At 38.4% G+C, this 108,701-nt stretch overlaps 1 protein-coding gene across 2 annotated transcripts; it reads right to left on the bottom strand.

Annotated features, from left to right (window-relative positions):
- Positions 1-16,760: 16,760 nt before the first annotated feature.
- Positions 16,761-90,232, bottom strand: B3GLCT (beta 3-glucosyltransferase). Of its 2 annotated transcripts, XM_087721275.1 has the most exons (16): positions 89,995-90,072; positions 84,828-84,895; positions 82,811-82,869; positions 79,816-79,855; positions 77,179-77,288; positions 66,841-66,917; positions 58,836-58,947; positions 56,085-56,221; positions 52,631-52,694; positions 46,740-46,871; positions 37,896-37,965; positions 34,595-34,708; positions 33,616-33,715; positions 24,779-24,898; positions 23,344-23,488; positions 16,761-18,656 (listed from the first exon to the last, which is right to left on the bottom strand). In XM_087721275.1, the coding sequence occupies exons 4-16, from the start codon at positions 79,853-79,855 to the stop codon at positions 18,495-18,497; spliced, it is 1,383 nt and encodes a 460-aa protein (XP_087577401.1). In that variant the 5' UTR covers positions 82,811-82,869; positions 84,828-84,895; positions 89,995-90,072; the 3' UTR covers positions 16,761-18,494. The 2 variants fall into 2 exon arrangements, with proteins under 2 accessions (XP_087577401.1, XP_087577400.1); XM_087721274.1 differs by lacking the exon at positions 84,828-84,895 and having other exon boundaries at positions 89,995-90,232.
- Positions 90,233-108,701: the final 18,469 nt, after the last annotated feature.

Genomic DNA, 108,701 nt, shown 5'->3' with positions numbered 1-108,701 from the left:
TTTGTGGTCAATTAGCATATGTGACTTCACTATTCTAGTCAGTTTTTTAATTGGGTCGGTGCCTTTATAGGCCCACAGAGACCAAATGCTTACTTTTGCTAGCTCTTATGTTCAATGGATCAACATACTTGAAAGATATTCTTAATACATTATGCCAAGAGTAATTAGCTACCTTTTTTTTTGCACCATTTACAGAAAGTATGCATTTGTTTATGCTTTGCTGAGTGAAACCAAACTAAAACAGACCAGTAATAAAATAATGTAAACTGCGACCATCTGATCAAGAATTTAATGGAATGGTTGGGAAAAAGAAATCTTGATGCCTTTGGTTCTCCTGTGCAGCATCATAAATGCTGTCTGAATTAGTGATGTATCAAAATTTTAAAAAAAACAACCCAACATGGTTTAGTGGACAGAGGTCTCAGTGACAGAGGGAAATAAAATAAATGTAGAAATAAAATCTATATGCATCCTAAACACAAGTTTTATCACTGCTAGTTTCTGTAGGATAAATGAGGTAGGAGCTCATTATGGGACTTGGATCAATCAATAACCTATCTAATTTGATGTACACATTACCTTGATGATGTGTTCTTTCAGTATGGGTTCTGTTGAAAACTGGAATGGGCAGCTGTTGCCAACCACAAACTCTATGGCGTTTCATATTGCCATCTGTTTGGAATGTTAGAATTTTATAATGTGCAATAATTGCTTTCCAAAATGCGATGCCCTGTTGTGACAATAATTCTTAGGATTTCATTTCAACTGTCTGGAGGACTGAAGGTTGGAGAAATTTCAATGATCCGCCCAATTATATATATATATATGGGAGGGGGAGTGCATAGAGACAGAATAGATATATGCACTAAGAGACAATAAAATTTATAACGCTTTTTAAAATTGTCTAGAAGTAAATGTATAAATACCAACATTCTGTTGTCAGATTGGTGGCATAAGAAGGCCTTCCAGTTATGCTATGTCAACATTACTTTGTTTGCCTTAATTTTTATTGTTATTTGCAGGCTTCTTTGGAAATTGAAAATGTTACTTTCTGCTTTTACAGTTTTTTGTAGGCTGCATGCAGGGGTGGGTTTCAAAAATTGCAGCAATGGGTTCGCTGCCCCGTTGCTGGGTGGGTGTGGCTATGGTGGGCATGGCCTAGTCAACCTCCTACACCATGGCGTGGGGGAGGGCTTTTTCACCCTCCCCAGACTTCAGAGGCTTTCCTCGATCTTCTGGGAGAGCGAAAACTGCTTCTGGCAGGCTCCGGATGCCCTTCAGAGGCTGGAAACAGGACCTGAAGTGATGAATGTGGAGACTCCTGGAGGGTGGGGTGGGTGGGAGGGGAGGGGTGGGCATGGGTGTGGCCAGACAGGGGTGACATTTGGGGGTTTGCTGAACTGGGCATAATCCTACCAGAGGATCACACGAACCCGTGCAAACCCCCAACAGCTCCCCCTTGTAATTCTAATGTAAATTAGAATAATAAAGAATATGAATAACTTTACAACTCAAAATAAAGTATATCTGGTATCTATGGAAAGGTACCATTATGGGGGTTCTCTGATTTTCCACTCTGCTCCCTAAATTGTATTCACGATTGGCTCATTGTTGTGTATTTTCAATACTCCAGTTGGGCCATTAAACCTAAAATGCTGGTTGCACAAAATATTTCATTCCTACTGTAAAAGCTGGTATGCTTGCGTTTGAGAAGGAAAAAGACAGAGAATGACTTGCAAAGGTATTCTCACTTGAAATGCTTTCAGAGAACCTTGACATGCAGAGATGTCTGTAGGATGGGATCTAAAAAAGTAAAAATGGCAGTCCAATGATGTGATTGAAGCTCCATTTGTTTTTCACATTCCTTGATCAACCACAGCTGTCATCTTCACTTTTAGGACTATCCGCTTTGAGCACCCTTCCTTCCATGTTTTACTTTGCTCACTAATTTCCTCAAAAATAGGCAAAAAAATATATTAAAACAGCCTGAGATTGACCTTCCCAAGCAAAATTGTGACCGGTAAAGGTTGAAGATCTCCTTTACCCATTTGCATTGTTATTTTTGGAATTTGGCAAGACAATGTGACAAAATCACAAATCCTTTTGAGGGTGACGTAGTGGTTAGAGTGCAGTACTGCAGGCTACTTCTGCTGATCACCGGCTGCCAGCAGTTTGGCAGATCGAATCTTGCCAGGCTCAAGATTGACTCAGCTTTCCACCCTTCCGAGGTGGGTAAAATGAGGACCCAGATTGTTGGGGGCAATAGGCTGACTCTCTAAACCGCTTAGAAAGGGCAGTAAAGCACTGTGAAGCGGTATATAAGTCTAAATGCTATTGCTTTGTAAGCAGTAAATAACAAAATTTGCTATCAAGCACATTAACCTATTCCTTTTTTTAAAAAAAACCACCTTAAATTCCTTAAAGAAAGAATAAAAATGGCCCTCACCTGTCCATTGAGCCAGTGCATAACCAAAAACTCTGTTCAACCAAAACATTCTCTCTGTCCCTCCCTCCCCCCTCTCTCTCCCTCCCTCTCCCTCCCTCCCTCCCTCTCACTTTATATCCCATCATAACCAACTCAGCAATGCAAGTAAATACTGGCCAACCCTGTGAAGAAAGTCTATTCTTTCCCTTTTTCTGCTCAAGCCAGAAATCCCTTTTCTGCCTTCTTTCCAAAACATGCAATCTTCCCTTCCTTTGTTCTCTATTCCCAAGCCAAGCTGTACTTGTGCAATGTTCCATGTTTGCTTGGGGAGAAGCCTGGCGTTCTTGCTTTGGGAAGAACTCTTAGGGTGTGCATCATTTCCATTTTTATTATTCTGCTTGCTTCATTTGTGGCTGAACTCTCTCTCTCTCTACTCTTTTTGAAATTCCCTGCTTCCTGGATATTTCTTTGAATGCTCTTTCTCTCACGGAACTGAATGCAGCATATTTCCCAGGGATTGATACCTTTTTACACCTCTGTTATCCCACAAACTGTTATTTATAACTGTTGGATGCTACATGATTATTTGATTGTCATGTTTGCTATTCACTCCAAATATTCTTTAACAAATTGTACGAACTGGTTATGAATTCTAGATTCATTTTTGAGCTTCCAGAAAACATAAGCCAGTTCAATAAATAACCCATAGTTTTTGTTCTCTGGAATGGATGTTGTGGGAGACCCCAATATATTACCCTGGAATGCCAAAAGAAAGACTTCAGAGAGGAAAAACATATATAAAGATTTTGCATCTTCTTCATGCATTCTGACATGTTCCTTTATGCTCCATTTCTAAATATCTGTCACATGAAAGCTAGCGGTTTCTTTCCCTCTAGTGAGTAACATCAACATTACTTTGTTCTCCGTGATTTTAAGTAAGGACGTCACTTTGCAGAAAAATAAGCAAAAACTTATAGTTGCTGCTACTGAAGCAATTGATCTTCATACTCCACATGTCAGTCATTACTGGGGGAAAAATCACATCCTAAATGCAAGCAAAAGTGGAAGAATTTCCAAAACTATACCCAACTTTTTGAATATCAGATTTTATTATAGCTAGGGATGGCCATCTTTCATTGGAAAATCCTGCATAAAATGCTACAGATAGTTTTGGTTTAATAATCATAATGGAGACTGGCAACTCAGCCGCTAAATGAAGCAATTGCTAAGTGAAACTGTGCTTACAATTTTACTTTCTTTGTTTTGCAGACTCACAAAGTTGTAAATGCAAGGATGGGGTGTAAAGTTACTTTTTCATCACTGTTGTAGCTGGGAACAGTCCTTGTCCAAGGCAGTTGCTCAATGAGAATTACATGTATGAAATTTTGAAATGTGAAAGATAGTTTATATTAAACTTGGTAAGGTGCTAAAGTCTGTCTAGTTTCAAGCAATCAAATGAAAGAAAGCAAGAAAGAAAACAAGCAAGAAAACAAGCAGGAAAGCAAGCAAGCAAGAATGAATAAAAGAAAGAAAGAAAGAAAGAAAGAAAGAAAGAAAGAAAGAAAGAAAGCAGTGGCGTTACTTTATGTATTCAGTTAAATTAAAACTTGTCTTGTAGCAGGGGTGTCAAACTCAAGGCCCAGGGGCTGGTTCTCGCCCACTGGGTGCTTAGATCTGGCCTGCAGGGATCAGCCCATGGTGCCTCTGCCAGCAAAAACAGGCTCCCAATCTCCATTTTTGGCTGTGATGGACTCCTGCAACCCTCTGCCAGTGAAAACAGAGCATGGGGACTTCCTGAGCTCTGTTTTCACTGGCAGAGGGTTGCAGGAGGTCGGCTCAGCCAAAAACGGAGCTCAGGAGTCTATTTTTGCTGGCAGAGCGCTCTAGCCACCACAGGCACCCCGACATGAGTGACATCGAGCTGGCCACTCCCACCCCCGCCCCTACCCCACCCGAGGTCAAACACAACTCTGATACAATCCTCAATGAAATCGAGTTTGACAGCTCTGTCTTGTAGTAGTTCAGGCTTTCAAAGGTTAAATGAGAGCATTGGGATAGGTATCCAAAAAGGTTTCCCCAGCATGGGTTAGATAAGTGGGTTACGTTCTCTTTAAGATAGGAGTTTGGGATTCTATTAAGTTAATAGCCGGTAGAGTAGATGTGTTGTCTATCTGACAGACCATCCTTCTAATAGAAAATCTCCCCAAACATAAAAATAATAGTTGAAAATATGCATTATGTGTGGCTAAAATTAAATGATTTCCATCTGATTTGTGTTGGCAATGCAACACAATTCAATGACTTAAAATCTAGCAGGACATTGTAACTATTATTTTTGTTTGCACTGTTATACAATCATATTAGAAATTTAAATCAGGTCATCAGACTGAATACTTTTGTGGCCAATCCTTATAACACTTCTCCTATAATCAGTATTTACCCACCTCTCCCACCCACAAGGAAAGAGAGGTTTTTTTTAGGAATGAGTGACAGATCTTGTTCTTTTAAAATAAACAAGGGCAAGGTGAGGTCAGCCTAATCTTGTCATGACTCTATTATATCAATTCCATGCTGCTTATAGATGTGTCGAGATATGCATTTTCCCACTCATCCATCCTTCATCAAGGCATCAACCAGAAGGAATCACTTTCTTTACAGCTTCAGATCCACATCAATGGTTTCCAAGGTGATCGGATTTCATAGCAGATCAATCAGCTTTATAAATCCCTTTAATGGCTCTTGCACATGCCAGTCTGCTTCTGATTAATTAAGTATTCATCCTTATTTCTTATGCAAATCAATGGCCCACTAAGTTTGAGATTCTAAGCATACTTATCTGAGAGAAAGGCATAATGAAAATAGTGGTTGTTGTTTTTTTCCTTGAGCATGAATTATAGGATGTTAGAGTTAGCATCCAACAATAGTCCTACATTTTGTGGGGGGGGAAATCAATTGATGGAAAAGTCAAATAAAATGTAAAAGGGATTTGAGTTGATCCAGTTTTGCACAGTAGTAATAAATCTGAATAAATTTAACAGGACTCAGATCTCCAAACCTCAGAAACATGGATGTGATGATATAAATGCAGCTGCATGACCATTTTCGAATGGACAGCTTGAATGCATGAATGGAGAAGGATATCTGCATTAATAGAAACACGTAACTAAGAGTATACTGATCATATAATATTTTTGATATGTAGGTCATGATGTAGCACTCCAGATGTTTGTGGAGCTGCAGTTTCCAGCATTCTTAGGAAACATAATGAATTATGAGGGATTCTCGGAGTTGTTCTGTAACATCTGGCATTCCATGGGTTGCCTATATTAATCCAGAGTTCCTTTCCTATGGTCAGGTATCCAATATATCCTATATTGGCAATAATACACCTATCTGGGGTTGGTCAAAGGGTCTTTCTAGTATGCATGTTCTCAAAAACTCAGAGGTGTTACTGCAATAGTATATACTCACTACTTTTTAAAAAATTATTTGCTATGTTTGCAGGTCTATATTTTAACCATCATATGTACGGTTATGTTTTAAATGCTAAGGGCTGAGTAAACATGAAAATGAAGCGATGGGAAAATGCTGAATTTTCAGTCTTGGGAAAGGAGCTTGTGTATCTACACTATTGTTGATTTTATTTACAAACAGAATAATAGCATCACCAAAATCTTTTTCTGCTGAGTTTTGAAGACTCAATATTGCAAGTCCTAAGTGCCACAGAAATGGACCTGGAAAACTGCATGTGACTGCCCAAATTCCATGTTAACTGTTCTTCCTCTTGCTTTTATATCAGGATGCCTCTTTTATATTTTAGAGGATTGATCTTTCTCTGCTCCTACCTAATTGTAAATAATAGCTCACCCATGCTTTTCCTACCAGGGATGCTCATTAGTCTGCCATACACAATAAAAATCAGCATATGATCAGGCCCATTGTCCATGAGGGAAAAGATATTTATGCTCTCGTTATGGTTTTGTTTTTTGTTATGATTCTTATTGCAGTAAGATACAAAAATGGTGATTTAATTTTGAAATCTTCATAGATATTTTAAAGAAAGGTTGTAGATAAAGAGGGCCTTGTAATACACACCATTGTGTAACTATTCCAAATAGTCATGTTATCTTGGATTGTATTCATAATTGCTTATTTTAAATAATAAATTACTTATTTTACATTTTCTCGAGTTGTTGAGGCTATATTAGGATTTTTAAAGGAGAGTTAATTTCATTCTCGAAAATCATTCACCAGAATTGATATAAAAATATTGGACAAGCAGGTTTATAAAGAAAAATGATGTCAGATTTTAATCTTACGTTGTGAAGAGAACTTATTTGAATCTGCTCATTTGTCCCAGGCTCCCTCCCTACCCTACCCTCATGTCTATTATATTATTTATTGTAATTGTAAATTTTAAATTACCTTGAGTGCAGTAGTGAAAAGATGGTTTATAAATATTGAAATAAAAAAATCACTTAGTACTGTATCAATTGACTGAATTTATTGTTGCAAAATGTTTTGAAAAGAATCCTAGCTGCCAATTACTAAAACTAATTTTGATCTAAGATCTTGAAGAGAAAGTATCATTAACTTATGTTTTCCCCCACAGATTTCATTGTGATATACCCAAGAATATTTAAGCGTAACTAGAGTTAAACAGCTGTATGGCATTTGTTAGCTGCAGGTGATCACTTAAATGGAGCTTTCTGGATTCTTTTGCACACCTCTTAATTTGGTTCTCTCTTCCTAATATTAAATATTACATAGGTGTCTACAAGTAACCATGGTGATGAAAAATGATGAGACATATGTACAATAATGTCACACTGCAAATCCTATCCTTTTGAATGTTCATTTTGACATTACAGCTTAAGTTATGGAGTTTGCGATTCCAGGCATTTTTTATCACTTGTTGCCCCTTGTTTCCATATATAATGAGGAATGCACTGGCCCTCCAAAAACACACACACACACACCAGTGGTGGGTTCCAGATCCCATCGCAACCAGTACGCTGTGACGAGTCCGGGCGTCCACCAGCTGCTTGGCGGAGGGTCGTGCAGGAACCGTACACTGCATGTGCATGTTCAAATGGCCCGGTAGGATCAAATACTGGTAAGGAGAGTGGGTGGGTGGGCATGCCCTACGCAGCACCAACCAGAAAGGTATCTGCTGCTCCCATCAGGCACTGGTATGCCCGTACCAGGGCGTACTGGTTGTAACCACCACTGACGCACAGACGCACAAACAGATACACATGAAGACTTACAGGTTTGCCTCTATGCTTGCAGGCCTTAAGATGGCTAGCATCCTTTTCTTGACTGAATTTATGCCGTTATTTTTATGAAATATGTAAGATAGGAAGGCCCTTAAAAGGAGATGATAGTGGGGAGAGAGACATACCGTATTTTTCGGAGTATAAGGCGCACCTTTTTTCCTAAAAAAAGAGGCTGTAAATCTGGGTGTGTCTAATACATCGAATACAGCCTTTTTTTGCCTCCCAAAGCCCCGCCCCTTCACCAAAATGCCCGTGCATACCTTCTAGGAAGCTTTTAGAGAGCTCCTGGGGGCTGGGGAGGGCAGAAATGAGCAGCACTCTATAAACCTCCATAAGGGTATGCATGCAATTTTTTTGACAAAAAACAGGCCCGTTTTTGCAAAAAATGGGCTGTTTTTTGCTCGTTTTTGACCCCTTCCCCAGGAGCACTCTGGAAGCCCCCCAAGACTATTCATGCCTTTTACTTTAAAAAAGGGCCCATTTTTGCAAAAAATGGGCTGTTTTGGGGAGGTTTGCAGAGTACAAAAACTTTTTTTTTCCTTTCGGAAAGCTCTTTAGTTAGAGTGATTGATGAGAATTACATTGATCAAGTGCTGTCCCAGCAGAAACAAGTCTTAGATGCTGCAGGTTGTCAGCGATTTCCTTCTCCAGCACATGGATAAATACACCTGGAAACATCTACCTACCTACCTACCTACTCTCTCTCTCTCTCTACCTACCTACTGTATTTCTCTCTCTCTCTCTCTCTCTCTCTCTCTCTCTCTCTCTCCCTCTCTCTACTTACCTACCTACCTACTCTCTCTCTCCCTACCTACCTACCGTATTTCTCTCACTCTCATTCTCTATATCCCTCTATCTACCTACCTATCTACCTGCCTACTCTCTCTCTCCCCTACCTACTTTCTCTCTCTCTCTCTATTCCTCTATCTACCTACCTACTATCTCTCTCCCCGTACCTACCTACTGTATTTCTCCCTCCCTTTCTCTACCTACCTACCTACTCTCTCTCTCCCCCCTACTTATCTATTGTATTTCTCTCTCTCTCCCTCTATCTATCTAGCTACCTACCTACTCTGTCTCTCTCCCTACTTACCTACTGTATTTCTCTCTCTCTCTCTCTCTCTTCCCTTCTATCTACCTTCCTACCTACCTACTCTCCCTCCCTCTCTCCCTTCCTCCCTAATGTATTTCTCTCTCTCTCCCTCTATCTACCTACTTTTTTTAAATTTGCCTCTTCAAAACCTTGGTGTGTCTTATACTCTGATGCGTCTTATACTCCGAAAAACATGGTAAATCAGAGGAGGTTTATCACGATGAAAGATAGATCTAAGTTTACTAACATTATTGGAACCAAAGAAGATTAATATATTGTGGAATATATCTTTAGGTAACGTTCTATCAAATGATCTCTTAAGGCTCTTGTTTTTTTCAATAGATAGAGGGCAGCTCTCTAGATATGCTAAGGGGTTGATACATAAAAGGGCGTCTCTTGAACTCAGTGGAAGACCCCATCTGGTGAGGACCCCATTTGGAGATGCCTTCTACAACATGGTGTCCTTCAGATATCTTGAGACTAACAACTCAAAGAATTCCCAGCCAGGACACCCTGTAATTGAGATTCCTATACTATACTTTCCTTTGGCACCGGTCTGTTATTATCATTATGAACATGTTATTCTTACTCACACCTCAGTTGGCTTATAATTAATTGCCTGTATATTGTAGGCACCGAGTGCTATCTGAAACTTTACTTTTACCAACTTGTGTGTTGTTGTTTTTTGCAACCAAATGCATCCTTTGTCTCCCATAGGCCATTGTAGCCTTTTAGTTCCACTTGCTATTGTTAACAATCATTTCCAAGCCTCAAAAATGATGTATAGTGTAATATCTTTTCACTTTCTATGCATGTCCATATGTGCATACGGTACTAAAATTTGATTTGTTGTTAGTTATTGTGGAGTTGTTGTTTTGGCATGCATGGATGTAGCCCCTCCATTTGTACAATGGTTTTCAACTGAAAAAGGCTTTCAGAGTTGTTTATATAAGATCAGTAAAAACAAGATAGTTCCTGCCTCTAGGTTTACAACACAAATGGGAAAAAGGTTATGGAAAAAAGGAAATGCCAAGAAAATTCAAACATCAATCAAATATATAAAGTTATTATAATGGCTGGCTTAACGAAAACACACATAGGCTTTTTTTTTGGTCCATATGGTCTCATAATTAGCTTTAAAATGTTAAACAATTGACTAGTAATAGAAGCATCATAAACATCTATGAGGAGCACAACTTTGGAAAATATGAATTTAAAAAGTCTCAAAGAAAGAACTTTTACAGACAGGTGATCATCACCATGAAAACAATCTTTTATGGAATTTTAAAAGCAAGGTGAATTTAAGGGAAATTAACTCCACATGTAGCTGAGTAGCCTGAATTTGTTAAAGCAGATTTTGATACATTCATATCAATTGTCAAGAAGAAGACAATTTGAAAAGGTATTTATGGTGGCTGGGAATTCCTAGAAAAAGAAATGTAAAAGGACAATGACAATTCTAATGAGGGAGAGAAGGAGCAAGAGAGGGAGGGAGGGAGGGAGAGAAGAAATGTGCTTGTGACTACAGAAAAAGTTTAGTAATGTTCTGAAAAATATGAAAAAGATGCAAGTAGAAAATGGAATGTGGGTCAGCTCGTAAACACAGAGTATAGACAGATAGCCTGGAACTCTAGACCTGATATCAGAAAATGAAAGCTTGGAATGAGCTGAGGTTGGTGAAGGATGGTAAGAATACCAATTAGGGCTTTTTTTTAAAGACATGTTCAAAATAAAAAGAAAGGCATTAGTGTACAAGGAGGCAAAATGCTAATAAAGAGCAAACAGCCAGTATTTAGATTCTGCCTTTTCCATCAAAAGTTATCTGTTCCACCAGGAAATGGGAAGAGTAAAATAAAAGAGCCGGATTGAAGCATGAGACTGATTAAAAACATCTCAGGTAATACTTTTTCTTACTTTGCATAAGTTTATGTCTAGGATCAACGTTCTAGGATAGTGAAGGAATTAGCTAGTGGCATCAGCAAAATTTATATTTAAGAAATCCTGAAGACCAGATGAAATGCTAAATGACTGGATGAGAGATAATGTGGTCCCAGCCTTCAAAAAGAATAGAAAGGCAGATCTAGTAAACCACAGATGTAGCAGACTGACAAGACTACCTCATAACATTTCAGATCAGCAGTTCTCAATCTTGGCGGCTTGGCGGCCCGCCTGGGAAGGGGGAGAGCACATATCCAGCAGTCTGTTGCTCCCACAGGTTGAGCTGCGTGCATACGTGTGTGGGCTCCAACTGCCCACTTGTGCAACCCAATTCTGAATAGTGGGCCGTGGGTTGGGGATCCCTGTTCTAGGACAATTCATATTGTTTTTAATGGTATGCCTGTAGCACAAACTGCCCTTAAGTTCTTCCACTTTCTTCGGCCATGTAATATTAGGGTAATGAAAAATGATATAGAAATAGTCCTTGACTTACAACAGTTCACTTAGTGGCCAGTCAAAGTTTACAATAGCACTGAGAAAAGGGACTCATGACCGTTTTTCACACTTACGACTCTTACAGCATTCCCAAAGCCATGTGGCCAAAATTCAGATGCTTGGCAACTTAGAGTGTCCTGGGATCATGTAATCTCTTTTTGAGAACTTCTGACAAGCAACATCAATGGGAAAGCTAGATTCACTTAACAACCGTGTTACTAACTTAACAACTGCAGCGATTCACTTAGCTACCGTGGCAAGAACGTTCGTTAAATGGGGGAAAATTCACTTAACAAATGTTTCACTTAGCAATGGAAATTTGCGACTCACTTGTGGTTGTCAGGTGAGGACTACCTGTAGTTTTGTCATGCATTCATTCATCGAAATAGTAGGGGCAATGGACAATCAAATCCCACCATTAACATGCCTTTTATGTATGGCAATGATGTAAAAAAGGGGTGGGGCTTCAATTGATCTGGCTGCATCCCATTATCTTTATACTGTTGACATGCCCTGAAGCAGTGGTGAAATTTTACTACCGGTTCTGTGGGCATGGCTTGGTGGCATGGTTTGGTGGGGTCATATGGCTATGCAGTCATGTAACTGGGGGATATAGGCAGAAACTCACTTTAACAATGTCGTGCTGGAGGGTTGGACTAGATGACCTCCAGGTCCCTTCCAGCCCTGGATTATCCTCTGAAACTGGTTCTAGTGCCAGATTTGTAGTCCTTCCTTCCTCTCCTTTTTCCCTCCCCCTTCCCTCCCTCCCTCCCTCCCTCCCTCTCTTTCTTTCTTTCTTTCTTTCTTTTTCTTTCTCCCTTTTTCTTTTTCTTTCTCTGTCTCTGTCTTTCATTCCTTCTTTCTTTCTCAACACACACACACACACACACACACACACACACACACACACACACACACACATTTTTGGCTGGGAGCAAAAACAAACCCACCCAACCCCATTTTTGATCCCACCCCCCATTTTTGGCCTAGCAGGCTTAAGGAAAGCCTGCTAGGAACAAAAACAACCCCCCTCCCGCCCCATCCCTGTGCAACATGCGATCATTGGAACTTTTTAAAAAATCTTTTTAATTTAGTTTTTTTTTTTTTAGTATTTTTTATTACCAGTTCTGCAAACCAGTAGCATTTTTTTTACTACCGGTTTGGACGAACCTGCCCAAACTGGTAGCATTTCACCCCTACCCTGAAGATGTCTGTGGTACCATGCAAATTTCAGAAACTCCATGGCTACTTGAACCAACATTTCAATGAAATAAAGCGCATTCAAAATTTGATTGAAAGTACACAAAAGAGAACATTAAGCAAAATCTGGGATGTGCAATATGTTTCTTAGTAACGTACGTGGAGATCACAGTTTTGTCTTCACCTAGTCATTATGAAATGTACGAATATAAGAAAGATGTTTTCTTATAAGCTCACTGATTAAATATGAGAAAATGAATAGTTTGAATTAAGAAATGCTTTCTATGAATAGGGTGTCACAGATAGTTGCTGAATGTAATAAGAACAGCATATGACAGAAGTAAAGCATGCATGAGAATAAATTATGTGCTTAGCAAATTGTTTAATACTATGCAGGGACAAGCTGTATATTGCCTCTAATTGTCTAAGTTTCTTTACAGATAAATTTAGCAGGAATGCTTGTTTGTGGTGAAAAGGTATGTTGGCTGGAAACATGAATCTATATGTGCTTTTATATGCAGATGATGCCCTGCTGCTGGATGAGAAATCAAGTGATTTGCAGCAAGCGTTAGCTTGCATCTCAAAAGTTGATTTCCATTTGCAATCCAAGCCTTAATGCTTGACAAAGCCAAAAGCATAAATCCCGAAAAACAATATGTTACATGGCAGAACTTTTGCAAAGATCCTTTCATTTTTGAAGCCCCAAAAGTAAAAATACACTGATTAAATTGGTTAGGATCATGCTAGGATTGACAACTGCCTGTTGACATGAATATTTGTTTAGAGCAGAATTATGCATTGAGAGAGTGAAAATAAACACACAATTTCATGCCGCTTATTTTCTGATTTCCCCCCAGATTTGGGGAGGAGGAATTGGGAGCCACTTCATTCATTTTTATTAAAACTGACTTTATTGAAATCTTATAGTGCATTTTCTATAGATTAAAATCCCAATAATTAAAAAATGCTCCATGATGTCTTGTGGTAAATGATACTTTATAACTATAAAATCATATAATGAAATCAACAGCAGAGACTCTGGCTCAAGTGCCTGGGGAAACAGCTAGGTTGTCAGAACCTTCCGAAAAGCTAACAGGATCAGGATCTCTCAACGAGATGGAGTTCCATAAGGCAGGGGCTGCCATAGAGAACACAACTTCTAGGCTCAACAAGATAAAACTGTTTACAAAATAGAATAGAATAGAATAACAAAGTTGGAATGGATCTTGGAGGTTTTCTAATCCAACCCCCTGCTTAGGCAGGAAACTCTACACCACTTTGACAAATGGTTATCCAATTTCTTCTTAAAAACTTCCAGTGTTGGAGCATTCACAGCTTCTGGAGGCAAACTGTTCCACTGATTAATTGTTCTAACTGTCAAGAAGTTTCTCCTCAGTTCTAAGTTGCTTCCCTCCTTGATTAGTTTGTACCCATTGCTTCTTGTCCTGCCTTCAGGTGCTTTGGAGAATAGCTTGACTCCCTCTTCTTTGTGGCAGCCCCTGGGATATTGGAACACTGATATCATGTCACCCCTAGTCCTTCTTTTCATTAAATTAGACCAGTGATAGCGAACCTTTTCGACACTAAGTGCCCAAACCAGAACATTTGTGCATGTGCACATGCCAGAGTGCTGGAAACCAGCTTGCGGTGCGGGTTTCCGGCGCTCTAGCACACATGAACACCAGCTGGCCAGTGCACATGTGCGCGCCAGAAACTTGAATACCAGCTGCACCGCCCAGCTGGTCTTTGGGTTTCCAGTGCTCTGGCATGTCTGAAGACCAACTGGCCAGCATGCGTGCCCACAGAGGGCTCTGCGTGCCACCTCTGGCACATGTGCCATAGGCTTGCCATCATGGGACTAGGCATACCCAGTTCCCGCAACCGTTCTTTATACCTTTTAGCCTTGTCCCCTAATCATCTTTGTTGCTCTTCTCTGCACTCTTTCTAGAGTCTCCACATCTTTTTTACATTGTTACAACCAAAACTGGATGCAGTATTCCAAGTGTGGCCTTCCTTACAAAAGAGGACCTGGAGATTGGCCATTGTAGTAGATCTGGAGGGGTGAAGGGAGCAGTGGAAGAAAGACAGTCCTGCTAGTAAAGCCTGGTCCTCTGCCATGTACAGAGATTTACAGGTGACAACCAGCACCAGCACCTGCCCCCTGGGGAACCTATGTAGTTTATGGAGCAAAAGTGTTATATTGTTATAGCGAGAGATGTTGAAAACTGCCCATGATATTGTGTTCCGCATTGCAGCTTCTGAATGCTCTTCAAGGGCAACTCCATGTACAGCATGTTGCATCAATCCAAACAGGAGGTTTCAGACACATTGTAAGAAGTTAGCATGAAAGCATTATTTTGATCCTTACTCATATAAGAAATGTATGTTTCAGAATAATCCTAATTTGAATTTGAACTATCACTGTTGTCAGCCAGAGTCGTGTCCAATTTTTGGCCAGTCTAGGGACATCATTCTCCATGCCTCTCCGTCTCACAGCACCTCCTACAGATACTCTATGCTATGGTCATCCCAGTGTCATCTTTTATAACATCCAGCCAAAGAATACCAGGGTGATCCCTTCTCCTTTTTCTTCTGATCACTCTCTGCATGATTGATTTTCTGAGTGAATCAGCTTACATGACACAACCATAGAATAATAGTCTTTGTTTGGCGATCTTGAACATTATCATTAAGTTAATTATTACTGTAGAACAGCATATTGTCAAACATGTTTTAAACTAAGTTACAAAAGGAGAAATTTAGATAGTGAAAAAAATTTAAATGGCAGTATTCATTTAAAACTTCTCTTGACTTCACAATCATTTTCTCCCTGGCTAGAGAATTCTAGTTCAAATCTACACATATTAAAGCTGTCAAATTTTGAGATGCTTTAATATCATCTAAAGCACCCAATTTACTGTTGATATTGGAATGTATTTTGGTGGCTTCTATGTTTATAGTTTGGTTGTGTATGTATGTGTATCTATGCACACATACACACAATTAAAAAGCATTGCTAAGATCAATGCTGTTATTTGCAAGAACTCTTTAATTGCTAAGTTCTTAAATACTAGTAAGTATATTTTTATGACAAAATCAAACTATTCAAAAGTTTATTTTTCTTGCTTAGCGGGTACCATAGAGAAAGTTTTAAGGATTGTCAAGTTCATTGTGGTTGATGGTTAAGTTCATTGTGTTGTAAATGGTGAGTAGATTCTTATTCTTGCATATGGGCTTGTCCTGCTATTGCACTTCAGGAACAGCCTCATGTAAAGCATGTTGGAGTAATCTAAATGAGCAGCTACAAAGACATGAGTTACTGTGAGCATCACCTCCCAGTCCAAGAATGGCACAATTGGCATACCAGTCAAAGGTGCACAAAGGATCTCCTAGTAATGGCTGCCACCTGCTCTTTCCTGCTCTTTCAGCAGGAGCAGTGAGTTCAGGAGGATCCAACGATTGCACACTGGGTCTTTTTGGGGTAGTGCAACCCCATCCAGAATCAAAGGTAAAAGATCCAAATATCCGCAGCCACTCACTCTTTCTTGGTAGAGTTGAGTCAGAGTCCCAAAGGTGCTTATTCAAAAGGCAACTGGACTTTCTTGGTTTTTCCTTGACAAGGTTCTACTTCTCATCCAAGGAAGAAAGTCCAGTTGCCTTTTGAAAAAGCACCTTTGGGATAACCATGACCTGGATAATTGAGAATCTCTACAGACATTGAGTCTGAGCCTGTTGGACCATCCAGTCCTAACAGGTTCCAGACACTGGGATAGGATGCCCACAGCATCACTTAAAGGGCCTGGGGTAGCGATATAAAGCTGGGTGTCATCTGCGTATTGGTGGTGGAACTTCGTGAGTTAAAGTCCCCCCCCCTTTTTTTTTTTGGCAGCAAGACAACTGGAAGGAACAGATGTTCCAGTGTCAATGATTGAAAGAAGGAGTGGAAGAAGCCATTAAAAAAACATGCCAAAAATGAAGGGTGGATAAGGACATGGCATATGGTTTTAGATTACAGGAAAGCAGATTTTTCTTCTTATTTATTCAGTTTGCTTGGTCACTCATTCATCGCGAGTGTTAGGAGCATCTTCCCAATGGTATTCTGCTCTGTGTCAAACCAAGTACTTGTTTCATGATTCTTTCCCTGGAGATTGTGTGAGTCTGGGGAAGAATGGACTTCAGTTTATTCCTAAGACTGAGTAGCTATTAATTTTAGGATTTGCTGACCTTTAACCTTCAGTTATGAATGGGGTTAGCACTCCTCCTAGCAATTTGGGGGTCTTCTTGAATTCTCAGCTCCTGCTCTGTTGACAAAAAGTGACACTACAATATATTATTCAATTTTAAACCATTTTGTTTTATTTCACACGGTAGACATAAATAATAATCCATCCCATTCAGTACAAAAAGCATAGCAGATCTGAATCAGCAGATGTATCCATTGTTTAAGGCACTGAGAGAAGGAAATACAGAAACTATAGAAGACAGTGACTCCTTTAATTCAAACACTTCAATTAAAGCCATCTTGAGTAGGACCACTGAGTACACTTTAAAAAAAAAATCCAGGCTACATTCATAGTAAGTGTATACTGCTTTATTGATTTTGGTTAATTAATTAATTTTCCAAATTGGCCAATGGTCTAAGAATGACAGTGCTTTGGACCACAATGCTTTGTGCTATTAACCCCCCCCCCAAAAAACTACAATACCGCTTTAAGAATTTTTTTCTGGTTACAATTTAGCAAGGAAGGTTGAATTTATATCTTTAACTGCTTTTGATGGAAGAAATTTTATGGTATGAAAAGTTAGGATAGGATAGTGTAGTTTTTAGTGTAGATAGTATAGATAGTTTTTTTTTAAATTAAGGCTACAATAAATTTTGCTTGTATGGTTTTTTTTAAAAGAAAGGAAGTCTGAGATGATAGTAGATTAAATGTTTCACAAAATGATCCTAATTTACTTTTTGATTCACCGCATTCAGTTTGTTTGTTCCATTACTATTTCAATGCTGTTAGAAGGGCGGGGGGCGGGGGGGATGAAGAAACAGTAGAGCTGTGTACATTTAAAAATGATTCAACAGAAGTGCTTTGGATGTTTGGGCAAGCACAACACAAAAGCTCTTAAAGCAGATGAAGACTTCCACAGAAGCTTGAAAAAAGGAGCTGTTTTAATGAGTATCAAAAAATAAAAAATGCTGAGCTGCTGTGAAGGTGAAACATTTCTTCCTAACCATTTTTGAAGCATGTTCAATCCTTGCCAGTAACTGCTGCTTCTTGAATTGATTCCAAGCAATTAAAGTTCTTATGGGGAATGGAATGCCGTGTTATTGTCACACGGCAGTGAAACCTTGCTAGATGAAGAAACAAAATGAGGGCAATACTTTTTACTCAGATTCTGGAAAAACATTTTATCCTATTCCACTGTTCCTATTTTAAATAATTGCAAAATGATTACATGAGATAAAATGTGTATATGTGGCTGTGGTATTGTATCCCCCCCCCTTCAGAATGTATCCTTTTCTTTGGGAAGCAAAAGAATTAGAGAGAACAAAGAAAAACTTGTTGATGAATTGGCAAAGATCTTATCATCTTATAGGAGGTAATGCTTACAAAATTCTAGGACAGAAGCATTAATTTTAAAACTTTAAGGCCAATAAAAAGAAGGAATAAGTGCACAAATAAAAGTCCATCCATTTGATTTAGAGCAGCAATATTCAGAGCACGGTCTAGTAATAACTGTGGATCCTGTATACTCACAAGATTTAATATAAACTTGTTTCCAACCTATCCTTCATTAGTACCTACACAAAATAATGCACAATGTGGCAGTGGGGAGGTTAAATGCCTTGTGCACAGACACTATATCCCTAAACAGTGGTTCTAATTATGGGATACCAATTATAGGGGTCCAAAAAAAAAAAAAGCAGCATACTGTGCCAAAAAGTGGTACTGGATTGTGCCCATATTGTCTCATACAATGTGGGCAACAAATAATTATAAATAGAGCAATAAATTTTATCTACATTCTAAATATTAAGACCATAACAATATTTAATTACTTTCACAGCTTATAAATCCTCTCTGACACGTTTGCTTCCATATTCTAAATCTTGTACATTTGGAGCCAACCAGGTGAAATAAATCTTTACTGGATCAACATTCCAGTGTTTATGAAATGATATTGGAACTTGATGGGATAGAAAGTCCTTCGGATAATCCATTGGGCGAGCCTAGAATTGAAGTAAGAGAGAGGATGAGTTGCATACTTATAAAATATTGTCTTCAATTATAAAAAAGAAGCAACGATCAGATACAGCCCCATGAAGTGGATGACATGATAAGCACAGCAGGAATGTACGGTGTCTTCGCGGAAAATCAGTTCACGCTGATCTTTGCAAAGGTAGGTCTTTTTGACAAGATGAATCTAATATGGCAGTGAGACAGGGTTATTATTATTCCAATGAAACTTTGCATGTACAATTTGAATGGCTGCAAATAGCTAATGTAACTGCCGTGTATATGATAAACAAAGCTGTATTTATTCTTTTTAGGAGAAGCATTACTAAATCCCATTATCTGATAACCAATGGATAAAGCAAATTGTTCTACTGTCAACAAAAGATTACACTCAGAAAGAAAATAGAAAAAGCTAAGCATATTTTTTCCAGTAAGTTTTCCAGTAAGTTAAAAATATTGTGTTATTTCAGAGAAAGGTAGTTTAGATCTGAGAAAGTAAGATAATGAAGGGAAGAGCATAGCTTCTGGTCTTTGAAGCAATATAAATTTAAAAATGAGCATTTTATTAGTCCTCCTTATAAAAGTATGGATTTAAATTATGCACTTAAGAATAATATTATCTTCTTGTTTAGATGATGTAAAGGGATATAAAATGCTATTTTTTCCTCCACATTCTACAATCTGTCTGCCATGAAAATTGTGGTACTGGATAGTCCATAAGATACATTGTACTTCATACCAAATAATTATCTTGAGATCTTGGGAATATGGAAAGTCTATTAAGGATCTGGAGGATTGAATATGGCAATTCAAAACCATTTGTTTCTGAATGCATTCTCTGAACTCACAACAGCATTTGTTTTTTTCAATTTTTTGTAATGTAACAATGTATATTAGTGAAATATTTAAACAGAACCAAACAAGCTTATACATGAGAGTTGCCTTTTGCTTCCACAATAAAGAGAATTTTTAAAGAACAAAAGAATGTATCAGTTTTGATCAGCTACTTATATAAGAAGGTAACTTGAAGATAGATTTTGCTTCCTCATCTGTTTTGCTTTCTCCATTTGAAATTCAAATGTTAAACTAAATCCCAAGAAATGAGAATAAATAAATGAATGGGCAATACTTTAAGAATTGTGTTTGCACTGGAAAAATGATGAGAATCTGTCTTCTTAATTTTCAACATAGAAAATGTTTTTATGTCCTTAAATTTTCATATTTATTTTATAATGAAATTATTTTGCAATTCAGTGTATGGCATCTCTGGGAACTTCTTTTTTCAAGAGTCAAATATGATATGAAAAAAAATTATGTTAGCGTCCCTGAAAAGTTACTGGTAATCAAACATCAATATGCAAAATGGATGGTTGTGAACTGGAATTATAGAATTTCCTTTGCCTGATTTGTTTTATATTTTAATTTATTATTTAATCAATTTTTATTCTGCTTTCATATTAAGATTCATACATTTTTGCCTTATAACTCTGCAGAATGTTAAAATTACTGTGGGGATTTATGCTTCCTTGAGGCTATATTGTACCCGAAGGCTGGATAGATGAAAAACTGGATGATTTGGATAGCACCAAAACGTTTCTTTATCTGAAGTTAAGCATTTTGGCATAATAAGTTGTTTTACTTGCTGCATAATTAGAGAACAGATTGAAGTAAAAGCTTAAGAGGTAACAATGTTTTAATTCCTTAATCTGAATTGTTCAGCCAACAGTTGTAGTAATAAGATAATTTCTACATGGAGGGAAGTATGCAGTGGAGTACCCCAAGGCTCTGTTTTAGGCCCAGTACTCTTCAACATCTTTATCAATGATTTGGATGAGGGAATAAATGGGGAACTCATCAAATTTGCAGATGATACCAAGATGGCAGAAATAGCCAACACTCCAGAAGACAGGCTTAAGATACAGAAGGATCTTGACAAACCTGAACGTTGGGCACTATCTACCGTAATAAAATGAAATTCAATGGTGAAAAGAGTAAGGTTCTACATTTAGGCAACAAAAACGAAATGCACAGGTACAGTATAGGTGATACCTTCCTCAATAGTAGTAACTGTGAAAGGGATCTTGGAATCCTAGTGGACAACCATTTAAATATGAGCCAGCAGTGTGCAGCAGCTGCCAAAAAAGTCAACACAGTTCTAGGCTACATAAACAGAGGGATAGAATCAAGATCACGTGAAGTGTTAATACCATTTTATAATGCCTTGGTAAGGCCACACTTGGAATACGGCATTCAGTTTTGGTCGGCAAGATGTAGAAAAGATGTGGAGACTTTAGAAAGAGTACAAAGAGCAACAAAGATGATTAGGGGACTGGAGACCAAAACATATGAAGAACGGTTGCAGGAACTGGGTATGTCTAGTTTAATGAAAAGAAGGACTAGGGGAGACATGATAGCAGTGTTCCAATATCTCAGGGGTTGCAACAAAGAAGAGGGAATCAAACTATTCTCCAAGGCACCTGAGGGTAGAACAAGAAGCAATGGGTGGAAACTAATCAAGGAGAGATGCAACTTAGAACTGAGGAGAAATTTCCTGACAGTTAGAACAATTAATCAGTGGAATAGCTTGCCTCCAGAAGTTGTGAATGCCCCAACAGTGGAAGTCTTTAAGAAGATGTTAGATAGCCATTTGTCTGGAAAGGTATAGGGTTTCCTGCCTAGGGGTTGGACTAGAAGACCTCCAAGGTCCCTTCCAACTCTGCTATTGTATTGTATTGTAATTCCAGGACAATAATTATATACTTATAAAAAATTAAAATATTTAAGTGGATTCCCCAGCGTCTATATCTTCTAGAAGGATAAAGTGAAATTGTATTGGACCATTTTTAGACAAACTAACTGTATAGTTCAAATACGAAATGGCTGCTAATTGTTGATATGAGGAAGCTAATAATATGTATACGTTGTTAATTCATTATTTAATATAGTTTGTATATTTAAAAAGCAAAATATACCATATTTTTCGGCGTATAAGACACACCTTTTTTCCTCAAGAGACTGAAAATCTGGGTGTGTCTTATATATTGAATACAGCATTTTTTTGCCTCCTGAAGCCCCGCCCCTTCACCAAAATGGCCGTGCATACCCTTATGGAGGCTTTCAGAGAGCTCCTGGGGGCTGGGGAGGGCAGAAATGAGCAAAAAATGGCCCGTTTTTTGCCCCCCAGCCCCCAGAAGCTCTCTGCAAGCCTCCATAAGGGAATGCACGGCCATTTTGGTGAAGGGGCGGGGCTTCTGGAGGCAAAAAATGCTGTATTCGATGTATAAGGTATATTCATGCCTTTTTTAAAAAAATGGCCCTGTTTTTGCGAAAAAGGCCCTGTTTTTGCGAAAAACGGCCTGTTTTGGGGAGGTTTGCAGAGTGCAAAAACTTCCCCCCCCCCTTTCGGAAAGCTCTTTAACTAATTGATGAGAATTAGATTGATCAAGTGCTGTGCCTGCAGAAACAAAGTCTTGGGTGCTGCAGTTTGTTAGCGATTTCCTTCTCTAGCACATGGATAAACACACCTGGAAACATCTCCCTACCTACCTACTCTCTCCCTCCCTACTATCCACTGTATTTCTCTCTCTCTCTCTCCTTTTACCTACCTACCTACCTACCTACCTACCTACCTACCTACCTACCTACGTAACTACTCTCTATCTCTCCCTACCTACCTACTCACTCTCTCTCTCTCTCTCTCTCCTCCTCTATATACCTACCTATTTTTTCTTTAATTTGCCTCTTCAAAACCTTGGTACGTCTTATACTCCGGTGTGTCTTATACTCCAAAAAATATGGTAAATATTTTAACTAAGTAAATGTTTATTTGAAACAGAAAAAGGTGCCCCAGACACTAAAAACTTCTGATATCAATATAATCATATGATCACTTCCTCATGTTTCAACTAATTTTTCAAAAGTTATACTAGTTACTTGTGTTTTTAAATGATATTTATGTTTCACTGAAACTTTAGGAGTCCGCTTTTCATATAATCCCCCTTCTTAGCATTTTTTTATTGCTTTCACATTACCATTACAAAAAGGTTCTAGATAAATTTGGTGATAACCAGCACATGTTAAAAAGTTAGACATTATATTTTGGAAATTACATTCATTTGAACAATGATAAAACACAACTTAGGGAAGAAAATTGTGTAAGCTATATGTGGAAATTGAAGACCACAAAATCTGTGGATAAAACTACAAGGAAATATTTAATTTCTCCTGGTTTTTTTTTTTAATGATCTAAACACATCTTGCAATGTTTTGACAGCTGTGTTGTGAGAAGATGCTCTAGTTGGAATTTGTACCAAAGCCAGATATTGATAAATATTGATAATATTTATGAAAATTAGCATTATTTGGGATATTCGTATGTTCACCTGTTTCCACTTTATTATTCTGGAAGGATTTAATTTGTGCAGACCAAAAAAAAGGAATCTTTTACTATCCTATTAATAATGTGTATTCTGTACTTCATTGCCAAAGTCCCAGCCTTCCACTTATAGTTTTGAAATGCCCTTGCATCCCTGTTCTCAGTTCTAAGTAGTAAAGACTCTAGGGAAAAGCAGGAGTGTTTTTGTAACATATTTCCCAGCTGTTGTATCATTTTAATTATGTTTTAAGGAAACTGAACTAATATTAACCATGAGAGACTTAGTTACATGTAACAACACTCACCTGATGGAAGAGAGGGCTGTGTGTAACTGGGATTCCTAAACCATTGAAGCACATTCCAATTACCATATCATCAGGGGCGTCATTGCTGTAGCACCGGCATTTACTCGCAAACAGTTTTTGGACTGCTTCTCTATTAAAGACCATTCTTTTCAGGCAAATCCAAAAAGAAATTAACAATCAAGAAGATAAGCATTATTATTGAATTAAAAGTTTTACCTACTAACATCAATTATGCATTCATAGCAGTCATTGTAAAACAGATTACTACTGCTCTGGTCTCCTAATGAAATCATAATGCTCTATGTCAGTGATGGCAAGCCTTTTTCTTACGGAGCGGCAAAATTGTGTGTGCGCACACTATTGCGTGCGCACACTATTGCGTGCACACACATGCCTGCACCAATTCAATCCTCCACGCGCACCTGCACATGCGCGCATGACACCCCCCCACATCCATGCACATCCCCTCCCCAAGCTCCGGAGGCTTTACTGAAGCCTGGGGAGGGCAAAAAATGGCTGGGCCATGGCCTCAATGGCCCAACCGGAAGTTAGGGAACAAATTTCTGGTTGGCCCGGAGGCTTTCTTGAAGCCTTTCTTGAAGCCTGGGGAGGGCAAAAAATGCCTTCCCCGACCCTCTAGAGGGGCGAAAAATCAGCTAGCTGGCGCACCAGAGTTGATGGCTGGGTTGCCAGTGAATATGACTCCGCATGCCACCTGTGGCACATGTGCCATACGTTCGCCATCACACCTCTGTTCTTCCATGTCTCTCGTAATATCAACATAACCTAATGGCTATCTTTAGTTTTATTGACAGTAGAATCTGTTTTAGGATTATTGACAAATTAGATGCTCAATCATATACCACTTACAAATACAACTCAACTGAAAAAAAACCCCAATATCTTTCACAATACAACAAGGTTAAAAAGAGAAGCCAGTAACTCTTGTTTTATTATCTGTAGGTCACTGACATTAAGCCAGTATTTTTAAAAGTCTGTCAACTTTCTTATTTGGACTAAGCCATGGATATTTTAGAAAAATCATGTAATAGCCTCGCCCCCACATACCTTTCACAGAAAGTATTCTACAGCTACAGTCTTCTAGTCTTTCGGGGAAGAGGCCCTTCATATATACAGCTTTGATAAATCAGAAATGATCTCAAACTTTACTCACAGTGCTTTGAATTTATTTTTGCTATTTTGCTATTTTGCTATTTATCTACTGAAACGCTACTGTAAGTTACCATATTGCTATTTACAAAGTGAGGACACTTTTATATTTTATATTCTTGAAAAAATTCTGTGACAACAGGACTATAAAATTATCATTCTTGGTGGCAGAGACTGATACAAGAAGAAATCTATCCATCATGAAAGCTACTGAAGTTATTGCTCTTATGTATCTTTACTCCTTTGAATAATTTAAATGACTTACCCTCCTCCACCAGTAATGTAACTATAGCCTCCTGATCCCAAACCATAGCCATAGCGTTCTCCGAGAACCACTGGCTCACTTAAGTCATAGCAACTGAGTAATTTCTGGAGCCTAGAGATGCTAGAACAAAAACCACATAGTGAAATATCATCATATTTAATTACCATACTTTAAAAAAAATCCCAAACCCTGAAGCTATCAGCTTAAGCAATCACATGTACATTGCTGAAACGGAATATTTAAGAGAATGTCTTTTGAATATTTAAAACATTTTCAGTAGTTACTTTTTTAAAAAACCCTCTTTGCTTCTCAACAATCTATATAATCATCGAATATTACTATAAAAATAATAAGTTTTTCTGTCATACTTTTTGGGACTTTTCTTTAATATAAAGGCCTATAACCTTGTTCCCTCCTAATTTTATGATTCCTAAAGCAAAAGTTATTTTTATAAAACTCTTGTATCAGGCTGAATAATTTAACTTATTTCTACAATTACACCCCCACTGGGAAAAATGACAAAATTCACAGTTGATGCCTGCAGCAAATCATGACGATGATGATGATGATGTGTGCTCATCTGTGATTGTAATAAAGATCTGTTTCGATGGTTTCATGATCATAACACTTATGTTGCCTGTCACCTGATGCAAGTACTTGAATTGTAATATTCCCATTGTAAATTCATGATATGCATTTCAACATTTGCCCCAGCGGTGGATAGCACTTATAGCAATAGCAATAGCAGTAGACTTATATACCGCTTCATAGGCCTTTCAGGCCTCTCTAAGCGGTTTACAGAGAGTCAGCATATTGCCCCCAACAATCTGGGTCCTCATTTTACCCACCTCGGAAGGATGGAAGGCTGAGTCAACCCTGAGCCGGTGAGATTTGAACCGCTGAACTGCTGATCTAGCAGTAGCCTGCAGTGCTGCATTTAACCACTGTGCCACCTTGGCTCTACCTTCACTACCAGTTCGCTGATCACGTAACCAGCTGATTTTTGGGGCTCACACAGGTGCTATACGTTGTGCACGCATGTGCAATTTGCCTTTTGCCATAAAAACAGGTATAGACGCGGGCGGGCAGGTCGGCTAAAAGAGCCACCATACCGGTTCACTCTCAGCTGCTCTGGCTGAACTGGGCCGAACTGGCAGCAACCCACCTCTGATTTGCCCCTTTCACAAAGGTCTATATCCAAATCTTGGTTATCTAATTACAGAATAAAGATTTTTCAGCACTGATTGCCCATATCCATGAGCTATTATACTTAGGGAACTTCCCATATGGAATTTCTCGGTAATCTTTGGTTTTGTTGGCAGCTCTCATTCAATTCTGGATGCAGTCATTCTCTTCCTGAGAGGCAGGCCCATGGACTCTTGGTTCCTCCTGAACATATAATCCTTCTGGAGCAACAGTTGGAGTAACTGGCCAGTTTTGGGTGGTTTGCCAAATACTGCACTTTTTAGAGCAGAAGGCTTTAGTGACAGTTACTCCTGGCTTTATTATTTCATTGTTGTAATAAGTACTACCCAGGGCTGTCCATGAAAACAACCTGGACACTATTGTTGGTATGAAATGCCATGAACCAAATCGACATTTTAGAAACATTTCAATAGTTTTGTTTCCAAGTTCAATTCAAGTTTCAAGGTGCTAATATTATTCTATAAAGGGGGTCATTTATATCATGCTTGCCCATGGTTAGAATCTTTGTTTTTATTTATTACTATGATTTTTTTTTATATTTTTATGTTTTATATTGGTTGTTTTATTTATTGTTGTGCACTGTCCAGAATCACCTTTGGTGAAATGGGTATCTATATAAATTTGATTAATAAATAAATAAAGTTGTATATTATGTAGTACCTGATTTTCTATGGGACTGTCTCCCTTGAAAAGGAATCTGCCTATTCTGTTTTTCCCACTTGAATAGGGAAGCTACAAGTGTCTACCCTTGGATGGGGAAAAACACAAAAGCAGACACAGAACCACTTCACAAGGGCATGACACAAATTAGGAGATCAAACCCTGCAGGACAAGATTCAATGGTCCATCTACATTTGAAAGACAAAGGGCAGTCTTCTGAAGACAGCAAAATCCACATTTTGGATATAGAGGATCACTGGTTTGAAAAGAGGTAAATTGGACCTTAAGAAAGGCTGAGCGCCAAAGAATTGAGGCCTTTGAACTATGGTGCTGGAGAAGACTCCTGCGAGTCCCTTGGACTGCAAGGTGATCAAACCGGTCAGTCCCAGAGGAGATCAACCCTGAAGTTCAGATCCTGAAGATGAAATTGAAATACTTTGGCCACCTAATAAGGAAGGACTCACTGGAGAAGAGCTAATGCTGGGAAAGATTGAGGGCAAAAGAAGAAGGGGATGACAGAGAACGAGATGGCTGGATGGAGTCACCGAAGCAGTAGGTGTGATCTTAAATGGACTCCAGAGAATGGTAGAGTTGAGGAAGGCCTGGAGGAACACTGTCCATGGGGTTGTGATGGGTCGGACATGACTTTGCAATTAACAACAACAAATTAAGCCCCTTCAACAGAGTGGGATGGATAAGACACCACCTATCTCCAGTCTACAACGCAGATTCTGCAGCAGTTCCAAGAAGATTCCACAACCAATTGCACTCTGATTCCGGTGACCCTGAGGGCAAAGATAAACTCCCAAGTGGCCTCATGGGCTTTCAGAGAGAGTGCTAAGGATCAGATGACTGCAAAGGGATATAATCTTTCCATCCTCCCCACCCCTTCCCACCATCCAGTCAGAACCCATTCTTCCATCTTCCCACCATCAATTGTCAGTACCCTTCCATTCCACCCGGCCCCCAAACATCAGAATTGAAGAAGCTTCTTGGATGAGAAGCGAAACTTTTCTTCTTCTTCCTCAAGGAAAAAAACAGCTGTGTTACTTTTGAAAAAGCACCTTTGAGACAATTATGACCTGGATGACTAAGAAGCTCCATAGATACAGAAGCAGACCTTTTTAATGTTTGGCTGTTGCCAAAAATTTATATTGCTTGTGCTTTGGAGAGTAGCAAATGCATTGCTGTTCCTTATAGTGTTTGGAGGATGAATATCTTGTTGCATAAGGTCATTTCTAACACTGCTCTTTAATTTTAGCATTTGATGTCAAATCTGAAATGTTTAATTATTGGTTTGAATGATTATTTATGATCAATTTTTGGAGTCTTTGGAAATTGGTGGGATATTAATTTTTGGAATATATACTATATTGCATTTTTCAATAGATATAATATATGTACCAAGATAAATAGCAAGTGGGTATAGTTTTATTTTTAATTTAATCACTCTGCTCTAGTAATATAGACTAGCCTTTAAATTATGCAGAAGAGAGGTCTGGGTGAATTTATATGATATAATTACATTTATATTCAAGTGTGATGTACATAAGGATATTTGGCATCAAACAGTGACATTTTAATTACTTCTGCAGAAGTGCTGGCTGTGTGATTAACTTTCCAGTGATTCTGTTGCCAATATGGAACATGAAATATAAGCTATCATAGATCAGCAGAAGCTGCATATTCCAAATACCAAAAAAAGCACGCCTAAATGGATTTCTTGTAATGTTCTATCTGTTTGGCATCAGTTAATTCATTTACACATCAGTAAATATTAGACTATTGCTTCACTAGTTAAAGAAAAAAAACTACCTGAAATCTGAAAGTGAGAACTTTACACATCATATGACCTCTTTTGTTGCCAAAAATGGTATATGTACACTCTTTCCTATGTTCCCAATGCAATAATTGCTCCTTAGTACTTTTCCAAATGTAGCTATTCAAAAGGAGTATAATCACTATGTGAAGATTTTTTTTTCTTTAAACATTGTGAACATTAATTTTTAAAATGTAGTGCAATGATGGTGGGATTTCCGTATTTGCTTTAGATAGTGAAATGGGTGAGATGGGTACATATATATTAAATAAAATAAATAAATAAATAATATTGTGTAGACTATGTAAAAATAATTCTTAGTATTGAAAATGAATTACATTTTACATCTACAGTGGGGCAAAAAAGTATTTAGTCAGGCACCAATTGTGAAAGTTCTCACACTTTAAAAGATGAGAGAGGCCTGTAATTGACATCATAGGTAGACCTCAACTATGAGAGACAAAATGAGAAAACAGATCCAATCACATTGTCTGATTTGGAAAGAATTTTTTTGCACATTATGGTGGAAAATAAGTATTTGGTCAATATCAAAAGTTCATCTCAATACTTTGTTATATATTCTTTGTTGGCAATGAAAGAGGTCAAACGTTTTCTGTAAATCTTCACAAGGTTGCCACACACTGTTGCTGGTATGTTGGCCCATTCCTCCATGCAGATTCCTCTAGAGCAGTGATGTTTTGGGGCTGTCGCTGGGCAACACGGACTTTCAACTCCCTCCAAAGGTTTTCTATGGGGTTGAGATCTGGAGACTGGCTAGGCCACTCCAGGACCTTGAAATGCTTCTTACGAAGCGACTCCTTCATCGCCCGGCCGGTGTGTTTGGGATCATTGTCATGCTGAAAGACCCAGCCATGTTTCATCTTCAATGCCCTTGCTGATGGAAGGAGGTTTGCACTCCAAATCTCACAATACATGGCCCCATTCATTCTTTCCTGTACACAGATCAGTCGTCCTGGTCCCTTTGCAGCCACAAAGCATGATGTTGCCACCCCCGTGCTTCACAGTAGGTATGGTGTTCTTTGGATGCAACTCAGCATTCTCTCTTCTCCAAACACGACGAGTTGTGTTTCTACCAAACAGTTCTACTTTGGTTTCATCTGACCATATGACATTCTCCCAATCCTCTTCTGGATCATCCAAATGCTCTCTAGCAAACTTCAGACGGGCCTGGACATGTACTGGCTTAAGCAGGGGGATACGTCTGGCACTGCAGGATCTGAGTCCCTGGCGGCATAGTGTGTTACTGATGGTAGCCTTTGTTACGTTGGTCCCAGCTCTCTGCAGGTCATTCACTAGGTCCTCCCGTGTGGTTCTGGGATTTTTGCTCACCGTTCTTGTGATCATTTTGACCCCACAGGGTGAGATCTTGTGTGGAGCCCCAGATCGAGGGAGATTATCAGTGGTCTTGTGTGTCTTCCATTTTCTAATTATTGCTCCCACAGTTGATTTCTTCACACCAAGCTGCTTGCCTATTGCAGATTCAGTCTTCCCATCCTGGTGCCGGTCTACAAATTTTTTTCTGGTGTCCTCCGGCAGCTCTTTGGTCTTCACCATAGTGGAGTTTGGAGTGTGACTGTTTGAGGTTGTGGACAGGTGTCTTTTATACTGCTAACAAGTTCAAACAGGTGTCATTAATACAGGTAATGAGTGGAGGACAGAGCAGCCTCTTAAAAAAATGTTACAGGTCTGTGAGAGCTAGAAATCTTGCTTGTTTGTAGGCGACCAAATACTTATTTTCTACCATAATTTGCAAAAAGATTCTTTCCAAATCAGACAATGTGATTGTCTGGATTTGTTTTCTCATTTTGTCTCTCATAGTTGAGGTCTACCTATGATGTCAATTACAGGCCTCTCTCATCTTTTTAAGTGTGAAAACTTGCACAATTGGTGCCTGACTAAATACTTTTTTGCCCCACTGTATAGGCACTGTAGAATTTCACGGAAAATTAGGCATACTTTCTGGTAAATTTCTCATTTTTAAGTCATGCTTATTTTTTGTATAAGATACAATTATTGGATACAGCACTGAATCTTCAATTTAACAAATGTAATGTAATGGCGTTTTAAACATGTCAGATTTCCTTCCATTCGTTACACTAATTGGTTACTTTAGCATGTAAGAACACAGGAAAGAGGGATTATTTATTTTCCTGTTGTATTAATTGGAAAATGTAATTTTAAATCATACGTGTCATGTTTTAAATTCCTCACGTTGCATGATTTTAATTTTTAATACTATAATCAGGACATTACCAAGGGAAGTGAATATTTGTAGTTCTGAATTGATGCAGTAGTGGGATTCAATTTTTTTTACTACCGGTTCTGTGGGCGTGGCTTGATGGGCATGGCGTGGTGGGCATGGCAAGGAAAGGGTACTGCAAAATCCCCATTCCCTCCTAATCAGCTGGGACTCGGGCGGCAGAGAATAGATGGGGGCGGGGCAAGTCAGAGGTGGTATTTATCGATTCTTCAAACTACTCAAAATTTTCATTACCGGTTCTCCAGAACTTACCAGTTCTCCAGAACTGGTCAGAACTTGCTGAATACCACCTCTGGACTGGTGGTATTACCTAATTTGATAATGAAATATCTGCAAGGAAACAACCAAGCTCAGGGAGTCCTAAGAACCTCACAATCAGGACATCTGAGGAAACTACAACCTGGCATTTGCTAATGTTTTTCAAGGCAGTTTGCCAGAATCAAAATAAGCAACATAAATACACGGAAGAAACAATTTGAATAAAAAATATAGAAGTGATTAACTTTGCCCAACAGGCTCCAATACCAAAGTGAAGACTATTCAGGAAAATCTCCAAATATTTGGGAAGGTTTGTGGGATAAAATTGTTTTAAAAATCTACTTTTGTAAAAAAAAATCTGCTTGCAAAACTTTGAACCCAACTTTCAAAAGTAGTCACTTAGTTACTAGGATTGTACATTAGATTTGGTCAAAGTTCAGAGGACAAGCTGTAGTAGGGTAATTTGGAACAGGAGTTCCTTTTGTTCACCAGACAATAGTAAATAGATCTGAATAGACATCTGTTCTGGGCTTACATGAATAGTCTTGATTAGTTTCACCAGACTGCTGATACCTTAGAAAAGCTGATGAGCAGGTATCCCAAAAGGACAAGATGTTTCTATTACTTAGCTAAGACATAATGACAGTGTAGGTGATGGAGGGAAGATACTGTAAATGGGTGATTAAATCACAATGGCCATCTTTGGTTGCCGTAATCACAGAAGTGTGGGAGCTGGAAAAACCTTTGGGGTTGAAAAAGAGCTCTATCATTTGTAGCTTTTCAGTGTCACCCAGTCTTTTTTTCTACATAGTTGTGTGAAAATACTTTGGGAGCTACTTGACCTCTCCTAAAAACTTACTTATTTTAAGATAAAGACCAGCCAGCTATACTGTCAAAACTATAAATCACCTCTACTGTATCCAGAAATAAACATCATCATTCCTTATGAACACTTCTTCCTCTGCATAATCTCCCTTAGCCCATCTGTTTGAAATCTGGCAAGCTTTCTCCCCATCATATGGTCTCCTAGCATAAAAGACTTCATTGCATTCTGTGCACAAATAGTAACGGTCAGATTTTAAAGGAACATGGCTTGAAAGCTCCTTCATCATGTTTAGTAAAAATTTGTCATGCATCGTCCCTTCATAAAGATTTAGTTCTCTCGAAAATCAAATTCCCTTCTAGTGAAAAATGAAATATGATTTAAAAATGTATTTTCCTGTTGGGCTAAAGGAGAATAGTGTTTTTGCAATAATTTCTTAAGCAAAGTGATATGCGTACCAGGTCCAATTCATTCCCCCTCACCCTCACGCTTCCAAAACGAGTCCTGGAAACTGGACTTTGAGAAGCCTGGTAATGTACTTCATGATAACAGAATAACAGAGATGGAAGGGAAGGTCTACTTGTAGTCCAACCCCCTATTCAGGTAGGAAACTCTATACCTGTGATGGCGAACCTATGGCACTCTGGAGGGCGAAAAACAACCCAAAGCGCAAACTGGTTCAGGAATGGACTTCCGGTTTGCCTGTTGGGCTGTTTTTCGTGCTCAGGAGGCTTCAGGGAAGCCTCCTGAAGGCTCCAGAGGGCAAAAAAAGGCCACATGGGCACTTCCAGTTTGCCCATAGGGCCGTTTTTCGCCCTCCGGAGGCTTCAAGGAAGCCGGATGAAGCTTCCAGAGAGCCTTCAAGGGGCAGGGGAGGTTGTTTTCACCCTCCCCAGGCTCCTAGAAAGCCTCTGAAGCCTGAGGAGGGCAAAAAAAAAAGATCTATCACAAGCCAAAAGCGTAGGGGAGGGTGGGGGTCACGCGGGCATGCCCATGCGGGGGTCACGCACATAGTATTATGGGTATGGGCATGCCTGCACATGCCCCCCCTGCTCTCCTCCCTTTTGGCTCTTGATGGGAAAAAGGTTAGCCATCACTGCTGTACACCATTTCAGATAAATCATTGTCCAAGCTCTTAAAAAATCTCCTGAAGCCCTAAGTTGACAAGTAAACATTCATGCTTGTCAGTCTGTGTGATCCAAAAATGAGCCATAGTCGATAATCAACTATGTCAACCCCCCCCTCACGGAAACAGAGCATGATATGGCAAAGAGATTAAACTTCATACAGAAGAAAATAGCCATTCAGTGAAGAACAGCAGCTGCAAGATCCCCAATTCCAGTGATGGGCTCAGACATGCTGAGTGCTTAGTGCATGACCAAGACAGAAGAGAAATATTGTTGGCTTGGACATCATAATCCTCCATTCTGCACTACTTGAGTGAGCTTTTTGGTTTGGGCAACCAATGCCATCTCATTATTTGTACATTTTCCCTCATATATTCTCATAAATCCCAATGCTAGAGCAATATTTCAAAATTGTCATTTTTCTAGACACTAATTCAATTTTATGCCACAATGTCCTCAAATATCCAGTAACAAATTTAACATTTGGGAGATGCTTTTAATTTGTTCTGTTTGGAATTGTTGTCTGATCCTCCCAAAATTTCATTGCATCATGAAACGTCATGTTTTACATTTCATCTGGAGTCTGCAAGTAATAACAACAATAATTGTTGTTATTAACAGACACTAGTATAATTCAATTTAATTTGATTCTGAAATTCTTACCTTATCAAGGTATCGTCATCCACAATGACTAACCAAGGCATTTTAGCAGGACTATGATTTAAAAATCTTTCCAAAATGGCAAAAGTCTTTCCACAATGACCTAGAAAGTAACAAAAGAAAAAAAAAGAAACTGGGAAGTAGATATTAAGTAAAACTTTGGATATACAGTATATCCAAATAAGGTACATCCTGTTACAGTATGGGTCAATCAGCTTAGTAACAATTAATTAGAACATCTAAACAAGACTAGAATCTGCTTGGTTGGCTGCCCTTAATACAGCAATTTAAAAAGAGGATAATCCTTGGCCATCTACTCTGCAGCACAGATCATTCTGCTATAATTCATCCATAAAAATGCTGACTTGGGACAGTTTTTTTGTTTGTTTGGTGCAATTAGAGTAAATCTCTTTTGTTTTTAAACAACCGCCCAGCATCCAAACTCTCAAAAATGGGCGGAACATTTTAACCTCATGGCCATGTTTATGCTGGCCCTGAAAAATAAATGAAAAGTAATTTGGAAGCTTCAATATGATTGCCTTTTCTTGCTGTAATGTAGAAAAACAGTTATTCCATGTGTGTGTGTGTGTGTGTGTTTCTGCTCCAATATTTGACCATTCCTGCTCAGCCCAATTCCACATGACAGAAGGTAGAGGAACTAAGGCCACCATTTGTACCTTAAGTATCACTTTTCAGGCTGCAATTTGGAGTCATATTAGTAATAATATTATATGAATAATTATATTGATAATATAAATAATTGAATTAATATTAATGCAGTATCAAGAGATTTTCAATTCAATTGTGCAGAACGTGAAGGATGTGTAGTTTTCTTATGTATGATGTACACTGAAGATGGCATTTAATTTCATTGTACAAGATACAATGACAATAAAGTAAACTCAACGTAAGCATTTCATTGTTGCAGACATTCATGTGGAATACTTGTTACAACTTGTGAAAGAAATATATTGTAACCCACCTCTTTCGGTATTTGGTACTCCTATATCAACAGTAGGTATTGAACTTTCTGCATAATCACTGTAGTATTCCATGAAAGTGGCTTCTCTTTCCCAGGTTTGCTTCACAATAGGTACTGAATTTTTTTTTTAAAAAAAAAGAAGAAGACAGGCAGGAGAAGCAAAATGACTATTTGGAAAAAAATAATAATACTCATTTAGAATACATAGCCATGTCTTCATGCCAAGCTCAATTTAGAATACCCTTTTAGATGGTATTCTAGTCCTAGATAGCTTTTGTGTTTGCAGTACTTCGGCTAATGAAGTAGTTCTTATGCAGCACCGAAATGAAAATGAGTTTGAAACCGCTCTCCTAGTTGGTGGGATACAGCAGCCACAGTATATTGACTTGCAAAGTAATCCTGTGATCAGAAATCCTTATTTGCACAGAACAGTGTGAAATGAACGCTTTAAATGTTCGCATCAAAGGGAAAAAAGAGGATGAAAAGGAAGGCAAAAAATACCATGAAAATGCTGGTGGCTGTAGAAATATCGAAACATGGATGGGATTGCTCATGAACTGGGAAATTCAACAAGCTCTTATGTGAGGCCAAGGAATGTGCATGCCATATTTTTGCTTTTCAAAAATTATTTTAAAAAGTTCATTGGGTGTTGATCTAGAGCAGTGATGGCAAACTTTTTAGTCACAAGTGCCCAAACTGCATGCATGCGCATGCCCAAACTGAAAGGTGTGCAAACGCGCACATACATTCACTGACATGTGTGCATGCGCAGACATGTGCAAATGTGTTCATGCACAGTAGAGACCCGAAGACTAGTTGGCCAGTGGGAGACAGGGCATCCCAATACCGGCAGCTGGCAAGAGGTAAGATCTTTTTCTTTCATGAGCTTCTCCATCATTTGCAAGGAAACAGCAGCTCATGAAAGAAACGCCATGGAGATCTGACCTGGGGCGATGGCACGCGCACCAGCAGAGAGAGCTCTGTGTGCCATCTCTGGCACGCCTGCCATAGGTTCGCCATCACCGATCTAGAGAAAGCATATGATACAATGAATAGAACCAAATAATGGAATACTTTGCATGATTATGCAACTGAGGATTAGTTGCTGCATGTGATGGAAGTAAAGCAGTGGTGAGAATACATGAAGGAAAAGGGAAAGGTTGTGAGCAGTGGTGAAATTCAATTTTTTTTACTACTGGTTCTGTGGGCATGGCTTGATGGGTGTGGCAGTGGAAAGAAACTGCAAAAGCCCCACTCCCTCTCCACTCTGGGGCCAGCCAGAGGTGGTATTTGCCGATGCTCCGAACTACTCAAAATTTCCACTACCGGTTCTCCAGAACCTGTCAGAACCTGCTGAATTTCACCCCTGGTTGTGAGGTATTCAAAGAGCATAAAACTGTGGTTGGATTTTTTCCAGAAAGAAATAAGGAGTTTAAAAAGCAGCAGTAACATATGAAACGGTATGTGAATTCATTTCAATAGAATCTTTTTTGAAATTGCAAATTGCAGAAATTAGCATTAGATATTTGCAGCAGCATAATTTGTTTGCTCTTCTTAAGTGGCTGCAGCAGTTAGTAATATTCTGGTCACCATTCTGTGTCCTCCTTTATGCTCTTGATTAGCATAGCTTTGGGGGTTTGTAGTACGAGGGGACCACAGAAAATTAAAGAGAGCCTTAAGAAATATTCTCAGAAAGTAGAGTCTGAGAAAAATCGACTTTTCTATAATTAAAACAAGTGATGAGTAAAATAGTTAAGTACTAAGAAAATAAATTCCCTCATCACCCTACAAAGATTATCAAAAAATAAAAGTAATGTCTGAAGCTCATTTATCATCTGTGTATATCACAGGATAGAACAGTTTACAGAGACAATAGGATCAATACATCTTTGTTGTGATTTGAAGGGAGAGAAAAATGCTGAAGGCAATTTCCTTCAAACAAGGACATCAGATTAATTTACAATACAGCCTACCAACCTCGTCACTGTTTGACATAGAAGGGATGCAAAAAATAGAGAACAGAAAACTCTTCACGCTTCAAACAGCTGTGATTAGAAGAGAAAGAAACAGCCACAGATGCTTCACATGGGCCCAAATCTTCACTTCCAACAAAACTCTGGTTAGAATTAAATATTTAACATTTGGATAACATGTATATGTCTATAAAACATAATACTGTATGCAAAGGTGTCTATGTCATGGTTATCGCAAAGGTGCCTTTCAAAAGGCAACTGGACTTCATTTGTTTTTTTCCTTGAAAACATTTCACTTCTCATCCAAGAAGCTTCTTCAGATCTGAAGTAAAGAAGTTTTTTGGATGAGAAATGAAACATTTCCAAGGAAAAAAACAAAGAAAGTCTGGTTGCCTTTTGAAAAGCACCTTTGGGATTATATGCAAAGGTTTTATTCATTTTCATATATACATTAAAATATATTTCAACCAAAACACAATGTTACTGGTTAATATTTTCTCCTATCAACCATCATTAGAGATAGGTTGCTATTGGCTTGCATCAGAATGTCAATAAGAATCAAATGATTACAAAAATTATTTGAGTGAAATGTGGGTCAATTCATGGTTTTCATTATTAGGACTACACTAGATTCTCAGTCTTATGTATCTAAAGCACCTAAAAAAAAGGAGAAAACTCTCCAATAGATTGTAAGCTGCCCAAAGTTATCTGATAGTGATGGGTGGAAAATAAGTTCAATAAATAAATACATACATACATAAATACATACATAAATATCTCATATTTAATAAATATTCCGTTGCTTTAGATTTATATCCCATCTTTTCTTGAGAAGCTAAAAGCACCAGATATGTTTTAATTTGAAAACTCTGGATTTGTACCTTCAATGCAAATTTCAATTTCTTTCCTTACTTCTTTTCTCACTAATTTTCTCACAAGTGATTTTCTACTAGAGCCGAGGTGGCGCAGTGGTTAAATGCAGCACTGCAGGCTACTTCAGTTGACTGCAGTTCTGCAGTTCGGCTGTTCAAATCTCACCGGCTCAGGGTTGACTCAGCCTTCCATCCTTCCGAGGTGGGCAAAATGAGGACCTGGATTGTTGGGGGCAATATGCTGACTCTGTAAACCGCTTAGAGAGGGCTGAAAGCCCTATGAAGCGGTATATAAGTCTAACTGCTATTGCTATTGCTATTGCTACTATATGTGAAAAGTTCAAAAAGGAAATTTGCTAAAAGAAAAGGCTATCTATACTTTTCAAGATGTTATATAAATTAATAAAAACAGCTTCAGAAAAAAAATGTAAATATACTCTTAATTCCAGAACTTACTTCTGTCTCCATGGAATTTCCGGCATGTTTTTACAGCAATAAAGATATCCGTTTTCTTCACAGGATCACCCTAAAAATAAAATATCATCTCCATATATTTTTCAATTTATGTATTTTTCAATTTAGATTGATAATTAGCAATTCATTTTTAAGAAAAGAACTACAGAAAAATGCAACTCCATTCTCCACAAAATATTTTAAAAAATATTATAGCTGTATTCTATATCTGAAAATGTAAACAATTTAAATAATGAAATGTTGCCTGGCAGCATTTGCCACTTAAACTATAGTAGAAATTCAGATTGCAGTTATAACTAGTGATAAATAAGAAAAAGAAATAGTATAATTATAGCAGTGAATGAATACTATACTAAGAATCCCGTTGATTTTAATATGAGGGAGTTAGGCAGGTCATATCTCACTAAATTTGGCTAGATCACATTTTCTTAGGATTCTGCTAGAGCTTTTTTTTACCTTTCTCCTGTAATCAACTCAAATATTTATAAACATATACAAATACATACACGAACGTATTTGCAACAAGAGCTATATTTTTATAGCCATAAATGGTTAATTTCAAGATTCTTTGGATCTAAGCAGAAAATGGTTTTTAAAAGGATTTCTGGTAGCTTCTAGAAATGGCACTCCAGTTTTTACAAGCACTTTGTCAAATGTTTTCTTCTTCTTCATGCAACATATAATCAAGCAACGAGTTAGCGAACACCTAGAAGTAAACAAAGTAATAGCCAAAAGCCAACATGGGTTTGTCAAAAACAGATCATGCCAGACTAATCTTATTGCATTCTTCATCAAAGTGACAAAATTAGTGGACCAAAGGAATGCTGTCGATATAATTTACTTGGACTTCAGTAAGGCATTTGATAAAGTAGACCATAACCTACTACTGGATAAAGTAGAAAAATGTGGGTTAGAGAGCATCACCATCGAGATGGATTCGTAACTGGCTGACCAAACCCACTCAATGTGTAGTCCTCAATGGAACTGCATCTTACATGGAGAGAGAGTGCAGAATACGCCCTAGAAATAGCCACCCGTACCCAATGACCAATGTCTGAAGAGGAGGCCTTGGAGCCTCTCTTACTTCCTGGCTGGAACTTGACGAAAAGAGCCTCAGATCGCCTGAAAGTAGCAGTTCGTTTAATATAAACATGTAAAGCACGTCGTACATCAAGGTAGTGCCACTTACGTTCCAGCCTGTGTGATGGCTGAGGACAGAAGTCAGGAAGCACCAATTCCTGGGTTCTATGGAATACAGAATTTACCTTCGGTACAAAGGCTGGATCAAGCCGAAGGACTACCTTATCCGGGTGAAAGATGCATAAATCTTGTCTGATGGACAAGACTGCCAACTTGGAAACTCGCCTCGCTGAGGTAATGGCTACAAGAAAAACCACTTTTAATGTCAAATCATGTAAAGACACCGAATGCAAAGGTTCAAATGGAGACTGAGTTAAGGATTCCAGGACTTTGGAGACATCCCAGGTTGGGAATCTGTGTATTGTTGGCGGCTTGATGTTTATGGCACCTCTCAAGAAACAACGAATAAGAGGTTCATGAGAAAGGGGCTGAGCAGAAGTCAGAGAGAGAACTGAGGACAGGGCTGTGACCTGGCGACGAAGAGTATTTGGCGAGAGTCCTAGATCCAGCCCGTTGGAGAAACTGGAGAATATAAGGAATAGAAGCCTGTAGAGGAACAATGCCCTTTGTATGGCACCAGACAGAGAATTGATTCCAAGTGGCATCGTAAATGCGGTTAGTAGAAGAGCGCCTGGAGGCTTCAATTGTATGACTGACCTCGGCAGACAGGTTTGGAGTCCTTAGAGCTTCCCGCTCAGCCTCCAAGCGGTGAGACGCAACCAAGGAAGGTCGGGATGTTGGAACGACCCCTAGGAGCAGTGAGGGGAATTAAGGCAGTTGCGACGGTGGAGCTACAGAGAGGTTCAGGAGGTCGGCAAACCAGGGCCTGCGGGGCTACCGGGGTGCAATTAAGATTAGTTCTGCCCTTTCCACCAGCAGTTTTATACCACTTGTTGAATGAGAGGGGTAGGGGGAAAGGCATACAGAAGTCCCGGAGGTCACTCGCTCCTCAGAGCATCCACACCCTCTGCCCCTGGAGTCGCATAGCGTGCAAAGTACCTTGGCAGCTGAGTGTTGTCCTGGAAGGCAAAGAGGTCGAGAACCAGAAGTCCAAACCTGACCATCAGTTGCTGGAAGATGCGCCGATGTAAGCTCCACTCTGCTGGATCGATGTGCATGCGGCTGAGGTAGTCTGCCTGAGTGTTCTGGACCCCCGATATGTGCTCGGCCCGGAGAGACAACAGGTGGGTTTCCACCCAAGATATCAGTTGGAAAGACAGAGTCATTAGATGCCAGGATTTTGTGTCCCCCCCCCTGCCGATTTATGTGTGCTTTGGTGGTGGTATTGTCCGTAAGGACGAGCATGTACGCGTTGGCCACGAGATATTCAAACCGAAGCAGGGCGAGAAACACGGCTCTTAGCTCCAACCAGTTGATACTGTTCCTCTGGTCAGAGGGTGACCAAAGGCCTTGAGCCCTGTGCGACAGAATGTGAGCTCCCCAGCCTTGCAGACTTGCGTCCGTCATTAGAATGATGCATGGGGGGTAGCGAAATAGAAATCCCTGTTCCACGGCAGGGGAGAGCCACCAGAGTACGGATCAGGCGAATTCTGTGTGTCGAGCAACTGCAGTCTGCCTTTTGATACGGTAGCAGCAGCCATTGGAGCTGGCGACTGTGGAATCTGGCCCATGGAACGATGTGGCACAATGATTGGTCTTAGAAGTGGCCTTTCATGGAGCAGGGTCAGAGGCCTTGTCAAGAACTGCACTTGGGGTAGTCACATTTTGGGCCTCCTGAGGAGGGGCCGACCTAGAGGCCTTAGCAGGCTTGGCAATAGAAGGCTTGGAGGCATAGGCTCTCTTTTTGCTTCTAAGTTCAGAGGAAACTGGAATAGAAGGGACAGCTGGAGTGGGTGAATCATCCCCCCGAGAAACCGTGGTCTCGTTGGTCGCCATTACTCATAGTTACTGAAGATTCCCAAAGCATCGTTGTAGGTTTCCTGCCTAAACAAAATGGCCACCACAGATTTTGTGCTTAAATCAAACGGTCGCCCCGGTAGATAGGGCCCCGAGTAAGGCCTGAGGTAGCAAGCCGACAAGGCGGCTTATCGCTAGCTAATTAGCTGCCCGCCAATCGCTATGGCGTCAGGAGTGGAATTTGAAGCTGTATGAAGGACGCTGCTGAGGCAGCAGGAAGAGGTGCCAGCGAGTGAAACACTCAGTGCTCCAGCGGCTCCTGTGGCTGCTGTGATTGGAGTTGGCTTCTCCACGGCGCGGCTGCAGCGATCATTTCGTCAGGTGGCACGGCTGCAGCAATCAGCTCTTTTGGTGGTGCAGCTGCAGAGATCGGCGTTTCGGGTTGCGTGGTAGCAGTGAGAGGCAATGAAAGGAAAACCTCGTAAGCTGGCTGCCAATGTTCTCTGCTGCCTAAGCAGCCAAGTCAGAGAGAGGCAAGAGCCTCCTGGAGGCTGCATCGTCTTAATAGGAGCGAAAAAGTAGCACCAATCGAATACAATTTGAAGGAGAGCCAAATAGAGATTTTTTGGTACAAATTTGGAGAAATTTTAGGGAAAAACGAATTAGTTAGCAAGGAGAGATACGGAGACACAGCTAATCGGAGGATCGACTGAGTCCATTTCTCGGGAGGACCCTCGTGGGCGTGTCTTTAATACTTGTAGACCTGGTCGCATTGGATCCTGACGGAGTCCTACCCATGCCTGGATGATGTCTCCACCTACTAGGAGAATGCAGAGAAGCGCAACAAAGATGATTAGGGGACTGGAGGCTAAAACATATGAAGAACGGTTGCAGGAACTGGATATGTCTAGTTTAATGAAAAGAAAGACTAGAGGAGACATGATAGCAGTGTTCCAATACATCAGGGACACACAAAGAAGAGGGAGTCAAACTATTCTCCAAAGCACCTGGGGGTAGAACAAGAAGCAGTGGGTGGAAACTAATCAAGGAAAGAAACAACTTAGAATTGAGCAGAAATTTCCTGACAGTGAGAACAATTAATCAGTGGAACAGCTTGCCTCCAGAAGTTGTGAAAGCCCCAATACTGGGTCTTTAAGATGTTGGATAGCCATCTGTCTGAAATGGTATAGGGTTTCCTCCCTAGGGGATTGGACTAGAAGACCTCCAAGGTCCCTTCCAACTCTGCTATTCTATTGTATTGTATATCAGAAACAACAGCAGATAAGCCTTGTTATTTGGCGCTCTCTCTCTCTCCCTTTCCCTCCCCCTCCCTCTCTGGGAGATGATAAAAATTCCTGTTGCCAGAAGTGTCAGCCAAAATGACACTTAAGAGAGAAGTATCAAACACTTGGTAAAACCATAAACGTACAAAACCAAATTGGAAGGACAGTAGAATAATTGTGTATTAACTGAACAATCATATTTTCCTTAAATTTTAATATTAAAGTTATGCTTAAGAATGAATGCACTTTCAATATCAAAAAGCTAACACACCATTTTCAAAAGAATAGACAGCCCTCATTTAACAATCCTGGGATCTGCAACTCTGCTGCTAAGCGAAGCAGTTAGTAAGGGGGAAATCATGGGAGTATGACTGTGCTTTCTGGCTGGAAAGGGACAAGACTAGCCAGTATACCTGGTTTGCCTTTGGCTTGCATCCTAACCATTCACCCCATTTCCCTTTGGAAAGCTCTATTGCCTGCTTACTGACTTATACACACACCAAAAGCCATGTGATTGCATTGCAGCCTAGTGCTGGAGCCAAACTCATGCTATGCATACAGTTTATAGTAGTTTCTTGCAGTCAATTTCTCTCCTCTATGTGAGAGGAGATGGGTTAAAAAACAGCAAGCAATTTCTGCAGGCAGCCTCTCCTTCGCTTGACCTTTCTTGTTGCGAACGCAATCGCATTGCTCCTAATGCGTAGAAGAGCAAACAGCTTATTTTCTTGCAATCCCTTTCTCTTCAATAAATCTGTCCTGCAAAGAGGGCGGGGGGAAACACACGCACAAGACAACGCTACGGACAGTAAAGGTGATCACTGTCTGAGAGATGCTGAAAAGATTGTAAGTGGTCTGTAAAGTTATTTTTTCAGCATTGTTGTAACTTTGAAAGATTGTTGAATGAATGGTCAATAAGCAAAGGCTACCTGTATGCCTTTTTTGTGAAAACTCAAATGAAAGTTAAGAAGTTTGCAAAATAAGTGAAGAAAGCTCAGACTACCAAGTCATTGCAGTTATCTCACACACAAACAAAATGGTATCCAGAATTTTGCAATCTAACTTCAACAACCCACGGAAAGAGAACTGCCTGATGTATCAGCTGGGTTTACAAGGGTCAGGAGCCCGTGGAAACATTTTACTAGCATCTAATGAATAATGGAAAAGGCAAGGGAATTCTACAAATGTCTAATTTTGTTTTGACTATGTAGGCCACATAGCAAGTTGTGGGTATCTCTTAAAAACATCTCATCTGCCTTTTGAAGAATTTGTATGATAACCAAAAATAACAGAAGGGAATATGGAAGAACTAAGTGATTCAACTTTGGCACAAAGTGCATCAGAATTATCTATTGTCACTTTCTTTAACTTATATGCAGAATATATCGTGAGAAATGCAGGAATAGAAGAAGTAATATTTGGAATTACTGTAAAATTGTTTGGAGCAGGGGTGGGTTCCGGCTTCTTTTACTGCCAGTTCGCTCGGGGACACATGTCGGGCACACACACGCTTTGCATGTGTGCAAGCAGTAGTCAAAAAATTGTTTCTGCGCATGCACAGAAGCAAAAAACAAGATGGTGGTGCCATAGGCCTCGCCAATAGAACTAGTTTGGGTATGTGGGTGGCTGAGTTACTACCTATTTGGACGAACCAGTCGGAACCGGTAGGAACTCACCTCTGGTTTCGAGCAATAATTACTTCAGATAAGTTCATGATATATATTATGATGGTAGAAGCAGGATAGACTAATGGAATCCTTTGTTGAAGATGAAGAAAGGGGAAACACCTATCTGACTGCTGCTCAATATTAACAACAACTGAAATTATCTCAGAAATTCTGGGTTCTGATAGTATTTTTTCTAACTAATGCATTTTATTTAAAAGCTTTCTTGAATTACAGCTTACTTCGTCGAATGTTTTTAAATCAAATTCCTTAATCACAGTTGTCCTACTATGCCTAAAATTACAGTATGTCAATAGATAATGGCAGCCTTTATTTCTCTGTAAATCAGCAAAGGAAAAAGTTGAACTACGGTAAGGTACAAGAAAAGGAAGAGCTTTTTTTCTCAAGCTGAAAAATTCACAAGATTAGTCACTTTAGTCATGAAACAGGAGGTACTATCACAAGCCTATGATATACCAAAATGCAAACACTTGCCACTGACATCCAAGTTACATATTGTCAAAGCTGTTGCTATTAGTTATTATAGATGGCCGCTGGAAAGGCTTAAACAAAGAAAATGATTCATTTGAGTTGTGGCACTGGGGAAAATTGCAATAATTTGGACTGGAATAAGAACAAATCACTCAGAATTAGATGAAGTGAAACAAGGCTGCTAAAAGCAAGCCTTAATAATGCGCCTAACCATTAAATATTTTTGGACACATAATGCAACAGCAAGATTCATCGGAAAAGATTCTACTGTTTGGACAAATCAAAAGCACTGGAAAAGAAGCCAACTGACAATAAGGTGGTTACATGACACAAGTAAGACCTTACAAGAACGCAAAGATGCAGTAAGTGACCCTTAGTCCTGTACAGTGATGATCACTGAATCACCAAGAGTCAGAAGCAATTGAAAAACAGATTGAAAGAAAAAGATCTCAGCTCACTGGTGATTAGTACAGTACCAACTTTGAACATTCTAAATGTTTTACATAGATGATTTTATAATTCTTTCAGCTATACGACAGCATTGCTATTGCCATATTGCAGATCCCAGTAATATTAACCATAGGTAGCAAATCCCGGCAAAGGAATTATGGATGAGAGTTAAAGAAAATGGATTGCCTGCCTGTTGTTTCCCAATCCTACTTTTCCCCATTTTAAGATAGCAATGGCACTTGCACTTATATACCGCTTCATAGTGCTTCACAGCCCTCTCTAGGCAGTTTGCAGAGTCAGCTTGTTGCCGCAAACAATCTAGGTAAAATCAACAATAATCATTCATTTATGAATTTGTGAACAAAAAATGTGGTTCAGTACAATGGGAGATGTTAAACCTGAGGCGAGTCAATTTGATGCAGTGGTTAAAGCAGTGTTTTTCAACCTTTTTTGTGCAAAGGCACACTTTTTTCATGAAAAAAATCACGAGGCACACCACCATTAGAAAATGTTAAAAAAAATTAACTCTGTGCCTATATTGACTATATATAAAGTAATTTTCCCACGGCACACCTTACACTATGTCACGGCACACTAGTGTGCTGCGGCACAGTGGTTGAAAAACACTGGGTTAAAGTATCAGGCTAGAAACCCAGAAGCTGTGAATTCTAGTCCCACATTCGGTAGAAAGCCAGTTGGGTGACCCTGCGTGAGTCAATCTCTCAGCCTTGGGTAGAACGCAAAGTCCTTGCAAGAAAACTGCAAGTAGACCAGGCAAATACCAGGAATAAAAAACTGACATGAATACACCAACAAACCAACCCCTGAAATGGTCGACGTCTTGGAACAGCCCCCCCCCTCTCAATTTCAATTTAAAGAACCATTTTCTATTCTGCAATGTCCCTTTTTTTTCTTTCTTCGTGCAAAACAGGAGTAGATGACACTGTAGGTGAGCACATATAGGATCTGGCTCTGCTTTATTGTTATTTAACTCAAAATGCTAGCATTATAAAAGACATACCAGAGATCTTCTTAATACAGAAGACACATTTGCAGTCGCAATATTAACAAACAGTGCAATTTCAAACTGCTTTTTCTCCTCCTTTGCATGAAATGGCATTTAGATATAGTGAATCAAGGAGACCTTTCAAATGTCTTGAGGGGAAAAAAAACCCAATCTATTTGTATATGTGAAGAAAAGTACCGAGAATCTAAGAAAACAAATTCTGCAGTTTTCTAGGCTATTTGGGAAAATGAATCCCCTTAAAAGCAAATGTCAACTTTGGAATGGATTGAAAAAATAAATCAGATAAGGTTTCTTTGCACGATTACAAGGGAAATCAAGAAATGATGATGACACTGACTATAAAAAACAGATTGGTAATGTTTCCCACTCCCAATTTAATTATGTTTTCTGAAAAGTTATCTTTGTTATCGGGCATTTTATTTGTACCAAAGCCAATAATTGAGAGAGGGGGGGGAGAGAAAGACAAAGACACAGAGAGATAGAGATATATATGCTGAAAAGGCAGTGAAAAGCACCCATTTTACTAGCTTCAGGCATGAGCAAAAGGAAGCGGTATTTAATAAGCCACAATTGCTGCATGGATAGAAGTTGCAAGTTGAATGCTAAAAACAGATTTATCCTGAAGTGTGGAAAGTCTATGCAAATGTCCCTTTTACTGTCTAAAAAACTAAGGTCCCTTTATTTTTACAGCAGAAGAATAAAAAGTTGGCCATGCCCTCTATTTGCACATAACCAGTGACAAATTTCAGTATAAATAGACATATTTCTTTTTCTTCTTTCTTTTTCCTTCAATTTTATCAAATTGTTTATACATGCAAAGTTCTCCACTTAGAAAAATCTAACAAGATACATATGGGATAGAATAGCATATTTTCTCTATATTCTCTATCGGGAGAAGCAATCAGGAAGTACTTACACATTGTGGGAGGAAATTGGTGAATGTAGTGGCACAGGTAACACCATTAGGAGAGTTGAAGTCTTTTGTACAGAATTCAGGCACCGGTGTGAGTTGTGGTCCATTCCCTTTCTCCCAGATATATAATGCAATCTTTCAAAATGTAATCACATATATATGTAAATATTCATTATCTATATACATTATCAGAGAGAGAATTACCCAAAGTTATTTATCAACTTTCCAAGAAATGTTATATAAACCCTTGACATTTCCTAGAAATTTTCTAAGAAACTTAAAAAAATGCAAAGCAGAAAAAGGTCCCGTTTTCTTCTCAATTAAAATAAAAATCAACCAAAGGAAAATGAAACATTTCCATCGCAAATATGAAAAGTTCCAGCACATAATCCTGCAGACAACTCCTGGCATCTCCAATAAGGCCTGGAAATACCCTGCTAGACAAGCCATTCTAGTCGCTTCTAGAACATCATTTTCCAAACTTGGCAACATGGTAGCTGGGGAATTATGGGAGTTGAAGTTCACACAACTTAAAAATTACCAAGTTTGAAAAGCACTGCTTTAGACACTGCAATATGATAGATAGAGCAATGGTCCGAATGGCAATAAGACAGCTACAGATGGGAATATAAAATTTATAATCTTCTCAGACTCAATTTGGAATTAGAAGAATCAATGTATGACATATTCCTTAGATGTTGTTTTTGAACATGCCCAGAAACAATATTTCCTTTGGACCTTTTTCCCGGACAAAAGTCACAATGTTTTGTTTCTCTGAGATATGGAAAGGGAAAACTAGAAGGGTTGAGGAGAGCCAACCTTAGAGTAAGAACAAATCAAGAAAAGTGAGCACATAATGCTTCCCTGCCCTATGAAACATCATTTCCACGCAGAGGTCAGTCTGGTCCTCATCTTGCTGGCCTTCCAGAAATATATACAATATATATAATCTAAAATAGTTATATTGTACATGAATTCATTTTGCTCTCTGGTTGACTATATGGTATGGTTTTAATTGTTGTAATGTTTGCATGCTTATTTTTTCCCTCTATTATTGTTTGGTTTTAATCTTGAAGGCCACCCAGAGTCACATATGTAAGATGGGTGGATAAATAAAGGAAGGGAAGGGAAGGGAAGGGAGGAAGGAAGGAAGGAAGGAAGGAAGGAAGGAAGGAAGGAAGGAAGGAAGGAAGAAGGAAGGAAGGAAGTTTTTTCAAACTAGGGAGTCAGTATCTCATTCCTTTATTTGCAAATTTGCCCTTTTACTAAGTTTTTTCAAACTAGGGAGTCAGTATCTCATTCCTTTATTTGCAAATTTGCCCTTTTACTAATTTTACCACATGTATTACTAAGTTACCTCATAAAACAGCACATACGCTTAGTGAATATTGTTTATTCCCAAATGGAGAAGATGACAACACAAATTAAAAATAAGTTTAGTCAGGACTGACAAGAACAGATGGCAGGGAGGGTTACAAAGGGCAGAGTTGCGTTTGTTTCTCTGTAGATACTTTTAACATTCAAATACATTTGGCAAACAATCAAATAATAAAAGTAAGAGACTTGCTTTAAAAGCATGTTTATACTGAAAGTGGAATGATTTACTATTTCTTAATGTAATATAAAACATGCAGCATTTTAGAAAATAATTAACGATTCAAATGCAACTTGACATTGGTGAAGAATTGGATTGGGTTATAATGCAGTAGGAGCTTGCCATTTCATTTTCAGAAACACTTCCTTTAAAAAAAGGCTTTGAAAAGAATAATTTTAAAGATATTCATAATACAGTCAGAATGTGCCAGGAAAAATATGAATATAATAAAAATATGGATTGTAATTAAAATACTAAAAATAATTATATTCTATCCAAGGCAATAGAGCACTGAACATAAATGAGGAAATCAAGAAAAATATGACTTGAGGCATCAAATACTTTTCAATGCTTTGTATTGAGTAAGAGTGAATCACAATTCCTTTTACTTTAATAACACTATTATTACCATAAAGTGTGACAATAAAAGGAAGTTAGTAATGTTTGAACATATATCTCATGAATAAATTCAGCTTGGTTTTTTGGGGGGAAAAGAATTTTTAATGGCTCTTACAAGCTTCTATAATCTCTACATTGTTAAAGATATAGAACAGGATGTACGTAAAAGAAAAAGAAAGATCTAAATGCTGGTAGGCTGTTTTTCAGAAATATTCCTTATTTACAAAGATTGCCTACTTCCCTTCAGGATTGAATTCTCAATGCATAAGAAGCCATTGTAGAGATTACTGACATTGGCATTACCATTGCTAAACCCTGAACCTTTCCTATGGTAAAGTGGATCAGATTGAATTTTTGAGGAAGTTTTTGAGCAAAATCAAAGAATCATAAAATGACAGGGATCTTGAGGTTATGACTTTGCTCAACAGAAGAATCAAAGCTAAATCATTCATTTCATAGGGCTACCTACTATTTGCCTGAAAATTTGTAGTTATATAAAGACTACCATCTCTCTGGAAATTAATTCACTCTAGATTTAATGTGGTTTTTTTGCCTAGTATTCAGGTGGAATCTCCCTTCGTATAATTTAAATCCATTATTCCTTATCCTGTTATCTGAAATGAAGGAGAACAGATCTTGGCTTTCTTCTCGGTCACATTCCTTCAAATATTTGAAGATTTTATATCATCCTCCTGCCTTTTAATAAAAAGTCTGACCATGCGTAATTCCTTCAATCATTCAATATAGAACACAAATCATCCTTGTTTCCCTTCCCTGAATTTATTTCAGTTTGTCTGAATCTTCTTAAACTATGATGTATATAACTGTGAACAAGGTAGGGTTTGGCAAATACAGAAGATAATGAAATTATTGGGTTTTTTTAAAATTATACTGGTTCAATATGTCTAAATTTGCTGTTTTTGTAGCAAATCATTACTCTTGGAATCCAATTTTTGACCCTGGTATCAACTTAGTAGAATTTATTTAGTAAATTCTCATGTATTCAGAACATCCTTAACTTTGTTATTTGGAATTTCACAGAGTTTTTGTCAAATGTTTTGCTGAAATTAAGGTAGTTATCTTTATAGCGTTCCTGCAACCTGCTAAAGAAATTGTCTAATCAGAAAAGTTGGTTGGGCAACTGTTTCTGAAAAATACAGTTTACTGGTAATTACCATATTTTTCAAGGTGCTTACAATGAATCACTACATAATTTGTTCTATAAACCTCCCAAGTATCACAGATTCAGTGTTTGTTTATAGCAGATTATTTGTAGTTCCCTGGATCCTGTTTCCCCCCCCCCCCCCCCCCGATTCTCCAAGACAGAAGTAACATTTAGCCTCTTCAATCATCTGGAACTTCATCTCTTCAAGTTTTCATCTCTTCAAGTTTTCTCATAAATATAATTCATTCAGATAATCTTCAGATCAATTAATCTGGCCCTAAAAATTTAAACTCATTTAAAGGAAGAAAATATATTGTAGCCATGTGTCATGACAGCCAAATAATAAATCCCATTTTTATTTCCATCTTCCCAACTGCTTGACTATATATCCTCTCTTCAGAGAAAACTGATAAAGTAGCACTTTGTCATCTGTTGGCAGCTGGATATGCTAACTCTTATAAAAATCTTATTATAAGAATCTTTTGTTGTCCTTAGCAGTTATTTTCTGGAATTACCTTTACAATTCTCTTCATGGTCTGGCATATACAGAGAGCTTTTCCTGCCTTTAAATCCTCATGGTTATTTTGTGCAGCAACATGTCTTGTGTTTTTACCTCATTGGAACTATTAGCAACTACATGATCATGGCTTCATTTCTCCATCTTCTGCCATTGTATTCTACTTATTATTGTTCTGAATTTGTTAAAATCCACTTTACTGGTCCAGGATAAATCTTCAATTACCCTCAGCCTTTAATTCTATTAAAATAAAGAAATTTAGCCTTATACAATCACTTTTGTCCAGTATTCCTGCAAACAAACAACCAGACTTGTATGTGCAGAGTTTGAGCCAACTACTTTATTATATTCTGCCTATACTACAGAAATCTCCCCAGTCTGACAGCCTGATCCTGAGAACAATTAGATAAGGCTCCAAGGAACTGGGGGGGGGGAGAGGGGGGGCTTTTGTTGCACAATGACTCCAGGCTAGCTCCACATTTGATCCCTTCTTCCTGACAGGATAGATGTCAAATCAAGAAAATTACACTTTATCTCTTACACTACCCGTAGAAAGAAAAGCTGGGAATTTCCTGAAATAACTAAGCTTGGCAGAGTTTGCCTCACAATTATATGTCAGTAATTAATTTTTCTTGGCATCACTACTTGAAACTTGTTTGAAAGATCTAAGTTTGCTTGTGGAAAGTTTAATCCATATTGTCTTTTTGCTTGGGCAGGTAATAGCAGACATAAACAACAATGTAATTTTTATACATTCTTTTACTTGTTTTAATTAGATGTTCTTGACAAGTTCATTTCCTTGAATTTCTGAGCAGGTGTGAATACTTTTAATATTTAGTTCATCTCCTCCTCCTCCCTTTCATTTGCTTCTGTTCCTTTTGAACAAATTATATCCTTCAGCTGCTGAAATATAATCCCCAGAGACATCCCACTGGGTCTTTTGTACTTCTACTAAATCAGATACATCTTCTTGTATTAACATTTCAAACCCATCTTTTTATTTCTTATAGATTGAAAACAATAGACAATGAAGATCATGCATTATAATTTTTTTTTTGCTTTTTTAATTTTAAGGTTGAGTTCTTTAACAGGGCCTCCATTAGATTAACACTCCCATTTCCTTCTGCATTGCACAAATTGCTTTGGATTCCAACTAAAGCCTTCCTCTGTTGAAGCTCACCAGGGTTTAAGCAAATGCAGTTTTATTAGACTTTTATCATCTTATGCCACATTCAAAGGGCAAAATGTGATTTATTACATGCATGAGCAGCCATTCAATCCCGGGAAAAGATGCAACTGCTTATAGTATTCCTGATAGGAGCAACATGTATTGTATATCCATTTATATACCAAATCATTCTTTGCTTTTCAAATCCATATTTCTGCACAATCCTAGTCCTTAAAATTGTATCTCCTGTATCTAAACCAATTCATAAACTGTTCATCAACAGCATTCTTCTTTTCTTTCCCATCCTTTTTGCGTGAACGTGAAAGATGGAAGGGAATACCACCTTAGGCTCCTGGTGCTTGATCTTTCTTCCTCATTAGATATTTTAGATACTCCTGGCAATATCATTTGTCCCCACATGGATAAGCAGGGAGAGATAATTGAAAGTTGTTCTGTCCCATCAATAATCTGTGCTCCTAGCAGACAGCACACTTCACGAGTTACGGATCTTGTTAGTTTCTCACCTGCAGCAGTGAGTTGTCAATTATAGTCATTCATTTGTCTTCTTGCACATGATATGACATGGTTTCACCTTTGAAAAACTCATGAATAAAGCAGTATGTCGATAAGAGTTACCGAATGGCATCATGCAGAGGACAGGGACTACAAATACACAGTATTCATAATCACTTTACTTGCTACTTGCAATTATTCTTAGCTAATGTATTTTTAATACAAAATTCTATAAAGAGGGGTTGTAAACCTCACCTACTTTTAGACTTGCTTTTGCCTCTAGCATGGATCAATAAACCAATTTATACTACAGCAAAGATGGGTGGGTCTCCAAGTAAAAAAAATATCAGCTATTCTCTTACAATAATGTGATTTTTGGCTACATAGGATTGCTACCAGAGATGAGATTACTGATACTTTGTTATCTGAATTTTATTATTGTACATAATGAACAAAAATACTAATATAACTTCTTTGTATTGATTGGAACCTGATTATATGAAGTAAATTTTGTTCAAATGAATCAGAAAGGACTTACCTCATGTTTTAAATCGATTGTAAAATCTGACTTTAAAGGTTCATTCTTCAGTCTCCTTGCAAGCCTAAGCAATAAAAATAATAAAAACATAATATGGATATGTGCAAAAGCATAGAACTTTTTAAATGAAGTTACCAACCATTAGATAGTAATTCTGTAACCCTACCTTAAATGATGGCATATAGTGTATAATTTCCAAATGTAAAACGGATGAAATATCAATGACTATTTGATAGAATGTGACCATGGTTAAAAAAAATATATCTGTGATTCATGAAACACAGAATACAATGCTTAGAATAAAGATAATGCCTACTCCGTTCCAATAATAATGGAGAACTTCTATTTCTATGCCTTCAGGGCAGCCAAAGTAGCTGCCAAGATGAACCATCCTTGATGAACTATTTTCAGCTTTAATATATGGGCAGTACAGCTGACCAAGACAGCGAGTTTGTTGTAGTGGTTATAAGATAAGGCTACAAGCCAGGAGCCTCTGAGTTCTAGTCTTGGCACAAAGCCAGCTAGGTGACCTTGGACCAGTCACTCTCTCTCATCCTTAGCACAGAGGCAATGGCACACAATCTTGGCAAGAAAACAGCAGGGACTGGTTTAGGCAGTTGCCAAGTGTCAACACTGACTCAAAGGCAGTGTGCACGCTCTCGCTCTCTCTCATGCACAAACACACACACACACACACACACACACACACACACACACACGTGGGTTGCTCCCAGTTCGGCCCAGATCTGATGAACCGGTACTAGCGGTGGCGGGAGGCTCCGCCCACCTGCCCAGACACTTCTGCGCATGCACAGAAGCATTGCACAGGAGTGCACACGAACCAGTAGTAAAAAAATTGGCAACCCACCATTGCTCACACACACATACAGAGACACACATACACACACATAGCTGGCCATCTGAGTTTTTGATTCTTGCCATTAAAAAATAGCAGATTATATGATGGCAGAGAGAGTTTTTCTTTCTGAAAAGTAGTGTTGTCAACTAACTTGAAAAATTTAAGCCATAAGAAATTAACTTGAAAAATTTAAGCCATAAGAAATTCAGGACCTAAGACTCTTAGTTGTTAATAATATTCCTTTTTCAGGTAAGTAGGGAATATTCAAAACCTCAGGTAAATACTTTTGCTGTAAGTCAGCCTTTCTAACCTGGCACTATTTAATTCTTGGACTTCAACTACTAGAATTCCCATTTCATTATGCCCACAAGGAATTTTGAGAATTGCAGTCCCAACATAACTGAAGATAATCTTCAAGCAGGTTAAGCAGAAAAACAGATGAGAACAATTTTACCAAATAATCACAAGGGCCAAAGCTCCAGAGTTGGAGAATATGAAACACGCTATATTACAAAGCTCAATTTTGTGTCTTTTACTGAATATTTAATCTTTCAAACCTGTGAGGCAGGCAGACATGGACCACCTGGGCTTCTGGAAAGACAGTTATTGTAAGTAGCGTGTAACCAAATCTTGAAAACCTGTCTAAGCAATTGTCCTGCTTAGTTTATGTCTAACAAAATTAAAGCAAGGTTGCTCCTTCTCAAATTCCCCAAATCCCTGGCCTGATGGATCGCTTTTGCAATAGTTCTTTTTCCTCCTGTTATTAAAATAGTAATATATTAACTAAAATTGTTATATGCAATTTAATATGAAAATATATTTATACATTTCATTTTATAGAATTTATATTTTATATAAAATTATATATCTGTTAGTTTAATCTTTGATATGCATTCTTCATCCAATATTTTTTCTCTTTTAACTTTGTACTTTTTAAAATATTTTTAATAATAATAATAATGTTGCATATATTGTATTAAAACCATTTAATACCCAGAATCATTTGTTTGTGAGATGGGCAGTCATATAAATTTGATAAATACATTCTATTCTATAAGTTTTTATTAATCTGTGAGCATTTCTTATTAAAGTGTTTGATTAAATTCTTCACTTCAATTGCTTTGCATTTTATTATGTATCAGATTATTTGAATCATCTTCCACCCTGGATTTTGTACCGAAACAGCCCTGGTTATCAATCCAGTTATAATCCGGGGGTTTGATATGGAGATGTCTCTGGTTGCTTGACAGAATGCTTCTATTGGAGATAGACTGTAACATGAGTATAGCAATCTTGCTATGTTGATTTATAGTTGGGCATCATAGGAACACTACTATAAAAATTCTGAATTTAACTTCAACCTGTGCTGCCATATTGTAAAGTCCAATAATGTCTATTTTTCTGTTTTTCCACATTTACATGCTGTAATCCTGTCAATATTGTGGTAACATCAGTCTCTAATTCTCTTTGGACCATTTTCCAAAGCTGAGTTGAAGTGTAGCCATCTTTCATTGATTCACATAAAACTACACTGGCATGAAACGTTCTGTTTCTGCTGCCTAATCTTAACTTGCCTCTATTGACTTTGTTCTGAGTCATGCCAAATAGTTTTCTCCTCATTAGGCATGGGCAATGTATAATAGTAACCTAAGTAATTTGCTGATTGTGTCAGCTTTCCTGCCTTCTCTTTCTCTTTAGCACATCACCAGCCAATAGGAAAGACATCTACCAAACCATGATACTTAGCAGAGAAGAGGAAGGTCTGACTGTATTATCCCACCCATCATCTCTGGGTTCCATCCTATGTCTAATGTTCCATTTTATTGTAACCCAAGTTAAATGAAATTAAAAACAAACGATGGGTCAATCGTGAAGAGGCAGCATTTTTATTTAACATTGCTTTTTCCTTCACTTTTTTTCTATGAAGAAGCTACATTTCCCTGTTTTCTTTTCTACATTTCTGATTCAATTGAGCAGGATATGGATCCTATCATTTCACTTTTATGCTCCTTCAGCTTTCTGCTAAATTAGGCCACAGGATCAAAGCACTAACAGTTCTGCTGTGCAAGTCATGTAATACCTATTATACAATTTTACAGTTTAAACAGTTCACTGTTTAAATTTATCAGTTGCTGATCACTTCCATAAACTTATAAAAGATGTAAAATAGTTTTATATATGTATGTGTGTGTGTGTATGTATGTATGTGTATGTGTATGTATGTATGTATGTATGTATGTATGTATGTATGTATATGTGTATGTGTGTGTGTGTGTGTGTATATATATATATATATATATATATATATATATATATATATATATATATATATATATATATATATATATATATATATATATATTCATTCTACATATTTGTGGAATAGTAACTTATATGGTATATGAAACTGGATTTTAAATGTTTTAAATGAGATAAAAGCTGATATGTGATTAGAGATTCTCAGTACTTTTTATATACATACAAACCAAGATGGAAAGACTTTTAATGTTTAACAGCATCACTTCTCCAAACCATTTTAAGAACACCAACTATTCAGTAAAACAATTTATAATAAATTACATTGTGCAATCTTACTTTTTTACAAGTGGAATACTAAGTGCCCAACCAGCAGCAAAATCTGGAAATTTGAAAACTGTAGGGTTTTCTGCAAAGGCATAATGGTGGATAATTGTAGATTCATCATCATGTAATGCTTTGCCTAAAAAAAATTCCTGCGGGAGAACAGAAATATTATTGAATGTACTTAGTGAATTTAACTTCACTAAGATCCTGAAGATCTATTACATGGTCCACAGAACCTTATAAGACTGTATTTTTCTCTATACACTTATTCGAGTGAACGAACACACAGAGAGTAAAGGCATCCTTAATTGTATAATAAATCATACTAATGCTTCATCTATCAAACTTAAACATGTAAACCAATTGTGAAGGTTTGGAAACTTGTGACCTTCCAGATATGGAGGAACCACAGTTCACTGCATCTTTCACCATTCGTTATGTTGATTGGAGGTTCTATTAGTGGTGGCATTTCAGCAAAATTAAAGTCTAGGTTTGCATAGGCAAAATTGGCTGGGAGACAAAACTAACTTTTAACCAGTGGTGGGTTTCAAAATTTGTTAGAACCTCTTCTGTAGGTGTGGCTGCTTTGTGGGAGTGGCTTGCTGGCCATGTGACTGAGTGGGAGTGGCATGCCAGCCATGTGACCGAGTGGGAGTGGCTTGGCAGTCATGTGACTGGGTGGGCGTGGCCAACTTGTAAAATATGGTGAAACTCACTTAACAACGCTCTTGATTAGCAACAAAAATATTGGCTCAGAAATTCTGGCATTTGAAGCACGCAAGTCTTAAAGCTGTCAAGTTACAAGACCCTTGCACCCCTAACCCTTTCGGAAAAAAAACCCAGGGATGTTCAAACTTGACAGCTTTAAGACTTCAAGGCTTAGATAAGACTCTTAGAGGTGGGCGGGATGATTGGTGAGCCAGCCAATCATTGAGTGGCAGGTGGGGCAAGCGTGGTGCGGACGGGCGGGGGGAGGGAGCTAGAACCAGTTCTAAACGGCACGGAAGATTTGTGGAACCTCTTCTATAGCAGAGGTTAGAACTGGCAGGAACCCACCCCTGCTTTTAACCAAGATAACAAATAAGTCTTTGCTTACTTGATATGTTCATACATCAAATCAATTTTTAAAAAAATACGTTTTGATGAACAAGTCACATGGACTTGTTTGTGGAAAAACAATGGTTCCAACATCATTCTAAACCTAAAGCAAAGGATAAGCTTATATGTGGGTAAGACCATGCTGCAAGAGTAGGTGAGGAAACAATATAGGCTAACTGCTATCTAATCTACAGAAAGCTAGTCAAAGTTTTTTTTTTTTTTAATTCACCCCACCCCACCAAACCATCCCAAAAATACTTGCTTTGGGATAGGGGAAAACCAGGAACAAAAAAAAAATCAGGTAAGAATAAAAATCTGTTAAAAGATTTTCCTCGGTCCAATTGCTGAATTTCTCAAAATAGTACTTTTCTCTTTCTTTAAATATGTTCTCTAAATGCTTATTACATTATCCCCCTCCCCCCAGGAAAAACTAATTTCACTCAACAATATTCTTTATGAGGACAGAAAATATCAACTTAGAGCAGGGGTCGGCAACCTTAAATACTCAAAGCGCCACAAAGGTCGTCACTGGAAGCCCCCCATTCAATTCTGGAGCTGACCGGAAGTCCGGTTCCCCCACCATAGAGTTTCCTCCCAGTGCAGCATCCTTTTTCCTCCACCTGTCCTAACTGAAAGCCCTATCAATTGTGGAGCCGACTGGTGACAGGGAACCACAGCAGAGGGATGAAAGAGCCACATGCAGCTCCAGAGCCGCAGGTTGCTGGCCCCTGACTTAGAGTAACAGACACAAATTCTATTGTGTGTTTCTTCCACTTGTACTGGATTTAGGGCTCATTTGTTCTAAATCACATGTGTCAAACTTGCAGTGTCACGTTGCCATCACGTGATGTTTCGTGGCTTTTTTCCCATTGCGGAGCTGAGGTGGGGGTGGCCTGTGCATGATGCATCCAGCCTGTGGGCCGCCAGTTTGACACTCCTGTTCTAAATGAAATATGTTTACTATGCTATGCATATTCCTAGCCTTCAGCTAGTTGCAAACTAAGTAACACTATATGAATAAGTGTGAACTACACTGCTAATTAATATGTGTTAACTTTATGGAAGAATATTTCCATGACCAAATGTAATTTTAGCCATAGATAAGAAACAACTCAGAAATAATACTTTCACACATGTGCAAGATTTCCGAACATCTCAATTCCTTATTAATAGTAAATGAACTAAGGTGAGAAGCTTAACTAGTGTTCTTAAAATTATTCCTATCAGTATGTTGTTGATATATTTACACATATAATAATTATTATTTTAGAATGTCTTGTACTATTTTTTACTAGTAGATGTAAAATAACATGTAACTTTCTATATTTCAGCTCTTTCTAAACACTTTTTTAAAAAAAATTCTATGCAATAATAGTTTTGATCTTTTATAATGAATAGATCTTGATAACTGAGATTTAATTCTTACAATATTGATATAAAACTGTAATTGTAATATAATGCAACTGTCAATATATAATTTATTATCATTAATTATACTGGTCTAAGTTTTAGACATGATGCATGTTAAATAAGAAGAAAACTGCTTTCTCATCTATTAGAGTGATAGCTTTATCAAAGTGCAAATTAATTTAGTTTTTGATTCTTTCTCACATTATAGTACATTTTTGAGTCAAACAATGAGAAATCATTTTAAAAAAATATCACCTTAGATTTGTCATATCTTCTAAGTGTTTTCAGTAGTTTTACAATCTGTATTCTTGTATCCTCTTCACAGAAAAAAATCCATGAGGAGTTTTTGCTGTATGAAACAGAAAACCTGAAAGAAAAAAAGTGTTTTATTTATTGTAAACATGGTTTAGAAAGAATTCGGTGATTCAAGTATTTTTGCTGATATTAGGAAATATTTATATTGATAATCTTTCTTGATTGTGGACATAATATTATTTATTAAAAACCAAATCAATATTGAGTCTTGGTGATTTACATTTTTTTTAAAAAGGACTACCGCGGTCTGCAATGTTAAAATATCTATGGTAAAAGTAAGTAATTTAAAGTAATGAAACTTACATAAATGCAAGGACAAAATATAAAAGTGACATTGATAAATACATAAAATTAATCATCAAGGTCAAATGAAATAATAGTAATAAATCAATATAAACAATTCAAAGTGAAATAGACTGAAATGGCAATAATGAAGAATTCACCAAATGCTCTTCAGAAAAGTTCATTTCAGTAGCTTCATGGATGTTAAAAAGATTACTGCTTTGTCCGAACTATACATGGATATATAAACTCATTGTAAAGAAAAAACATTTCTACCACCAATGCTATTTTCACCCATTTTAGGGCAAATAATATTGATTGTTTGACATATGTATCTGAACAGCCCAAATGCCATCAGGAATTGTGTTGCTGACTGTTGTACAAGTGACAACAGTATTTCCTTGTAAATAAGTAGAGATGGTCAAAGTTATATGAGGCAGCCAGTCAGTTTCCATGGAATCAACTGTTCAACATTTTTACCAGTAAAGTTGGATGAGGGAAATTTATAAGAGCTGCAGATGATAAAAATCTTCAAGGAGCGTCCCACTAGTTTAGATGAAACAGGAAAGATTTGAAAGGATTTAAATGTGCTTGAAGGCTCAGCAAAATTGAATAGAATGGGATTCAACAGGGAGAAATGTAAAACGCTGCACCTGACTAAGAAAAATATAAGGCAAAATATAGGTTGCGGGGCAAAAACTTGCCAACAGTACAAGTGAAACAGGTAGTAGATCTTTATTGAACAAAAATGAAATGTGACCCAGTAATGTGATGCAGCTGCTAAAAAGGCAAATGTTATTTTGGGTGCATTAACAGAAGCAAAAAGCCCAGATCACTAGAAGTAAGTGTTTCCTTCTACTTTCCTCCATCCGCATTTGGAGTATTTTGCCCAGTTCCAAGCACCAGTTTAAAAAAGACAACAATTGGAGTGAGTTCAGAGGATTCCCTCTCCCAGATGATGGGGGGAGGGAGTCTGAAAATGAAGTTCTATGAGAAAGTGTTAAAGGATCTGGATATGATTAGCCCCCAAAATATGACTCACAAGAAATATTACAGTAGTTTTCAAATATCTGAAGAGTTATCACACAGAAAAGTGGACTTTAGTTTTTAACCTATAAAACTGAATGTTACAACAAGAATTAACAAAACAGCTAGCCCATGGATGAGAGAGTAATGAGAAACAAGAGTTATTGGAAATATTCAACAGCAAAGAAATACAGTAATGCCTACAGAAGAAACAGCCTCTCAATCTCTGGAGGGTGACAGTCCTGAAAAACAGAGGGGAAGTGCTGCTATCACTAAAAGGATAAGAAAGTCATAATAATTGTTTATTATAGGACCTGTCTGATTGAGTGACTCGTGTTAATGTCTAGGAGCATGGATTAGGCAAATGATGGAGAAGCTGCCAAAACTTTCATAGTCTACAGAAGGTTATTAGAAAGGGGAAGCATAATATTGTAGCACAACAGCTACTTACAAAAATAGTGTAATGGGATACCAACTTTCTATGTGTCCACTGATAAAATAAACAACTTACATTTAGCTGGACTTCCTTATAATTTCTACAGCACTTCCAGCATTCCATTCTGTTTCAACTCATGTACTATAGACCAGAAGTTTACAAATGTGATTTTATGTTCATTTACATGGATTATATATATATATATATATATATATATATATATATATATATATATATATATATATATATATATATATATATATATATATATATATATATATATATATATATATATATATATATATATATATATATATATAGTCTTGTATTCGGGTCTTTTCCCGTGTAAGATTGAGATTGTCTTGGCAACGTTTCAGCAAGGTCTCACTCGCCATTTTCAGGCTGGGTTTTGGGCTTAAAGCATTGTCAGAGCTGCCGTCTTTCTATAAATCTTGATGGGGGTATGTGGAGTGCTGGCTTTGTTTCAGTAAGTGGAATGATTGGTTGTGTGGTTGTATCATGATTGGTAGATTGGTGCTGATTGGTGCTGGCTGTGTGTCCGTTGTTGTTTCGTATTGTAATGGCCTGGGTGGTGAGTGGGGCTCGTTTGTTGACTAGGGCTGGTTTCCAGATGTCTGGTAGGCAGGAGGTATCATCACATTTATTCATGTTGTGGGGGTGTTTCTCTATTTCTATAGCTTCCGTAAGCATTCTCTTCTTGAAGTGTTCAGTTTTGGAGATTAACCTGGTTCCTTCAAAATTAATTTCATGTCCTGTAGCTTTAAGGTGCTAGAAAAGGGAGGAAGTTTTTTCTTTTTTTCTTACTGTGTTCTTGTGTTCTGCGATACGTTCATTTATTCTCCTGTTCGTTTGTCCTATGTATGTTGCAGGGCAGATTTTGGATGGTATTTCGTAGACTCCTTGGTTTTCTAGCTGGATTTTATCTTTGGGGTTTCTTAAGATGTTGGCTATTTTTTGGTCAGTGTTGAAGACTGTCTTGATATTGTGTTTGTGGAGAGTTTTGCTGATTTTATCTGTGGTGCCTTTGATGTAAGGGAGGAGGGCGATGCCATTGTCCTGTTCTGTGTCTCGATTTTTGGGGAGAATCTCCCCTTGGATTAGTTTGGTAATTATTTTTCTTTGGAATCCGTTGGAGATTAATACGTTTGTGAGAGTGTGTAATTCAGTTTTCAGGTGGTCTTTGTCAGCTAGGCGTTTGGTTCTGGAGATGAGAGTCTTAGCTACAGAGTTGGTCTGTGCAGGGTGGTGATGGGATTGTGCGTTTAAGTAGTGGTTGGTGTTTGTTTTTTTCTGGTAGATGGTGTGTCCTAGGGAGCCATTGGGTTTTTTGTAAATTAGGACATCCAGAAAGGGAAGTTGGTTGTTTGCTTCTATTTCCATAGTGAATTGTATTTTGGGGTGTAGGCTGTTGAGATGTGTGAGGAAGTTGTCCAGTTTTTCTTTCCTGTGTGGCCAAATCACAAAAGTGTCATCAACATATCTAAGCCAGAGTTTGGGTTTGTGTTCAGATTTATCTAAGGCATTAGTTTCAATATGTTCCTTGTATAAGGTTGCGATGACGGGGTGAGAGGGGTGATCCCATGGGTGCTCCTTCTATCTGTTTGTATCTTTGTCCATTATGGATGAAGTATGTGTTGGTTAGGCAGTGGTTGATCAGGTCCAGGATGTGTTTAGGGGGGTTGTGTTTGTTCTGGATAGCTGTCAAGCCTTCTTTTATAGGCACTTAGGTGAAGAGGGATATGACATTGAAGCTCACGAGGTCGCTGGGTTGTAGGTTTTGTTTCTTTATTGTTTCTATGAAGTGGAGTGAGTTTTGTACATGTGAGATGATGGATTCTGCAAAGGGTTGGAGTTGTTTGGCGAGGAATTTGGCAAGATTCTGTAGAGGTGAGCCTATGGAGCTGACTATGGGTCTGCGTGGTGTTCCTTCTTTGTGTATCTTGGGGAGGCCATAGAGTTTGGGGCATCTGGAAGATTTCTCTCTGGGGATGATTCTTTGCTGGATCTCTTCACTGATGGGAGAGGCTTTTGTTTGGATTTGGTGGTTTTTTCCAGGTAGGTGGTGGGTTGTGTGTTTAGAAGTTTGTAAGCAGGGTCTTGGAGTAGGTTGGATAGTCATCACCACTGTGGCGTTACCTTTGTCTGCTGGGAGAATGATTGTGTTGTTGTCTTTCCTCAGGTTGGTGAGTGCTTTTTCTTCTTGTTGTTGTAAGTTGCTTCTTGGTGAATTACTGTTGGTGACAGCAAGTCTGATTTTATTGGTTTCATCTGGGTTGATTTTGGTGAGTGTAGCTTCAACTTTGCATATGATGTCTTCCAAAAAAACCTAGACAGCGTTCCCCCAAAAACCGAGACACAGAACAGGATAACGGCATCGCCCTCCTCCCTTACATCAAAGGCACCACAGATAAAATCAGCAAAACTCTCCACAAACACAATATCAAGACAGTCTTCAACACTGACCAAAAAATAGCCAACATCTTAAGAAACCCCAAAGACAAAATCCAGCTAGAAAACCAAGGAGTCTACGAAATACCATGCAAAATCTGCCCTGCAACATACATAGGACAAACGAACAGGAGAATAAATGCACGCATCGCAGAACACAAGAATGCAATAAGAAAAAAAGAAAAAACTTTCTCACTTTCCCAGCACCTTAAAGCTACAGGACATGAAATTAATTTTGAAGGAACCAGGTTAATCTCCAAAACTGAACACTTCAACAAGAGAATACTTATGGAAGCTATCGAAATTTAATCTCTTTTTAACTTTTGTATTATGTGTTTCTTTTAATGTTGAGTCCTTGGGAGAAGGGCGGCATATAAATTGAATAAACCTAAACCTAAACCCAAATAGAGAAACACCCCCACAACATGAATAAACGTGATGATATCTCCCGCCTACCAGACATCTGGAAACCAGCTCTAGTCAACAAACGAGCCCCACCCACCACCCAGGCCATTACAACACGAAACAACAACGGACACACAACCAACACCAATCAGCACCAATCTACCAATCATGATATAACCACAAAACCAATCATTCCACTTACTGAAACAAAGCCAGCACTCCACACACCCTCCACACACCCCCATCAAGATTTATAGAAAGACGGCAGCTCCAATCACGCTTTAAGCCCAAAACCCAGCCTGAAGATGGCGAATGAGACCTTGCCGAAACGTTGCCAAGACAATCTCAATCTTACATGGGAAAAGACCCGAATACAACAAGATCAGCATATATATATGTATGTATGTGTATGTATGAATGTATGTATGTGTATGTGTGTATGAGTGTGTGTGTGTGTGTGTGTGTGTGTGTGTGTATGTATGTAAGTATATATATATATACGGGTCTAGAGTCTCCATATCTTTTCTACATTGTGGCGACCAAAACTGGATGCATATAAGTGTGGCCTTACCAAGGCATTATAAAGTGGTATTATGTTTAAAGACCTCTATGGTGTGTGTGTGTGTGTGTGTGTGTGTGTGTGTGTGTGTGTGTGTGTGTATATGTATGTATGTATGTATGTGTGTGTATATATATATATATATACACACACACACACACACATACATACATACATACATTTTTTGACCATATATATCCTCAAATATATATATATATATATATATATATATATATATATATATATATATATATATATATATATATATATATATATATATATATATATATATATATATATATATATATATATATATATATATATATATATATATATATATATATATATATATATATATATATATATATATATATTTGAGGATATATATGGTCAAAAAATGTTCCTTAATATTCTGTATACTATATACTGTAGAAATAAATAATTGATACTGTAGAAATAAATAATTATTAAATTATTAAATTTATTATGTTCAATGACTCAAATGAAAACTCAAAGATAACATTTTCTTACAAAGTGTATGTTCCTTCATTTTCTATATTCTAATGCTCTAATGTTTCTATATTCTAAGCTTAGTATATATGATTTAATAGGTGTGGTATAACTGAGAACACTGGGATGATTTTCATGATTACAGCACAGGAACTTACGAATGCAGCTTGTTCAAAATGAACAATATTTATAGAAAATGAACAATGAATTTATAGAAAAATTCCACTAAATATTGAAAATACTGCACAGAGATCCAAGGGAATGAACTTGGCATTACTTAAAGAATGTAGACCAAAATAAGCAGAGGAATAATAACAACAGATGTTGCTGATGTCTCCTGCCAATCACAAAACCAAGAAAAAATGTTGATGATGTATTTTAGAATTTTTTAGAATTCGAACTTAGAATTACCTGACGTCCACTGAGATACACTGCCAGGGGTGATTCTTCCAGGAAATGTAGGAGCTGTCTTGCTCATTGCTTTTTCCCTCAAAAGATGAAGAAAGGTATAATGGGATCTGCTATTCTTGACTTGATCCTACCAAATAGGAGAGATTTAGTTGATGAATTGAAAATAGTAGGAACATTGGAAGAATTCTGGACATTAAGGGAAACTAAAACTAAATGTAAGCAAACATGTATCTTAGTCTTCAAGAGGTGGATTTTAATAAATTCAGAGTAATGATCAATAAGTTCAGATACTAGAGGATGCAAATGGGAAAATAAATTCATGATTGGTAAGAGTATTTAAAAATGAAATACCAAAAGTACTACTGAAAATAATTTCAATGAGGCAAAAGAGAAACTACACTAGAAGAAGCTACACAAAAACTTAATAAGGATCTGAAAATAAAAAAAAATGTATACATAGGAGGTGGAAAATCATCACAAAAAAGCATATACAGATATGCTGGTATTGTACAGATTGTATCAGGAAAGCTAAAGTTCAGAACAAGAATGAGATTAATGAAGGATAGTAAGACCATTCAGGAGCTTTTCAGTTACATTCTATATTTTAATGGAATAGTGTTTAAACTGTTCAGAGTGAAAATGGTAAAAGGTATAGCAAAGAACAAGCGTAACTACTATTTTGTCAGGAGACTGTGAAGAGTTGACTGAAGGGCAGGATTTACCTGAAAGCTGACAGAAAACAAGGCATAGAACAACTGACCCTGAATGTGTTTAAATCTCCAGAGCCTAATGGACTACATCTTAGGTGACAGGAGGAATTTCTATCCATTATCTTTGAGAAAGTGGAAAGAATCAGGTAGCTAGAGGAAGTGAGCTGTTTCCTGTCTTTTTCTAAAGTTGAAATAGAGTAATGGATACCTGGGAAAATTATAGAGCAGATGACAAAGGGAACATTTGTAAACACTCAAAACACCATTTATTAATTGCCAGAAGTATATATGGAAGTAATTACACTAATATTATTTCCCTTTTCAATTTGGTAATTTCTTTAGTTTATAAATCATGGGAATAATATGGCTACAATATAATTTGACTTTCAGCAAAGCATTTGATAAAGTATCTTGTAACATTCTATAAAGGTGGGATGAAGTCCATTGGAAGGAGCCACAGTTGGCTTGAAAGAATGCTCACTGACGAAGATTGTACAAAGCTTGCTCACTGACAGCCTTTCGTTAAACTAGGGTCAGGTATGATTGTAGTTAATTGCAAGTTGAAAAGGCAAAATCAATATAGTGGAAGTATAATTTACATTAACAGAAACAAAGTTTGACATTACCAGAAGAAACAATTCTGTTCTCTTCTGCACTGGCCAAGCTGCACTTTCAGAACCATATTCATTACTGTGCAACACATTTGAAAAAGATGCAGAAAAATTATAGAACATGAAAAGAAGATCTGCAAGGACGATCAAAGTTCTGGAATTAAGTCTTACCAGCAGAGACTGAGGGAAGTGGGCATATTCACAACTGAGAAAAGAAAACTGAAAAGGGACTCTTTGAGTGTCTAAAAAATTGTCACATGAAAAGCCAAGATCTGTTTTTTAGCAACATAGACGCAGGGCACAGACTAATGCTCTTTTTACAGTATAAGGCAGTTTCTAAAAAATTCTTAATGGTAAGTCTGACATGGAACCAATTATCAAAGGAGAGAGCTTTCCTTTGCTGGATGTTTTCAAGTGGAGACTGATTCATGAACTCAGCAGTGGGATGAAAATTAACAGCCTAAATAATCCCTTCCAACTCCAAGAGCCTGTAGTTCACAATGTCATACCTTGTTTTTACACTTACTCATGCATTAATGGTAAAATAGTCCATGTCCCTTCATGTCTGTCCATCTGATGAGTAAGCAGAACGGTAGGCATTTCCTTTTAAGAAAACACATTTCATGAACCACAGAGCAATGCACACCTTTAACAGAGTTAAAAATGGAATACTTTGTTTCATGTTTTCCATAAATTAAACATACCTATTCATAAATAACAAAATTATTTTAAACATAAGATAATTTTCGAAGGAGTAGTAATAAGTAATAAGATTAGCTATTCATAGGAATTTATTGAAAATAAATATTACATTCTGATCCACTGATATTTAGAATACTGGCATTCAATGTTCCCTCTAATTTTTTTTCAGTGTGAGCAGAAAAGTATAGTGTTCGAGTGGCACATTTTCATGTCTGAGCACCTGAATTTTTTTCACAGATGTCACCTAAGACAACAACGAAATCAGTATTATTTGAAACTCAAAGTTATGTTTATTCAAGGTACCAACTTAATTAAAAGTGTTATATAATATCAGTATCATTTAACAACGCTCCTGCTTAGCAACCAAAATGTTGGCTCAGAAACTCTGGTATTTGAAGCACCCAAGTCTTAAAGCTGTCAAGTTACAAGATCCTTGCACTCCTAACCCTTTAGAAAAAAAAGCCCAGGGGTGTTCAAACCTGACAGCTTTAAGACTTGTGGACTTCAACTCCCAGAATTCCTCCTCCAGTCATGTTGCTCTTTTGCCTCGGCGCCGTTCTGGCTACCTCCGTCCGGACCTGGCAGCTGCAGCAACATCATCAGCCTGGATCTGCTCCATCTTCGGTTTTTTCACCGGGCGCAGGGCCACCGCTGAAGATGTCAATGAGCCCCCACTGCCACCAGAATAACTGCTGCCGCCCACTCCTCCTCTTCCAAAAGCACCACATTTTCCGCCCGACGCTGCGACTGAGGTGAAGCCACCAAAGCTCCCGCTGGCATCCCTGCCCGTGGCAGCAGTGGTGGCGCCTCCCCCTCCGCTTGGAGCACCTGAGCTGGGCACTGTGTTACCCCTGCCGCTGCCTCCTCAACCATGCTTTTGAGAAGCCATGAGGCCTTTTTTTTCCTGCTCCTGCCCCCTCCGCTGCCTTCCTACTGGCAATAGCACCGTCGGGTTCCTCCTCACCACCTCACCTTTGCCAGCGCTCTGGTGCCCTTTTCCCCTCCCGCAGTCGGTCCACACCTGCCGTCCAGCTCCCACCCCGCAGAAAAAAAGGCCTCATGGCTTCTCAAAAACACAGCAGAGGAGGAGGGGGCAGGGGTAATGTGGGTCCCAGCTCAGGTGCTCCAAGCGGAGGGGGAGGCGTTGCTGCTATGGGCAGGGGCACTGGCAGGAGCTTTGGTGGCTTCACCTCAGCTGCAGCGCTGGACAGCAAATCTGGCAGTGCTGTTGGAGGAGGAGGAGGCAGCAGTTATTCCTGTGGTGGTGCGGGCTTTGGGGCTTCACCTCAGCCGCAGAGCCGAGCGCAAGCGGCTAGGAGTGGCTGCCCACAAAGGACCTCCCTGGGCTTGCTTTACTGAACACAGGGCGACTGATGGTAGTTTGAGCGGGCGCAGCCGGTGCAAACTACCGTCAGTCGCCCTGTGCTCATCAAAACAAGTTCGGGGAGGTCCTTTGCGGTTGGCCAGTTCTAGCCGCCTGCAAAGGACTTCCCTGCGCTTGCTTTGCTGAACATGGGGCGACTGATGGTAGTTTGAGCGGTACAGTCGGTGCCTAGAAGGTCCTAGGAGACCAGCTGTGCCGTGTAAGCTCCTGCCGCCGTCCCCAACCCCCGCCCCTGTGCTAACCCTAACCAGGACTGAAAATCTGAGACCCCTCAGTTTCTGGAGCCTGTAACATTAGAAATCACTGCGTGGCAGTTGGAAACTGCTGCGCGGTGTTTTCTTGCCACGTGCACGGCCGCACAGCCACGCACCTTAGAAAGAATATTGCTGGCATTGATCAGAGGTGGGTTGCTGCCGGTGTTACTGCCGGTCCATTTTGCTCATGTGTTGCTTGCGCAGAACATTATAAAATGACTAAAAAACATGGTGGCAACAGCATGAGCGACTGGGGAACCAGTTCAGAGGTGTGGTGAGCCTGCTGTCCCTACCGGTTCAGCGACCCAAACATAATTTCCACTCAAACCAGTGTGAACTGGTAGCAACTCACCTCTACAAAGTATGCACAGAATCCTGAAGGTAAATGAAATGCAAATATCAGGTATAAAAATTGTACAAGCATATTTCAGCTGCTAATCCCAAAGGATATGCCTCAGCATTTCTGAAATCTGTGAAAAAGCAACTGAGCTGCAATTCTACCTTTATTAAATTCCTTAAACTTGATCATTCTTTTAATATACAATGGAATACACACAGGCAAAATGCTGTTTTTGAGCAGTTAGTGAACCTAGAAATAAAAGGCTCAAAAACAATAAAAATTAAGTGAAAGACATTTTACCATAGATCTGAAAAGAAGAATACCTTTGCATTCTTATTGTTTTGCAAAAACTGAATGAGCAGATATTATTAGGAGTATATTATCCCAACCCCATTATAAATGCATTAGAACATTTATTTAGCTTAAAAAAACCTACATGCAGGCAACCCTACCTACCTAAGACATGCATATTTTTTTAATATCAGATGCATCTCCAGGTTTGATTAATGCAATTTGAATATATTGATTGGCACTAAAAGACACTGGGCAGTTGCAATAGTCAGCCTACGAGTTACATTCTGACCTGAGATTGAGAATCATATTTTAAATACAATGTTTTATTTTGTTTTTAAAAAATCAACCTATTGATTTTTGATACTCCTTTTTGAGTAGAGTATATTTTTTAGCAATAATATAAAAGCTAATAATATAAAAGTTATTTTGTGAACCTAACTATATGTATGTCCATGCTATACATTACTGAGATCCAAAATTATTTTTAATAAAATGAAGTGCTATTTTCAGAATTGTATCTTGTATATTACTACTTTTAGTAAAAACTATCTTTATTGCTTATTTTATATTTGCATGATAGATTACATGCAGATAACTGACTGAACAGATTTTAAATAAAGGACAGTTTTTTCTTGTTCTTCCTTTTCACATTCATGGCTATACAAGAATCAGCTATGAGAGTATATTGCAAATGTCTGACTCTTATCAATTTTATATCCACCCATTCATCATTTTTATAAGTTTATTCCAGCCAATTTCTCTAGTGATTTATGAGTTTGCTCCTTCCCTCCTCCCCCGAAAAGCAGGGGAAGACTGTATAAAAACGTGCACATTTTTACACATTTCTTCTGCAGCTTTTATTCATACTTTTTAAAAATAATTTTGTGTCAAGCAATTAGCTAGGGTTTACTTCATCATTACATATACATTTTATGAATGTCCTTTTTTTTAATACAATAGAGAATTATAAATAGGGATATAAAAGAAATCTATTAAACATTTTATAAGGATAGATTTGGAGGATCTGTCAGAAGAGATTGCAGTATAGAACAGATTGTAATGAATAAAACCATCTCTAGATATTCAAACTGCAAAATCAATTTTAGATACTGTAGAATTTGCTGTTTTTCAAGATCGTAATATTTCTAATTTTGCACAAATGCCAAATTACAGTCCTTTTGAAGACTAATCAAAAAGGATGGAAGCTTAACTGCAAGTAGTTATACCATCAACAATTTACATCGGTATGAGTTGTAAAAGGCAATAAAAAGTTGCCATACTCCAAATAGATTCCTGGAATTTTGCAGCATAACACTTATATCTCTTAAATTACAAGAATTATACCTATGTAGGTACTTCGTAATGACAGTCATTTAACCATTAAAAGCTCTCAGCTGAACAGCTGTTTATTCTTCTTGGGGAAGATATCTGGTTATTTGGAGATATATCTGCATAAAACTCTTTATATTTCATTGTAGGAAGCCGTATATCTAAGCCAGTGTTTTTCAAACTTGGCAGTTTTAAGATGTTGCCTTCTATATCTTCAATTCTCAGAATTCTTCAGTCCTGCTGTCTGGAGAATTCTGGGACTACTCAACTTAAAGTTGCCAAGTTTGAAAAATGCTGATCTCAACCTTTTTTCTTAGAGTTGTCAAAAATTTGATCATTTCAGGAAGATTATTTTAATTTATCTCATTTGCAAAAATGCCATTTGTCTAATATTTTATCAGCCACCTGTTGTAGAATGAAAATATAATGGAATATTATTCCTTATCCGAGAAGTTGAAGGTTATGTGGTCTATTTTCTTAGCGATCTTGGCAAAAAACATGAAGAAAAAAAGGTGTTTTATTTCCAGGAATATCAGTGGCAAGAAATCTTTGGGCCATGTTGAGAGGTAAATTGAGTTTTGATAATGTGATTTATGAATATTTCACTCCGTGGAAAAATGCTACTGTGGTAAAATTCATTGGCTTATTAGACAGCTTGGGTAGAAGCTGGGATCATTACTTTATTAGCAGATTTTTTAAATTATTTTTTCCCTTCTACAACACATTACAGTCATTATATCAACATTGTTATCTCATCATATCTGTACATGTATATAATATTTCGCTTCTATACACACCTTTATACACAGTTCTATATATATTTATATATATTGTTTTTCGGCTTAATTAATTTTCTTGTTTTGCAGCCATTTGTATTTGTATTTGTATTTTATTATTTGTATGCCACCCTTCTCCGGGAGGACTCAGGGCAGCGAACAATTCAAGGGGGGGAAAAAGAGGAACATAAAAAGACAAAATACAAATAATAAAAGTAGACAACAGTCGCACAACCATACATGTCGAGAGGGGAGGGAACTCATCACCCCCAGGCCTGCCGACAAAGCCAGGTTTTGACGGCTTTTCGGAAGGCCTGGAGAGAGGTGAGGGTCCGAATCCCTGCGGGGAGTTCATTCCAGAGGGCCGGAGCTGCCACAGAGAAGGCCCTCCCCCGGGTAATAGCCAGGTGGCATTGGCTGGTAGATGGCACCCAGAGGAAGCCAACCCTGTGAGATCTAATGGGTCTGTGGGAGGTACCAATTTGTACCAATTGTTCCAAATTTCATAATATTCCGACTCTTCTTTATCTTTTAATTTCAGTGTTAATTTGTCCATCTCTGCACAAGCCAAAGTTTTTTTATCACTAATTCGTCCAAGGGGGTATTATTTTGTTTCCAGCATTGGGCAAATGCTATGCTAGCTGTAGTTAGTAGATGTGTTAATATGTACTTAACTTTCTTTGTATATTTCCCTTTGATTATTCCCAGCAAAAAGATTTCGGGTTTGTATTTTATCTGTTCTCCATTAATTTCTTGCACCCGTTTCCAGATTTTTGTCCAATATTTTTGTGTTTCCGGGCAGGTCCACCATATGTGATAGAAAGTTCCTTGTACTTTTTTACAGTTCCAGTAGGTCGGCTTCATGTTTGGGTACATTTTAGCCAATCTTGTTGGTGGTAAATGCCAATGATAAAACATTTTGTATATATTTTCTTTAAGTGCTGCTGATCATATTAATTTGTGTTCCAAATTCTTTCCCAATCCACTAGATCTATGTTGTAACCAAAGTTTTTGGCCCACGCTATCATGCAACCTTTAACTTTTTCTTCTTCTAATGTTACTTCTAATAAATATTTGTAAATTTTCATTATGAGTTTATTTTCTGAGCCAATTAAAATTTTATCTATTTGTTGTAATTCTGTGTATATTCCATATTCTTTTACATCTTTTTTGTATCTTGATTGTAGTTGGAGATATGCCCCCCCCTCCCTTGGTTTTGTTAGCCGCCCTGAGTCCCTCGGGAATCAATTTCCCCATTCATCCATGCCATATCAATCCGTGACCAGGATTGGTGTGAGTTGGAATAAAAAGTAAATTGTTTTTTTTTCTGGTTCCATTTTTCTCCAAATATCTATCAAGTTTAGCTCCTCCGTCATCTCAAAACAGGTTGTTGGTAATACTTTTTTATTTTTAGTTTTTTTGTCACTTAGATAATCTTTTTTACTGTCTACTATGGCATTATAATCTCCTACTATGCAGATATTCTTCTCTCCAATTTCTCTAATTTTTTCATGTAATTTTTTATAAAAGTCCTTCTGATTTTCGTTTGGGGTGTATATTGCTACCAGTAGTATTGATTTTTGATTTATCCATATCTCTATCATTAATATTCTTCCCTTTGGGTCTGCATAAATTAAATTTGTCTTTATCCCATCTTTAACATATATCGCTATCCCTTTTCTCTTTTCTTCTGTTGATGCTGCATATAATTTTCCTAGTTTAGGACATTCCAGATATTTTAATGTGTGTTTCCTGTAAGCATATTATGTCTGCCTTTTGTTTTGTTAATTTTGCCCAGATATGCTTTCTTTTTGTTGGCGAATTTAAACCTTTAATATTTACTGACAATAATTGAATTTCTTCTTCCATCCTCCTAATTCTCTACCTGTCTTTGTTTTTTATTAACTCTAGTTTCTTTTTCGGCTCCTTGTTTTTGGTCTCACTTCCTCCTCTCTCTGTTGTTCTTCCTCCTCCCTTCTAGTTTCTCCCTGTTCTCCTTCCGTTATTCTTTGTTGTCGTTCTTCCTGGCTTCTATATTCCATCTCCTCTTTACTGCTCTGTTCCTCTTCCGGGCCCACTAGTTGCTCATATAAATTCTGTACCTTCTCCAGATTGTCAATTTTAAACCTTTTCTCCTGCCAGGTTACCAGCATCCCTTCAGGTACCAACCACCTAAATAGTATATCTCGTTTAATCAATTGTGTCGCCAGGAATCGATATTCTCTCCTTTGCTCCCTCACTCTTTGTGGGATTTGTTTCAGGATTTGTATCTCTTTCCCTTTGTACATCATTGGTTCATCTCTTGTTATTTCAGGTGAACTGGTCCGAACTGGCAGAATACCACCTCTGCCCTATAACCATTCTAATCTGGACCAATTGTGGCTTATAAGAGGGGTTGTTATTGGAGTACAAAATGGAGATGTGTCCTCTTAACTAACTGCCACTTGCTCATCAAACTAGTGTGAGTTAAAGAATCAACCAGATTGTGACTCATGCTTCACTAGTAACACAAATTCATGAACCAAGAGAAATTGCATGCAAATGTAATGAAAATATGATGCTGCAGATCATGTTTTAAAATTTATCCATGACACTATAAACCATGTTTTATTATGCATTATGGACAAACATTGTGGCCTTGTGGCCTTTTTAGTATTTTTTTTTAGTATTTTATTAGGATTTATAGGCCGCCCTTTTCCCTGAGGGGACTCAGGGCGGCTTACAATCATTAGGGAGGGGGTGCAATTCAAAATAAACAATATGTGAACAAAATAGAGTAATAAAAACACAACTTGCATTCAACATTCAACACTCGGGTGGGGCAAATTAAAGACTTATCCCCAGGCCTGTTGGGAGAGCCAGGTCTTGAGGGCTGCGCGGAAGGCCTGGACGGTGGTGAGGGTGCGTATCTCGACGGGGAGATCGTTCCACAGGGTCGGAGCTGCAACAGAAAAGGCTCTCCTCCGTGTAGTCGCCAGTCGACATTGACTGGCGGATGGGATTCGGAGGAGGCCCAGTCTGTGCGATCTTATCGGTCGGAGGGAGGTAATCGGCAGAAGGCGGTCTCTCAAGCCTTCTCTGCTCCTTGTCCCATCCATCTTTTTCGGTATTAATGAAGAAGTACTAGTCTGCATTTAGCTAGAATTCATTATTATCTTTCACAGTATTTTTACTTGTTGTTCTCCAAATACATTACAGCAGGGGTCCCCAATCCCTGTGCACTCTACCAGACTACAGCCTATTCGGAATTGGGCCATGCAAGAGTCAGACTGGTGTGCATGCATAGCTCAAGTCACATGAGTGGTGGGCCGCATGCACACACATGTGTGCATAGCTGAACTTGCAGTTGAATGGCATGCTGCATGTGCATAGGTCCACTGCTTTCTTTAGCTACACAAAGACATACGTGCATGCCAGCCAACCACTCGCACAGCCTGGTTCCCCTCTCCCTCCCAGCTGGGCCATCAAGCTGCATTATAGCATATAATCTATATATAAAATAAATACGAGCTAAAATAAATATGTACTGCACGACCAACCACAGAACAGCATATTACAAAGGTTTCAGTTCAGTTCATTTCCTAATGTTAACATGAAATTACTCTAGGCCAAAATGGTAATCCACTTCCCACCTATATATTTTTCTCAGTATCACACATTATAATTACTACATAATAGATGACATGTAGGTTTATTCTTCACCCACCCACTAGTAAAAGAATATACATGGATGAAAGAATATGGAAACATTCTATATTTTAATGAAGAACTTTTAGGCGAATTTCCATCATCTACTGATTATTTTTAATTTCAGGGAATGAAGCTACAAATATATATATATATATATATATATATGTGTGTGTGTGTGTGTGTGTGTGTGTGTGTGTGTGTGTGTGTGTGTGTGTGTGTGTGTGTAGGTATGTATGCATGTATGTATGTATGTATGTATGTATGTATGTATGTATGTATGTTATTCGATTCAATTTCAATTCCTCTCATGTCAGGAACAAAATTCTTTAATTTACTTAACATGCATGGAAGAGAGATGTTATAGGAAAATGCCCATATGAAATGGACCTGGGAGAATATAACAATTCTATATGAAGTCACTAATAGTAGCTACAATGTGATACTAATAACTTAACCTAATTTTGATATGTTTTATTCATCATTATTTATCATGCAAATAAAAAATGTCTTTCTTCAATATAGCGGTTCTTTTCAGAATAACAATAATGCAGCCCATTTCTTACTTCTTCTTAGATATACTATTTATAACAGTACATTTAATAATTCTAAATGAATGTAATAGAAAAAAATGCTTCATTGTGTTTTATTACTATTTACTCATTAGTTTGTAAAAATATATTGTAGTCAACAATGCAAGGATAGTGCAATAACACAGAGTGCAGGAAAATTAACAATCCAATAACAAAGCAGATAGAAACTACAAACATCCAGACAGAAACAAGAAAATGCATAATTTTCTATCAGGCAGATAGAAAATAGAAACACAACAATGTATGGAAATCATATCAGATATATTACCATTTTCCTGACTTTTCATGAATTGCATTTGTTTTTAAAAAAAATTTACACAGGCAGGGATAATTTCCCTTGGTTGTAATATTAATCCTTGTCGTGTTAATGGAACTGGAACTGCTGTTAGTTATCAATCATCTTCTTGCTTATAGTTTCAAAATATGTCTATTGATAAATAGTTAGAGATAGCAATTTCTGCCGATAGCAACCTTTTGCTATTAGGATAATTATGAAAAAGTAAGTTTGTTTGAATGCCAACATTTAGAACAACAAAAGCATTCAGTGTGAAACTGATTAAAGCCTCGTCAATTTCAGGTAGTAGCCAGAGGATTTTACAGAGGGTCCTTGTTTATAGACTGCCTTGTTTAAGGACTGTTCTAAGTTAAAACAGTGTAAACAAAATAGCTTTGTGATCAATCCTCACATTTATCACCGTTGCAGTGCCCATCAGTCATGTGATCACCATCCATGTGCTTTGCAACCAGCCTATGTTTACAAACGTTGCAGCATCCTGTGGTCATGTGATCACTATTTGTGTGTTTACAACTAGCTGTGACAAGCAAGCAAAGTTAACAGAGAAGGCAGAAGTAAAATCCTAAGCCGTGATCAGGTGATCTTTCACTTAGTGACTATAGCCTTTCACTAAACAATCAAAGGGGAAGTAAGGTTCTAAACCTGTTGTGATTGTGTGATTTTCTGCTTAGTGACTGGTACTTAGTGACTAAGTTGCCAATCCGATTGGATTGCTAAGCAAGGACTACCTGTAATCAATTAATTACCGTGACAGAGCTAACCTTGTTAACTTGCAGTTAGTTCCTCTAATTCCCATGAACCCCAAATAGCCTTGATTTTATTTAAAAGGCAACAATGCAAATAAAGTTCTATTTGACTTTAAATTAAGAACTTAGCATCTATTTTGTCAATAAAAACCAACATGTAAGAAATACATATTAATAAGTTAGGACCTTGTTATGATCAATTATTAAACAAAACCCAGCTATGCATTTTAGCAAGATGTGCCTAAATGAGGAGAAAAAATTTATGCAAAACAAAGGAAAAAAACCAGCATAAGCATCACATTAAAAATAACTAAAGAATACATCAACGGATGCTTAGAAGTCAACTGTTACACAATTGTACAGGTGAAATCTTTTTAGCTTTAAATGAAAAACATATCCTGGAATTATTCAAATTTCAAACGTAAAAGAAGGAGGAAGATAAATATATTTAGCATAATACGTACCTTTCCCAAAGAGGCAGCCTGTTTTAAAATACTTCGTTTAAGATCATCTGCTTTTTTCAAATGATAAGAATTCTTCTGACTCTGGATGACAAATACTATTTCCCGTAGCTCTGTAAATAGAAATATATAAATAAATAATGTTCAACAATAGTTAAGTGAATTCAGTATTATTATAAATAACCCACTGAAAAATACCCTGGGTTTTCAAGTAATGTACACATACATCAGTATCTCCTGAATTCTAATAAATTGGCTGAAAAAAGCAAGAAAAGTTTTAAATTTAAATAAAAGAATAGTGCCAGAACGTTATTAACCACTGAAAATCCAATTCACAAACCATACTGTTGAAGATTAGATACAATAAAAATACTCATGTAATTTTATATGAATTTGTATAGCGAATTGGATTTTTAAAGTATTTGTGCATTGAACCTAATTTACTATTTCATTTAGAGTAAACAATTTTAAACGCTACTCATTTTCTCAGATGCATTATGCCCCTGTAAAAAACAATCTAAACTTGCCTCACAGGTACAAAAATAATTCACACCGTGGTTCTTACAAGAATGATGATTTCCTTAACACATATAATAGAATCTATTGGAATTTTAATGATCTCTTCACTTGTTTCAACTACCGGTTAATCCTCAGATTCTGAAGATAATTATATGTATAGTGCTTAAAAGGTATTGATTTCTTCTACCTAAACAGCTATATACTGCCATATTATTAGTTGCACCAATAGGCTGCCCCGATATCTGTCTGTCTGTCTATCTTCACCACCCATCTTCCTTAGAGAGGGACTTAATGTCAATATTGCTATACTGTAGATACAATTACATTAAACCATCTGTGCTAATTATGGCATTCTACATTTTGATCCAAGCATAACAAATGTCTCAATGGTCCAAAGACAGCTCAAAGAAATTATTCGTCTAATCCACCAATTCATTTCCCAGGCCATACCTGACACCTAGGCCCTTGTTTCAACTATTACTAAGATCAAGAAAAAGAGGCTCTTACTGCTAAACAATGCTAATTAATATTCATATCAATGTTTTAAAACAGCTTTCACATTACTCAATGAGACGTTTAAAGCTTCATTGCTTCCCAGAAAGATTTTCAGGAGATTTGCTTCTCCAATTCAGCCTGCAACCTTCTCTTAAAAATATTCAATCTTTCATAAAATAATGAAGCGGAAAAACAATGTTTGTGTTTTGCTCTAAGACAATCATATCAGGAACCATCTCTGCTAATCTGGGCTGTGGTTCTAACTGCTCTTGGTATGACCATCCCTTCCAGTCCATTTCTTTGTATCAGGGTCCCCTCTAGTCAGACCTTTACAGGTTAACTTTAATGTATTTATACTGTTCCACATTTCAAAATATACAAAGCAGTTCACAATATAAAAATAGAAGACTAAATCATTTATCAAAAGTCAGCAAATAAGAGCAAGTTTATATTAATGTTCACATTAATAATGTACAGTCTCAGGAATATAGACTATACAACTTCTATATTATTCGGATGCCTAATTTCTTTCTAATTCCCATGTTTTCTGTGCCAAAGATGCCTGATGTCAAGTCAGAGTAGCCAAACACAAACACACACAAAGGTCATAAACTATCCTACTTTGACGACACTTACTGAAAGACTAAAAACATGTGTCCCTCTTCATCACTCACTGACACATAGGATTCATATTCCATGAATATGGAGATGCAACTGTATTATCATCATGTTGTTTAGTCTTCAGCTCCTAAGGCTTTTTGCAATAACATAATTTCTTACCATCTTGTTTCAAACCATTTATAAACATACTCGTGGAAAGAATGGTATTGAGCAAATAAAAGTCTAATGCAGAGACTAATATAACCTTGCCAAGATGGAGTATAGGAACATCTTTTATCAGAAGTACTTAATCAGAAACAGAAGAGGGAAGAGGAAGAGTCCATAACTCAGCAGTCAATGCATAATCCTGATGAATCTTCACTGAAATTAATCAGATTGCAGTGGCAGAAGAAACAACTCTGTCCATATCCATGAAGACCTACTACAAGTCCCACCCCAACCCCAATATTTTGGACTTCAGCTCCCACTAGTTGATGGCAAATAACTGCAATGTAAGTAGATAAGTAGATATCATATTTCTTACTCCTGGAACAGATAGCATTAGGATAGATGGGCAATCTGTCCTAGTTAAATCAACGTATTTTTACTGAAAAGAGAACTTAATAGAGCAGAGAGCATTTGTTATTCTGGACTGTATAGCCCCCCAGAATAGCTTGCAGTTAATATCAACTAGAGTAGAACAGGAACAAAAGGATGGTTGCTATTCTTTCATTATACAAGTAAAACTTCTTAAGGGTATCTGGCTGGTGTCTGAGGGAAAACAGTTGCATAAAGCATACATTTGGTCTGATCTAATACGGAGTCTTCTTATGTTCTTGCAAGTTGTTCTTGCGAGGATAAAGTAAATAATGTAAATTTGTGATCCAATCATAATAGTATGGTAGCAGTTACCAGGATTAAAGTCTAGGAAGGCATAATGGCATAATGTGACAATAAATGCAACACATATTATTCATCCTGACTATAGATTTACTACGAAGGTTAATATCAAATAGGTTGACTTACCTTTGCTTATTTGGCTTGAATGCTCGTTTTTTCCTGGCATCTGTATTAAGAAATTAGGAACTATATTAAAAATGCAATTGAACAGGGGGGAAACAACCCTTTAAAACAGTTACAAGTGGTTAAAATATTCACAATCTTTAACAAAAACCTTAGTTTATCAGCACCATTTATATTACAAATTTCAAGTATCTAATGAGCCTCACACTTACCAACTCAGTAATTCTTATAAAAGCCAGGCAAAAGTTAGGTTAATCTTATTATTTTCATATAGCAGCAAACAGGACCTTGCCTAAAGCTGCCAAATGCATTGGTAGCTAAGTCTTTAATTCCTGGTTCACATTCTTAGTTACCACACTACACTATCCCTAGCTTAAATAGGTTTATTAAATGGACCCTTGGCAGAACATTATTTTATACCACTTTATTAGAAATTGTAGCATAAAAAATTAGCTCCTGTGATCAAATTTGACATTTTAAATTTCTGTTTCTTATAATCGACCAGAACTTATCTACCATAGAGTATAAGATGCACCAGAGTCTAAGAGGCAGCAAGATTTTGAAGAGGCAAATTTAAAAAAAAAGTTTTTGCACTCTACAGACCTCCCAAAAACAGCCCGTTTTTTGCAAAACTGGGCCCTTTTTTGTTTTTTAAAAAAGGGCATGCATAGGCTTTAGGAGGCTTATAGAGTGCTCCTGGGGGCTGGTGGGGGCAAAAACAGCCCATTTTCACTCATTTTTGCCCTCCCCAGCCCCCAGGAGCACTCTGGAAGCCTCCTAAAGGCTATGCACGGGCATTTTTGCAAAGGAGGCGGGGTTTCAGGAGGCAAAAAATGCTGTATTCAATGTATAAGACGCACACAGATTTTCACCCTCTTTTTTTGAGGGAAGAAGGTGTGTCTTATACGCCAAAAATATAGTAAGTAATTAAAATAAACTACTTTTTCAAGCAAGTCTATATGGCCAAATACTGATGAGAACATACATCCCAGGAAAGCTCAAATCCAAATTATATATCTAAATACAGCAGAAAAGACCAAAACAAAATCTAATAATTCAGTGTTATGTACAGAGATGTCAGAACTTAGCACTGTGCTTTGGAGCAAAAAGTTCACCATAGCATTACCCTGGAAACCAAGTTCTAAAAATATCTTGACTATTATTCAGTAGTGACTAAGCAACTGACAGCAGATATTTGCTGAAATCACCTATACATCATGTAGCAATCTCACTACTCAAGAGGAAGCATTTCCTAACCAATGAAATAGAGCAGCATCATAAAGAGGCACAATTATTTGTTTAAGTATTTCTCAACAACCTGCAACATATAACCTTTTTAACCTATTCCAAATCCGTGCTCACGTTGATCTAACTTTACTGAATTTCTCCTGCAGCCCTGTAATCACTTTGCTTTTTCTTCCTTCCATCAGATATTAGCAGTTTATAAGCCCTCAAGGTCTCTTTTATAGCATTCAGGGCATCCTCTGGCTGTAACTACTAACTGTTTTCATTTTGAGATAGGAAACTTTCCTAACATTTTGAGACTTAAATATGGAGGAAAATAACACTAAAAGATTAAAGCATACACATCACCATTAAAAAAAACCTCAAAATTTCCCAAATTCTGCATGATGCTTGGGGACCAAAAGATTACAGACAGCAACTTTAGAGAGTCTGCACCTCAACCTTCCACAGTAATGCAGTGCATAAAGGAGTACAAAAAAATATTAATGTAAATTTACATAGCATTATTTCATGGAGCCTCTTTCAAAAATGTAAGTACCAGAAATGTTCATGCAGAAAGAAAAAATGTTTTTCTAGATATTAAGTTTATCAAGCTGCTTGCATTTGCAGGTATTACATTTTGCTTGCTGTTTGGGGAAGAGTTTGTTTTGAAATGTGAACACTTTACAGGTGGCCCTCACTCCAGAACCACTTGTTCAGTGACTGTTCAAACTTACAACGATGCTGAATGGGTGGGATTCAGTGGTGAAATTCATTTTTTTTTACTACCGGTTCTGCAAGGGGAAGGATACTGCAAAATCTCCGGTTTATATTTATGGCCATTTGCAGTGTCCCACTGTCATATGACTGAGATTTTCGGCACTTTTTTCCAGTTTCCAGCAAAAACACAGATCGAGCAAATAAATAAATGTATAAAATTGGGTGCAGTCACATGAATATCCACTGTAAATAGTCAACTTATGGCAATAATTCCAGGCTCAATTACAGTACAAGATTACTTGGACATTGAATCATAAATGAACAGTATTCTTTAATTTTGAATTTATAAGCTCCTAAACTCCAATGGACAGTAAGCAGGAGTGGGATTCAGCCGGTTTGCACCATTTCAGATGAACTGGATATTAATTTTGCATCCTGTTTGCCGAACCGGTTGTTGTAAGGACCAGCTGGCTCCTCCCATCCCACCCTGCCTCTCCCAGGAGTCTCCATGCGGCCTGTTCATCATGCCTGGTAAGTGCAGGGCCTGCGTGGAGGCTCTGGAGAGCGAAAAACAGGCCTCCCAGAGAGCCTCTAGAGTTCGGGGGAGGTCGTTTTCACCCTCCTGGAGGCTCAGGGAAAGCCTCCGGAGGACAAAACACGGGCCTACCGGAAGTACTGGAAGTCTGAAAACATGCCTGTTTCTGGCCTCTGGAGGCCGTTTTCGCTCTCCTGGAGGTTCGGGGAAAGCCTCTGGAGCCTGGGGAGGGCAAAAACACTCCCCCTGCTGTGGTGCAGGAGGACATGTAGGCCACGCCCACCCAGCAACTGGGCAGAGAATCGGTTGCTAACATTTTTCAATCTCACCCGACAGTAAGCATGCTGGGTATCAAAACAGAACTTTAACATATGAGATTACAAGGCTGTTCACAATCAGAGCTGTGAAAAACTTCTTTGCATTTCAAGCAAACCTATTTACTGGTATATCAAAACTTGACATATTTTACAGGTAAATCTTTTCAAGTTTCTTGCTATCTTTGCACAAGAAATTTAATACCTCTGACAGAAGTTCGGTCCAATCTTTTCCATTTTCAGCAGCAACATGTAGAATTAAAGCTGAAAAAAAGGAGAACAAAGTTATCCCTCCTCTCAAATGTGTCTTGTTTTTTTAAATATGAGAAATTATGTTTACATAGATATTAAAAAGCAATTTAGATAATAATATATCTTAAATGTGTAGAATGTCTATAGCAGTCATCATTATAGACATTAGTTTCAAGCATGAGATAATTATGTTTGAAATTAGTACTGTATTGCTTGCTGTAGTGTGAAAATGTTATTCCCATTCTTCCTGGAATAAAAAAATGATCTAATCTGAAGCCAATTTAGATAGTTTCAAGTCAAAACCAAGCCTATACAGCCATGGCTTTGTTATCCAGCACTTCGCTTTTCTAAATAATATGCATTTCATACTTATATTACCTTTTATCCTTCAGTTAAGCTTAACATTTTTATTTATGAAAGAGGACTTCTTCAGAGGCTGAAATTGTTCACAGTACATTTTTTCCTGAAACAATGCCAGGATAACAAGTCTAAGAAACAGCCACAATCAGAATCTGGGCACAATCAGAACAGCAGCAGAATATGCTTCCCAAACATTTATGGTTAAAAACTTACAAGTCATAAGATAGACAAAACTAACATTATCTGGCATAATTTGAAAACAAGTTTGCCATACAACAGCACTGGGATCCATTATCCTGAATAATTTGATACTATCTTCATGTTTGGCAACCAAGCAGTTTACCTAAATACACAAAGGCAAGTAATACTGTACTGTATGAATATCAAAAGTGCATTTAATTTCTAAAGCAACATGCAGTTAGATACAGTCATTAAAAGTCTTGCAGCAGGATTTTATAGGTGTTATACCTGTCAAGTGTGGTTGTATTGTGGGAAATAATGTTATTACTAGTTGCTATGGTGGCTATCTTTCTCAGCGATGATAACTTTGTACATATATTGCTAACTTACCAGTGAACCTATTGCTTAAGAGTATTGTACAATCAAGTATGGATTCCTTTTGGACAATGCACTTTTCGGGAATTAACAATTTTAAGTCTGAAATGTTTTAAAGTTAATGTGCTAAGAAAGAAGGAAACTATTTAACCTATTTTGGCAGAAAGTAGCAGCACAATTGATAAATGCTTTGAGATGATTAAACCACTGATTTAGGTGCTGCATCAGATATTTCCCCGTTTCTTCCAAGTGCAATTCAAGTGTTGCATCATTTGGATCAGATTACTTTTGGGACCATCTGCCCTTGGTTAAATCTTTCTGTTCGATGCACATCAATCAATGCTGTTATGGAAGTTAGAGAGATAAATGACTGCCCTGTCAGTATCCCTGCCCCCCCCCATCTCACAATGGTCTTATATGGCCACCCATGTCACACAAGTTGCAATTACATGGCCACCATTTTTACACAAGTCACTGTGTAATTGTACACAGGCGAATTACAACAGGGGACAGATGAAATAACTGCCAAATGTTGCACAGAGCCTGTGGCCTTTCAGGTTCTCCTCTGATCTTCCTTTTTTTTTTCTTGCTGCCAGTTTTCTCTGACCACCTCTTCTGTTGACCTAATCAAGCAACCACATCAATCACCAGTTCCATAGGCTTGTATTTCTTGGAAGAAACTGGTGACAGTTGGTGACACTCTAACCCTACGCAACTCTGCTGAGACTCTCCTCTCCCCCCACTGATATTTTGCCGAATGGCTCCACCATGACAGCTGCAGCTTTGAGGGCTCACTAGTGCCAACTGTGTGCTGGCAAGAATTGAACTTTTTTCCTATGCTGCTTTCAGCATCTCCCTCATTTACGAACTATCAGACCACCACACCAGGCCAGTTCTTCCTTTGATGTTTACTACTTCTACTTTTTCTGCTGTTTTACTCTTCTTTTTCATCCAGCCTTGAATTTCCCCAATAACTCACAAAGGCAGACATAGATTAACTGAGCAAGAGGTTAGCAAAAAAAAAATTTTTTAATGAAGGAAAGGAAAGTTACTACCTCTAGTTTGCAGTCTTGCAGACCCGCTTTTTGAATCTGCGCCGATGAAGTGGCTTTCTATTTACATTCTGGAAAGATTGGCCAGTATTATTTTGGATGCTCAAAGTTTAATGTTCATGTTTTTGTTCGTATTGTAAGAAAAATTATTTCTGTTTTTGTATTCCTTGTTTTCTGCATCTGAGAGCAATAAAAGACTACAGAGCAAATGCATTCTATGAAACCACTATCTTTCAGTCCAGCAACAACATCTTAAACTATGAGTCGGATCTTTCTTTCAGGAGGAATGTAATCCTTTTCACAACGTGCTGAATGTGAATTCCCAAGTGCTATCTCCCATTGACCCGCAATACTGTCCAGATTTAATTTCAGCCTGGCTTTCTTTACTCAGCCTATTAGCAAACTTAAGTAACATTTATTGCATTCTTAATTTTATTTAGATTATGATTGGCTAATCAAAAATATTACAAAAATTTCTTTGTTGGAGAGCATTTAGGAGATAATGAGAGTGCACCATGTGTCTTAATGGATTTTATTGTATACCTCCAGGAGTAATGCAGATTATGGTGATAAATACCATGTAGAAAAAATATTTAGATAAGAAAACAGCAATCAACTTAACGGAATCATGTAGGAATCCTCCATATTCTGTCAAATGACATCTATTTACATTTGAATACCCTAAATGCCCTAAATCCAGCCACAATTGAAACAGATAACCCATTTTTAAATTAACAAAACTTTCCCACCAACAGTGACGGAGCAAACTGCTAGTATAAGGATTCAAAACCCCTGGTCCGACACTGGGCCGTGGCATGTCAGAAACCGGACCCTGCAAACAAGTGAAGCCCCATCCATGGGATGCAGGCTGCATGCGAAACCACACCCGCTTCAATCTGTGGAAAAACCTCTCCATGAAACTGGTCCCTGATGCCCAAAAGGTTGGGGGTGCTGCACTAGTATACAAAAAGAAAGCTATCCCCATTCCCTTCTAGTACTAACAATGTTACCTACTGTGTTTCCCCGAAAATAAGATAGGGTGTTTTGACCCCTGAAATAAGCGCTTGGCCTTATTTTAGGGAAAGTCTTATTATTTTTGAGATGCAGGAGGCGGCGAGTGTGGTCACCTCATGGTTGCTGCTGTGTTGCAATATTTTCGGGGAGGGCTTATTTTCAAGGGAGGCTTATTTTAGTGCATGCGCTCAAAAGCCCAATTGGGCTTATTATTCGGGGAGGTCTTATTTTCAGGGAAACAGGGTAGTTGAGTAATGAAACGTCTGCAAGAAAACAACCAAGTTCAGAGCACCAAGGACCCCATAGTTCATCCCCAAGCTACAAATATTCTGTCAAAATCATTTTTATTTATAGTCTTAACTCTATGGAAAATAAATCTTACTTGTGTTTCATAACGCAATCCTATGCAAATTAGACTTTTGAGTTCAAGGAGACTCACTAATACTGATGAGAATATAAAATTCATTTTAGTCATGTTTACACTGTCAAACATACACAGGGCATTTCCTTTTTTACATTGAGTCAGTACTTCTCTTCTCATTTGTTTACTTACTGCTCCACTGCTTCATGCCCCAAAGTTGAATCTATACGGATATCATGTACAAATTCCCTTTTGCATATAAATGTGCATCATATTTTTATTTCCTCTTCTCCAATCCTTTCCTCCTTTGGTTTGGTAAATTATGCAATACAGTTAGGTGTCAAAAGTGAATGCTTCCTAAATAAAACATATTCCCAGATCATCACTTAATGAATAATGGGAATGAAACTTTGGCCCAGCAGTCATACAAGCTTACTTTTAGATTTCTACAACTGAAAAGTTCCAGAGAAAATGATTTAATTATTTAACTAAGAGTGTTGGCTTATGTATTATTCAGAAGTAACTCCCTTGAGTTTCTTGTGATTTTGGCAGAGATAAGTGCGAACATGGGATTGTAGATTTTTTGAACATTTATTTAAATCTTGGGTTCTCCAGGCCTGTAAATGAATGGGTGGTCTTATTTGGCTACATTAAATAAGATAAGCCAAACATGAGAAAAAGAAGAAACAATAATATGTTTCCAGATAACATTTGCAATTGCTAACATTTTGATGGTATGATTTTAACAGTGCCTGCACTGTTAGTTTTCCATGTGAACTAGCAGAGGCTTCTTGTAACAAAGAGAGGATTTTCATCAATTTCTCCTCCTGCCTCTCAACACTATCTTTCTTGCTGATCTGAAAGGTCCCTATTGCTGCCAGTAGCACATTTTCAGCAGGCAGCATCTTCAGGGGAAATGAAGAATCAGCAGCCTCCCTTCCTCTATGAATAGTACAAGCTTATGTTGGATCCAAAGCTTTTCTACAAATGAAAGAGGACCATTAAAATGAATCACAGAAGTTTATTGGGCTTCCTCTTAGGTTTTATTCTGTAATTGACAAATAGGTACATAAAAGAAAGCGACAGATCTCAGAAACTGTTTTTTTCTCTCTGTATGCCAAGTGATATAAGTGAGATTATGTAACTTGGAATTTAATATATACATTTTCCTTTTTGTCTTCATTACTTTCCCTTATGTATTATGTTTTGTAGGTCTACAGACATTATATTTTAATTTTTGAATAGCAATTAGAATACCACCACCATTAAAGCCTGTGCAAAAATACATACATACACAAACACTTTAAGGGCTATCTTTAATTTTTGTTCATTCTTGGGAGATGTTTTAGTGTTCTTTGAAATCATCATGTGTTGGGTAGTTTCTTTTATTTATCTTTCATTGATAGCTCTGTGATGTAACATAGATTTTATCAGATTTATAATCTTGGTTGGTTATAGATTGCACTGCATAGAGCAAGTACTGTTCCTCTATTGTTAAGTACTGAAATGTCTGTTCCTAGAGGGAAAAATATCGTGTTTGTAGGTGCTGTAGAACATCAGGATGAAGGTAAGTACTTCTTATATTTATACTGCAACTTAGTTTTCTTGGCTTAATATATTTGTGTGTGTGTGTGTGTGTGTGTGTGTGTGTGATTTTTATATATATACATACATACATACATACATACATACATACATATATATATAATACACACACACACACACACACACACACACATACATATAGCATCTGTGCCACCAGATATCAGAAATAGAAGTGAAAATCAAAAGAGATCCAACAAGCCAATTTTATCCACTAACCTAATAACACTTTATGCTAATACATTTCTAGTTTCTCCATTTTTACTCTTAAGAGAATTTCAATGTGCAAACCTGGGTAGGAAATGATTACTAAAAGACAGAAAAATAAATGATAAGCCCTTCTCCATACTCAATAAGAAAAAAGCTAGTTTTAAAATGCCATCTATCAACTGCCAGGAATCAGGTGAACCTGGAGACATGCAAACAAATATTAAAATAAGTTTTTCTACCATATTTCTACCAATATAGGGCAGTATTTATCGTGCAGTAAATATGGTAGTATTCAAATATATTTTGTTAGTTTCAGAGCATCTTCCTCATGTCATTGTAGATGCCGAAGCTTTTAAATCCTTTAACAGTATAGCTATACTATGACAAGAGATGCCACAGGAACATTAAACAACTCCAACTCATCAACTCATATGTCGATCAGCTTTTTGTAGCCATCTCATGAAGCTTCCCAGTGGCTTTTCTGCAGTTAATTGTGTTGCCCAAACTTACAGCAGCCGCCATTTTTAACTAGAAATTTAAACTAACGAAAAACCATGTCTCAAATAAAGGGGAATATTAACTAGGCATGACATTTATTCTGGGTTCATAACCAAGACATAAGCATTGAAAAATTGTCAATCTTGGCTACTGGATCACATGGCTCATGCATGTAGTTGTGGGCACATAGTGTGTTTGTTTTCCCACATATCTGAAACTGATTTGCTTTTTTCTTTATATTTAATACATAATCAGTGTGTAAATTCCAAGCCAGTTCTGCCAAGATGACTCAGATGTCTATTTCTCCTTCCTTTGTCATATTTAAACTTCATGCATCACTTACTCAGTCACTCTGCCTTTCCAACTATATCCTATCCCTGCTTTTCGACCCGCAAAAACCTATCTTAGAGGGAAAAGAGATATTGCAGCCAGTAAGCTTATGATACACTTGGAGGAACATTACCATACCCCCTGCCCTGCCTCAAATTAGCAGCAGCAGCCTCTGTGCCAGCTCAGAGGCAGGTCGGGTGTTTGTAAGGCTGCTTCTTTGGCACACACACACACACACAAAAAGAGAGCTCCGGGGGCAATAAATTATAATAGACGGCTAAATCTGCTTTGCTAGCCATTTATCAAAACTTGCCTTTGTCCCAATTATTAGGGAGAATGACTGAGAGACGTTTCCCGCCTGACTGATCTGGTGGGAGACACAAAGCCTGGGGAATCCACCCTTCCTTGCCTTCTAACACGTCCTGCACACCCCTACATACGGCCAGCGCGCTTCCCGCCGTCGCATCGGTGGCATAAGGATCACCCAGCGGGGGCGGCAAATTTGACGCCATGCCCGCTTTCTGGTTTAAAGACCCAGATTGTGGTGGGGGCAATAGGCTGACTCTGTAAACCGCTCAGAGGCGGCTGTAAAGCACTGAGAATATATGGTATATAAGTCTAAGTGCAATTGCTATTGCTATTAAAGAGTAGGGGAAAAGCACTTGAAGAGAGCTTAAAAGCGCACTGCCTCTCCGGAGTTTTCAACTCGTTTCCGGGGTTACTTTTCCACACCCCACCCGGTTCTCAACCTCAGGAAAAACGAGGGTTTAGGGGGGCTCTGGACTCCGGACATTTTCCCCTGCCGGACAGGCTGCAATGATAAACCGAAGAGGGACAGGAAACAGCAACGCTGAGGGGCGAAGGGCAAGTGACTTCCCTCGCTTCTCCGCCAGCAGCAGCCTATCCCGCGAACAAACTTCAAGGCGGGGGTGAAAGCTGCCGCCGCATCCGCTTCCCTTCTCGGACGGGAGGGCGGGGGGGGGGGAGGAGAAGGCAAGGGGACCGAGCAGGACTAGCGGTAGGAAAGCCGCTCTCGTGCAGCGATTGCTGCCGCCGCCGCCGCCGCCTTTTTCTTTCCCGCCCCGAAGAGGGAAAGAGGCGGCGACAGCAGTTGCTCTTGCTCGGGCAATCCCCGCAACTCAGCAACTCACTTACCCCAGGCGCAGCACGAGAGGAGGAAAAAAACAGCCGAGCAGGAGGGAGTCCCGAGCCAACCGCGCTCCTCCCCGCGTTGCATTTCGGCGGTAGCAACAGCGTCTCTTTCCTCTCGAGTTCGCTGCTCCGGGGGGGAACGGGAAGTGCTAAGCCTGCGCTGGCCTCCGCGTCTTGCTGCAGCGGGAGCCGATTTCCAGCGGCTTCGGGATGGTCTCGGTGCAGGGCAGCTCTGTGGAAAGAAAATAAAGAGAGCCGTGTTGGAGGTGGCGGCGCCACCTAGTGAGAGAAATGGCCACTCGCTGATCGGCGCTGAGAAGAGGGGCGGGGAGGGGGGGGCGGTCGACCCCAATCTTCGGGACTAGCTTTTCACACGGTTTCCAAACCCGTCTTCCTTCACCGGCGGGGCTTCCTGGTATCTAACCCTCTCCTCGCCGTTAGGTTTTTGGCCGTTTCAAGCGCTGGAATCCTTAGCAGCACAGATAGACTGCACTGTACTGCTTGCATTAGGGGTGCAAGGGAGCAACATCCCCCCCCCCCCAATTCAGCTGTGCCTCTAGTTCAACTCAATATACAAGGTGAGGTTGAGTATTGTGATATATACATCACAGGGATGTAGCTTTCCTTTGGTCTTCTTGGCAATGCACTTTTTCTTTTCTGAACTAGGGTCCCTGAAGTCCATAGATTGATTTTAATGCATAAAGCAAAAGAGCTGACACAGCACCTCTTAGCGGTTAGAGCCTTACCTGTATCAAGCAACCTTTGAAATAATCTAAATAAGCCACAGGTAAATTGGTGATCTCTCTGCTGTCCTGCACTGCTGCAGTCTGGATTTTTGGTTGAGGCTGAAACAACTGTGCACACTGCCTACAAAACAACAGAATTTCACTACTGGATGATTTTAATGTCCAGTAACTCACTTCTCACCATCCTACTGCTGTGAGTGAAATCAGTACCCAAAGGGCTCTAAATTCAGGGCAGAATAGGTGGCTTGGCAGATTGCCTCTATGAAAAGTCACCATGTGCGAGTTGGGCAGCTGTATACATGTGTTTAATAAATAAATAAAAACACCTGACTTTTTTCTTCTTTTTACATGGTTACTTTTGATGAGAAAATAACAGAGGAAGAATGAGGGATTCTGGGCTGGCCATCAGATAAACATTAACCCAGTGTTTCTCAACCTTGGCAACTTGAAGATGTCCGGACTTCAACTCCCAGAATTGCCCAGCCAGCATTTGCTGGCTGGGCAATTCTGGGAGTTGAAGTCCGGACATCTTCAAGTTGCCAAGGTTGAGAAACACTGCATTAACCGATTGAGCCATCTTTATACTTACCTATTGGCTAGGGAGACCACATTATGCTTCCCTGTCAGCTCTTTGCAAGCACTATGGCTTCACAAAGCAGTAAACCTGTCAGTTACGGTTGTATCCTGGCAGGTATATAGAGTGTGACCATCACTCACCCACAGATTCTGCTTTGTTTTCAGTGTTAGAACAGAAGATTTGGGCAAATGGGATGATAAGTCTGGACGTGTGCAGAATACACAAGAGGGTAATAGGAATTTCAGGCTGGAAAGCTAATATATGACTAATGTGTAAGCCTAACTATGTGAGTGTTTGATATGATTAAGTAGTATTCTAAGAAAACATTTCAATATAGATAGTTCTCAACAGCAACTGAGACTAAAATTTCCATCATAAATCAAGGAGGTCATAAAGCAAGTAATCACATGACCAGGCCCAATTTTTTACTACAGTCATTAAGCAAAACCACATGGACATTAAGTGAATACAGCTTCCTCAATTGATCTTTTGTCAGAAATTGGCTGAGAAGGTCGCAAATCACAATCTCATGACTACAGAACACTACAAATGGTTGTAAATGTGAACTGGTGGCCAAGTGCCCAAATTGTGATCACATGATGTAGGTAGGTGGTGTGATGATCATAAGTATCTGGCCATTGGACATTTTTTTTCTAATTAAAACGTGCTTTGTAAACTTAAAGGGAAACAAGGAGCAGGTTAAATGTTACCACTCTATAGAAGATTATTCGTGAGCTCTATTATAACATCACCAAGTGTTCAGAAAATTTAAGAGAAAACAATTATATTTAACATTATCAACTGAATTGAACCATGACACTTCAGTAAGAACATTGCAGAAAGGTTAACAAAAGTAAAGAATGTGATGCCCTTTAAAGCAACGCATTAGAAAATGCAGTAGAAATGCTGATCTATTTGAAATGAAATTAGGGCTGTAATGTATACATACACATCTGGGAGAAAAAGACAGAATACAGCAATATGCCTCTATTGCGTTCTACAAATTTAATCTAATATATAAATACGGTATTTGAAAGTATATCTCAATGAATTCAATTCAGTCAAATTTGTTTCAGCTCGGTTTTTTCCCCTGCCCAAAAGTGGGCAATTACTGTAGTTTTGGGCAACAATCAATTAAGTCCATTTCTTGCAGCTGTCTGGCACTTTTCTCCCTCCAAATAGGTTAGGTTTATTAATTAAAGGTTGATACGTAGCTACCTCTGCGTAATTATGTACCCATGCCATAATGATAAAATTTTGGACTACATTAATTATGTTTGTGGAATTCAAAAAGATTTTGGACATAGATTTTTAACACTAAACAAACAATAACAAAAAAGGAGCAAGGGCCCTTATTACTAAATAGATATGCCTTGTATTCTAAATTTTAGGGGGTTTAAGGCCATTTACAAAAACTGCATGTGATTTCTCGAGGATCAATTACATGCAACAAAAAGATTTTTCATTGGTTTAAGATTGACTAAAATGAATTAATTTATGTACAGAAAAATTATATGATAAATATCAATACAAATAGTCTATAAGGATTTGATCAGTATAAATTTTATAAGATTAAGTAATACATTAATAGCATTTAATGCAAATTCTAATGATATGTGCATTTCTATATACATATACATATACATATACATATACATATACATATACATATACATATACATATACATATACATATACATATACATATACATATACATATATACATACATACCAGTGGTAGGTTGCAGGCGGTATGCCCCAGTATGAGCGTACTGGAGCCTGCCTGGAGCACCGGATACCATTCCGGTATGGTGCTCTGGAGGGCCCACCCACCCGCTCAAGCTCCTTACCATGTTTTAAAGCTTTCAGCATTTCCGCAAATGTGCATGACACATACATTGCCTGAGCGACACTCTGCCAAACAGCTGGAGCATTGCGGAGGCTTGCGGAAGCGTCGTTTGCAACTACAATGTATGCGTGTGCCACACATATGTGCGCATGCACCGGCCGTGTCCATGTAGGCAACACTGGGCCAGTTGAAATGGGATCCGGAACCCAGCACTGATACATACATACATACATACATACATACATACATATATACATACATACATACAAACACACACACACACACACACACACACACATTGTATTGGTTTAATAATGAATACTCAAAGTAGTTTCAGATTATCCTATTTTGGATATTTTATATGAAAATTGAGCTCTGGAAAAAGTTCTATTGCTAGGTGAGAGAAAAAGAAGACAACCAACAGCAAGGTGGATGGCCTCAGTTATAGTGGCAATGAATGCACTATTGGGAAACTTGAAAGAACAGGTTAGGGAAAGATCAATATGGAGAAAATCTATCTCACAAGTAATCACTAGGAGTTGAAAATGAGTTGATGACACTTAATCAATCTTTTGTAATGCTTAAACTAAAATTAAGCATCAAAGGCAATTCAGAGACAGGATCCAGGCAAATACAATTTTCGGCAGTCTAAGATTTCATTTTTTTCTAGCAGATGCACTGAGGAAACAGGATTCTTTAAGTAATTACATTAAGGATTAGACTCTTAAGCTGCACTGATTTAGGTGAAAGTAAGATTACCTTCATACTTTAAGTGTGCAGTTGGGAGTTGGGAAAATAATTAATTTCAAAAAGTTTGTACAGGTAGGGTTTGCTTACAAACCACCTCATTTTGTAGTTACAACAGTATAAAAGAAGCCGTTTTGCAAACCAGTCGTCCAATTTACTACAGTTGCAACATCCTGTGGCCAACTGATTGTCATTTGCATGCTTCCCAAACACTTGCAACTTGCAGAGTTAATTGAGAATTTAGATGTAAAATTATAAATTGCAGTCATAAGATACTTCACTTAACAAACATAGTGTTTATCAGTGCCACCTGTCGCTAAGTGAGGACTATCTGTATGCAAACATACAATGTTATGACTAGTATATGGTGACTATCTGGACTAATCCCCGCAGTTGTCTTGACATTTTTGGAAGTAATTTGCCATTGTCTTCCTCTTAGGGCTGAGTGTGATTGGCCCAAAGTCAACCAGCTGGCTTCACAGCTAAGGCAGGACTAGAATTTATAGTCTCTCCATTTCTAATACAACGCCTTTAATCACTATATGAAACTGCATCTCATAATGACAGAATGGCATGCTACACCCAATACATTATTTTGCTTGTCCATTTTGGGAAAACTAAAGGTCATTATTAATTACACTGGCAATACAAATCTATACTAGAACAACACTGAAATATCATTTTTTTAAAATATACTCAATGTTCTCCCGAATGTGGTAATTTGACATTACCCTTCACCCAACTACAGAATTGCTGAACATCTTTCTCTTATTGAAAACTATATATAATGTAGATATTTGTACAGATTAATTCTCTAGAGAATTTGACACTTGAAGTCAAATGAATATTTAAAAAAAATTAAACTATGGTTGGAATGGCATGTGTAATGGGAAAGACCTTGGGAGACTAGGTGAATGAGCATTGCCAAGGCAACAATCAGATATGAGACAGTCAAATGTATAGGTGAATAGTGGGAGGCTTAGAAAAGACTTTCCTAGTCTTTTGGCTATAAAGGACATGGGGGATAGAATTGCAGCTCCTCCTCATCAATGTAGTTTTACAATAAAGTGGATTAGCTCATCTATCTGCTTTATCCAGCAAGGCCAATAGCATTATTGCCAAGTGACGTGCTTGGCAATAATATAAAAATACAACAATTAACTTACTTGAACATATTAACCTTTTGTTTGGAAATATACATTCCCCAGTTCAGTAATATACAAAATACTTCCTAGTTTTGTGGTTCAGTCAACCCATCCTAACCAATTACTAGCTGAGCAATGCCTTTCTTATGAGTGACTTGTTGTACAGGGCCATTAATCTTGGATAATTTAGGAAGCAGCATGTTGCATTTTTATTTTGAATTCTGAAGGCATTGCCTATGTGAAATGCTGTCATAAACATTTAGGAACTAGCAATAAATGTGTAACTGCTATTATGTAGCTATATAATATATTGCAGACATTTCCATTTGTAACTGATTCACATGCCTTCTTTGAAAATAGAACAAAGAATACAAGATACCTCTCTAGAATACATAGCAGCAGACAAATACTGCAACAAAAAAGTCAAGTTTGAGAAAAACAGATGATAACATCCAGAAGTCCATATTCAAGAGTACCAAACTACTCAATGCATGTATCCCCTTCCACAAATTTCCTATGGTGAATAAAAATAATGTAAAGAAAGTGTTGCCCTATTCAGCTGAATGCATCATGTCCTTTTTAATACGGGCAATAGTAAATCTTCCAGGATGCTCAATTATTCACTAGACTCATGGTTCCCAAACTGTAATGATGGTGCCCCAGGTCACTGCAGCAAACTCACAGACAAACCACGGGATATTTTACTAGTTAATGAATGAGGATGCTAGTGAGTTCACTGCAGCATGCCGGAGAATCATGGCTCACATCTTGATTTTGTGAAAAAAATACTGAGACATTAAGGTTGCTGTGAATCATCAAAGTTTGGGAACTAGGTTGTGACCACATTCCATTACATATTTATTTATTTATTTATTTATTGTTTGTTTGTTTGTTTATTATTTATTTATTTATTTATAGGGTTTGTATGCCGCCCACTCTCGAGAGACTCAAGGTGGCTTACAGATAAAAAGGAAGGGGGGAACATACAAAAAATTAAAAAACAACATTAAAATTCCACAACATTCATAGCTTAGGATGGGGGCTGGATAAATCAACAGCCCCAGGCTTGCCAGAACAGCCAGGTCTTGGTCGGTTTGCGGAAGGCCGTAAGGGTAGTAAGGGTCCGGATCTCCACGGGAAGATCGTTCCATAGGGCCGGAGCAGCTACAAAGAAGGCCCTCCCCCGGGGAGTCGCCAGCCGACATTGACCGGCAGATGGAATCCGGAGGAGGCCTAGTCTGTGTGATCTTATGGGTCTCTGGGAGGTAAATGGCAGGAGGCGGTCTCTCAGGTATCCAGGTCCTATACCATGTAGGGCTTTAAAAGTAACGACTAGCACCTTGAAGCATGTCCGGAGACCAATAGGAAGCCAGTGCAGCTCGCGGAGGATAGGTGTAACGTGGGTGTACCTAGGTACGCCCACTATCGCTCGCGCGGCTGCATTCTGGACTAACTGAAGTCTTCAAACACTCTTCAAGGGCAGCCCCATGTAGAGCGCATTACAGTAATCCAGTCTTGAGGTGACGAGGGCATGAGTGACCATCCGAAGGGCCTCCCGGTCCAGATAGAGCTGCAACTGGTGCACCAGGCGAACCTGGGCAAAGGCCCCCCTGGTCACAGCGGACAAATGATGTTCTAAAGTCAGCTGCGGATCCAGGAGGACTCCCAAATTGCGAACCCTCTCTGAGGGGCCTATAGTTTCACCCCCCAGCTAAGAGATGGAATAGCTGGACCATCCTTGGGAGGGAGCATCAATAGCCACTCGGTCTTGTCGGGATTGAGTGCAAGCTTGTTCGTTCCCATCCAGACCCTGACAACCTCCAGGCACATCACTCCTACCGCTTCGCTGAGTTGGCATGGGGCGGACAGATACAGTTGAGTATCATCTGCGTATTGGTGGTATTTAATCCCGTGCCGGCATATGATCTCACCCAGCGGCTTCATGTAGATGTTAAATAGGAGGGGGGACAGGGCCGAACCCTGCGACACCCCATAATTGAGGGGCCTAGGGGTCGATCTCTGCCCTCCAATCAACACCAACTGCGACCTGTCCGAGAGGTAGGAGGAGAACCACTGTAGAACGGTGCCTCCCACTCCCACCTCTCGCAACCGTCGCAAAAGGATACCATGTCCGATGGTATTGAAGGCCGCTGAGAAGTCAAGAAGCATGAGGATAGAGGAGTGACCCCTATCCCTGGCTCACCAGAGATCATCGATCAGCGCGACCAAAGCAGTTTCCATGCTGTAACCAGGCCTGAAACCCGACTGAAAGGAATCCAGATAATCAGTTTCATCCAAGGTCCGTCGGAGTTGAAAGTCCACCTCCTAACTAATGTTCCATTCTCAGTCAGAGATTAGGAGAAGCAAAATAGTAGTTATATAGCCTAATTCTAAAATGAATTACTCATAACCAGAAGATATTAAAAGTTAAATAATCTGGCTGAACACCTAAACAGTCCAAGTCCTAGTAAGGATTCAAAAGGCAAAGTAAAAGCAAGTAGGACTTGCTTCAAGTATTGAACATGATATACCAAGTAGTAGATCTATTAGGCAGTTTCATTCAAGAGTAACCAACCATTCAAATGTTTGGTATCAGCAACAGCAATTGCAGTTAAACTTATATACCACTTCATAATGCTTTATAGCCCCCTCTAAGCGGTTTACAGAGTTAGCATGTTGCCCCCAACAATCTGGGTCCACATTTTACCGAAGGATGGAAGGCTGAATCAACCTTGAGCCAGTGAGAATTGAACTGCTGGCAGTAGGCAGAATTAGCCTGTAATACTGCATTCTAATCACTGCGCCACCACAGCTCTTGTTGATGTATATTTTAAAAATAATGTTGTAGAACTCACCTGACTGTGGTATTTCTCCAGTATTCATTGAACCAGCCCACTTTCTTTCAGACTTCTGTTTAGACATAAAAAAGAGATACTGATAAATAATTACCATTAATTTATTATTTACCAGTGTCAGTGTCATGTTTTCTAAACGACACAGTTTTTCTCCATGACAGCTCTAATGTAGCTCTCCTTGACAATTTAATGCAGCTCTTAAAACAGTGGCCTGTTTTTTAAATTTCAGGCTGGCCCAGAAACTTGAAAAAAAAAACTATTTGCTTAATGCTAGTACTTATTAGGTAATCTTTAAATTCTTCAAATAAAAGATATTTTGCAGTTTACTTTCAGGTATTTTCAAAAATAGATAGAAAAGAGCTGGGAAAGACGTTGTTGCAGATAGTAGGCTAGCCTTTCCAAATTTGAACACTTACTGTATTTTTTTAATTATAAGGACACACCTTTATTCCCTCAAAAAAGAGGATGAAAATTTGGGTGCGTCTTATATACTGAATACAGCATTTTTGGGCTCCTGAAACCCCACCCCCTTTGCAAAAATGGCCATACATAGCAGTGGGGGGTTCCGGATCCCATTGCAACCATACCAGTTGCAACGGGGCCAGGCGTCCACCACATGAACATGTGCAGCATGCGCACATATGCACAGCACGCACATGCATCCTTATCTCTTGCGATGCCTCTGCAACGCTCCAGCTGTTCAACTGTGTGCTCTGTGCGCATGCGCAGAAACCCCAAACAGTTCAAATACAGGTAAGGAGCTTGGACGGGCAGGTGGGCCTTCCAAAGCACCGTACCACAACGGTACCCGGTGCTCCGGGCAGGCGCCGTTACGCCTGTACCGGGGCATACCGCCTGCAACCCACCACTGGTGCATAGCCTTTAGGATGCTTCCAGAGTGCTGCTGGGGAGGGCAAAAATGAGCGAAAAACAGGCCATTTTTTGCTTGTTTTTGCTCCCCTCCCAGCCCCCGGAACACTCTATAAGCCTTCTAAAGGCTATGCATGTCCTTTTTGTGATTAAAAAACAGGCCCGTTTTCACGAAAAAAGGACCATTTTTGGGAGGTCTGCAGAGTGCAATTTTTTTTAAAAAATTTGCCTCTTCAAAATCTTGGTGCGTCTTATACTCCGGTGCATCTTATACTCCGAAAAATAAGGTAAGTTGCATCAGGCCTGCAACTCCTAGGATTCCCAGCCATTATGAATGTCAGATAGGAAAGACTTAAGTAAGAAAACTTTGGGCCAAAAGTTTGTTTTTGTGTCTACTACTGTTTTCATCTTAAGGACTGTCTGTTTTTGTCATTAAAATATAAGTTTAGAGTAATTTACATTTAAATCCTAAAATCCTTGATCAATGCCTCTCTATTATAATACTTCTTACAAAAGAACCCCTCTTTAGGAATACATTAACAGGCATCACAATGGCACAAAAGAATGGATGATCAGAACTGTTTCCAGGATATAAGCACAGGCATTTTTCTTAGTCAGTTTTGACCCTGTTCCCATTGTATCATCTACAAATCAATTAGAGGTACGTATGGCTAATGTATGTTAAGTAGCTGAGCTTACAAGTTGGCTGTGAAACACGAGTAGGCTAAAAGCAGATTTGGCAAATTTACTTAATTAAATTTGTTTTGCCTGTTTGCAAATAATGGAAATCACTTAATTTTTGTAAATGCCACGCCATCTCTGCATTATACTGCCAAAACAGATAAATAGAGCATTATTTTAGTAGTCGCATGATTGGGGGGGACCCCTCCCAAATGACCTGCATATATTCTACCTCCTATGTTGCCCTTTCTGTTCTCGCAAATTCCATTTTTCTCATTCCCAGCAATTTTGTCTTATTCCCCCAAAAAATATTTGCTGCTGATTATTTTTTGCTGGGGTGGGTAGAGGATGTGGGAAGAACATAGGACTCATAATAACTAGACTCAAGCTCTGTAGTCTGCAGGTTCTAAACTTCTGCTGAGAAGTTGACTCCAATGGTATTTCTCTTTTAAAAATTACATTAAAAGGAAATTAAAATTTTAATTCTCAAATTAAAATGGAAAACCTGAAATCCACAGACCACATTCAACTTTTGGCAGCAAAAAGTGGGACCAGTTATGTTAAACGTATTCTGCCCACTTTGCTTGCAGCCAAATAATTACCATGTGCGGCTGGCCTTCTAGGAACAGATTGCTCACTTCCTGCCACAGGGAACTCAGTTATCTATATTGGATGCCTGGATTGAATGGGATAGTTTTACTGTCCTTCCTTGCTTCCAACAGATCTGTTCAAGTTTGAAGGCCAATAATTCTCGTCAGCTGTGCTATATAGCTAACTATGAGGATGAGTACCATATGGCATCTACAAGCAAAAAAATTGCTGGAGCCAAAAACTGCATCATCATCTAATGGGGATAATCTAAGTTACGTGGTTTTTTAATCAGTATGTAATGCAGGAGTGGCTGAAATAGCTTCCTTTTTTTTTAAACCTGGGGTTAACCTGGTATCTGGAAGGTGGGGGATTACTACTATTTTGGTGGTAGTAATGATAGGCTGGGTAGTTAAGATATTTGGTAACAGGGCAATTACTGGTATTATTATTATTACCCAAAGATATTCTGAAGTCTAGTGCCAACCCAACCGAAATCCAATCTTGTCTCATCTGATTAATAGCAATAGCATTTAAACTTATATACTGCTTTACAGCCCTTTCTAAGCGGTTTATAGAGTCAGCATATTGCCCCCAACAATTTGAGTCCTCATTTTACCCACCTTGGAAGGATGGAAGGCTGACTCAACCTTGAACCTGGTGAGATTTGAACTGCCAAATTGCAGGCAGCTGGAAGTTAGCAGAAGTAGCCTCCAGTACTGCACTCTGACAACTGCGCCACCATGGCTCATTATTAATATTAATACATTAGTTTAAAAAGCCTGATAAACTTCTAAATTTATTTTTGAAATAAAAGAATATATTGGCTTCTTGTGCAAAACACACCGATTTTTTGCCTGGTTATGCTCAATAGAATCCTTTTCATACGTTACACTGTTTTTACAAACAGAATCTCCAAAACCTACTGACTTGCTTAGTACCTGGATAGAAAATCAGGAAACCTGCAGACTGCAGGCTAAACAGGGAAGTTGAAAGTCATGCCAGGCACAGGGAAGAGCAGACCATATCCATATTACATGACAAAAACTACATAGATGCATCCATGAAGTGCCCAGGAGTCAAACTATTTTCAAAGAAGACTACCTTTTATAAGCAGGAAAACTGCATTTTCTGCTTGAGTAAATTTTAATAGAGTTCTAACTGTTTTGCCCAAAGGTTTGTTACCTAAATTATAATTACGACATAAATAGTGGTTGACAGATGGCTGATAGCCCATTCCCCTATTTTTAAATCAATAATGCATTACACAGTTAGAGAATAGCCACAGGATTTATCTAAAATTAATGCTCCCCCAAGTAAACTGGTGCAACAGAAGTTGACTTTCTTTTTTGCCAAACACATAGATACTCTGAGCATGAAATACCACTGTGCCTTCTTTCTGCAACAATCAGGCTGTCTCTCATGCTTCAAGAACCTTCAGCTCTCACTTCTGCCTGAAAGAGATAATGACAATATATTACTTTGGAACATGAAGGTCTTCCTGCAAAGTGCAGCCAGGGCAGTCTATGACTGATCTTATAACCTGCAAGGACAAAAACATATATCTGGGCACCAAACTGCTACAGTGCCTGCACACAGCAACTGCAAGGAAATGGCAATGGAGATATTTTTAAAGATTTTTTTCCTAGCTGTCAAGATAATGAAATACAAGGAAAAAAGATTCCAGATATGGAGTAGCTTTCATAAATGTGTTCAGCTGGAAATCATGTTATATTGCTAAAATTAAAAGTTAATACAAATAAGCAGAACATTCAGACAAAAATCACATTAGCTTGCTAATCTAAATATTATTTGAAAAAACCAATTGTTACGTTTCCACATTCAGTTAACAATGTAATAACACCACAAATGCTCATCTTCCCTGCTTTTGGAATGCAAATGAAGATTACATTCTCATTTTAAATATGAAGCATGTTCCAAGATTCATCTATGGCTCAGTGTTTTTGCTTGGAGAACCAACAGGTTCTTCATCTCTCACCTACCTCCAGCATCACTATCTTCTTTCTGTCATCCCCACCCCCACTGTCCTTGCAACTTATTCAGGAGCGAAGAGCAACAGAAATGTACTCTACCCCTCACAAATGCCTAATCTGCAGCACCAATTTGCAAATCAGAGCCAAGGCCACCGGAGCATACAAATTTCCAGCACTGCTAAGAAATTTTTTCTTCTTCTTTTCTATGCCCTCTGATTATAATAAGGAGATAGATGAGATGATAAACTGGAAGAAAGGAAAGCAGCAAACAGATGGGAAGGAAAGGGAGAGGGGAGGGATGGGGGAAAGAGAGAGAGACGTTAGAAAGTTGGTTAGCAAAGATTTAACAGATGAACATAGTTGGAAAGGACTTTATAGGTCATCTAGTCCAACCCCCCCCACCACCACCACCCCGCTCAAGCAGGAGATCCTATACCATTTCTGACAAATGGCAGTCCAATCTCATCTTGAAAGTCTCAGGTGAGGAAGCCCCCTTAGAATTAGAATTAGGCTCTGTTCTATTCCTGGTGACACCAACGATACACCAGAGTCCAGTTTGCACTGAAATTAGGTTTGGAAACAAGCAAGTTATTTACTGGACTTGGCTCTGACCGAAATGGTTCAGTTTTTTTAAAGCCAGACTGTGGCTTTAACAAGGTAAATGCTATACTGTTTGAAGACTCATCTATGAAAGTCTGCAGCAGTTAATGAGTTCAAAGATTCTAGATCCCCATCCAGATATAATTTGTGTCTCATATTTTTACTGTATCGTTCTAAAGGCTCAATTCCAAAAAAGGAACCCTGATTTAGTTAGTTGACTTTAACACAGTGAAATAGCAGCATTGATCCTGTTGTTCTGCTCCATCACAATCCCATCAATACCTTTCAGATCATTCTGAAGTCTCTAATGGAAGTTAGATTTGGGCATCAGTTGTTCTCTCTGGTCTCCTACCATATTCAAGGTTTTATCTTTCTCTCGATTAACCTAGAATTCACTTGGTCTCCCAGACTGTTACTCATAATCCTTTCCCAATCACAGCCCTGTTTTATTGAGGTGCCTTGTCTGCATTTTCACAAACAATCCAGGGGTGGGTTGCTGCCGGCATTACTGCCAGTTTGGTGAGTGCAAAGTAGCAGCATGTTTAGGTGCGGGCGCATTTGCACAAAAATAGATCTGCGCATGTGCAAAACATTAAAAAAAGAAAAAAAATTGTTCAATGAAAATTGTTCTGCGGGTGCGCAGAACCGAAAATCAAGATGGCGCTGCCGTATGATAACCGGTTTGGGGGCATGCCAGCAGGGGTGGGTTTCAACCGGTTCGCGGCGGTCCCTGCGAACCGGTTGGTCGTCAAACCCGGAAGTAAGTAACTTCCGGGAACGGCGAAGGGCGCGCCCACCCGCCCGCGGTCCTTACCCGGTTTTGACGAGTTCTGCGCTTCCACGCATGCGCAGGACGCATACAGCACCTGCGCGATCGTCCAGGAGCAGCTGGAGCGTTGCGCAGACGCTACTACGCATGCGTGCACGGCGCGCGTGCACGAGGACGCCGCTGGCCCCGTTCCAACCGAACCGGTTGGAACAGGGCGAGAAACCCACCCCTGCATGCCAGGCATGGGTCGCTGCCGCTTCCAGTGACACATGCCGCCAAACCACTACCAGTTCAGCCGAACCAGTCCGAACCAGTAGGAACCCACCTCTGAACCAATCCTATTTTATTTCATAAGTTTTCTATTTGTTTTGTTTATCCAGAATTTTGCACTGCTTGGAAATACAAAGCTCTCAATTACTTGTTAATTATCTCATTTCATGGGTACCCTATGCAATATTGTAGACTCTATTTGTTTCACTTATATGTATATGCAACTGAGTGGTGCTTCAACTATATGTATGTGCAACTGAGCAGTAGATCCAACGGAGTTTTGAGAAAAAATAATTCTTTTAGTTATATTTTAAAATATTTGAGTACCAGTATTTTTCGGAGTATTAGACACACCTTTTTCCCTCAAAAAAGAGGCTGAAAATCTGGGTGCATCTTATACACTGAATACAGCATTCTTTGCCTCCCAAAACTCCTCCCCTTCATCAAAATGGCTGTGCATAGCTTTTAGAAGGCTTTCAGAGAGCTCCTGGGGGCTGGGGAGGGCAGAAATGAGCGAAAAAGGCCTGCTTTTGTCCCCCCCCCCCAACAGCACTCTATAAGCTTCCTAAAGGCTATCCATGCCCTTTTTTTGACAAAAACTGGGCCTGTTTTCATGAAAAAGGGGGTGGGTTTTGCTCATTTTTGGCCCTCCCACCCCCAGGAGCACTCTACCAGCCTCCTAAGGGCTATTCACACCCTTTAAAAAAACGGGGCCGTTTTTGGGAGATTTGCAGAATGCAAAAACTTTTTAAAAAAAATTTCATCTTCAAAACCTTGTTGCGTCTTATACTCTGGTGCGTCTTATACTCCGAAAAATACGGTAATTTTTTTTTTCTTAGTTCCTTCCCTCACCTTCTTTTCCAAGATCTTTGACTAGGTTAATATCTAAGGTAGAATGTGCTTTGCTTGGTTTTGACTTAGCATATGGTTATTTGTAAATAATGTTCAATGGATTAGTGATCTACACATTTGTTTAACCATTCTTACCAACCACCACATTCCAGCAAGACTCCAGATGGTTTATATTTCTTTTAAAACAATAAAATTGAAACCAAACACTACCCTGTGCCCATTAACAGCTATGACCTAAAATTCTTCTGAAAAAGCTTTGTCTTTGCTTCTTAAATGAAGATAGAACTCCTACAGAAATTGCTGGGGTTGAAATTCAAAAGCAGAGGTTGAAGAGAAGATAGTGATTTTCTTATTTAAAAAACAAACTTTATTTTTTTTTAATTTAAAGAGGCCAGATCCATGATGAGTCTCTTCAAGTGGCAAGGCACCTTGGCCATTCCCCCCAAAAAGAAGTATTGATTGCCTTCCAAATCCAGTCCAAAGCAGACAAATGAGGCATGGATCCAGCCTACAAAGGGAAGAGCTACTACTGAGAGCAACTCTTATCAAATTCTTCCAATTTATGTTGCTTTGCCTCTATGTATTCATAACTTTCTGTGCTCTCCTCTATTACTTTTCTTGCTTCGTGCAGTTGTTTTTCTGCCTCTGTAATCTCCAATTTTAGCAGCATTTCAGCTGGTTTTCTCAACAGGGATTCCTTAGAATCCTTTGTGCACCATGGAATGCTGGCTGTAGCTATAACAATTTCCTTGAGGTTCCTTGGGACTGAAAATTATTTCAAGGTTCCTCCAGGGTAAAAAGGTTGAGAAAGTCTAAGTTAAATTTCAGGTCCCAAAAATGCTGCTTTTTAGCACTTCTTTCTACTTTTATTACCTATTTACAGAAGAACTAGATAATACACTGTAATGGTATGTGAGAATGACCTTGGGAGATCCACAGCCTAGACCAGTGATCAGCAACTGGTGGTCCGTGAGAAAATTTTGGTGGTCTGCAGAAAAATTATTTGCATTTTTTATATTGCATTAAATCAGAGGTCCTCTAACTATGACCCCTGGGCTGGATACATGTAATGAACATTTGTGTTGCTGTAGAGAATCTTCCCCTTTGGAGTCTTTTTGTGCAGGTCGGAGGAAGGCAGAAATTCCGACTTGAGGTCTGCTTCAATCTCCTGGTGTGGGATTTTGGGTGAAGGCTGGAGGGAAGCGCTGCTGGTGGCAAAAAGCCGGAGGACCTTGTTCTAGTGGGACTGCATCATGGCCTGGAACTGGCAAACCATCTCAGCCCAATGAGCCTCCAGGGACGGTGGTGAAACACCCCTTGACATGAGTGACATCATTGGCCACACCCACCCAGTCACATGACCACCTAGCCTCAGCCACCCAGCCGGTCATTAGACAGATCATATTAGTGGTTCGTGAGATTTAAAATTACAAATTTAGTGGTCCCTGAGGTACGAAAGATTGGTGACCCCTGGTCTAGACAACAGTCTGATAATTGAATTTTAACTTCAAAGGAGGAGGGAGAAAGCACCTCAGAAGTAACCATCCCTACCTTCCAGGAGAGTAAACATAAGGGATGGCAGGGGTATTTTCAGAATTGTAAGATTCTGTTAATGTGATCTTACAATAAGGATAGAGCTAGTCATACTTCTTGCCTGGACTACCTCGTAAGACTACACATCCTGTTGTTGTTCAGTTGCTAAATCGTGTCTGACTCTTCCTGATCCCATGGACCATAGCATGCCAGGCTCCCCAGAACTCCACTGTCTCTTGGAGTTTGCCCAAATTCATGTTCATTACATCCATGAATTTGAGCAAACTCTGGGAGGACAGAAGAGCTTGACATGTTATAAATCCATGGGGTCGGGCATGACTTAGCAACTGAGCAACAACATACTCCACCACTTTTACTTTATTTAATTATTTTAATTTTACTTTAAATCAGGAAGCTGGTAGTTTGCAAAGCCAAGTGCAAGGCCTGGAAAAAAAATATGATAAGGAAGCAAAAGGGAGCAGCATAACTGAAAGATCAGTGGAAGAAGAGGGGGCTGTCAGTGGTAAAATATGAGGGAGGTAAAGCAAGATACCAGCTTGGAATAGCCTGCTGGTGCATAAAATGGTACTTTAAAAGCTGTTTTGCCCCAAGTCCTCTCAAACCTTGCAGATAACTATATAGCAATAAAACATGCCATAACATTACACTTCAGATTATCTATGTCATTATATAAAATTCCTTAAGGCTGAAAAAGAAAGATATTTGAGCACCTGCAGCAGTTATATAATAGCAAAGAAAGGCTGTATACATGTTCAGTGGTATTCATTAAAATATCGTATGCCTTTAGGCTAAAAACAGGTGCTATTACTTATCACTTAGGAGGCATTGTCACTCATCCCAGGGACCAAACCTGATTACCTAAAGTTCTGAGGAAATAATGACCATCTTCAATAATTTTAATACTGCTGAATCTCAGCAGAAAGTGAATCATGCTAATATTTTCTGTGTGGCAAGAGCTCCCCCTAGTATTCTAATTAGGCTTAAGGATTTTGTGTGCCTTTATGTTAATGCTATGCTACTTATTAGAGCAAGCCTCCATTTGATTAAAACCATATGAAATAACTTGCAGAATAAGTTCTGCTTTCTAAAAGATCACAAATGGGGAAGGGTTGATTACGATCTCTAATTAGAATTATAAGTTAATTAATCTCTAACTCTCCTTATTGATAGAAAATTCTGAAATACTTGATTTTGGAATGTTTTTTTCCTAGAAGGCGTTGTTTTCAGAAATGATAGTCTTATTTATATGGAAATGCTTGTATTTACTGGGGGAAAAGATACATGGGTTTCCAAAATGTCAAAGTAATAAAGAGACTGCTTAAACTAAAGATTTGAATATATTACTTTGAAGTAGGTCTTATTAAAATAAATACAGTAATATGAGTTGAAATAGCTTTCAACTCCGAATGAAATAGTGAAGGAACAAATTAGTACAATTCTTCTCTTCCATTATTTATGCAATGTTACTCATTTCTTTCAAATACCATATATAGTATACATGAATGTCAGTGCTACGGAGGATTTAGAGAAGTGTTTCTTAAACTTGGCAAATTTTAAGACATGTGGACTTCAATTCACATAATTCTTGGTGGGGAATTCTAGACATTAAAATTTCCAGCTCTTAAAAATTGCAGAAACTGAGAAACACTGATTAGGAAATAGACATTCCTACCAGCCATAAAGCATTCTAGATCGTTTTATATTTGTAATAAAGTCACAATCATGCCTAACAATATTATTGGGGGAAAGGGATAACTCTATGTACACTTTTGCACCTTGAGCTCCTTGAAGGCATTTATAAAACAATTTTTAAAAGTCACAATTTGCAAAGGAAAAATGGTATTAGGAGGCCTCTGTGAAGATGGGCAGTTTTAAAATTAGTCAAATAAAATTTTACTACATTGTCAAAATGTGTCATTAAGGCTACTATAAATTTAAGTACTAGAACTATAGTCTCATGTATGTGGCCCTTAGCAACATACTATAACATTTGCTATAATCACTATAGGACTCTAATATGAACCTATGATGAGTTAACAATGTATATTAAAAATACCAAATACTAACACTGAAGATCTGACATATTAAAAAAAAAACCCGTCCAATTTGACTTAGAACTGTTGCAAAATTCTGTTCCAATCAAGTTTATAAAACAATGTTATTTTTTAAAAAATAAATAGATTTGAATGGAATTTGCATGAATGTTCTAAAGTCTACTCATTTACTAATGCTTAAGAAACATTGTAGCATTATTTGATGTAAAACAATATATATATTTAAAAGATTAAAATGCCGTTGAGGAACTTTCTGCTTTTTTGATGCAACTTTTACAAGTATACTTGCCCTTTCTGTTATAAAACTTCAAAAAGTTAGGTGGACAGTCTTTTCTGCAAGAATAGTTTTTATGGGTTATAATTCTTTAAGCAGTGTTTTCAAAAAGTTCAGTGGACATGTTCAATGAAATAGTAAAAACATGCTAAGTTATGGAAATGATAGGTGCAGACATATTTTTGTTAGACATTCTCAAATGTATTTTGAATTAGATATTTGATTTTCCTATTTTTCTGTCCTGTTATTGGATTGCTTAAGTAGCCATTAAATGTACCCCTATAA

Source organism: Thamnophis sirtalis, unplaced genomic scaffold, assembly GCF_051295495.1.
Source record: "Thamnophis sirtalis isolate CommonGarterSnake01/CBP01778 unplaced genomic scaffold, rThaSir2_p1.2 scaffold_8, whole genome shotgun sequence".
NCBI lineage: Eukaryota > Metazoa > Chordata > Lepidosauria > Squamata > Natricidae > Thamnophis > Thamnophis sirtalis.
The sequence above is the reverse complement of the archived record's forward strand: the minus strand, read 5'-3'. Positions and strand labels throughout refer to the sequence as shown.

What these genes read in the sequence shown, in the direction of transcription:
- B3GLCT (XM_087721274.1), bottom strand. Translation starts at nt 90,076, where the DNA reads ATGCAACGCGGGGAGGAGCGCGGTTGGCTCGGGACTCCCTCCTGCTCG. An exon ending in CCTCTCGTGCTGCGCCTGGG is followed by an intron (nt 82,870 to 89,994) that starts GTAAGTGAGTTG and finishes CCTTTTTTTCAG; the next exon opens with CTTTAATTCTACATGTTGCT. An exon ending in AGGCTGCCTCTTTGGGAAAG is followed by an intron (nt 66,918 to 77,178) that starts GTACGTATTATG and finishes TTTTCTTAAAAG; the next exon opens with GAAATGCCTACCGTTCTGCT.